Below are 142,029 nucleotides of genomic sequence, written 5' to 3'. Positions count from 1 at the left end.
GTAAGTAAATAAAGCTTCCAACTTGTTTTCCAAATGTTTTTCAGTACAAAAAAAAAAAAAGCCCACAAAAAACCCAAAACAAAGCAAAACACAACAAAAAACCACAAAAAAAACAAAACCCAAAAACAACAAAACAACCCCCATGTTCCAAGGGACCACTTTGATGAAACTGCAGATTCTGGGGAAAAAAAACAATCAAACAAAAAACCCAAACAAACAAAAAAACCCAACCAAACAAAAAACAAACAAACAAACAAACAAACCAAACCTATTTCATACAAAAAATGTCAGCAACTTCTGTCTTGGGACACATTCAGGCACTTTAATGAATATAAAAGCACTTCCTCCCCTCCTCCACCCTCACCACCAAGAAGGACTAGAAATTACTTTTTTTTAAGGGAAATTAATTTCAGAAGACACTAGGACTGTAGGGTGTGTGGCATCAGGCCAAGTATTTGATGTTAGCTGTTAATTGGAAGGTGAATTTTGCCTCCCTTCCACAGGCATGTGTGCCTGAAGGGTGGCAAAAGCAGGGCAGCTCTCTGCAGAAGCCTCTTAAAACCATCCCTAGCAAAGGGCACACCCTGCCAGCAAGAGGTGCATGTCTAGCTTCCAGATCCTGCTGGAACAGAAGCAGAGTTCATTTATCTTAGACTTTACCAGCCTCAAGTATTACCAGGAATCCCAGGTGGCCAGGGAACACGTTCTCATGCTCCCCTGCACGACAAAGATTATGCTGATGAGCTTGCGGTGGATGTCAGAGGATCTGGGAGTGAAGCTCCAGCCCCATGTGAGCTGGGGGTGAGGGGAAGCCGTGAATTTGCCCAGTTATTATTTCTCCTGCCTGGCAGTGAAGACAGGAATAAATGAGCAGTTACACTGAGGAGTTCTCCTCTGGTTTAATCATGAGACATGCCCTGCAGCATCACACTTAAGCATGTGAAAACTCTGACTCAAACCATTAAATTGTGGGTACTTAAATCTCCCTCTGGTTCTGGCAGAGTTTTGATTCTGAAGACAGAAACACAGAAGATTTAGAGTTAATCTGTACTTAAAATCCAGGGGGGGGAAATACAGTGTGAACTGCAGAAAAAGAAAAGATGTTTGCAGAAATTCTTTTTTTTTTTCCTTCCTCATTGCCAAGATTCTGTTGTGACACAGCCCAGTGGAGTGGGCTGGGCACGTGTGGCTCTAAGTGCCAAGTGGATTAATGTGGCTTTCAATTCAACCACTCACACATCTTATGCCCATTTCTCAATGGTTTGGAGCAGGAGATGAGAGAATTTGCCTTCTTTGAGAATATTTCAGCAACATCTGATTCCATCTGGTATTAACAGGAGTTCACTTTGTGTTTTAAACAATCTGAATGGTGTGTCTGAGAACAGCGTTTGACAGTTAGTCATGATCACAGGAAAATGTTGTGTCAACTGTGCCTCCATGAAAAAATGCTGCAAGAAAAGATCTGTTTTTCAGGTCTTAACCTTCAGGATGCATTCCTACTCCTTGGTCACCTCTTCTCCTTGGGTAAGACAGTGAGAGGTACAACAAAGAGCTCAAATCTACACCTAAGAATGTGTTTGTTGGGAATGAGAAGACTCTTCTTAACTGGAAAACACAGAGCACTCAACCCTTTTTATGACAACCATCTGTCATTTCAGGATGAGACTCTCCAAGGCCTTTAGAAGATCCTGAATGCAGTGAAGTACCTGAGGGTAAAGAAAGGGGATGCAGAACTTCTCCAGTCTGTGTTGGCACTGGGCAAGGTCACAATTGTGTACACATTTCTCATGATCAGGCCCTGACCATTCCAGAGGTGAATCTGCCCACGTGCTTCAGCAGCTTTCAGGCAGCCTGATCCCCAGTAGGAAGTTTTACTCTTCTCTGTGGAAATCTGCTTCAGGCAACATGAGCAGTAGAGGAACCAGCAGACTGATGCTGAGTATGATCAATAGCAAATTCAGACAAGGATCAGCTGTGTCCTGCACCATTCCAGGAAGCACTGGGGCAATACTCTCCTGTGATCTCATATTGATATTTGGGCTCTGGCTAACCACAATTCACACAGCTCCCTCCTGCATTTGCTAAGGTTCTGCTCTGCCTCCATCAGAAGCAGTCACTGCCACAGATGCTGGTAACAGAAGTGTAGCATGGGGGGAAATGTGGAGCCCTGTCCAGACAGATACAGCTGTGTGGCCCTAATAGCCTCCCTACTGGGGTCTGGAAATCAGCATAACCTCTGTGGTCCTCTACAGCTCCAAAGCACCAAGGGCATCTCTCCAAAATCCTGTGCTCTGACTTTGCCTCCCATCACCGTTCAATACTCTGAGAGATCTTAACCTGGATGTGAAGAACAACGTGCCTTGAATGGGAAATTCCTGGGAAAACCTGTAAACAACAGATCACAAAGTGACAGCTCAGCCTCTGAAGAGTCAGTCACCAACCCTCCACGCTCCTTCTGATCTCTCTGTGTCTGTCCTTCTGCCTCACACCTGTGGACAGGATAAAATGCAGTGTGAAAACAGCCAGTGTCCTGCTGGCACCCGACTGGCAAAGCTGTAAGGGTACCTCCTGCCTCAGCTGGCTGTGAGCATGCTGCCCCAGACTGAATTCCAGGCAGGCTCAGGGAAGTGGGAGTAAGGAGCTCTTCCAGAAGTATGAACTGGTCTGCTAGCCAAGCAAGAAAAGCCACAAGTGTCCTAGCCCTCATCACAATGACTTTTGCAACATGGGGACTGAATTGTGAAACAGTTAACTACTTTTCCTTCTTTTTTTTTTTCTTAGCCAAAGATGAGTGGGAAAAGGAAAACCCTTGCTTTCTGCTTCCAAATCCACCCAAAATGCTTTTGCCTAATATTGATCAGAAACTCCCCTGTGGATGTGAAACAGGCACAGAGGAGATGAAGACAGGAAAATGCATTTCAGTCTCTGAGTGCTCAGGATGCTTTGTGATAGATTTCCCTGCAGTTCTGTCTGGTTCAAAGCACACACTTTAGGCATTGCTATTCCACAGCCTTTTTTCTTATAAGCATTCATCTCAGTGTGCCTTGCAGTGCTATTTGCACTGTACCATTATCTCCTACCCCAAAAGATGCAGCCATGGAACAGGCATCTGCCTGCCAGCTCTGCCTCTCCTGTTTAAAGCCCTGACGCTCAGTCTCCTGTTTGAGGGGATCAATACGAGATCCAGCCCAGCTGGACAGAAATTAATTGATGTGACATTTTACAAGTAATTCAGAATAGTGAGCCAATTTTAAGAGGGGGTTTTTAATTATGCAGATGAAAGCCTCTACTGCATGATTTCCTTCAGCTGCAGTTTGCTGGAAGCTGTGAATACAGCAGAGGGAAGTGTAGCTCAGTCTTTGCCTTGTCTTTACTCTCTCTTTCCAAGCACTGCAGAGTTAGTGGACATTGTCAGAAATGAAATGCTTGGCCAGGTGGATCTTCACTCTGGTTAGCTGTTAGATATTGGCAACTAGTTTTAACATCGTCAATGTACTTTTATTTTTATACATTAGCAAGCACAGTACAAGAATTAGATTGTATTTGGTGTGATCTGGAAGGGTGGATAAGAAAGAAAAATTATCTGTGGCTATCCATCCAGCTATTAAAGTATTCAAGATGGTTCCTTCTTTGTTAATGCAAATGGAAAAACCATAAAGCATATGGTGAGGGATGCTCCAGCACTTCTAAAGCACACTTTGGCTAATGTAGGAATGAATTATGCTGCATTCCATAATTCAGGGATTAGATTTCTGAACATAATTAAGCCTCTACTGTCTGGTCTTTGAGACATAGGTGCATGTGTTCAGTTGGTCTAGTTCAGAAATAAAACCAAGTAGGAAGCTACACCAAAAATATTTTGTGCAGGCTTTTAAAGGAAAAGGTTCTGCTGAGAATTTGCATAACATCTTACTTGTGAAATGTAAAACCTGTCATAAATCATAATTCAATTTATCAGGCAATTAAATGCTTCTGTTTCTGTTCTCTTTCATGGTTCCTGGAAATTGCTACCTTGTGTAGCTGGAGAGGGGCTAAAGAAAGCAGAGAAGGAGCACAACAGAATGGAGAGCAACTATCAGGAGCACCACAGAAAAAAGGGCAAATACCAGAGGACCACTTCCTTCATCTGTTTGGGTTTTTAACAGCTGCTCTGTGCTCCCCTGAAATAGCACAGCACGTTTCAGGTTCCTCACAATTTCTTATTTTCCTTAGGGGACAGATTTCCCTTCTATGTCTCCTGTTCTCAGGTGGTTTGGTTGCAACTAATCCTGATTTTCTGCCATTTTAGTCCTTTTTGCTGCTTATGATCCTCAGTAAATCTCTCTGATGAGATAAAGAAAACTCTGCAGAGTGTTGTTTGTAAACAAACAAAGGATGTTGTTTGTAAAACTTACCAAGTGTTCTTCCTAAACCCTCATTTCAAACAAGGCAAAGGCCTCCACCAAGTTGCCAGCAGGATTTTTTCTTAGATATGTATTGGTAAGGTAGACTTTTCACACTGCCTTGCCATGAATGTGAACATGCCCTTGGCCTGCTGTTAGCTTTATTGCAGATGAGAGCCATCAGACTTCCTTGGATTACAGACAGATCAGCGATAGAAATGCTGTCAGACTAGGAATCATGAACCAAGGCATGAAATATTTCTATCAGATCAGCGTGGACATCACATTACCTGAATCTGTACATCTTATTGCATTCACAGGCTTGGTGACAGAGCAGATTGGGCAGCAGGAACCTGGGAAAACTGAGATTTGGGTTCCACCCTGAGCAGTGAATGAAAAAAGGACCTCTCTCCATGCAAAGGGGAGCTCTGCAAATGTTCCACTGCTCATTTTTGTGAAACTGACTGCCTTTCTACTCCAGCTAGTGAGCTATGGGAGAAACCATACAGTGGCAAAGTAGTTAAAGCTTTCACTTTGCATAGGTGATGCAATGGGCATGTTTGGGTCTGCCCAATTCAGCCCAGACCCTTCTTTTTGAAGGTGAAAAGGGATACACATGTTCTGGATTATCTACTGATTTACAACTCCAGCTCCATGCCTGCAACCCAACTCACTCACTTCATGCTTTAAATCATAATATGCAAATTAAAACACACCAGATACACAGCCATTCAAATGAATGAGCTGTGCTTTTATTTCAAAGTGAGAAACATGGCATTTGGGGAACAAAGGCTTGATTTAGGTAGTGCTGAACTCCACAGTAGTTTGCTGGTTCAGGCCACAGTGCAGTGTCCTGGTGAAGGAACTGATTTAGGGACCAGAACCCCAGACACTCTTACTGATAGAAGGAGATGCTTTAACCCTGATGGGTGGCAAACCCTGGGAACAGAGCGCAGCTAGAAGGAAAACACAGACAGGTTGGCTCCCTAAAGGCCACTGTGACCTAAGGGAGTTATGCAGGGACCTGATAACAAGAACAAAGCAAAACTTAGGACAGAATTATGGAATCCCTTTATCTCTTGCCTGACGTATGCTTCAGCCTTGGAAAAAATATGTGTGATACTTTCTCTCTGTAGCCAATCATGAATTTACAACTGTAGTATGGACATACCAATGACCAATTACAAGCTGCCTTCTGATATTATGTTAACCTATATAAAGAAAAAGCTTTGTACAATAAATCGACACTTGGCTTGCATCAGGCCTCGTCCTGTCTCTCCACCACAGCATCCTGGATCCACCTTTTGTTCACATCCTGGGGTTTTGGTAAGTAGACCAACACTGTTTGTAGCTTTTGGGGGGTTATCCAGTTGCTTCACAGAATGGTTTCAAGGATAGGATTGGGTGTGCACTGTGAAAACTGGTCTAGGGGAAGGTGTCCCTGCCCATGGCAGGGATGTTGGAACTAGATGATCTTCAAGATCCCTTCCAAATGAAACCATTCTATGAATCTATGAACTATGTTCCTATATATTCCCAGGACAAGGGGTAATGGACACAAACTGTAACACAGGAGGTTCCATGTCAACCTAAGGAAAAAATTCCTCTCTTTGAGGGGGGCAGAGCACTGAAACAGGCTGCCCAGAGACACTGTAGGCTCTCTGTCTCTGGATAGATTCCAAACCCACCTGGACATTGCAGTCCTGGGCAACTTGCTGAGGGTGACCCTGCTTTAACAGGGGTGCTGGAGTAGATGATCTTCAGAGATCCCTTCCAGCCCCTACTCTTCTGTGGTTCTGTGATACTCTGTGTGGTCAGTTCTGCCTGAAGTAATCACCAACAGCCTCTCCCAGCTTCATGATGTCTGTTGCTGGCAGTGATGTCAATACCTCAGAATAAAAGGAAATGTGCTTAGTAAACGCTGCAAAGAGAAGCAGCTCAGTGTTAACGTGTTTGCACCTGCCATGCCTCTCTTAGGCCTGAGACTCAAGTTCCATTGTTCAGATTTCAGTTGTTACTACATGCTCCAATTGATGCAAGCTCAGGAGAAGCTTGAAATGTCAGAGCTGAAGAGATGAAAGATGCCCTTGTGCTTGGTTCCTAGTCCATACCTTTACTAGCACAGTAAACACTTCTCTGGCCTTGGTTATATTTCTTAAGTCAATGGACTTCTGTCACAGATATTTCACCTTTAAGAGGGTTTCTCTAATACTCAATGCCATTTTCCCTAAAGGAAGAACACTGCAGAATTTAACAGCAGTAACTGTAGAGAACATCAGAGAAATTACATTTCTATACCTCCAGGACTGAGCAGAGATTAACATAACTTCCACATTCTTACCAAGCTATTTTATTGCATTTTACAGGAAGAATACCATTTTCTCTTAAATTATATGGGCTAGTTTAAAGAACAAGGTTATAATTTCCTTAATAAATGCCTTTTAGAACCTTCCTATGATGGTTGATGTTCTAAATTTCACCATTTTCTCTATAGCTGATTTAGGCAGGTGTGGTCATCCAGACGTGAAGAAACAAATTTAAGAGGGGCAGATCCAGGCACAGGGGTGGGTGGGGGTGCTTGAGTGCATCATATAGATCATACTCATTCCAAATCATCCAAGACTTCTGGATGGATTGGCTGCAATACAGTAACTCAATTACAATGGAAACACAGATTAAAGAATGTAGCTGAGAGGTCTTATTATAAAGAATTTGTTATAGCGTCCTTGGGTTTGATTACTCTGGATTCAAATGTCTGAGACCTCACTTAGCTCCTTCCTGTCCCCAGAAAAGAAAATTCTATTGCAGAACTGTAAATTCAAGGTTTCAGACCTCGACTCCCAATTCTGTTAAAGCAGAATTACCTAAATTGGTAAGAAAAGCTGCAGATGGTTCCTTTGTGACACTGAACACATGCATATAAATGGATTCTCTTGCTCTTTTGTGATTTTTGTCCCTGGACTTTACTGATTCACACAGAGTGAGCCAGCTTGAAAAGACTGGTTGATTTTTCAAAGGAAGTAATAAAAATCCCCTTGCCTCTAGGTGAAAGAAACAAAAAAATCTTTTAAGAAATTATTATTTCGTGGCATGGGATGAAAAGACACAGAGGAGGTGAAAGTGGAGGTTTTCCAATTTGCAGGGCAGTGCTGAACTTCCAGAGGAAAGGCTTTCTCTGAGAAGCAGTTACAGCATGCTCCAAGGGCACAGCTGATCTGTTTCTACTTCTGGTGGCAAGATACAAATGCAGATGTTTGCTGAGCTCTGCTGTCAGTGGGAACAGCCTCCAAATTGGAAACAATCACTGCAAAGACACCTAACAGACCTTCTCTGGTACAGAACAGGAGTGAGAGAAAAATCACTTTTCTTCATTTGCTTTCCTCATGCTGCAGATGATGTCTTTGTGGTTGTATTAATATGGGAAGGGAACCAGCCTCTGTTGTGCCACAGGAACAGTCAAAATGCTGCTGCTTGGCTTCTTGCATGTGCATTAGACTCTATTGATACAGCACTGGCTAACCTCTCAGCAGGTGTAAGGGCAGCATCCAGCACTGTCCCTGCTCTTGTGAGGAGCCCTGGTCCACAGGAATTAGACTCCCAAGATACACAGCTTGGCATGAACTTGGAGAAACATGAATTCAGTAAACAGGCCTAATTTTTGGGTGCTTCACTGTCCATGTGCTCTTTGTGTGGCAGTCAGAGTAAAACACAGACTGTGCATCTCCACCACTACTAGGAGATAACTTTAAAAGCAGTGATGGGTTCGCTCTTCAGTCACCACTGTTACAGATCTCACCACAGATGCAAAAAGGAGTTAGCATGGAATTAGTTGGTTACAAATAGAAGCTTTCTGTTCATGTATGGATTGCCTCAGGGATTCTGAAAGACCCTGCTAATACTGCCTAGTAAGACAGAGAAGATGGTGAGCAGAGAAAATCAATCCCAATTCTCCGTCTCCTTCAGAGAACAAAGAATTGCCATGGAGCTGAACTGAGCGAGTCAACAAAGCTCACACCAAACAAAAAGTGAAAAGAAGATTGATTTGCATAATTATGTCTGAAACACAGCAGATCTGACAGAACATGTTCCATTCTAAGCCCCAAGGTCTTATTTAGGCAGAGCACAGTATCTTATCTACTGGCTGGACTGTGCTCTTCCCCAGCTAATCTGATGTCCCATGGGATATGGCACAAGAGGACAGAGCACACACTTCAACAGTTTCACTGGCTGACATTCAGTTGGGTTTTGGCTTGTTCCACACATCTGTCAGTGCAATGTCACCTTTCTCTAGGTTTGTTTCTTCCAATTTCATCATAGAATCACAGAATGGCTCAGGTTGGAAGGGACCTCAGAGATCATCTGCTCCAACCTCCCCACCATGGGCAGGGACATCTCTCAACTAGGCTCAGCTGCTCAAGGTCTCATTCAACCTGGCCTTGAACACTCCCAGGCAGGAGGTATCCACAGCCTCCCTGGGCAGCCTAGTCCAGAGCCTCACCACCCTCCTGCTGAAGAACTTCTTCCTCAGATCCAGTCTAACCCTGCTCTGTCTCAGCTTCAAACCATTCCCCCTTGTCCTGTCTCTAAACACCCTCCTGAAAAGTCCCTCTGCAGCGTTCCTGTAGGATCCCTTCAGCTATTGGAAGGCAGCTCTAAGCTCTCCCTGGAGTCTTCTCCAGGCTGAACAACCTCAGCTCCCTCAGCCTGTGCTCCTAGCAGAGGTATTCCAGCCCTTGGAACACCTCATTTCTAAACCAGAAATTAAATAGGAAATATTAGTGATTTTCTGACAAAAAAGAGACACAGCTTAACCCATGAACACTTGTAAATGCCTTCAGATGATACTTCAGGTGTGCCTGCTGCTATAAATTATGGTTTTATAAGGTATTTTATTAAGATGATAGTGTTAGGGGTTTGGCCCTTTAACTTTTATGCATGTTTGTAACTCGCCATAGTGGAGGCTCCTGGAAAAGCTTCCATGAGCACTGCTGCCTGTGCAGCCTGAACCCAAGGCTCCATAGGAACCTAAAGAATTGAGCTGTGCCCTGCTACCTGCAGCAGGGTGAGCTGCTCTGCATACTGCACCTCTCATTAAAGGTAAGAACCTAGAAACAGTGTGAGCAAGGTTCTCTGGAATCACAACCACGTTTTATCTGAATGGGAAAAAAGCTTCATTTACATAACTGCTGATATTAACACAGTCTCCTGCTACTAGCAGTGTAAATCCCTCCAGAATTAAGATTGCCAGCTGCGTGTCCAAAGCTCCACAGCACCAGGAGGCACCAAAGCAGGAAGATGCTTAGAGAAACAGCTCAACATCTGATAGGCAAAAAGCACAATAAATCAGAGAGAAAGTAAGCTTTCTCTATAAGCAGCAGCATTTTTAATGCTGTTCTGATTAAAGTCATCCATAGTAAAAGAGTAAACACAGACTCCATGCTTTCCCCATCTTTCTGCCAATTTACATCTTAATGGCTAAAACTCTTTCAGGTTACTTATTCAGCAGAGCAAGGGATTGATTTGCAGCTTCTCATTTTGAGTGCTTCCATTAACTTCTGCAGGGCTGTTCAGGGCAACTGAGCACAGCCATGGGAAGACAATTAAAGATTAACAGGCCTTCATAGCATTCCAGGGGTGTGACAAAGCCATCACAAGTTCTCCTTTTTTTTCCAGTGTTACACACAAACGGCTGCTGCAGTTATTAGATTGGAGGCTTTTCACAAATCTTGCAGTTTAATTCTGGGATATTGTTTGGTGGTTGTGATTTTTTTTTTTTTCTTTCCCTCTGAGACCTGAGTTATGAGATTATGAGAAAACTCAGAAAATGTATTTTCAGGCCTTGTGTTTGCAATGGAAAGCCTTAAGAAGTGAGTTGTTACAAAGGATCAGTTGCTCAGTCTCACTGCTTAGGTTGAATGTGTTGTGGTACAGCTCAGTTTTTAGAGGGATACAATTCTTACACTCATTCCAGTGCAGAGGAGGACCTGCTTCTGAATTCCTGGATTATTTATTTTTTTAAAGAACTGCAGGAGTTATTACACTTTCCTTTGCAATTACAGGAAACTGGTATTATTAACAAAGGACAAAGATGTCTCTGTATACCCATTGGGAGAACCACATCCTTCACCTTACTGTCAGACACACACTTTATGTATTTGTGATGTGAAGATGACAGTGTGGCTCCTCTTTTCCCCCAGAAAGCTCTAGGGTTTGCTTTAAATTTGACCAAGCTGAACACCAGCCCCACGTCAGCATTGCTTTGATACTAGGGAACCACAGGACCTGAACTCCAGAGCCCTGAGTGGAGAAAGCATTGAAGGTGTTCAGACTCATGGGCTCTATCCCACTGCCATGTCCCAGATGGTGGCCATCTATCATCATCTGGGGATGCCAGACAGCAAGAATGGTACCTAATGGTTCCCCTCCTGCACACGCTCAACAGGACCCCCAGTTTCAGGGGTCGTGGGGAGAACCTCAACATCACCCTTCAGTTTCACAAGTGGCACCTCCATCACCCACGCAGCAGTTTGAGGTGGTGGTGGGCTGCACCTCAACTCTCTGTTTAGCCTGGAGGAGACCGAGAGGGGATCTCATTAATGCTTATAAATATCTAAAAGGTGAGGGTCAGGAACTCCTCTCGGTGGTGTCCAGTGACAGGGCAAGGAGCAATGGGAACAAACTGGGGCATGGGAGGTGTAAACCTAAGAAAAACGTTCTTCGTTTTTACGGGAGCAGAGCACAGGACCAGGCTGCCTGAGTTGTGGAGCCTCTGTCTCTGGAGGTATTAAAATCCCACCTGGAGGTGTTCCTGGGTGATTTACTCTGGGTGATCCTGCTATGGCAGGGGGCTGGACTGGATGTGACCTTCAGAGGTGTCTTCCATCCCCTGCCATTGTGTGATTCTGTGATCTTCCCCCCCCCCCCCCCGATTCACGGGAAGCACCCCAACCATCTCCCCCCAGCTTCGGGGGCAGGCAGCATCCCACCCCTTCCCCCGCGCCCCTCTCTCGGGCTTCCCCACACTCTCCCTTGGGGGACTTCGCACTCTCTGCGAGCCGGGCGCACCGGAGCCGCCGGTTCGAGTCCCGAGGGGGACGGCTGGTTCGGTACCGGAGCGAAGGGCACGTTCATCCCGGGACTCGCGGAGCCGGACACCTGGGGGTCCCGCCCGGTCGCCGGCGGCCGAGGAGCCAGCGCACATGTGCGGCCGCCCGGCACATGCTCACTGAGCGCGGCGCATGAGCAGACGCGGCGCGGGGGCCATCGGACATCTTGGGCCGCCCCACACAGAGCGGGGAGCGTCGTTGCCGGGTCCCGGGGCGGGAGCAGCCCGCCGTCCCCCGCGCCTCCCGGCCCGCCTAGCCCGCTCGCTCTGGCGCCGGCTGCCTTCCCTTCCCCCGCCTCCCCCGGGCTGTTCAGAGCATCCCTCCTCCCCTCTTGCATTTGTCTTAATTCTTCTCAGAGACAAGATGGCAACGCCGGCGGCGGTAAACCCTCCCGGTGAGTAGCTGCTGCTGCCGTCGCCCCCTGCGCTGCAGGGAGTCCGTCTCGCCCCACGTGGCCCCGCCGCACAACACGTCCCCTGCACCCCGCCCAGGCACACACCCGCCGCCGGGCACGGCGCGGGCTCCGCAGCCGCTCAGCGCCGCGGTTCTGGGCTCGTCCCGCTGGTCGGCGGCGGCCGCTGGCTGAGAGCCGGAGCGGGCGCGACGCCGGCGGCGGGGAGAGCCGGGCCGCAGCGGGCCAGGAGCCGCCCGCCCTGGGACTGCGTCGAGCCGGAGAAGCGGGAGCTGCTGGGTTTCTTCGGGCTGCAGGAGTCCGGCTGCCGCTTGTGGCTGCGGGTGCTGCCGCTAGTGTCGGCACCGCAGGAGTGAACAGTTGTGCATAAGCATACGCGGGCAGACGGCTCCGGCGGGAGGGGACGCGTTCCCCGGGCGGGAAGGGTGGCCGTGGGTTTCGGCTGCACCGTGGAGACCTGTGTCCGGAAATTGGCTTTTCCTCCTGTAGATTAACCAGGTTTGTTGTCAGGAAGCAGGACCGACTTGTGAAGCGTTGCTTAGAGCCAAACTACGGGGTCGAAACTGGCCAAGGGCAGCGTGTGCAGGGTCTTTGCCCTGTGTTCGTTTTCTTGCTGAAGGATGCAATAAATATTTTCTGTTAAACCCGCTTTGATTATGAGAAGAAGCTTGGTAACATTTCCTCTTGGCATCGCTCGTGAGGGAAGACATTCCCTCAGGTTGTGTGGATTTTGTTGAGTGTGTGATGGAGTAAACTGGGTTTGGACGAAACGCCACAGCATGTTGGAGATGTGCTTGGGTCCACTTTGTGTTGGGTCAACAAGTATCTGACACTACAAATAAGTAAGGCAGTGGGTATTGCACTGGGGTCGTTACTGAAGAAGAGAGTTGTTGTCAAAGGTTGACCCCAGTTTTACTTTTTTTAATATGTGATCACGTTCTGTCACCATGTGTGGAGTTGAGTTCGGTTCTGAGAGCTCAGGACTTGTCTGAATAATGCCAGCTGGTGTTTAAAGGTTGTTAGATTAAATCCTGATGCAGGTGGTTGTGTAGTTGTCCTAAAGTAAATATTATGATATAAACAATTAATTTGGTTCAGTAAGTGTCAATAAAATAAGCAGGAACAGATCTTTGCCAATCAGATTAAGTTTTAATACCAGAATTCTACGCATTAAATGAAAATAAATATTTAATGGAGGATTATTAAATGAATATTATTTAGCTTCCAGGGTACAATGCCATGCATGATAATGGAGAGTCTCATTGTGTGGTGAGCTGCTTGGCAGCCAAAGTAGGATATGAACAGCCTTCTTTGACTTGGGTTTGCCATTCTCCTGCCTATTTCTCCAGGCTGTGCACTGAAGGAACAGCCCCAACCACTTAGAGGTCTCTGCTGGAACCCCTGAGTTACAGTAGAGCCTGGTGGCCCTTTCCCCCTAACCAGTTCCATTCTCTGTTTTCACCTGCCTGCAGCTGAAGCCATAAAAAACTGTGGTTGCCTGAGGTGTGGTATGAATGCATCACAGAGCAGCCTCAGAGTTTGACAGTTGTTCTCCTGTGACCACTTTGTGAGTTCAGAGAGTGCTGTGGGATTATTGAAGAAACAAGCAGAAATAGGAGGGGAAAAGAGAGCCAAGTGTGTTGGCTGTGTGCATCTCAGTTCAACATCTGACACCGCTCCTGCTGACTTGCAGTGTGGTCCTCACACTCTCTTAAGAGCAGACTGCTGCTCCATGGTTTCCTGAAGTGAACCAACATCTACATCTGCAAGGCTGTGGTTGCAGAGCATCATTCCACTTCTTGTCTAGGCAGCTGAAGTGGACTTGAGCTGAAAGACAAACTTACTGGCTGTTAATGGTTCTCCCACGTTTGCTGTGCGTGAGCGTGGCTGCCAGACAAATGGAACTACACATGGGCTCCTCAAGATGAGGAGGTTTTGAGGCACCAAGGAGATGAGGAGAAGAGGCTTTGGATCTCTAGTGTAGTGCTGTGTTTGTTCTACCACGGACAGCAGAAGACAGAGCTGCATGGAATAACTTGACTTGTGCCCTGGGGTTTTTTAAGGCATAATGTGTTGCTCTTGTTTTGGTTTTATTTTTTGGATTAACTTGCAGAGCAGTGCAGAGGAACAACTAACAGCTATAGCAAGAGGATTTTAATGCTGCTGTTTTCTCTTGGGGCCAGATCCTCAGCTGGAGTACTATGAAAGTAGCTCTCTTAGTACTGGTGAAGCTGTGCTCCCTTACTAGAGTTGGCTTTCTGATCCACAATGTTAGGGAAGCACAACAGAGAGATTAACTTGTTAAGCACCTTCAATGATGATTAGAAATTACAATATGATTAAATTTTTATTAGGCAATTGTCTGGGGTTCTAATAACAGTTGATAATTTAGGCAGGACATTAACTTGCAGCTACCACAATACAAATAGCTGCGATTTTAGTCCAGCTCTGGGTAGTGGAAGGGGCATTAGTGGAGACAGAGAAACTGGGTGTGCTGTAGTTCTGGTTGGGGAAGTCTTCCAGTGTGGCATCTTCTGGTACAGAACCATGCATTGCTCTACAGCATCATCATCTCTCTTGTGTTTGATGCAGATTTATCCATTTCCCCCCCTGATCTGTTTTTCAATGGAGGGTTTAAGTTATGAGGGTTCCTGGGAGTAGAAGCAGATTGCAGCCTGTCCTGGCTCACAGGAATTGCAGCATCAGGGTCTGAATTGTGGTGTGGGTAAGGCCACTTCTGTGGGCTGTGTTAGATCTAAACTGGTGGCTCTTTTTGGGGAAGGTATTCATCCATAGCTGCAGGTAGGCATTGTGCTGGCAAAACTGGGGAGCTCTGTGGGATAGTCTCCTTTCTTCCTGTGTGCTTAGCCCCAGGAATGGGATCTGCTCAGAAGCACTTTGTTCATTTGTCATAATCTGGGTGACTAACTGAAGAGTGAAACACAATGCAGGTGTGTGGGAAGCTCATCTGCATCGGCACAAAGCATCAGAGTTAATTTATTTCCTCCTGAAATAAGATTGGCATATTAAATGGGATTTAAGAACAAAAAAAAAAAAAAAAAAAAAAAGAACTGTGGAGGTGTAACAAGCATTTCATAAATTACTGCTTGCAGTGCCTTGTCTGTTTTAAATGTACATATTTTTGGAAGGCAAACTTGTCCAAAACTTGCTACTTTGGGGTCAGATATTGCTTGTGTGCAGTACATGGTGTGCATCTGGTATTAGTTGGGATGAAAACCTAAAACTTCTAATGAATCCAACATTTCCTCTTTTTGAGATGCTACTGGTTGTGGGAGGTGAGCTGCAGTCTGTCACCTTGTGATGGCTGGTCCCACAGTGGCAACTTTCTGCCATGAGCAGGTGATGTGAAATGAACTGGTTGTGTCCTTTCAGCTCTTTCTGGTGAGGTATCCCTAAATGGAAGGGCTGCCCCAGGTAGTACCCACAGGTGTGTTGCCAGCTGCCACAAACTCATCAGTCAAGCCAGAAGAAATCATGAGATTTCAGAGTTTGCTTGGAGTTACACCAGAGGTCAGATCATTTAGGATGCATTTTTGGTACTGCTTTAAGAGTTGGTGAATCCTTACAATTGTATTCTTGTATTTAAATTGGAGGGAAAAGAAGTAACTGCTCATGTAATCCCTGAGGCTCCTCTAATGTTTTCTTTTGAAGCAGAGAGCCCAAAGCCCAAATGTCTTGAGAATAACCTGTCCCCAGAAGGGCTTCCACTGAAGTATTGTGAGAGAGAGAGGTGGTGAGCCATGAGAGGAAGGAGTTGCTGTGGCTTAAGACAGTACTGTGACAGCCACAGCAACTGGCAGGGGATGCTTTTAATCCAAGACATAAAGAAACCTTGAAGAAAGAGGACTAAATGATCTCTCTTTACCTTTAGTTTGTAATGAGTTAACAGCAAATTTTATGTTACAGCAGTGAAACTTCCCATGGCAGGAGGGTTGGAGCAGATGATCATTGAGGTCCCTTCCAGCCTAAGCTATTCGAGGATATTTCTTCCACCACAGAATATTTAATAAAATTTTGCAGGTGTAGCTTGTGCTTAGGTCCAAATACATTTCCCCCCCCCCAATAGAATAGTGTTTCCCCATGCCTCAATAAAAATGCAAACCAATCTAGACACTCCTGATTTCTGTAACACCAGATGTTATTGCTGTTTCTCCTTCCCAGTAAGAAAGAATTGCTACAGAGATGAGATAGCAAAAAAATAAATAAATAAGTAAAATAGCCTTTTCTAAGAGTCAAGGGAAAATAAGACTGTTGATGTAGTGATTATTGTTATTAAGAGGACAGAAATGGGGCTGTCATTATGAAGATGTGTTCAGAGATTATGCTTAAGTGGCTTGTAAAGATCAGGTATTTGTGTCATTTAGAGTAATTTTGAGGGGGTCTTACAGCTTCCTAACTGACAAGTACAACTGGAATATGCTTTGATTCAGTGCTACCTGCAGAAAGCACAGTGTTACTAAAATTTACAATAGAAAAGGGAAGGAGGGACCTTAAGAGATGGGAATGGAAGCTCCCAGGTCCTGTTGTAGGTCTCTGGCAGATTTTCTAGTCTATCTATAGCAAAATGTTTTTGGGTGGCCAGCAGTGTTTGGAAGGAGATGAATCATCTCAGGCTGAGCTGTTCTGTCTGGCCAACACTGGAGTGCAGAGATGCTGTCTTGGCTGCAGGAGTGTGCAGATACCAACCCAAGCTACATTATTTTTGTCTTGATTGTAGGAATGTGCTCAATAAAAGTGCCCTGAGCTGTGTGGGACAGAAATCTGCAGAGATGCTCCTTCACCCATTCTGTAAGAGAATTGGTGCAAAAATTTGGATTTGCTGGACAATACAGGCAAAAACAATTAGACATTTGAAGAGTCTTGAGTGGGTGTTTGCTGTACAAACAATTGGTGGAGTTTGTTTCCTGCCTACACTCTTTCCTTTGTTCAGATGTAAAGCACTTCCTATCACCTCACCTGGATCAATCATTCTGTCAAATGAGGAAAAAGGAGATTTTGTAAGGCTGCATTTGTACTTTTTAGCTTCTGATTATAGTCCAGAGAAGATAGATGCAATGGAAAAAGCTTGGGAAAAAGGATAATTCATTGTTTTCTATTGTTTAAAGTAAAAGTGCAGGTGAACAAGAACTGATTGAATAAACCCCTGTGGACCAAGTACCCAGGTTGTGAATCTTTGTTGTCACAGAATGTCACAGACTTTGATGGAACTCCAGCCTCTAAAATCATACAGAATCACAGAATTGTCACTGTTGGAAGGGACCTCAAAGACCCTTCAGTTCCAACCCCCCTGCCACGGGAAGGGACACCTCACACTAGATCAGTTGCCCAGAGCCACATCCTGCCTGGCCTTAAAAACCTCCAGGGATGAGGCTTCTACCACCTCCCTGGGCAACCTGCTCCAGTGTCTCACCACCCTCATGGTGAAGAACTTTTCCTCTCATCCAATCTGAATCTACCCATGTCTAGTTTTGCTCCACTCCCCCCAGTCCTATCGCTATTCAGCATCCTCACCAGCTTCATTGTGCATCTATGGTGTGGTTTGGAACTTGAGTACCAACCATAGAATGGTGGTTGTTTAACAGGAGCTGATCCAAACTTTCCTTTGGATAGTCACAATTTTAGATGGGTCTTGGATGTGTTGTTCACATGGATTAATGGCTGTAGCCATGCCATGGCTAGTGAATTAGGAGCTGCTTTCCAGCGAGATGTAACTTCCATTTTTTTGTACCCAGAGCAGTCTTCCTTGGGCTAAGCCACCCCCACAGGGAGAAGGAGGAATACTGCTTTGGAGACTTTACATGTTGAGGAATGTTTCTGAACTTCCTGCTTCCTCTTGTTTCGTGTGTCAGCTTTTTATTTCTGTTTTACCTGTCTTTAGTGTTTCTGTCTCATGTTTTCAGTCCTGCTTTCCCCTTAGCATCTCCATCTTTTCTTGCAGCTCCTGTAGCTCCTGTGTTTCAGCTGTGGTGCTGTGCTGAGCTCTGTATTGACTTCTCAGTGCCTGCTTAAATGTAAATGAATCCTGGCAACCTGGGCTTATAAATTCGGATCCCATTCTCTAGGTAGCATCTGAAGTCCCCCTTAAAGAAAAGTGGGACTTTTTTTTCTGTTCTAAGTAGCAACTGTGCTGCCTTCCATGTCAGCCAGGGAGGCATCACCAGCTGGCTGAAGTGAAGAGCCTCTGTTAGCTTGCATCCACCTCAGATGAATCTGTGTTGCTGTTTTGTTGGAGACCAGCTCATAACATTCGTTTCAAATGTTTAGGTTTGAGCTGCTGCAGTTTTGCTCATCTAAATGTCAGCTGAATGTGACAAATGGAATCATACAAAATAATTACCATTTTTTCCCCTCTAATCAAGCAAAAAGGGTGTTGAATTGTTTAATTACTGCCTTTGCCAGTGTGCAGATGGGAAGGCTTTTCAGGTAAGTTGCTCATCCAACGTGCCTGCAATGGATAGTAATTAACAACTGGCTCCTCGTTGGTATGTTAATTGCCCTGCCGTTTGTCCCGGTGTTGAAAGGTTCAGTTGCACCGAGCTGGAGCTTGCTTGCTGGCAAGCACAGGCTCTGTCAGAACAGTTTGACTCTCAGATATATGCAAATATTTTATGGGGAGAGGCATGCCAGTAAATCACTGAGCTGCAAAGAACAAAAACACTGCATATTAGTATTCCTCAGAGGTGAAAGCAGAAGCCCTTTTGGTGCAATGTACAGGCCTGGGGTTGAGGAATGGTCTTCCCTGCTTTCCCAGTGATGATCCAGAAGACAATTTAAGGCAAAGAGATGATTTCAGGTACCTGTGTCCTGCTGTCTGTTAATAAGGCAGGTGGGCACCTAGCTGCTGCTCAGTGCCCTTGCATTGCATGTGTTTTTAAAACTGTGTTGCCTCTAGTAGCTGGGTGAAAAACCAAAGGGATCTGGAAATGCTTTTGGAACTCAGGGTGAAACTGAGTAGGAACGCAAGGAGAACTAAAGTAGCTTCTTATGAATAGATCCTGTCAGTAGTCTCAGCTCTTACTTAGCTTGCAGCTCAGTTTTTACAAGAATGCAGATTGTCATCTGTTATTTGGATGGTGCTTTAGAATCAGAGTCTTTTAGGCTGGAAAAGACTTGATGATCAAAACAATCACAAATTGTGTCCCTCCTGCAAGCAGAAAAGGTCCTGTGGCTCTTGTCTCCAGTTCCCACTTTGCCACCTGAGTCCAGTCATTAACCCTTAGCTGCCAAGTCTGCTCTCTGCAGAATGCATCCCCAATCTCCAAACTGCAGTAAGCACAACCAGGCTGCAGTTGATGTTCCTAAGTTGCTCAGTGATGTCCTGAAGAGGGGCAGGCTGGTAGAGTTATGTGCCTGACCAGCATGCCAGCATGAGGCTGGGGATTTAAGTTGCTAAGCCCCTGTCACATGGAAAGCAGTTAATGGGCCCAGTGCACAGTGACCCTCAGTCACTCCACAACCTCTCTGGGCAGCCTGCTGCAGGGCTCCATCACCCTCACCATACAGAAGTGTCTCCTCCTGTTGAGATGGAACCTTCTCTGTTCCAGCTTGTACCTGTTGTTCCTTGTCCTATCCCTGGGCACCACCAAAAGGAGCCTGGCACCTTCATCCTGACACTCACCCCTCAGATGCTTATTATTTGAATCTGGAGAGGAGAAGGCTGCAGAGGGACTTTTCATGAGGGTGTCTAGAGACAGGACAAGGGGGAATGGTTTGAAGCTGAGGGAGAGCAGGGTGAGACTGGAGCTGAGGAAGAAGTTCTTCAGTAGGAGGGTGGTGAGACTCTGGAATAGGCTGCCCAGGGAGGCTGTGGCTGCCTCCTGCCTAGGGGTGTTGGAGGCCAGGTTGGATGAAGCCTTGAGCAGCTGAATCCAGTTGAGAGGACCTCCTGGCTGAGGGCTGCTTGGAGGTTACCATCCATGGTGCTGAAAGGGCTTGGAGGCTCTGTGCTCCTCCGCCGCAGCACCACAGCCCTGCTGTGGATTAAAGGCTGCTAGGGATGGCGGTGAGCTGCATCTCTGAGCGATGATCGTGAGCAGTTGAAGTGCTGAGGACTTGTTCTGTTCTCATGCTTCACTCCTCGGGGCAGTGATCTCCATCAAAGACGAGAGTGAACTGCTGCAGTTAAGAATGTGTTCAGTGAGTGTAAGAGTTTTCTCCAAAGGCCACGTTTTGAAGCCTGAAGGATCCGAAGTTTTGCAGATCCTGCACAAATCCTTAGGAAAGAAACAAACCAGCAAACAAAACCCAAACTGTATAATATCTTTGCAGATTCTCTGCCAGCAACTCTCTCTGCATTTATGAGTTAGGGTTGTTCCAAGTGAAGAGTTTGTTGCATAGGTGAGGCTGAACTGGATTCTTGATAAGAACAGAATGTGCTGGATCAGACATGCTACAGAGAAGGGCTATCCAGAAACAGTCCAAGAGAGAATCTTCTTCCTCCCTTGTTCTTAATGAGCATTGTGAAGTACTTAGGAGTTTATGAGTTTTGGAGCTCCTTGTAGCTTATTCAGGCTTGAGTCTTGAATGATCACCACTTCTAAGTTAAATTGAATGTTTTATGAACTTGCTGTCCTCTGTGATGTCTTCCTGATCCAACAGCTGAGCTTGTGCCTTTCTGGGATGTAGTAGTCTTCTGGTTAAATGTATCCTGATACTCTTTCACTCTTCAAACAAGCTAACATCATATATGTCCTGCCACTTAAGTCACTAAACTTAACTTTATTTTTTTTCAGTGGTGTTGTCCTTCTGCTTCATAAGCCCTTTGGTTCTGAACTGAAAATTGGCCTGAGGCTTATGATGGTTTTTAACATTTTAGTGAAAGCTCTCAGTCTGAGGCAGCTGTAGGATGGCACAGTAAAACAAAACCTGAGTGCTGGGTTGCAGTAGCTGAATGAAAAGATGGGTGGCTTGACTGGTTGGCATTTTGGTACAGCAGAGTCAGCTGGAGATGTCTGAGTGGGTGGAAAGAACATTAACATGAACTTCATGCTGAATTATGTTTTGCTCGAGGAAAACTATTCATTAGTCTCATAGCTGGCACATGCCTTTTCATTCCTTCTCTAAAGTGCTATCTGACTACTTTGATCAAAAGGTTGATATGACATTAAGGAATTGGTTCTGCCTCATCTACTGATGATGTGCAAAAGCTGTCCTGCCCTTGGCAGGGTTGAAGAGAGACCCAGGCAGTGTGCCAGCCCTCACTTTGCTCTGGGAAGGGCATGCGAGTGGTGACCATTTGGAGTACACAGAGTCATGGCTCCATCTCAAGGTGTTAGGTGTGGAAGTCTATGATGTACCCAAGTTCAGCTCCAGACCTTGTTGTGTCTCCACCTAACCCCCTTTGTTGGTATTGGCTTTTCAAGATGGTCATAAGGACAAAATGTTTTTAAATCATTGCTAACTATAGAATAACTGTGGTTATTCTGAGCAGGCATTTCAGAGAGCAATAAATTCCCACTGTGCAGGAAAATCCTTGGTGTTACAAGCTGCCTGCACTGGTGATTTTGTTGCTGGCTGACTATCTGAGACCTGACCAGGGAAAGAAATTGTCTTGTGGTACAGGCACTGGACAAGGCTGCAATTTACTGCAGGCTTCCTGCTTAACCTCTGACAAGTAACATCTCCATGCCACGGTCTGGGTTTTGTCTCTGTTTCTCTTATCTCCAGTTTGCCTGTCCTGTGTGTAAGACTCTGTCTTCAGAGATGCTTTGTTCATCTATGTCTGTTATAAAATTACTTACTTGTAGGAGAGTGTGCAGTGCCCATCCTGGAGCAAGCACAGAATATTTATTTCTTTTCATTGTGATGTACTAAGTGACACTGTCCTAATGACAGACTTCTATTGCAACCACATTTCTACTGGGCTGCTTCTCTCCTTGAGAGGAAGAAGAGGTAAAAAAGCAGAAGGAGCAGATATTGTTTATTCCAGGCACATGAATAATGGTTAATTGGCGTGTTCTGTATACAGTAGGAGGTGTGATGTTGGAATAATGTGCTTTTAAGTGTCTTGGCAAAATATACAGAATGTTAGGGGTTGGAAGGGACCTTCAGAGGTCATCCAGTCTAACCCTGCTGCCAGAGCAAGATCACCCAGGGCAGGTCACACAGGAACACATCCAGGCAGGGTTTGAATGTCTCCAAAGAAGACTCCACAACTTCTCTGGGCAGCTTGCTCCAGGGCTCCAACACCCTCACAGTAAAGAAGTTTCTCCTTAAGTTCAAGTGAAACCTCCTCTACTCCAGATCACTGAGCAGAGCCTGGCTCCATCCTGCCAACACTGCCTTGCACATCTTTGCCAACAGGGCACCTCTCAGGCTCCTTTGCTCCAAGCTGAAGAGCCCCAGCTCCCTCAGCCTGTGCTCAGCAGCTTTGTGGCTCTGTGCTGGACTCTCTCATGTAGTTTCCTGAGGCCCTTCTTGAACTGAGGGACCCAGGAGCACATGAGCATAGCTGGAGTGCTGGGCTCCCAACAATCCACCTAGCTTTAAAGTCTTTATATGTGTCTCAATTTACTTCTTGCTGTCTTGACTTATGGTTGCTTCTATCACTTAATTTGCCTGTGTTTGAGTTAAGATTGAGAGCAAAATATTCATGCTTCACACACAGAAGAAGTGATCAAACTACACAAAAAATGCAGTTACAGAAAGTGAAAATTAGGTGATGGTTTTCAAGTGTTTGTTGTGTGAAAGCTGAGTCTTAAAAGCAGGAAAACGTGTTTGTGTGGGGGTGTTTGGTTGGGGTGTCAACTCAGACTGCTCTTCAGATTGAGTGACCAACCTGTCCCTGGAAGTAAATACATCTCAGAAAGCAAATTGTGATTCTTCCTACTGCTGAAAGGCGATGCTGAAGTATTTGTAGTGGATTCTTGGTGAGTGCCACTCAGTTGTTTGCTTTGTTGCGCGGAGTCCCTGCGGTAGCTGGAACCTGATCACCAGGTTTGGCATTCAGGCTCATCTCTATGTCCTTTGCACTTGTCTGTGCTGCTCTACAGTCAGCAAATATGGAAACAAACAAAAAAAACCCTTAGTTTGGTCAATATTTACAGACAAACACTCAGCTTGTTTTTTGACAAACATCCAGTTTGTTTGTAGTGAGAATTTGTCAGTATCCTTCACTTCTTTATTTCTTCTGGTTTACCCACAGAGCTGTCTGTATACTTTTGGGGGCAAGTTGCTTGTAATGGATGTCGAATAGTGTTTGATATGAATACAGAGACCTGGGAAAAGAATGTTTTGTTGTTGCATGGTTTTGTTTGCTTAGTAGTTCACTGGTAGGCTGTGCAGCAAATTCCTGCACTTCGTAGTTCAGAAAAAGCAGGAGGGCATGGCTGGCAGAGCTGAAGGCTTCTTGACCAGAGCTTACCTGGAAACATCATTTTCTCCTTTTAAAATTGGTAATTTTAAAAAGCAAAGTAACAGATTTAATAAGATAAAAGCTGCTGAGGAAGTAACTGAGTGAAGAAGTTAAGCAGAAAAATGGGATCCAAAAGTTCATGGAATCCTAGAATGGCTCAGGTTGGAAGGGAGCTCATGTGCTCCAACCTCCCCACCATGGGCAGGGACACCTCTCAACTAGACTCAGCTGCTCAAGACCTCAACACTCCCATGTGGGAGGCAGCCACAACCTCTCTGGGCAGCCTAGTCCAGAGTCTCACCACCCTCCTACTGCAGAGCTTCTTCCTCAGCTCCAGTCTAACCCTGCTCTGCCTCAACTTCAAACCATTCCCCCTTGTCCTGTCTTTAGACACCCTCCTGAGAAGTCCCTCTGCAGCCTTCCTGCAGGATCCCTTCAGCTATTGGAAGGCAGCTCTAAGGTCCCCCTGGAGTCTTCTCCAGGCTGAACAACCTTAACTCCCTCAGCCTATCCTCATATCAGAGGTGCTCCAGCCCTTGGATCATCTTTGTGCCCTCCTGAAGGCTGGACTGGAATGCTTCATAAATTAGGGCTGGAGTTTGGATCATGAATGGTTTGAGGTCACAGGTGACACCAGCAGCCTGTTCACTTGCACATCTGAGTCATGGCAAGTTTTTGATCCTCCTTGCTACTATGGAAAGTGAGGTGGTTTGCTGGTGTCTCCCATCTCTAAGAAAAAAAAAAAAAAAGAAGGAAATGTTAAGCAGAGAATCTCCTGTGACTTACTGGAAGTTCAGTAAGGGATAAAATGTGCTGAATATTAAATATTCAAGGCTTAGGCTGGGTTTTTGAGATGGAGGTAAACACGGTTTCTTTTTCCTCCCACAATTTTAGACAAAACCCATCACATCAGAAACTGTGAGGAAGGGGAGAAGTACTGAAGCACACCCTGCTTTTAGATGTTTTGGGGTACATAGTGATACTCTTTGTAGGACAGTTCACATAAATATTGTCCTTAATAAATTGGGATGTGGAAACACCTTAAAGGCCAATTAATGATCATAAGATCAAATAAGCATCATTTGCTTGTTGATCAAGCAGAACTGAAGTCATTAGTGCTATCAATAAAGTGGTGTTTGATGGAAACACTGGCATTCTGATTACCCAACAGTGCCCAAGGACACTGTAAATACACTGATAATTAACTGCTGGGTAATGCAGGCTGCTGCTCTGAATGAAATGTAGCATTGCCATCCCCTTCTGAGGCACCCTCAAGTCTTTGTGGCAAATAATAAAGGCATCTGAAGGATGTGAGGGAGGCATTTTCAGTGAAGAAGTTAAATCAGAGTGGTCTAAGTTTTACATCTTGGGGGTCGGGCAGTGCTGTTCGGAGCTTTCCACAGCCCATGGGGAGTCGAAGTCTGCCTGTGGGTGGATGCATCAAAAAGTCCTCAGGTCTTTCTCCCTAGCTTTTGTCAGTGGCTTGCAGGGCAGCTTGTGAGCCACCAGCTCAGCAGCAGTGGTCAATTTAATGTGGTTTGATACTCATCACTTCCTCAGAAGGAGCAGGTTCTTGAAGGAGTGTGAAATCAGAGCAAGCATAGGATGGTACCTCCCCTTGGTACCTTCCCACCCTCCAGCCCTGTGTGACTCTGAGGTTTCCTGAGCCAGGCAGGACATTTGTGCTTTGGAGCACTCAGTGGATTTCTTTTCCACAGCCATAGAAACTTCCAGGATCCCCAGCTTCCCACTGCAGGGAGTTTGGGACTTTTCAGAGGTAGCTGCGATGGGTCAGGAAGGTTTGGCAGTAGTAATGGTGCAGGGAGATGAAGGTGAAAAGGGGGAGGTTGTGTGACAGTTTGATAGCTGAAACAGTTTCATGTTGTCTTTGAGTAATGAACAGCCCTGGAGTGCCTTCAAAGAAGGGACGAATGATGCACTGAGAGAAGGAATTTAGGTTTAGCTGCTCTGTAGTCATGAGGATGGCCAGCAAGGGCCATGACATTGAGGAGGGCAGGAAGTGAGGAATGTTTGGATGAGAAGGTTTCCTTTGCAATGCAGACAGAAGTCTGGGCAGAGGCAGATGTGGCAGAACTTGGCCATGGCTGGCAGCACAGGGAATGTGATGGCATGGTGCTGTGGCTTAGACTTGCACTCAAACTGAGGGTTGCCCACTTGGCTCTTTGCATTTCTACTGAGCAACAAATCTTACCAAGCTCCTTTCACAGTTGGTGATAATCTGGTGGGGCAGGGCCATGTGCAGGTGTTTCACCTAAAGCAGTATCCCTGTGCCTGCCTTTGGTGTATCACAGTCTCACAGTATATCAGAGTTTGGAAGGGACCTCCAGAGATCATCAGGTCCACCCCCCTTGCCAGAGCAGCATCACTTAGGGTAGTCTGCACAGGAATGCATCCAGGTGGGGTTGGAAAGTCTCCAGAGAAGGAGACTCCACAACCCCCCTGGGCAGCCTGTTCCAGGGCTCTGTCACCCACACTGGAAAGAAGTTTCTCCTCATGGTGAGCTGAAATCTTCTATGTTCCAGTCTGAACCCATTGTTCTTGTCTTATCACTGTGAACCACCCAAAAGAGCCTGGCCCCCTCCTCCTGACACCCACCCCTCAGCTATTGATAGCCATTGATCAGATCCCCTCTCAGTCTTCTCTTCTCCAGACTAAACAGCCCCAAGGATCTCAGTCTCTCTTCACAGGGGAGATGCTCAAGTCCCCTAAGCATCCTTGTGTAGCTTTAGCTTGCCTTGCAGCTCCCACTTTCCCTCCTGGTGGTGTACTGGATGACATAAAGCAAACCTGCTGTTTCCAAAAGGGGAGGAAAAAAATGTCTTGCATGTGAATTTCTACCTTCATGCCAACCAAAACAAGCTAAATGAAGGAGATTTGTGAAATGAAGAGTGAGTGCCCTGAGTATGCTCTGTCTCTGAGAAACTTCATTATTTGTGTGTTGTGTTTGTTTGCCCAGGCTGGGTGTGTGCTTCTGTGAGCCCATGAATGGCTTAGCTTTGGCCACCTCTGCCTAGCAGAGCAGCTGTGCAGGGTGTTTGCTGCTTCTGATGCTAAGTGAAAATGATGGAAAATAGCTTGGAATGTTACCTTCTGTCTCTTGCACACAACTTCTAATTCTGCAGTTATTTTTGGCAAACACAAAATGTCAGAGCAGGAGGGAGGATCACCATTCATTTCAAATGGAAATGATGCACATTTGGGGGGAGCCTGATGGTTTGGGGGCTTAGGGTTTTTTTTGGTTGGTTTTGTTTGTTTGTTTGGGGGTTTTTGTGGTTGTTTTTTTTTTTTGTAATTTATTTAGTATTTTTGCTGCATGTCACTAATATCGTGCAAAATAATACTAATAAAACCAGGGCAAGTTAAGGCTGAAAACAGTCAGTGAAGAATTCTGTTGTGTGAAGATGCCTGCAGACCAGGCAGGGTCACAGTCAGACAGCAGAAACGATCTTGCTGCTCTTCACTCTAGTTTCACTGTGACCCTTCAAGAAAGCTAAGGACCTGCTTCTCTTTCTTTTTTTTTTTTTTTCAGTAGGGATTCCATCAAACCTGAATCAGCCTTTCAAAGACAGATTTTCATCCTCTGCAAACTGGTCTCTTGCAGTAGCTGCCCTAGTTCCCAGCCTACCTTGCATGTGTGCTTTCCCACTTGTGGCTATTTATACCTGAGAGACTTGCTGAGTGGTGCAGGCTCAGGTTGTGTTTTCAAGGCAAGGTTAGTCCAGGTCCTTGGGTTTGCTTCTAGCTCACTTTTGGGTGCAGTGTCCCTGAGAGAAGAGCTTTTATTTGCGTGCTTCTATCCATTGTAATTGTGGTGGAGACCTAGGCACTGTTCCTTTTGAGTTTAAAGCCCCACCTCTGCAGGGAGAAAGAGTGATCCGTTTTTAGAGACAGGGAAAACACTTAACTGAGGGAGAGCAGGGCTAGACTGGAGCTTAGAAAGAAGTTCTTCAGTGCAAGGGTGATGGGACTCTGGAATAGGCTGCCCAGGGAGGTTGTGGCTGCCTCCTCCCTGGAGGTCTTCAAGGCCAGGCTGGATGAAGCCTTGAGCAGCTGAGTCTAGTTGAGAGGTGTCCCTGCCCATGGTGGGGAGGTTGCAGTAGATGATCTCTGAGGTCCCTTCCAGCCTGAGACATTGTGATTAGCTTCAAGTGAGCACCTTCAAGGTCATTCGATAGTGCAGATCTGATCCCTGTTTTGATGTATTATTTTTTTTTATTGTTTTCCAAAGCTACAGACATGCTTTCAGAACAAGAACCAGTAAGGCCTTTTTTTTTTTTTTTTTTTTTTTTTTGTGTTAGTCTTTCCTCCTTATTTTGAATTCTATCAACCTCTTTTATTTTGTGAGGAGGATGGTCATAGTTTGGCAGGACTTGTCAGCAGTCAGATGTGTGTTGGCTTAGAGAGAACGCAAGAAACAGTTCATCTAAGCCAAAGGCTGAATAGGTTGAGAAGAGATAACAAGGAATTATGAATGAGAAATGGAAAAATAGCCAGGGAAAAATGCATGGGCATACATGAGGAGGTGAATTGATTCTATGCTGTTTGTCAGGAAGGCAGGAGAAATGAAGCAGCAGCTACTCTTCCCCTTCTCTCCAACCTAACCTTAGGCAGCAATGTGTGTGTCTTCTGTCTATGCTTTAAGTAAAATTGCACTCTGTAATAATCTCTGCAGTAGGTGCAGAGATGTGACTCCTGGTCTTCTGGATCATGATCAATACCATTCTCAGGCCATCTGGTTGCATATAGATTGTTGGGCATTCAGGTAGAGAGCATGAATGTTGTCCACATCCTTGTCTTATGGCCTGATGGCTATGGAAATTGTGGTGCCTCAACCAGAGGGTTGATCTGGATGCACTGAATTGCCAGGCATGACTGGGATGAGAAAGGTCATTAGCATGAAAATTGGAAATAAAGTTAAGAAGCACTGTTAAAAAAGCATTCAGAGCCACTTAGGAGTCATGTATGAAATAATTTTTGGTGTAGAAGACTGACATTTCCACAGCTGGGGGCTTGAGTGCCTTGCCTTCTGCATGCCTAGTTCTGGATGCTGTAGAGAACCCTGATTTTTAGTGCTGGCTGTTCCTCCTGCAAGGATCCATCTCACATTGTCCCTCAAGCTAACCATTAAAGTGAGAATTTCCCTGAACTAGACCAAAAATCTTTGTCAAGGTCTACTTACAGTTCTGTGTCTCCATGCCACCTTCTTGTGCACGTCTCCATGGTGCTGTGGAAGTGCAGGGCATGCAAAGGGATGTGTTTTGTCCTGGGATTCCAGCACTCCACAAATGGGTGGTGTGGACACAACAGTGAAGTGTGGAGGCACCACAGAGGATTTCCCCAGTCTGGCTTCAAAACCTGTTCTCCCAGGCTACTGCTGAGACATATGGCTGATACCTCTTAGAGCTGTTACACTGCATGGACCTGGGGCATATCCTCTATAGTTGCAGAAGAGAGGCAGTGAGCAAGGGGACTTGGTTTGGCCTCTAGACCAGTGGTTAGGCCACTCTCTGAAATGGCTGGTCACTGCCCCTGCTGAAGGGCCAGTCTCTCCCTGGGGGAGCAGCTTCATCACACCATCTACCCTCCCTCCCCCCTTCACATACACTGAACATGGAGCTGGGCTGCAGATGGATGACAAAGCTCTGATTTTTAGTTGTCAAAAAGGGAGCATTTCTCACTGAACACCCTTATTTTTCCTCTAGGTTATGGGGAGACACCCCCTTTCCCCCCCCCCCCCAAAAAAAAAGACAAACCCCAAACAAACCCAATACTGAGCATTGTGGTGGAGGGTGAGGAGGAGTTTTTAACCAGGCAGGGTTTATGTAAAAAGCCCTCCCTGTCTCAGGAGCTGCTTCCAGAAGCTAAACAGTTAAAGTGGGAAATGTTAGTAATTTCGCTGCAAATAAATTGATCAGTATGCAAGACGCTTGTCACCGGCTGAATCATGGGCCACAGTTAAGGTAAACAGATCTGTGATGACATTTTCTGAGCAGAATACCAATGCTGCTACATTTCTTCCCAGAGGTTTCTGACACTTCTTGTATGCAGAGGAAATTTCTCTCCCAAGGAGCTCTTGTTGAGAGGGAAGAAAGCAGCATCTCTGTGAGTGGCTTCCCTCAAGGTGGGATTTGTTACGTGCCGTGATTTATTTGTTGTAGCATCGTTCTGGGAAGAACACGGATAAGGGGTGGGTTTGCTTTTCCTCTGCTCCTGCCTTGCCTTTGCATCTCCTCTCTGTGCAGCAGATCTTTCTGGTGTGGAGTCTATTTCAAGTATCTAGCAATGGAATGGAAGCAAACCCCAGGGTGAAGAGAGTTAGCAGGAAGGATGGAGATGCTTTTTTTTTGTTGGCTGAGAGTGAGCTCTGGTTTATAATCTCTGTAGTTAAGGTGCAAAAAGCAGTGAGTGAATGTGCAGCTGCATTTTTAGGGGAGGTGTTTCTGTGAAATATTTTTGTCTCTGTGATGGGTTTGTATTTTCATTGGCATAGCCTAAAGGAAAAGCTCTGATTTGGTTTATTCTTCAATGCCTTGTGTGCTCGGCAGAAAATCCACTTTGCAACTGACTGCAATCAAAACCTTTTTGCTGAGGTGCTTCTGACTCCTGCCTGACTTCGGGCTATGGAAAAATACAGTTTCCAGGGAAGTTTCTGAAATCTGCTCTTTAAGAACATGGAAAAAAAAAATCTGTGTGTCTGCTGCTTCTCCTTGGAGAGGGCACATTTTGTAATGCTGTGTGCAGCCTCAGAGCCACATTTACTTGGAGGTGATTGACACCTCGGCCGTTCCGTGGATTAGTGGTTGGAAATCTGTCCCATTTGTATTGATAAAACTGGAATCTCATTCCTTTAATCAGATGCTGGTGTCTGACTTTAATCCCATTTATTACAGTAGGTATTGAAGGATAAAAGAGCCCTGTGGGGAGCATGCTCAGTGGTACCTGACTTGAAATAGCAAACCTGGATTTGGGCATTAAAGTTACTGTTGAGGATTCAAAGTCCTCTGAGGGGGGTGGAAGCCTTTCTCCAGTAGGCTTTGGATTTAAACCTAGCCCTGGCTGGTGTGTGTGGGGGGAGCAGGGGAGTACAGCCTGGGGATGCCTGAGGAGCTGAAGGTGGTGTGATTAACAGGACTTTTTGCAAGGTGGACTTTCAGAGTCTTGTCATGCACAGCATCTGGTTGTGTTTCAGTGCTTCATAGCACTGCCAGGCTGGATGAGGCTCTGGCCAGCCTGATGTAGTGTGAGGTGTCCCTGCCCATGGCAGGGGGGTTGGAACTGCATGATCCTTGTGGTCCCTTCCAACCCTGACTGATTCTATGATTCTAAGATGTACAACTGTGATTTCTGGAGAGGAGCAGAGCAGCAAATGCCATCTCCAGAGCTGTGTGGTGCAGGCTGTGAGGATACCTGACCAGAGCTGTGTTTCTTAGGGAGGTGGCTCAACAGGTCATGAATTTGTCAGGGACAAGGTTTTTGCTGCATTTCAGGCAGTGGATGGGGGGTGAGGCTTTAAAGTTTGGGTTTAGGAGATGTGGCTTAATAATTCTGAGCCTAAAAAGGGAAGTCCAGGCTGGTTCTGGCATGTTGCACTGTCCAGGAGTCCTCGCTGTGATTGTGGCTCTCCTGCACTCCCAAGGTATCCTTGTGCAGCATTCAGCTTCCTTTTCATGTCCTGTGAAGTGCACAGGAGCTGGTTTTTGTACAGACCTCTCCAGCAAAGTTTGAGATGACTATGGAAGGTGTTGGGAATAAATCCCTGTGCTTTAGCCCTGTTTTTTTTAACATACATTTGAAGACTGTCTTTTATTTCAAAAAGATCCCTGAATATTTTCAGCTTAACCTGCATGCAGCAGTGGAGGGAAGTGTGATATCCAACCTTGGCATGTTCAGCAGGGGAAGGAATTCTGGGCAGAAATGGAAGGACTAATTCTGCTGCTTTTCCATGGAGCACTGATATTGGCCATGGGTTAGTGTGGCTTCTCAGGGATCTTCAAGATGAGCATGGGTATCACTGGCACGACCAGACCTGTGCCAGGTGTGACAGCAATAAGACAAGAGCTGGTGTGTGTCACCTGAATGGAAGGACATCCCCTGAAGCTTGTGAGTGCTGTTTTTATTGTGATAGCATTGCTGTGCTCCTTGGCAGGTCTCTAGGGGACTGGCCAACCTGGGAATTAAATACTGCAGGTGTTTTTTCAGCAGAAGTGTGATTTCTCTTTGACACTAAGGAACCTCTTTGAAATCCCCCCCCCCTTTTTTTTTTTTTTTTTTTTTTTTTACATTGGCTTGGTGGCTCTAGATCATTTTCCTGAGCAGTCAGCCTGCCTTTGTTTTACTTTCTGCACACTGTACCCTTAGGCTTGTGTTTTAATTTTCAATGAAGTAAGTAGTGCTTGCTTTATTTCTGTTGGCAGAAGGGCAGTCCCCTCTCAGAGGGTGCAGTCTGGGGAAGGGAACAGCTTGATTCCTGATGTTCATTGCTGCTGAAACACTTGCGTGAACATCAGTGTTAACATGTGTCTGGACATGGCTTCAGAGGAGCCTGCAAACTCAGATTGTTGACCCAGCATGCCTTTTTTGTCATTATTGATGGATTTATTAAATACATCTAGGACCAACTTGATATCTCCTCCTGCAGTGCTGGGCTTTCCTACCAGTTTATGCCACAACAGAACAGCTCTGCTGGCTTTGAAAGGGCTGCCCTGACCTTGCTGTAAGGGCACAATTGCAGGCTGCCCTTCTCAGTTTGGTTTTAGTTGGTTTTGCTTTTGGGTTTTTTGGGGCTTTTTGGGTTTTGTTTGTTTGCTTTTGTTTTGTTTTGCTTTTTATTGTTCCTTATGCCAGTATCAGATGGACACTACTTGTTTTATGTATGGTGTTGGTTTATTTTTAAATAACAATAGGCTCCCTGGAGTACCTCTCTACCACAATGTTTCTGTCTGAGATTCGAGTCTCTGGGTGTTTTTGTTTTTGTTTTTTACCTGGCTCTCATTTTCTTCCAGAAGCACACACAGACCCAGGTGCCTAGTCAGAGAAGCTGTTGATCCATCAGATTTTTTTTCTCCTGGCTCTGCCTTCCCAGGCTGGTCCTCATTTTTTTGAGATGTTCCTGCTTTTCTGATCAGTCCTTTTTTTGTAAGTGTAGAAGTACCACCAAAGATGTGACTCTGTTAGATGCTTGCAGATGCTAGAGATGGAGGTAGTTTGAGAAGCAGCTCAGATCCATTTCTTTGTCTCCCCAGAGACTCTTGCTGCCTGCAGCAGGGGAGCTGCTCTGTTTGTGAGTAGCTTTGACAGCCACAATCCAGAGCTTATATTTCTGCCCAACCACCCAGCTTTGGTAAACATCCAACACCCATTCTAGAGATTCAAGATACCTACACAGCACCTCCTCGGCTAATAAGCTGAAAGAAAGAGGATCTGTTTGTTGCAGAAGGTTTTCTTTCAGGTGCTTTTGGGCACTGGTATATCTGAGCCTGTGGTTTGGGTATTCATAGAATGGTTTGGGTTGTAAGGGACCTTAAAGATTATCCAGTTCCACCCTCCCACCCCTGCCATGGGCAGGGACACCTTCCACTAGCCCAGCTTGCTCAAAGCCTTAAATTGTGTGTGGCCTTAAATTCTTCAGGGATGAGACATTTACAGCTTCTCTAGACAACCTGTTCCAGTGTCTCACCACCCTCACAGTAAGATTCATTAACCTTTGGAGTTTTTCATGTTTTATACAAAATAACACAGTTTTTGGTTTTCATTACTGCCTGAAACTTGCTAGCTACCCTTGCCTCTCATGCCTTTTTTTATGTTAAAGGCTGAACTGAGAGCAGAAACCAAAATCATTCTGTCCAGCCACAGCCAGCTAAACTGGACATCAGATCAAAACTGTCTAGAGCAAGGAACCTACAGAGAGAGGTTTACTCAACCTGCTTTGGATGCACCTCTAAGCATGGGATGGATAGCAGTGCAGGGATGGTGCTTTGTTTCCCTTTTAGTGATCTGTGAAGTTACCTTAAATAGCTACCTTTGGCTCTTAGACTTGTGAGAGCAGATCAGTTCAACCCTTAGCCTGGCTTTCCATCATCTTTGCTTTAGGTGAAGGAAAAGGAGCCTACAAGAATGTCTTACCAGGGTTACAAATGTAGTATTGGTTTTACTCTTAAAACACTGCTCAGAGCTGATCTGAAATTGTTTTACAATTACTACTTGAAAAAAAAAAAAAACAAACCACCACAACATGTGATGATCTATGCTGAGCTGTGCTGCTGAGGGACTGGGCCAGTTTCCAGGGGGATTTATTAGTTTGATCACCTGCTTTAATAAATGAGTGAGCAGAGCATTTCAATATGACCTTTGGTTCCATCTCTGAAATGTGAGCTGGAATGGTCCAGATGAAGGACGGCAATTAAAGCCTTGAAAGTGCTTGTTCTGGAACTAGTGATTGAGCAGTTGTTTGGCTACTCATGCTTTGGTTTGCATGGAAATTAGCCAACAGGCATTAATTCAGGGTTTCCACCTAGCAGCAGCTTTAGACCCAGCAGGACTTCCTTGTGGCAGTGTAGGCAGAGGTCTCATTGTTTGTCCTTGCACACTTCATTGAAAAATACTGGATTGCTCTGTTGCTTTTTAGTTGAAAAAAAAAAAAAGAGTTAATAAAAGTAAATGTACTTGAAGAAATTAGGGAAACCAGTGAGCAGATAAAATGTTATTGCTTGAAAGGCATCATGTTGCATAATGGGTTTATGTAAAGTGTGGCAGAGCTGAAGTGTTCTCCAGACACGGTGCAAAACATGGATTCCTCTTTCCATAATTGAAGCGATTTTTATATTTCTCTGTTGGGGGTGGGGGGGAATAGCAGGATCTTTTTAACAGATTTGCTTTCCATTAGTAAATATAATTTGCTGTAGCTCCACAGACTCTGCCAAGTCTTTGGGGGGAAAAAAAAGGAAGTTGGAAGCAGGATGCATTTTCTGTAGAGATAATTACATGTTGTGACTGTAGGTTTTTTACCTCCAGAGTGAGGAAAGTATATCTGCATTAAAAAAAAAAAAAAAGGAGTTTTAATTGCTTGCATAGTTGACAAGAGTTGCACAGAGGCAAAACATGCTTAATCCATGGGATAGAAGAAAAAGGGATAAAACATCATATCCCACTTTTCTCTTTTGAAGGGTAATGAGCTGTTATTAACAGGTTGTAAAAAGTACTTGCCAGCAGCAATCTGAAAACTGTTGCATAAGGTTGTGCTCTTGCTGATCCTCAGAGCGAAGTTTTGAGGTTTGATGATCACATTTACCTGTGGCTATGCCCAGAGGACTGGCAGGGGGAATGATTTATCAGCCTGGATTTCATGCTGGGTTCTGCTCTGCAAGGCCCCAAACAGAAACAGCAGAGCTTCTCAAGGCTTCCTTTAAGTTCAGTCTGGTCATAGAATGGTTTGGGTTGGAAGGGACCTCTAAAGGTCATTCAGTCCAACCCCCTGCACTCTGCAGGGGCATCTTCCACTAGAGCAGGTTTCTCAGAGCCTTGTCCAGCCTGACCTTAATATCTCCAGGGCTGGGACCTCAACTACCTCCCTGGGCAACCTGTTGCAGTGTTCCACTACCCTCTGCTGGAGAGAATCCAATGGAGAGCCCCGAGGATGATTAGGGGACTTGAGCATCTCCCCTATGAAGAGAGGCTGAGTCCTGGGGCTATTCAGTCTGGAGAAGAGAAGACTGAGAGGGGATCTCATCAATGTGTGTAAATATCTGAGGGGTGGGTGTCAAGTGGAGGGGGCCAGGCTCTTTTGGGTGGTTCACAGTGATAAGACAAGGAACAATGGGTTCAAACTTGAACATAGAAGATTTCACCTCAGCATGAGGAGAAACTTCTTTCCAGTGAGTGTGACAGAGCCCTGAAACAGGCTGCCCAGGGGGGTTGTGGAGTCTCCTTCTCTGGAGACTTTCCAATCCCACCTGGATGCATTCCTGTGTGGACTACCCTAAGTGATCCTGCTCTGGCAAGGGGGTTGGACCTGATGATCTCTGGAGGTCCCTTACAGCCTCTGATACACTGTGGTACTGTGCTGGCTATTGGCAGAACTGGGCTTCTTGTGAGGGAGCTGGGAGCCTGCTGCTCTTTGCTAGGAGAGCTTCACTTGTCCTCAGGAATAAACCCAAACGTGTTCCCTGCTTGGTTTGGGAAAGGCCTTTCTCTGTTGTTGGCATCACAGGTTTTTCCTTGAAGGCTATGGATTAAAGGATTTCTTCCCCCCCTTTCCCTAACTCTGCATTACAGAAATGGCATCAGATATTCCTGGCTCGGTGGCCTTGCCGGTGGCACCCATGGCAAGCGGACAAGTGCGAATGGCAGGATCCATGCCCTCCAGAGGAGGAAAGCGCCGCTCGGGGTAAGCCTCTTCTCTTTTTGTCAGCTCTGAAACTGGAAATGGTACTGAAAAACTGAGGATGTTCCTTGTCTGTGTGTGTTTATGATGTAATAGTTGTGTATGTGAACTCCACACTGATGTTCTGGTTTTCTCCTCAGTCTCCCTGCTCTTCCTGCAAGATCAAACTGCTGATAAGGGTTTTGTTCTTTCTTGTGCTTCAAAAGACTTCCAGGTGTGGCAAAACATCCAGAAGCAGAGCCTGGATCCCGTGGCTGTTGTACACGTAATGAGTGCTCACTGCCTGCAGCTGTTAACCTCAAAAGAATTTGTTGTGTGAATAAAGGTAGTGATGTGTGTTCTTACTTGCACATGCAGGCTTCCCCAGCTTCACCTGAAGTTTGGAATCTCTCAAACAGAGGTTTTCTGTTACAGATGTTTTCCTTACAGTCCTGGTACAGAAACAGCACAAGCAGGCACTTTTCAGAGGCCATGCTCTCACTGCGAATGCAGCATAGTCTGCCTTTGGGGGAAGCGTTTTGCTCTAGCTTCAGGGCTCATCTAAAGAGGAAAAATCTGTTTTATCCAGCCTCGGAGTTTGGCATGGTGTAGGGATAGCTTTTCCACATCAGGCTGCGCTGTGGCAGCTCATACTTAACCCTCTGTTAGAAGATGAGTGTCGCAAGAGCTTCAGAAGGGCAGGAAAGGACTGTATAGTATTATCACTGAACAGTGGGTTCAAATTTGAACATAGAAGATTTCACCTCAACATGAGGAGAAACTTCTTTACAATGAGGGTGACAGAGCACTGGAACAGGCTGCCCAAGGGGGTTGTGGAGTCTGCTTCTCTGGAGACTTTCCAACCCCACCTGGATGCATTCCTGTACAGACTACCCTAAGTGACCCTGCTCTGGCAGGGTGGGTTGGAGCTGATGAATCTCTGGAGGTCCCTTCCAACCTCTGATATGCTGTGATACTGTGATCACCCCCCCTGTTTGGAGCAAAGGTTGATCACAAACAACAGTCTTTGGGTGATGCTTTCTCAGAGATGTCTGATCTGAGAGTGTGTCAGCAGAAGCAGCTGATTAATCACAGAATCACAGAACCAATAAGGTTGGAAAAGACCTCAAGCATCATCAAAGTCCAACCTGTCACCCAAGACCTCATGACTACAATCTTACATTTAGCTCTAAATATGGCAGTGGTGGGGCTTAATGGGATTGACAGCATGAGCAGATTCTTCACCTAGGAGCCCTTAAGGAGAAAACCTTTCTTGGGAGAGCAGCCGTAGGGATTGGTCACCAAGGTGTGTTACCAGTTTTAGGGGTCTGCTCCAGCAACAGTGCTGGAGTCTCAGTCCTGAAACGAATTAACAAGGGAGAAGGTGGACCTTGCCTTGGGTATGGAGCTAAGCTGGTGTGTTGTGAAGGTTCAGGATGGTTGTTCTGATGGATGTTCCTTTGGACAGGACAGTTTGGAGATGTAGCTACTGAGCGTGCTTCCTGTGCTGAGCTGTGACACTGGTTCTGAGACGCTCGTGAGCTCTGACAGGCCTGGGGTTTGTTTTGAAACTGCTCTGTGTAAAAACCTGCACTCAGCAGAGAAAACAAAGCGTGGCTGTCCCTCCAGGACTGCTCAGCATACAGAAGTGTTTGTACTCTGGAGCTGCAGGAGCAGCTGATCTCTTTCTTCATTCCAAACTCTGTCAATTGCCAATGCCAGGTTGCCAATCCCTGTTACCAAGGCTTGATGCTGCTGGCACTGAGATCTTCTGATGACATTAAATACTGACTATGAATCGAAAGCTGTGCTTGAACTGTTGCATTTTAACTGTCATCATCTATTTGTGAGGAAAGTAGAGCAAGGGGAGGGTGGGAGGAACCTAAAATCCAAATTGTTCTAAATATTTAAGGTGCTGATGCAGTATGGATTTGCTGTTACACTCAGCTGTTTCATCTGTGCCCTGTTAGCTCTGAACTAAGAGCCCTTCTGCAAGCCTCAGCTGAGGGTGCATTTTATGGTTTTTTTCCCAGGGTGTGTGCATTCAGAACTGGAAGGAAAGAATGCCTGCTGTGTCTAATTCCTCCTGGCTTCTCTTTGAACAAAGTTGCAACTAACACTCGTTCCTTTCATTCCCGTCCTGGTGATACATCTTTGTAACACCTAAATCCTAGGGCATTTCAGAAATGACTGCTTTGTGTCAAACATAAAGGAGGGTAGCTGGTGAAACACAGTCATCTTTTCTGGCTTCAGTTATCTCTGAAAATTGTTTCTTTTCTCATAATTGCTGAGGCAAGCTGGCAGAATAATTGGTGTGTGGACCTGAATGTAGATCAGCTTCAACTCATTGGCTATCCAGAAGGTGTTTCTGTGGTGCAGGCATTCAGCTTCGTTGACAGCTTGGAAAAATATTTTTCCTTTCCATAAATTATACCCAACATTTATGGGGGGGGGAGGGGGGAAAAGGTGACAGATAAGGGAATGCACTGCAGTGGTCAGTGACTGCCTTAGGTTAATGCCATTGCTGGGGTTTGATTTAATGTGGGTTTTCTTCAGGCTTAGCTGTATCAGAGGCTGTGTGGGGCTTTTTCACCTTGCTAGGTTATCTGTACTTAGGGAGGGAGGGTTGGTGGGGTTTTGGGTGGCTGGTTTGCAGGTGCATGGATGTAATTCAGTTCAGCTTGTAGTCTGGGCTTTTCTCTGACCCAGAACTGTGAGATACTGAGGGGGAAGAGACCTCAGCCCAGCAGCCTCCCTCCCCTCTTGTACCCCTTGGAGGTTGTAACTGAACACAAAGATGTGGTACAGACCCCACCTGCCTCTCAGCTGCTCCTGACCATTGCTGCCTGTCCCCTTCCTGTGCTGTAAAATCATGGCAAGCCACCTTCTGACACTTAGTGGGAATTTCACCTCAGCATCTTGTTGCAATTTTCAAATCCTTTCTCATCTCTCAGGTCAGTGTTGTTTGTTTGTTTTTTTTTTAATTTGTGCAGGACCACCTTTGCTGGTATGCAACATTTTTTTTTTTTTGGTATGAAAACGTTTCTAATTAAAAATAAATAATTATAACAGCTGCTTTTGTCACATTCTCTATGGTACCCACACATCTTTGGAGGAGAACATTTCAATAAGGACCTCATGCATCAGCAGTGTGAAAAGCAAACAAGATTTATGCTGTCTCTTCAAAACAGAAGAGCAGAGAGCAGCTCTTTTTTAAAGTCTCCTTTTAATGAGAATTTTAAATGAAGATAAAAGATCCTCTTTCTGAAACTTCTCAGATGATGTCATCTGTCTCCATGGAGGCTGCTTCTGCTGTTTTGTTCATGTGCAGTGTACTCTATGTAAGCACAGATCTGATCTGCCAAGGGGTGAGGAATTTGCTGGAATGTTAGTTCTGTGTTCTGAAGAAGGTTACAATAGTGATGTCCTGCCTTTCACTCCACCTTGTAAAGCAGATGTAGTGATTCTGGCAGGACACTGGAATCAATGATTCTGTACCTGAGAGGTAGGGGTTTATTTTGGGGTTTGAAAGGGTTTGGTTTTTCTTTTTTCCTTTTACACAGTAAAGATGAAATTAGGAAATGTGTTTATGAGCAAAGACGAGGCAGAGGGACATTTGCTGTTGCATTTTGGAAGTGTTGACATACAGGAAGCTCCTTCTGGTGGCTCATATAGAAGTGAACCTTCCCAGCCTTTCAGTGTTAGGAGTGAAGAAAGAGCTTCCTGCTTTTTGTGGCTCCCTGGAGGAGCCTGACTGAAGGGCTGGGCTCTGGCCCAAGGAAGAGCTCATCTCTTCCACTGGCTTGAGAAGATGATGTGGAACATAACCCAGGTAAGCCAGGTGCACAGCAGGCACACAGCCCACTTTAGCACTGCCCACAGGAGTGCCACAGAGTAGCTGCCATCTGCAGAGTGGCTGATGGAAGGGCTGTGTGATGGTTTTAAGGCTATACCTGTAATTCCTTCTCACAAAGTTCGAGCAGAAAAGTGAAAGAATGTAAATAAATCACAACTGGGTGTAAGAAAGCCAAATAATGATTATTCAAAAACACTCCCTTTGGAGGAATAGAAATGTTTGAGAGTCAGAACTCAAAGTATGGGCAATCTCTCTCTGTCTTTCTGTCTGGTGTTTCTCTGGCTTTGGGAGATAACACACCCCCACCTGCACACTGACCTTGACAAGCCAAGTTTTAACATCCTCTCTGCTTCTTGGCTTTCTTCCCCTTTGAATGCCAGCTCTGGGAAGGGGGGGGGGGGGGGAAGAAGCAGGGCCCCTCTGGTGCCAGGGAGCTTGGTTGTGTTTTTCTGTTGATTGTACATATTTGCAAATGTTGTGAGGAGTGTATATTTGTACCTAATCATAGAATCATAGAATCAAGAAGGCTGGAAGAGACCTCAAAGATCGAGTCCAACCTGTCACCCTAAACCTCATGACTATCTAAACCATGGCACCAAGTGCCACGTCCAATCCCCTCTTGAACACCTCCAGGGATGGTGACTCCACCACCTCCCTGGGCAGCACATTCCAATGTCTAACAACTCTCTCCATGAAGAACTCTCACCTTGAGCCTAACCTCCCCTGGCACAGCTTGAGACTGTGTCCTCTTGTTCTGGTGCTGGTTGCCTGGGAGAAGAGACCAACCCCCTCCTGGCTACAACCTCCCTTCAGGTAGTTGTAGACAGCAATGAGGTCTCCCCTGAGCCTCCTCTTCTCCAGGCTGAACACCCCCAGCTCCCTCAGCCTCTCCTCATAGGGCTTGTGCTCAAGGCCTCTCACCAGCCTCGTTGCCCTTCTCTGGACATGCATTTCACCATAGATTGTAGTTTTGCCTGTAAATACAACTTCATTTGCTTCCAGACTGAGTTAGCCTGGTTATTGTTAGTGGGGGAATTTCAGTTAGAGGGGAATTTCAGCCCACCCACACTGCAGCAGGCTGCTAGTGCAGGGTAAAAGTGAAGAACTTAACCACAGTTACAGTCAGTAGTGGTGACATAACTAATCCTCTTGGCAGGGAGGCTGGGGCTTTATTCCACTCTACCTCTAGCATGCTCTGTTTAGACTGGAGCCTGGTGTTTGCTGTGTGTACAGCTTTGGAGCATTGTTTTCTCTAGCCTTGATTTCAGCTCTAACATAAGAGTCCCCCTGGTTTGTGCAATCTTCTCTAAGAGGTGCTGCTTCTGATCATCCCCCAACAACTGTTGGCTAGTTCCTTTGGTTTGTTAATTGGAGCTGCAGATTTCTGGGGAGAAGAATGAGGATTTTTTTTTTAAATATTTTTATTTTTTACTTTATTTTTAAAAACTCTTTGTGTTCTTCCTATTCCTGGCAGCTGATGAGCTACTTGGAGGGGGGTGGCCTAGAGGGTATGAGCAAGAATGGAATCCGCAGTTTTTTAACACCTCCAGGCAAACCAGAAATCAAACTGCCACTGCCTTGAATGTTCATTGGCAGTGTTGTGATTGCTGATTTGGAACTCTTGCTTTTTGCAGGATGGACTTTGATGATGAAGATGGGGAGGGACCCAGCAAATTTTCAAGGTGAGCATTTACAAAGGGCTGGGGAAATCCCTGGCTTCTTTCAGTGGAGAAAGACGACAACTGTCTCACTACTGATGTTTTAAAGTCAAGATGAGCATGACTGAAGAACTTGCCAACAGCTTGACCTAAATTCTAGTTAACTGTTTTTTATCAGCTTCCTCCTGGCAGGAGTCTGTCTGATGTAGTTACTGGCTCACAGAGCTGGCAAGTACCTGTGTCATCAACTCACTGGAGTTCTGTCAGAGGAGAAGATTTGTGATTTGTAGTTTATTATTTCAACTGCTGTAGATGGCTGGACGTTGCTGAAGTTGTCTTTCTGCCACTGGAAATGAACTTTATTTTTAATTTATTTCAGATGTTAGCTGCTTGTTGAGACAATGTGTCAAGGTCCTAGAGGTGTGGATTGTTTTTTTAAGATGAAAGCTCGTTCTGTACTATTAGGTGTAACTGAAGAGTCCAAATTGCCAAAATAAATGTTAATTAATGTGGAATTTTCTAGGCTAGAAATAAAAGCAAACATTAAAGCATCACTGCCATTTTTTTCACTTTTCCTTTTTTTCCTGGTCACACTTTGCATTTTCTCATTAGAAGCCAAGCAGCTGCAGGCAAGGGGTAGATATTTTGAGGCCTCCAGATAACTGCTGATTATCCAAATTGCAGCTACAGCTCTGTAGCAGCAGCCATGTTCAAAGACAGCTGTCACCACAGGCTTTTAACAAGGTCTTCCTGGTCAGTCTGAAAGATAAAAGTGTGCTGAAGATGTGTCCTGACACCATACCACAGCCTGCTGGGTAGCACCAGCAGCACCCCTGTTCAGCTGATGTGCTTTGCCAAGAGGATATTCCAGGCTCTGGTGTTAAACTCCATGATCTGAGGGCTAGTCCCTCATGCTCAGAGCTGATTTGTGATGAATGCAGCCTGCTTTGTGCCTGGGTGAAGGTCAGGGACTTCAGGCACGCTGGTGCATCTGCACTGGTCCATTGGTCTGTCTCCACCCCTGCCTCAGCCTTTCAGAGTCTGATGGTGGGGAGAGTCAGCAGTTCCTTCTTTTGAGAGGCATGCTGTGCTTATGCTCAGCTGATTTGAGATGTCAGATCAAAATCTGATATTTAAATCTTAAATGCTGTAAAGACCCAGCTTGTTCTGCTTTTAGAGAGTACAGAACAGTGCAGAAAGCCAGGGTCAGATATTCACTTCTAGCTGTGCCCTCCTTTTAGGACTTTTCCCTTCTCCAGACTGCTCTCATGACTGATTCCTAGGTTGTCTCAGTCAAAATTATTTGGTTATCAGAGAACTGCTGTTTAAATGTTGAAGCTAACCCAGCTGGCTTTGACTGAAGTGCCTGAAGAAGCATCAGCTGGGTGACTGGAAGGGAGAAAGCAGTAGCTGGAGGCACTAAACATCTTCAGCCCATCCAACCAGAGAAGGATGAGTAGGTGAGCCCCAAGCTAGTGGGAGCACAGGAGGTAGTGGTGTTAGTATGGTACTCCATGTGAGCTAACACAACACACCTTGCTTCTCAGGGGCTTCCAGGCCAGCTCAGGTATCTGCATGGCATTTCACTGTCACATGGAGGCATATGCATGCACTTCTCCCATAACAGCATGTGGCCATTTCCTGTTGAATCTGTCTTTTTGCTTAAAATTTTGGGGGCCCGGTCTGCTCTCTGGGCAGAGTCAAGTAGAAGAAAGAGGCATATTCAGCTCAATTTTTGAGGGTGCTGAAGAAGAAAGACATAGAGGCCAAGTCTTGCTTAAGCTTTGTCTGCAGTGTTTAAGTCTTAATGAGGAAGGAAGGAGACTCCACAACCTCTCTGGGCAGCCTGCTCCAGGGCTCTGTCACCGTCACCATACAGAAGTGTCTCTTCATGTTGAGATGGAACCTCCTGTGTTCCAGCTTGTACCCATTGTCCCTTGTCCTGTCACTGGGCACCAAAACCAGCCTGGCACCTTCATCCTGACACCCACCCCTCAGACATTTATGGACATTGGTCAGATCCCCTCTCAGCCTTCTCTTCTCCAGACTAAACAGCCCCAGGGCTCTCAGTCTCTCTTCACAGCAGAGATGTTCCAGTCCCCCAGTCATCCTTGTAGCCTCTGCTGGACTCTTAGCAGCTCTCTGTCTCTCTGTGTTTTTAGGAAAGGGAAAGGAGGAGCAGCCTTTTTCTTTTTTTAGTTAAATGTCTCATTGCTGCCTCTCTGGCACAGAGCATCAGAACCAGTGAAGCTTTAATCCTACAGGGCAAAATTCCCACTGATCTGGATTTCCTTCATGGAGCTGTTGCCAATACACCACAGATACCTGTTTGGGCATCTAACTTCTGCTGTTTGGGTAGGACTGAGGCAGCTGTTTACTTCCAGGGCCTTTAAGCCAATTTAATTTCATTTCTATTTACCCAGCAGTAAACTTTTGCCAGGCTTCCCAGCAGACAGTGCAGTGTCTGTACCTCCCAGAGCTGTTCTCTGGAGGCATCCTTACATAATGCCCTGTGCTCAGCCTATCCCTGCCCTCCTGTCTTATCTGCAGACCATCAGTGCCCTCTGCTGAGTGGAAAGGGTTGCGGTTGCAGCCTGGAAAAGATCCAGCTCCTCCACTTGCAGCTCAGCAATGAATATTTCATGGGCTGGGTGGTGTTTCTGTAGTGGTGCTGGTCGTTCAGTTTTCCAGGCAGTGAGTGTGTGTCCGAGTGTCTGCAGAAACCCTCTGAAACTTGTCTCCAGCCTGTTCAAATACACAAACGAAGCTTTTGGATGGGCATGGCTTGCAAATGTCATCAGGATCTACCTTTGCTTCGCTTTGCTTTGCTGTTCTCATGCCCTCGTTCCCCTTGCTGTTATTTGTAAGAGTTTGCAGTCGTGAACCTCTCTGCTTTCTGCTGTGTGTGGACTCTTCCCCCCGCCCCACGGAACCCTCGTGGACTTATTTGCTGTCTTTTGTTTCTAGGTATGATGGTGATCAAATCTCTGGTGATAAGGAAAAGTTTGCAAGGTAGGCGTGTTCTGTAGAGCTCTGCTGCTGAGACAAAAGAGAGGGATGGTCGTGTCCACAAACACCAGCACCTGAACCTTAGCTTAGAGAGCTGGCTGGTTTGTTTCTAGGTGGAATGATGGTCACAGTACTGCTGACACGGAAAGGATGGCCAGGTAGGAAAAAGGAGAAGCAAATACGGTTTGACCTCATTTTTTTTTAATCTTCTGTGATGCCATGCTGGCTGATCAAAAGTCAGGAGGCTGATCCAAAAATGGTGGAAATCCGAAATGCTGACCCTTGACCCCACGTGTGTTTGGATCAGCTCCCACAGTCTCCCAAAATGGAATGTCCCTCTAAAAGTTCCATATAAAAATGTCAGGAGTTACAGACTTAGGATATCATTCTGTGTACATGGTGATGAATGCTGGGGGTCCTGGGCAGACACTTCTGGAGGAGGAGCACAGCCTCTCTTATAAGGGTTTATATTTGAGCTAGTTTCAGGAAAATTTCAAGACTTTGTTTGCTTCAGCATGTTCCTGGCCAGCTGATCACTGCTAAAAAGCTACAGGATGGTAATAGTGATCAGAATGAAATGGACTCCTGGATCTTCTTCTCTTTCTTCTCAGGAAGTTTTGCAATCTCTGTGTTTACTCTTTATAATGGTTGCTTTCAGTTTTATTCTAAAGTTTTAAAATCCTTTAGTTGCAGACAACATCCTGTGTTTAGAACTCAAATATATGGGATAGCTTGTGTTCTTTGTCTCTGCCTTGATCACCAGTTCTGTGCAAACACTGGACTCAGAGCAAGCTTTCATCATGTAAAAGTGCATTTCTCTTCCCCCTGTCCATGTCTGCCTGTGTGTGCTGCTATGTACAGATGTGCTGTGGTGTCCACGTGCACTGTCACACCAGCTGCTCTGCTCCTGTGTGTGTGTGTGTGTGTGCACAGCCCAGCTGCCACAGGCAGACCACACAGAGGCTGCTTGGCTGCTGTGGGAAATGGAAGCTTCACTGGTATGCTGTAACACATAGCTGAGGAGATGGTGACCTTAACCAAGTGTGGTAGTTTTAGGCTGTGCCTTTAAAATGTCTCACAGATCTTGAACAGAAAGTAATGAAATGTAAATAAATCACTATTGGGTGCAAAAAGGAAAATGAAGATAATTCTGAACAATCCCCTTGGAGAGGTATCTACCCCAAGATTTGGTTCCCAAGACAATCTCCCTTCAACAGACTGATTGAGTGACCATGGGGCAGTCACTGCAGCCACCCCTAGCTGGATTTCCAGCCTGTCAGGTAGGAAGCACAGGGGCCAGCAGCAATAGGAGCTCAGCATGTGGCCCTGACAAGTGGTGTTTGTGGAGCCTGTGCCTCACACATGTAACACCTCTGTGTGCAGGGGCAGGATGCATGCTGGAAAGCAGGGCAAGCCCAGGCTTCCCTCTGTTTCAGGGAGCTGCATACTACACCTTGGATTCTTTCCTGCATTTTGAGAAAAGGCTCCATTACTGAAAGCAGCCCAAAAGTGTGCCCAGCCTAGTGCCCAGCCTAGCTTCTGCTTTTATGATCAGTCTTCATACCAGCCAGCTCCCAGGCATGTTGCAGTTGCTTTTAATGTTGTGTTGTCATACCAGTCAGTGCTGGGGAACTCTCCAAGGGATCACCTTTCACATCTTGTTGGATCAGCCAGCGATCCCACAAGGCAGTGCCATGCACAGCTCACTGAAATCAGTGGAAGATGCTGCTCTGACATCTGAAGCATCACCTACCTGTCGTGTACTGGTATTTAGCTGCCACCTGACAGGTACAGTATGGGAAATAGAAGTGTTGGCTAGGTGCTGCAGTGGGCCTAGGTCCATTTGGACCATTGCAGATGTATGTATTGCTGTCATTCCTTAATGCATGGCAAAACTGAACTCCCAGATCTGCAGTTCTGAGAGATTTTGGTGGCTGTGCATTTTGAGGCTACTCAGATTTGCCACCTCAGACACGTGTTGGCTATAAAGCATGAGAAGGTTGGAGCTCAGCCCAAGGTGGGGCAGCATCAAGCACTGTCATTGTTATTTCTCTGCTGTGCTGGATTGTTCTGAAACATAAATTCCAATCTGTCTGAGAAGCTGGGTGTTTATTTGCTGTCTTTTGTACTAATTTTATTTATTTACTGGTTGTTTTGGGTTTTTTGTATGTACTGTCACACCATATCTGGTCTCAGTCCTTGCAGGCTGACCCTGCTGGCATGTAGTAGCTCCCTCCAGGGATGCAGGATGTTCTACAAAGCATCACAGGACTGGAGATCAGTGTTTACTGAGTGGGGTTTTTGTAAGTCAGTGCTGACTCTTACTGCAGTCCAGGTGTCAGTGAGAGGTTTCCTCTGAAAAGCCCTGGAGCAAGGACTCAATCCTGCAATGCATCACACCAAACGTGAGCATCTGATGAACTGCAGCTGTCAGTTCCTCACATAGTTCTACTTCAATTTCCATCCTTAAACCAAAGGAGGTTAAACTGGCTGAGAGATTCAGGCCTCAAGGCAGTAGGTTGAGATGTGAGTTCTTTTCACAGCTGTGGGCAAATGATATTTATCCTTCTGTGGCCTGGCTTTCCTGTCTTAGGATAGCGGTGCTGAGCTTTGCGAAGAGCTCTGCTCTCCTGGGCTGGAAAAGGAGCCAAGCAGGCGTGGAGAGTTCGGGACTCGTTGCCTGGGGCTGGAATCCTGGCACTGACGCTCTCTGCTTTCTGTGTTGATCTGGTGTTTGTTGCACCTGCTCAGGGAGAACCACAGCGAGATAGAGCGGCGCAGGCGGAACAAGATGACGCAGTACATCACCGAGCTGTCCGACATGGTGCCCACCTGCAGCGCCCTGGCCCGCAAGCCCGACAAGCTGACCATCCTGCGCATGGCCGTCTCGCACATGAAGTCCATGAGGGGCACCGGCAACAAGTCCACTGATGGAGCCTACAAGCCTTCCTTTCTCACAGAACAGGTGGGGTTGGTTGGTTTGGGTTTTTTCTTTGCCCAAGGTGGGTTGTGGAGTCTCCCTTTGTGGAGGTATTCAAGACCTGCCTGGATGAGTTCCTGTGTGACCTGGTGTAGGGGATCCTGCTCTGCCAGTGGGGTTGGACTGAGTCCCTTCCCTCTCGAGGTCCCTTCCAGCCCCTGGCATTCCGTGGTTCTGTTTTTCCGTGGGTTTTCAGTTGGACTTGATGATCTTGGAGGTCTCTTCCAACCTGGTTGATTCTGTGATGATTCTGTGGAAGATGTGAATATCTGAAGGGGGCCTACAAGAAAGCTGGCGAGGAACTAGTGGGAATGGAATAAAGCTGGAAGTGGGGAGATTCAGGCTGAGAAGTGAGGAAGAAGTTCTTCCCCATGAGAGTGGTGAGAGCCTGGAATGGGTTGTCCAGGGAGGTGGTTGAGGCCCCATCCCTGGAGGTGTTTAAGGCCAGGCTGGATGAGGCTCTGGCCAGCCTGAGTAGTGTGAGGTGTCCCTGCCCATGGCAGGGGGGTTGGAACTAGATGATGCTTGTGGTCCCTTCCAACCCTGACTGATTCTATGATTCTATGATTCTATGTAAGGAAATGCTGAGAGGAGCAGGGACTCTCAGCTTCTTGGTGGCTTGCTGTTGTGGAGTAACTGTGGTAGAAACCACACACCCAAGGTGTGAATGCAGGCAGTTTGTTTGTGACTGTTTGGACCTGATCTTAACCATCTGACAAATCTTCCTCTCTGAAGCAGCAAAATGGGTGTTCCTATCAGTGAGGGCTGTCCATCTCAAAAGCATACTCAGCTCATCACTGGAAAGGAATTCTCACCTCTAGAACTGGGTTCTTCTCATCCTAATAATGATTCTCTAAAATAGGTAAAAATGAATCTGGAGAGACCTGCCTCTCCCTCCTGGGTTTAGAGGAAGGTTAAAAACATTGTTTAGTCCTAATGTCTAAGTTCCCAGCAGCTGAACTGGCCAGGGATGAATCCCATCTGTACTGGCCAAGGTACTCCCTTGGTTACATTTTGGATGGAAGAAGGAAGATGCACCCAGTGCTTGAAGGAGGCCTGTGTCTAACTGAGGGCACTGGAAATTCCTTCCACCTTCATTGTTTTTGAAGTCCTGTGGGTGTGCATGCTTGTGGTCTGCATGGTTTAAGCACTTGCAGATGGAAGTGATGGCAGGAGGCAGTACTTGTTAGAAACAGCAGCTGCTGCTGACCTCTCTGCTCACATCTCCACTTAACTCTGGTTTTCTTCCAGTGTGTTTCTGGAAGGACTGTGCCATGCAGCCAGTGGTTGGGAGGGCACCCTGGTCACATCTTGTGTTAGCATGGGGGTGCCAGGCTCTTTTCAGTGGTGCCCAGTGGCAGGGCAAGGAACAACAGGCACAAGCTGGAACACAGGAGGTTCCACCTCAACATGACGAGACATGAGTCCAGTTGAAAAGTGTCCCTGCCCATGGTGGGCAGGTAGGAGAAGATGATCTCTGAGATCCATTCCAGCCTGACCCAGTCTATGCTTCTATGATTCTAGACCTCAGGTGGGGTTGAGGGTCTCAGTGCTGCATCAAAGACAGATGTGTGGATGTCTCAGGACAGAAATACCCAGGCTGATGAGCAGGGAACCCTGTAAAGGCCAAGGGCAGAGGTGTTCCAGACCCTTTGGATCTCTGAAGCTTCGTATCCACAGGCTGGAAAAAGAAAGCAAGAAGTGATGCATCCTTGTGCAGTGACTTGGGCACAATGGGAGGGGGGGATGGAGATTCCTGTCCTTGTTCCCATTACACTTTCTGTTTGTCATCCAGTGACTGTTTAATCTGGAAACAGCTCAGTCCAGGGGAGTGAGAGCAAAACAAAGCCCCAAAAAAACTTGTTGGTTTCTTTCCAATGAAATTATTCAGGACATTTAATTAAGGGATGAGTTTGCTGTCTGAGTGATGGCTGTTCATTTCCTCTGTTTGTGCTCCAAAATAATTGCCTTTTTTTTTTTTTTGATGTTAGATGCTTATCACACAATGTGCAGTGAGTTTGGGTTAGTTAATGTTTCTAAAGTGCATTGAGATTACCAGATGAAAAGCAAGAAAGGAAAACAAAGTGTTGTTTGTTATTAAATCAGTGATTTATGGCTTGGTTGTGTCGTTACGTCCATACTGCAGTGAACATCTCTGCCTAGGATGTGTTGTTGTTTTATCCATACTGAACATCTCTGCCTGGGCTGTGTTGTTGTTTTATCCATACTGAACATCTCTGCCTGGGCTGTGTTGTTGTTTTATCCATACTGAACATCTCTGCCTGGGCTGTGTTGTTGTTTTATCCATACTGAACATCTCTGCCTGGGCTGTGTTGTTGTTTTATCCATACTGAACATCTCTGCCTGGGCTGTGTTGTTGTTTTATCCATACTGAACATCTCTGCCTGGGCTGTGTTGTTGTTGTATCCATACTGAACATCTCTGCCTGGGCTGTGTTGTTGTTTTATCCATACTGAACATCTCTGCCTGGGCTGTGTTGTTGTTGTATCCATACTGAACATCTCTGCCTGGGCTGTGTTGTTGTTGTATCCATACTGAACATCTCTGCCTGGGCTGTGTTGTTGTTGTATCCATACTGAACATCTCTGCCTGGGCTGTGTTGTTGTTGTATCCATACTGAACATCTCTGCCTGGGCTGTGTTGTTGTTGTATCCATACTGAACATCTCTGCCTGGGCTGTGTTGTTGTTGTATCCATACTGAACATCTCTGCCTGGGCTGTGTTGTTGTTGTATCCATACTGAACATCTCTGCCTGGGCTGTGTTGTTGTTGTATCCATACTGAACATCTCTGCCTGGGCTGTGTTGTTGTTGTATCCATACTGAACATCTCTGCCTGGGCTGTGTTGTTGTTGTATCCATACTGAACATCTCTGCCTGGGCTGTGTTGTTGTTTTATCCATACTGAACATCTCTGCCTGGGCTGTGTTGTTGTTGTATCCATACTGAACATCTCTGCCTGGGCTGTGTTGTTGTTGTATCCATACTGAACATCTCTGCCTGGGCTGTGTTGTTGTTGTATCCATACTGAACATCTCTGCCTGGGCTGTGTTGTTGTTGTATCCATACTGAACATCTCTGCCTGGGCTGTGTTGTTGTTGTATCCATACTGAACATCTCTGCCTGGGCTGTGTTGTTGTTGTATCCATACTGAACATCTCTGCCTGGGCTGTGTTGTTGTTGTATCCATACTGAACATCTCTGCCTGGGCTGTGTTGTTGTTGTATCCATACTGAACATCTCTGCCTGGGCTGTGTTGTTGTTGTATCCATACTGAACATCTCTGCCTGGGCTGTGTTGTTGTTGTATCCATACTGAACATCTCTGCCTGGGCTGTGTTGTTGTTGTATCCATACTGAACATCTCTGCCTGGGCTGTGTTGTTGTTGTATCCATACTGAACATCTCTGCCTGGGCTGTGTTGTTGTTGTATCCATACTGAACATCTCTGCCTGGGCCATGACAGCTCACAAGCAAAGACTATTTGTCAGCAGTGACAGAGTTGCTATTTAATTCCCTTTCCTTGCTGGCATTCTGCTAACCCCCTTTCTTTGGCAGGAGCTGAAGCACCTGATCCTGGAGGCTGCAGACGGGTTCCTGTTCGTCGTGGCGGCCGAGACGGGCAGGGTGATCTACGTGTCGGACTCGGTGACTCCGGTGCTGAACCAGCCGCAGTCGGAGTGGTTTGGCAGCACCCTGTACGAGCAGGTTCACCCTGACGACGTGGAGAAGCTGCGGGAGCAGCTCTGCACATCTGAGAACTCCATGACAGGTCAGATGTGTCTGCTGTCTGCTTTCTGTGTCTGCTGGATCCCTGCAGGCTTTTCCTGACGCTCAGAACACCTGGTTTAAAAGTCTGGTGGCAGTGAAATTCAGCAGGACTCAGCTGCGTTTCCTTGCATTTCCTTTTGCTTCCTATTTGTTTGACTTCAGCTAAACCACCCTCAGGTAGTTGTGTACTCAAACTTCTGGCCTGGATTGTTTTCTGGAAATCTGCAGTGTTTTCCTTTCCTCTTCAATGAACTTGTGACTTCTTTACAGCTCTGTGTTTCTTTCGGGCAGTGTTTATTTTGAAGGCGAAAGTCATGCTTTAGACTTTTCCATCTTCATAAAAGTTCCTTGTGGTTTGCTAACGGGAATCCTGGGGGGAAAAAAAATCCAGTCTTTGGCAGCTGAAAATCAGCGGATTTGAAATGGGAAGCTTTCTCCTGGTGTAGGTTAGGTATAAGCTGACTACCTCTCATTTTGCACATGAAGCTAAACCGTTTTCCTCTCTTCAGTACAGCTCTGGCATTTACAGATACCTGTACTCAAGTCTGCCCCTAGGAAACTGCCTTTGTCTTGAACAGCATACCTGGGTGTTAGAGCTGTGAGAATTAGCTAAATCCTGGCTAAACTCAAACTTGGAAAGGAGGAAGCTCAACTTCTTACTCTTCCACACAGTATGTTTATAGTCAAAGGGAAAAAAAGAAGCAGCTAGGGGAAAATATTGCAACCCCCTAATCCATGCAGAAGTCACATCAGTTCTCCTTGCTTCAGTCATTCACAGTTCTGACCTGGTGTGCTGGAAGTTTTGTTGTGTTTCATAACTCAAAGGACAGCAAACCAGTTCTGAGTGAACCTGCATACTGTTTACAGCTCCCATGTCCGCACAGTGCCAAATTCATGATTTCCTGTGGGTTGGATGTGATGTGGTTTTGGCGGAGCTCTCCTGTATTCAAACGGGAAACTCGGGGCAAAAATCTGTGGTGAAAATCCAGATGGATCGAAACCAAGTGACCCGTGAAGGGAACCTAGCAGAGCAAAACAGCTGAGATTCATACCATGGGGCTTGCAGAAAAGCACAGCCTCTGCTTTTGGTCTGGAGCGTGTCATGCATTGTCACGTAGGGCCCACCTTCCTCCAGGCAGCAGTTACTGCAGAGCCCCACTGAACCCTCCTGTTTCAGCTTCCAGGTGTGCTCAGCTATGGGGCCTGACCTGCTCGAAGTAGAGCAGAGCTAGGCAAATGCAGAGCACTTCTGAAAACCCAGCTTGGTCTTTTTTCCACCATTAACTATGTGCGTTTCTGTTCCACTGAGTTCATCTATAGCCAGTGGAAGGAGAAGTTCAAATAATAGCATTTATAGGACTGCAGCTTTTCCTTGCCTGAGTCTTCTGGAGCTGTCAGATTGACACAGCAGTCCTGTAAGCCTGCTGTGCACAGACAGCTGCACATTGGCCCAGCATGATGGAAACATCAGCCTCTTTAAAGCCAGGGCAGCCTGCTCAGCTGCACTCCTGATGTGCAAAGATGGCTCATTAGGGACTGGAGAATGTGCATGGCTAGAGCTGTTGCAGCAGCAAGAACACCAGGTAATTCCTAACTGCATGGGGCACAGTGCTCAAGTTTTCCTGTACCAAAGTTCTTGCTGGTTGCATGGGCAGTGCAGTGTTTTAGCCAGGTGAACATGTCACAAGCCATAAACACAATCATAGAATCCTGGAATGGCTCAGGTTGGAAGGGACCTCAGAGATCATCCACTCCAACCTCCCCACCATGGGCAGGGACACCTCTCAACTAGACTCAGCTGCTCAAGGCCTCATCCAACCTGGCCTTCAACACTCCCAGGCAGGAGGCAGCCACAACCTCCTTGGGCAACCTATTCCAGAGTCTCACCACCCTCCTACTGAAGAACTTCTTCCTCAGCTCCAGTCTAACCCTGCTCTGCCTCAGCTTCAAACCATTCCCCCTTGTCCTGTCTCTAGACACCCTCATGAAAAGTCCCTCTGCAGCCTCCCTGTAGGATCCCTTCAGGTACTAGAAGGCAGCTCTGAGGTGCCCCTGGAGTCTTCTCTTCTCCAGGCTGAACACCCCCAGCTCCCTCAGCCTGTCCTCATAGCAGAGGTGCTCCAGCCCTTGCATCATCTTTGTGGCCTCCTCTGGACTCCCTCCAACAGCTCTGTGTCCTCCTTATGCTGGTGACACCAGAACTGGAGGCAGGATTGGAAGTTGGGGTCTCACAGTCATGAGTCTGCTTCTGATTTCAGGCATAGGAATATAGCTGAGTGTGTATCATCTCTCATAAGAGCAAGACAGAACAGGATTTTAAGGTGCAGTCCTGCTCTTTGAGTAGCTTTGTTAAAGATATGTTTGCTGAAGTATACTATACTTAGTTAGGACACCAGTAGTTTTCTCAGTCAGTGGAGCTTGTAGACAAACAGAAAGCTCTGGATTTGTTGGCTTTCCAGTGTTATGTGTCATGGAGAGCAAAGGGCAATGCAGATCTTGAAAGAGATGCAAGCCACAAGCTAGCCAGCTGTGTTTGATGCCTTTCCTGCTCAAAGTGAAGGTTCAGTGCAGGCAGCAGGAAAATCCTCATCTTGTAGTGACCTCTGGCTGTTGAGCACAGGATCTGCTTGAGGGAAAGAACAGACTTGCAGGTGAAAGTGTAATGGTGTGCTATGGTTTTTAATTTTGCACTCTTCCTCATCTTCTCAGGATCTATTTTCTCAGCTCTGTAACCTCCTCTTCCAGCCCTTGAGCTGGGGAAGCAGTGACAGTATCCTGACAAAGGAGAAGCTTCACTTGCCTTGCATCAGACCAGAGCAATATCCTTTGGTTGTATTTGTTTGTCCTCTCACAAGCACCAGTCCTTAGCAGTGCATTGCTGAGGTTTCCCCAGCACCTCTTGGCAATGCTGCCACCCAGAGAAGCTGCTCCAGACCCTGAGGACTTGGAAGGCTGCCACTGGCAAGGGGTAGCAACAGAGAACAAGCTGGTGGAGAAAGCAGGCTCCTGCTCACACTTCTGCCCCAGGAATAAGCCTGGGACTGGGGCTGTGGTTGTGTGAGTGGCTTTTTGGCAGTCTCACTGGCTTATGCAATCCTCACCTCATCTCACCCTCTCCTCCTTAGGCATTTCTGTGGTACTACCATGAGTCACATCAAGGGGACCCAGCTGAAAGCTAAGCTAAGCAAAAAATCCCTTGGTTTGCTGGAGACAGCTCTTTGGGCCACCTTATTGGAGGGTTGCTTCAACTCTTGTGTTAACACCAAAGAGGAGCAGGAAGTGAATAGCTAAGGGTAAGGAGAGGACAGGACTGCAGGAGCAGTAAAACATTCTTGCCAAACTGAAGTGGCTGTCTAGCTATGGCCTAACCCACACAGTGTGTTTGGGGAGTTATTTGCTTGCTCTATTTTTAACTGTCAGGATATGGAGAAGGATGGATCGTTTCTATTCCATTTTATATCCCTGGGGAATTTTATTCCCTGGAAAGGGAACAATTGTCTGCTTTCTTGTACAGTAATTGCTAACACATTGTAGCAAGAGGAAGGCTGAGCTGTGCAGTAGATGTATGGTTTGAAATGCTCTAGAAAAGACAGCAGCTGAAACTTGATGATAGCAACAAATGGTGCTCCCAAGAAAAATTGATGTGTGTCGTGGGTGTGATTAATCAGAGTGGGGCAGATAGTCAGGGTAATCATTTATTTTCCCTCTTTTGTTCCTGGAAATCTGCAGATGGGAGAACAAATAATTTTCCAGTATGGATGAAGGTTAGATCCCACAGCAGGAACCATTAGCAAAGATCTCTCAGCTCTTAGGATGCACCAATGACACTTGGTGAATGCTGGGTTCAGAATTGCAGTTGTGAAGGGCTGGGTGGAATCCTGCTGTGAGCATGAGCCTCTAAACAGCTGCAGACAGCAAATCTCTGATGGCACAAAGAACAAACAGAGCTTAGATTTCAGTGCACTGGAAACCAGCTTTTGAAGTCTACCTCTGCTAGACTTACTCAAAACAGGATGGAGCAAGCACTGCAGTAGACTCTGCTGCCATTAAGCTACAGCATTCCAGAGGACTTTGCCAGGCTAATCCTCCATAAGCACTTCATGGAAGAGCAGAATGAAGAGTAGAGGTACCTTTTATGGCTGTCTGGAAATATTCCAAGTGATTCCATGATGTGTCTGAGATAGGCTTGTCAGGGCTATGAGGTCCCTGTTCCTGCAGCCAGCATCTCCAGTGGTGCAAATGGGAAACACCCAAATTTGTTGTATTCAGTTCTGAGCTCCAAGCAGCACAGCACAGAGTAATCCAGCTGAAATATCTTCCCTCTGCCTCACTCTCTACAGCTGAGGTGAGGCAGGGAGAAGCCTGTGTAAACCCAGCTCTGGCACAACGCCTCCCTAGGACATTTAGGATCAAGAGGAGTCCTTGCAGACTGTTTCAGCTGAGTAGTTAAGGAGGGCTCAAAGTGTGGATCTGTGACTGCAAGAAAAATGATGAGAAGCAGAACCTCTGCAGCTTTCCATTTCAAGCAATTTAAAAACGACTGAGTCAATTTACTTGCTAGCTGAAAAAGATTAATTGAGGTTACTCCTGGACAGTACTTGTATGCCAAGTTTATTCTTGGCATGGTATTTTATTGCCATAGTTTATTAAGTACAGAAAAAGTAGAGCATTATGATGGAAATGGTGACTGACCACCAGCAAAAAGTTGAGCTGCTAGGTACCTTTTTAGCAGGAAAGAGCATTGGTGGAAACATCACTCCAGGTTACACAAAGAGACATTTGGGTTGAGGAACCTATCTCCCAGAACCCTCAGATAATACATTGTCTTGCAGTGGTGGTTGCAGCATCTGCAGTTTTCTGTCCAACTGCAAAGCTTTCTGTTGCCAGACACAGCCACAGAAGCCAAATGCTGTAGATAAAGATGGGGAAAATAGTGTTAAACTCACAAGAGGGCTCTGTCAGCAGCAGGGAAGGGAAGGGAAGCTTTGCACAGCAGTGGACAGCTGGGAGATGCTCAGCAAATGGTGAATAGCCAGGTGAAGGGGAGGGTTAGGAGGAACTTCTCCTGTGCTGATTTTCAGGAAAGGATCTGCTGTAGAGAGTTTTTACTCTGTGAGCTGTCTTGCACTCCTCTGCTGATTTTCCAACTCTGATTTTTGCATGGTATTTCCTAGAAGAGAGGGAGTTCTTCTCTTACAGCCAGCCAGCCCCTCAATACAACTGTGCTTTTATTCATGGTCACTGTTTTGACCTCTCACTTGAATGACTGATACAGGAGAGATTCTAAGTGATAGGGAGAAGAACTGGATGGGGGTGAACTTTGTAGAGTTAGGGTTGTCAGTTGGACTTGATGATCCTGAAGGTCTTCTCCAACCTGAATGTTTCTCTGGTTCTGTGAGACTCCTGTTTGGCCAGGTGTGCAAAATCCTCTGAAGAAATGGAAAGAGTAACTTGAGGCAGGATCAGAAACCTCTGAAGAAATAGAAAGAGTAATTTGAGGCAGGACCAGAAATCAGTCCTGGCAAATATGATTCTGATAGGCCTTAAATGTCATCACTGTTAACAGTGAAACTTCTGTCTAATGAAGAGCATTCTGCACTGGGTTAGCAAACCACAGAGCTTGTCCTCCTGCTCTCACAGATGGGCTCAGCCTATTTATTCTGCAAAAAACCCACTTGAGGTATTGGTGTCCAAAATCATATAACAAAGATGTATGGATGCTTTTCTTCCCAGAGCTGTCCGTGGAAATGAAACAACTGGAATGGGCTGCCCAGGGAGGTGGTGGAGTCACCACTGCTGGAGAGGTTCAAGAGGAGACTGGATGAGGCACTTAGTGCCATGGTCTGGTTGATTGCTTAAGGCTGGGTGATAGGTTGGACTGGATGATCCTGGAGGTCACTTCCAACCTGGTTGATTCTATGAACCCAAATCCCCTGTTGTTCAGAGGAGGATGCCCTTGCTCAGACAGCCTACAAAATGAAGAGCTGGAGAAAAAACTCCTGGGACTTTGTTCTGCAGCTTGTGGTTCTGAGGAGCACATGGATGAGAGGTTTCTGGAAAGGTGCTGTGCGTGTAAAGGGCTGGCTCAGCTGACAGCTCTTGATTTCTTTATTATTTTTACTGCTGTCTGTGAACTCATTTGAGTCCATGGAGCCTAAAGAACCATCTGTTTCTGAAACGTGCCCAGCCCAACAGCTTAGGAAGTCAGAGTACAGAGAATTAAAACCAGATCTCAGTATTCTGGATTTTAACATCTTAGCAGAGGATGGTTGACCAAGTAAGACTGTGAGCTTCTGGCCAGGTAGGGGAATGAGTTCTGTAAATTTTTTGTTGGTAGAGAATTAATAGCTGCTTGTGCTTTTTATCTCATGATGAAACAGTGGGTCATCACCAGCTGTGGGCACTGAATGCCCATGAAACTAAGCTACCTGCAGGGTGAAGTCAGGCACACATCCAGTAAACAGCACAGAGCAAAGCAGGCAGGGTGGGGAGGAGAGAAAGTTTCCCCACGCACATGATATGAGATGTCCTGAAAGCTTTTATTTCTGTGCAGGACTGTCTGAAACTTGACTCTTAGTGTTTTGTGGGATTTTTGCACCCACCCACACACCCCTCACTTTATTCCTTAGAAGGGTGGAGGCTGGAGACAGCCTTGCCAGGATTCTGGCACCTGCAACAGCAAGGAGCAGAGACAGTTTGTAAACCAGAAGCTTCAGCACTGAGGTTGTCCTTTCTTTTTCAGGACATGAATTGATGAAACACACTGCCATGTATAGAGTCTATAGGAGTGGTTCGTGTGAACAGAGCAGTTCAGGTTTCAGGCTGCTTTTACTGTAGAAAAAGCCAATTTTGGCAAGGCAACTTTTCCTATTTTAAGTGTGAAATCTTGGAAGAGATTTTGGCTTGTTGCTGACAGCCACACAATCACTATCTGAAATCTGGTTTGCAGCAGAATTATGTGGTCCCACCAGCATTGCAGAGAGTGAAGAAGATGCTTCAGATGTAAAACTTTCCATGCCCACCAGCTGGCTGCTGTGCCATTGTTCCAGAGTTAAAAACCTGCCCACGTGTTGTTCTTGTGGCAGGAAGGTCACAGCTCCCACCTCTGAGCTTGGGGATTGCCAAGCACAGGAATTTGTGGAGTTTTAGCTTTAGTCTATTCAGCTGGTGGGTTTTGTGCATGCTGGATGGAGGAAATGAATGTTCTGCTACTCCCATTCTCATTCTGTTTGCAGGCAAATTAATCAGTGCAGTAGATGCTTAGGAATAGGAGACAAGGAAGCTGTGGCCTGGATGGCATCTACATCTTTTAGGATGTCAGGTAGTGATAGGGCTGGGGGGAATGGAGTAAAGGTGGATGTGAGGAAGAAGTTCTTCCCCATGAGAGTGGTGAGAGCCTGGAATGGGTTGTCCAGGGAGGTGGTTGAGGCCCCACCCCTGGAGGTGTTTGCAGCCAGGCTGGATGAGGCTCTGGCCAGCCTGATGTAGTGTGAGGTGTCCCTGCCCATGGCAGGGGGGTTGGAACTGGCTGATCCTTGTGGTCCCTTCCAACCCTGACTGATTCTATGATTCTATGCTCTTGGCTGTCCCACTGGAAGTGATGCCCAAAGCCTCTGTGTCTTCAGCTTCTCTTCTGCCATTATGTGGTTTGATCAAGCACAGTTTGCCCACTCCATGTGACCAAAGAGAATAAAGCTCAGTGGGTGAGGGAGAGCCACCAGAGCTGTGATTATGCTGGGCTCTCCAGGAGGAAGACAAGGGAAGTTTTGAATATCCTGTGCATTAAATTACACATCTGTCACCCAATGCTTCCTTTTGCAAGTGAGCTGCCCTGCTTTGCAGTTGGGGTGAATGAAACAAATCCTTCATTCAGCTGTGCCTGGTGTGACCACAACTGTGGTCCCATAATCTTGCAGGGTGTAACACAGAGGGTGGAATTCCACTTCTTGTGTTATGTGAGAAGGGGACTTCAAGGTCCATTGCTGCCCTTTGGCACACTAGACAATACCAGAGAAGTAAGAAACTTCCCCCTCTCCCCCAGTCTGCCCTCAGAAGCTAGGTACTTCAGCTGACCATATTTTTAATATATGGTACATTTAATCTCTCAAACTTGTTCCAAGAGAACTTTGTTTTGCTTTGGTCTCTAGGGCTGTTTCTGGGGGGGGGGAGGTGGGAGACTCCCAGATGTCAGGAGAAGCCAGCTATGTATGAAACAGTTCATAAAGAACTGCTCCACAAACAGTGCCCCAGTGGTCTCTCTGCTGCTGAGACACTCCATTTGGGTGGAGAGTAGTGGAAGGAAAAGCTGGTGATGATAAGCTGCCTTTTATTCAAGTGCCTTTGGTAATCATGATGAAGGTTTGAAGAGCTCAGTGCATGTTTTTACCAAAATAAGGAAGCAGCTTCAGTGTAGCACTCTGGAACAGACTTCCTACACCTGATCAGCATCAGGGAATGCTTTCAGGGTGAATTTTCAGACCCTTGGGCACGCCTGTGTGAGTGAGCTTTGTGGTTGTTATTTCTCTTCAGTCTTCACCTTGAATTTCTCACTTGGAAGCTGTTGTGTGCTTTGCTCTGTTATCACAGATGTTTGACTGGATCCTTTTCAGGTGCTGGCTTTCAAAGGTTTGTTAAAATGTTCAGTGTTTATTCAACCTGCTCTGTTTTGTTAAACACAGTGAAATATATGGAGTTAGTGATCTGTTATTTCCCTCCCCTCCCCCCCTTTGAGAAATGTTGGTGTTTCACAGGTGCCTGACCAGCTTCTTTGGTTAACACTCTGCCAATGAAGCAGTCTGAGCATGCCCCTTGCAGCCAGTTGGCACTGGCTTTGCTTGCAGCCCTCTGTAAATCTCAGGTGCTTCACTGCTTCCATGGGAGCTCCATAGATGCTGGGAGGGTGTGACATTAGCCTTAAGCCCTGCTTTTCCTTGGGCCTAATTTCAAAGTTGTGTTGTCCCAGTGAAGTTAATAATACATTAAAATACTCTTTTACTATGTGATGAGTTGCAGCAACAGACAAGGGAGGCAGAGGGAGAAGTGGTGCCTGGGAGCCTTGCTTCAGAAGGGGATAATTGGCTTATTCCATGCTGCTGTCACCTCTTGTTCTCTTCATTGAAGCTCTGTGACAGCAGATGCAGGATTTTGGGGTCTTTGGTCCTTCCCTGGCTTTCTACCAGCTTGCTGAGCAGCCTCTGGCTCCTCACTGATGGCCTGCAGAGAGCTGCATGGTGGGGAAAGCCCCCCACAGGGCAGCACATGGGTGGAGTGGTGGCATGGCCCACTGGCAGCATGCAGTGGTTTGATCCCTTTTATTGCAGTGCCTTAGATCTGGGCTTACCTCATCAAACATTCTTGTTTCTGTTTTCATAGTACATGGATTTCTGCATCTAATTTGTGTCTTGAGCCTTCAAAAAGAGAATTAAAGCCCATAATGATGCTTGGTCCCACATCCCTTATTTTAACTGACCCAGAGGAGCAGCCTATAAAACAACCACACAGCACCCCTGAGCGTTTTGTTCTCTTCCCTCCCTCCTGTGTTTAAATTTGATTCTGTCCTCAGCAAACCATCTCACAAAGTCACCCTGCAGTCATGAATTTCTTCTAATGGACTGTTCCATGGTGTGCCCACCAGCTCCCATGGAACAAACCACAGCCAGGTTCAGAGCCAGATGACACTAGTGTTTACTAACAAACTATCCACCCCAGGTATTTGAGTTTGATAATGAAGTACAAGTCATACAGAATGCCAGGAGCTGAAGGCCTTTTGGCAGAGGTTTCCTTGGAAAAGCTTCCTGCTGAGTGTTGAAGTGAAGCAGGTTGATTTAGAAGCTACTTACAACCCTTTTGTATTGGTTTAGTAGGCAGCCTGTGTAAAAGCATAAATTGCACATTGCAAAATTATTTTGGCTGGCTGGCCTGTCATGGGAATCTCTGCTGATGGGGCTATGGAGTAACTGTTTCTGGGCTTTTCCATCCTTTCTAGTTACAAAAACTCTTTTGAGGAGCTCTTTGCATCTCAAATCATTGGCAGGCTGCAGTGTGATCATTTTCTCCACCTCAGGCTTTCCTTCAATACATTTGATAATTTTAACAGAAGTGCTACCCCAGCTGTCCAGCTCACTGAACCCTGAACTTGGCGATATTTATTTAGTGATTGAGTCTGAGTGACTGAGTGGAGATCTGAATGTGACTGTCACAGCTTGCACAGACTTCCAGCAAGGTGAAGCTGCTGCTGCCAGGGATTGAATGGACAGTGCAAGGACAGGAAAAAAAGAGAGGGAAGAGGAAGTGGAGATAGATGCTGTTGTATTTGTGTCTAGGGAGAGCTTACACCTCTGCATGGACTTCTATAAACTATTTTATTTAGTATGATGGATGTTTCCCATGCAGAAGGTAACCATTGTTGGAGTTCAGAATGCATTTGGTCCCTAAAATGCTTTTGATTCTTGTTGTGTTATAACTTAACTTTCCACATGTGCTTTGAATTACTCGCCTGGGGTTTTATGTCCATTTTTTTCCAGGCCCATCAGCAGAGAGACTTGCATGTGATCTGTAACACTATCCCTTCAGATAGTCCCTTAAAATTGACTCAAAAGCAAGGCTCAAAAGCCCACGCTGTTTCCTTTGTAATTGAATTAAAATGATGCATATTTGCCCAGCGCTGTGGAGAATTGCATGATGCAGCCTGGTTAGTCAAACACGAAGTCAAGCACAGCAGAGGCTCTTTGGCCTCTTGAGCTTTTATGAGAACAAGTTGTCTTAAGCAAACAGCTGTGTAATGTGAGGGGTTCCTTGTTTTTTTCAACAGGAGGGGGTGAGAAAGTTTTGAATTCTCCCTTTATGGGTCAGTGTCTGCAGTTGGTAGGAAGGGGACAGACAGATGTTTAAAAATAGCCACATTTCAGATGCATTCCTTCTTTTTAATGTCTTTTTTGCTTTGCTGTTGATTGGATCAACTTCTCATTCTATTGTAAGGATGTCATAACTTGACTCTAATGCTCATACAACGCCTTTTTGCAATTAGATGATGTAAACCTTAACATATTTAGAGAGATTCAAATAGTCCCCCTGAGGAGCTGGGCCAGTGAAGAGAGTGAGCTTTGATGGTTTATATTTGTGAGTAGAACATTTGCCCTCCTTACAGGATAGGTAGTTCAGGAATTATTTTTCATGAGTGTGGAGGGAAAAATGAGCACTGGAGAGCATGTGCTGGTTCTAAGGAGCATCATGACAGTGGAGGATTGGATTCAAGTGGCATTTCTCTTCCCTATTTAGGCTAATTTGTGTTGAGTTCTGTACTGATACGTCAAGAAGTTATCACAGGATATAAAGAAAGATAAATCCGTCACCCAGCAGTTAGGTTTCTTGTGAAGCATTATCGTGTTCATTTCTTATTTCAAAGAATCCTGGAATGGCTCAGGTTGGAAGGGAGCTCAGAGATCACCTGCTCCAACCTCTCCACCATGGGGAGGGACACCTCTCAACTAGACTCAGCTGCTCAAGACCTCATCCAACCTGGCCTCCAACACTCCCAGGCAGGAGGCAGCCACAACCTCCCTGGGCAGCCTAATCCAGAGTCTCACCACCCTCCTGCTGAAGAACTTCTTCCTCAGCTCCAGTCTAACCCTCCTCTCCCTCAGCTTCAAACCATTCCCTCTTTTCCTCTCTCTAGACACCCTCATGAAAAATCCCTCTGCAGCCTTCCTGTAGAATCCCTTCAAGTACTGGAAGGCAGCTCTAAGGTGCCCCTGGAATCTTTTCTTCTCCAGGCTGAACAAGCCCAGCTCCCTCAGCCTGTCCTCATAGCAGAGGTGTTCCAGCCCTTGGATCATCTTTGTGACCCCTTCTGGGCTCACTCCCACAGCTGGTCATGCCCCCTAAGCAGATTGTTGTCATCAGATTCTGATGGTCTTTCTGAGAATCACTTGGATTAAATTACTGAGGCTGTTTATCTACAGCTGCAGTGTGTTGAGAACTCATCTCGCTTATATGGGCTTGGATTCTGTTCCTAGCTGCACCTCTGCTGCTGGCTGCCAGCAAGCAGGACGAATCATTCCTTTGGCCTTCAGTGTCCTCCTCTTTAAAGGTGTGGGCCTCCTCAGAAAGCTGCTTTAATCTCTGCCAATAAGGGCATGCTTGGAGCCAGTTGTATTTGGTACAGGGATGTATTTGTTTCTCAGGGTATCAAGAGTGCTTTGGGGTGTGCAATGGGGCAAGGGTTTGGTGCTGCTGCCTGCTGCTCAGTATAAGAAGCAGGAGAGCAGCAAAGGTCCAGCTGGTGAGAGCAAAGCAGTCTCAGAATGGTTGGGTGCAGGCACTGCCAGCTGTGGAGCAAGAGTTGCTGTGTCTTATCCCTGCCATCCCACAGCTTCTTGGTTGCTCTGTGTGCAGTGTAATGACAGCTGGGGAGTCCTGTGTGGTCCCTGATTTTGTGCAAGGCTGCATGAGACTGACTGATTTCACAGCTGTACTGTATTCCTAAGGGATATTGGTGTCCCACTGGCTTTGATCTTCTGGAGAAGCTGGGCCAGGGCATAAAATCCTATATGGCAGAGGACAGAGATGTAAAATGTTGGTTTGCTCTGTAGCCTTGTGGTATCCCATGGATGGGGCCCATCCTCTGTACAGTCGCGGCAGCTGGGAAGCAAAGTTGGGAAGTGTGCATGGGGAGACCTTGTCCTAACCCTAACCTAACAGGACTGCCGCCCTCAAAGGTCTGCTGACCTGCTGCGTGAAAGATTTGACAGGATTGCCATTTTAATATCAGGAAGGATTTAGATTGCCTCAGCAATCTCCACATGATCAGGAACCTGTCTGCCCCTCTCCCCCAGCATGTCCTGAGCTTCCCATAAGCCAGGCACTGGAGTTGTGGTCATGGTCCATAAGGGTAAGGGATGACACCTTGCGGGCAGAACCCCGGGGCTCCTGCACCCACAGGGGAGGCCATCTGGAGAACAGACCCTTCCCCTGTGTGAATTCAGACTGCCTGGACCCTGCTAACAATGCAGCCATGACACTTCCTTTTGCACGGATCCCAAGCCTGCAAGGCAGAAGCCTGCTGCTGCTCCGAGCCCATCTGCTCCCCATCAGCCAGGGGCCTGGCAGCCGGCCCGGGTGGTGCTGCCGCGTCGCAGCCGCCTGGGGAGTGCCACTGCCTGCACGCTGGGCTTGTTTGTGAGCAGGGAGGGGGGGTGCTGAGTGAGTTAAGCATCACGAGTTCTTAGCAGATTTGTTCTGTAAAAACAACCTCATCAGGCTCTTCCTTTCTAGAGCTGTGCATTCTTCGTGGCCTCTCCGTGGGCTCGAAAAGTTAGCAGCCAAGCCTGGGGTAGATGCCCTGATGGTAGTATGGCAGAGAGCTGGGCTTCCAGGGGCAGGGGCTGTGCGCTCTCAGTGTGCAGGTGATGGATGTGTCTGTGCCTTTACGTCAGTAATTGTGATGGTTTGAAACTGTCTCTTTAATTTTTTTCTTTGCACAGTTCAAGCAGAGAAAGTGAAAGAGTGTAAAGAAGTCACTATTGGGTGTAAGAAAGCAAAATAGTGATTGTTCTGAACACTTCCATTGGATAGATAGAAATGTTTAAGAACTATTACTCAAAATGAAGTGGGCACTCTGCATTCTGCAGTGGGGGCAGTTGCTGGGCTGTCTGGCTGCTGTTTCTTCTTCTCTTCTGGCTGAAGATAACACACACTGACCTTGGCAGCTAAGTTAACAACTTTCTGCTTTAACTAACTCTGCTTTCTGCCAGGGGAGTCTCAGGGGAAGCCCCTGGGAGAGAGGCGCCTTTGGGAAGGGTCCCCTTTGGGGGGAAGCAAAGGGAGATTGGTTGTGCTTTTCTGTTGATTGTGTATATATATATATTTGTTGTGAATTTTGTATATTTGTACATATTCATTGCATTTCATCATAGATTGTAGATTTTGCTTGTAAATACAGCCTTCATTTGCTTCCAGAGTGAGCTAGCCTGGTCATTGTTGGGGGGGGGCGGAATTTCAGCTCACACTGACACGGTAATAAACCCAGAATGCTGAGAGAAGAGCTGTGTGACCAGGATTGAGTTATTTCTCATGTGTGTATTGTTTTATGAGCTGCTTTGCAGTGTGTATTTATTTCTAATGTGTGTATTGCATTACGAGCTGCTTCTGGGTTCTTTAAACACGAGTTCCTGGAAGGAGAGCCTTCAAATACTGTGTTTGCATTTCGGTTCTGATTCTTAATGTGTTCTTAGATCATCTGTCTTTTATTTTTTTTAATATTGGGATCCAGGGGGTAGATGTGTATTTATTAAACTTAATAGAGCTTAAAGCTCTTGCTGAGCTGCATTACACATGAGATGCAATTTTATCCCTTACAATTATAAAGATATAAACTTAAAAGGGTTTTTATTTTCTTTTAATTGCTAAATTAATGCAGAATAATTACTTTGGCATGCACCTATCACGAGTAATGTGATATAAATTGATCAGATGTAGGCTGTTTAATCTTCTTATTGAAGGCATTTTGTTTCTGTATTCACAGTCTTTCAATTGTTTTCTGTAGGAGCTGCACCAGCTGAGTACCTAAGCTGGTGTAAAGCTGGATGAATGAAAAATTAAGACAAGAGCTCCACTTTGTTTCGTGGAGCTTCATTGTTTATTCCAGTCACCTGTAGCTTGTATCTGGACAAACTGTTGTGGAGTCAGTGTCCAACCACCGTTGCTGTGTTCATGCACATCTCTCATACCCTCAAGGTGGCTTTTGATGCTCTGCTCATGACTGATAAAGGCTTTTCTGTGCTGCCTCTATAGATGGTAAGAAATTAATTTGCAGTGTTGCACTTTTGTGTGATCAGCTGGCAGCTCATAGCTCTAGTTGAGAGCATTCATCTCTAAGTTGATGTCTGCCACTGCTTTCTAAAACATGTAATATGCTAATAAAGAACATCACCATAGAAATACTGTGTTCTCTGACCCACCAGTTGGAGGGTCAGCTTGCATTTGAAGCTGTGTCCAGAAGCATCAAGTACCTTGACAATCCCTCTGTTTTTATTTTTAATTATTTCCTCTTGTTTTCCTGCATCCCTGTCTTGCCTTTCCCTTTTCAATAGTAAGATAAAGCTGAGTTTAGTTTTCATAAGGAGTATGCCTGTGTCCTGTTTGTCTTCCCTGAGTAGCCTGTGGAGTATTTTTGATGAGCACAAAGTTGTCTTTTGTTATCTTGTCCAAACCAAACTTAGTTTATGGTTTATTTTGTTTTGCCTGGAAGGAAAGATGTGGCTGAGAAGGATTAGGAAATACCTAACTTGTTCTTTGTAAGACAAGACACTATCAGCTCCAGCATGAAGCTTGCTGGGTTGCTGCAGATACTGAGGGCAAGGTGAGACTCCATATATTAATTCAGAATGTTTCCTTATCAGGCTCAAGATTCTATGCAAGACATCAGTCCAGCTACTGATAAGTTAGAGGGAAATGGAAAACTGTGACACAGACTTTGCCAGCAGTGGGTCTCTGTGTGTGAGGCCAGGACAAATCTCTTCTGTTTTTTGTAAACAGATAGCCTTTTGGTGCAGCAGAGAGGTATTGCCATGCTGCAAACTGGCTGTAAATACCAGGTGATTGTTTTTACAGACTGGCATTTTCAAGCTGCACTGAAATTTTTGCAGAGGAATGCCCTCATGTAACCCTTCTTTCTGATTGCACATTGTAGGATACCTAGGAACTGGAAGTCCAGCAGAGAAGACATTTGTGGTAGATTTAGGTGTTGAACTTCTGGAAGTTTGAGTCAACCAAAAAAAAAAAAAAAAAAGGAAGAACTGAGAAAAGTAACAAAGAACAGACTGTGTTTGACTACCAGGCTATAAACCTCAGCATACAGTGCTTGAACATGGAGGAGCAAATTTTCTAACAGGCTGCTGCTATTGTGTAAAGATGGATTTGAGCCAAACTCACAGATTTGAAACCCCATGAACTTCAGTAGGCCCAGACCAGTCCTTGGCTTAGGTTCATCTCAAACCTTGCAAGCACAGAAAAGGCATTTGAACAGTCCCAGTAGCAACTGTGGAGATGCAGAAGGGGAAGGTTCATGCATAGTCTGATCACTGTTTGCACACACAGGGTCGTGTTGGTGCCAGTGTGAACATTTGTCCCCTTGGTCATTCTGAGAAGGATTTTAGGGCATCTTTGAGAACACTGCAGCATAATAGGAAAGGAATGTTTCTGGAATGTGTCCTCAGCACTTGAATTGCTTGCCAACTGATCTTTTTAGTGGGAAAAGCTTCTTATGGCTGCTCTTATTTTACCCAAATAATGAAACTCTTGCACATTGTGCTCACCTCTGTGGTCCCCTGCTCATAGGACAGCTCTTCCAGGTTTAAGCAGTACTGAATGGGGACTGTAGTGGGTAGATTTCAGCAGATGATTGATGGTACCCAGACCAGCTGGAGTGGTTCATGTGCTGGGTTTAATGAGCAGTGTGCTCAGTTCTTTTCTTTCTCCTTTGCAGCAGAGCAAACTCTGGTTTTAGAGCTGTGCAGCTGCTGTAAATGCTCATAAGCCAGCAGCGTCAGGCAGCAGTGCTGTGGTGGAGCCAAGCATCCTGCCCTTGCTGAGAGCTGTGTCTGGAGCTGGGGAGGGGAGAAATTTAACAGCAAAATGAACGCTGTGCAATTAGCAATTCGTGGGGAAGCTCCCAAGGGGTGCAGCTGGTGGTTGTTAAAACTGTTCTTCTGAGGAAACCAGAGGAAGGAATTAAAAAATGCACATGTGCACTCTTCAGTTAGCAGAAGCTGTCAGGACATCCTAGAATATTTCTGATTTGTAAGAATATAATTGCCAGCTTTTAAATCAAATGTGCTCCGTCTGTGTTTCCTTTGGAGAAACCTGAATGGGCACTGATGACCAGGTGTAAAACATGCAGGAACAGAAGGAGATGTGCACATTGGTTCTGAGACAGAGCTGTCTGCATGACACAGTTGCAGTTTCTGCCAGTTTGCTTGACTGCAATGTGGGGCCTGCCAAGGTCCATCACATGAGAGCCTCAGCCAACTGTAGGCGATATTAAAGTAAGGAGAAGATGATTTTGCAATTCCATGTTGGCAGAAGTGGAGCAGTGTGGGTCCATCCCCTTCTCAGAGTCAGATGTGGAATGGCAAGGTGCCCGGGGAAAAACAGCTCTGAGTTCTGTCTTGAGACCAGGTGACATTGGTGTTGTGACAGCTTGTCCCAAGAATGAGAAGTCACAACAGGTTCCAAAGTGCAGCTCCAGCTGGTCCTGACTTCACCATTTTCCATCTCTCTGTGCTCATTTAGAATTACCTGGTAAAAACTTCATGCCGTCAGTCTAAGTCTAGAAATGAAGATGTTATGATGATTTCTTTCAAGCAGTTAGCACAAAACTAAAAGGAGGTAGTGTTGTATCCAGGCTGCCATCCTTAGGCAGGAGAGCTCTCCAAACAGAGCTGCATTGGTGTCTGTGTGAGCCTGTGGGCAGACCCTTGGAGCACTGCACTGTTGCCATCTCCAGAGCTCAATGCTGGCACACACCTGTGCTGGCTTGGCCACTTTGGTTGCATACAGATCTCAGAGTGGGTTGTTTCCCAGTTCCCTCTCCCAGACACACTCTCCACACCTGGCAGCACCAATATGATGAATTGGAAAGCTCTGAGGTAGGAGTCCTGCTGTGCTGTGTCCCTCTTGTCCCAGGGAAGGCACTGACAGGCTTCTTTGAGCTGAACTGAAAGCTTTGTCCTTCGTCTATTCAATTGTGATTTTTCCCTCTTTTTAATATAATTTGACCATAAACTCATGCAAAAATGAGTCCCAAACTGCTGGTTCTTTATCAAAGCCTGCAGGATGTTGTTAGAGCTCTCCAAGGTTAAGGCACTCACAAGGAGCTGTTGGAAGAAGCTGCTGAGAGAGCTTTGTTGTAATCTCTGGGTAGCAAACATTCCTCTGACTCAGACCTCCACGTCCCCCCTGCAGTGATTTTGTAAGGCAGGGCAATATTTAGACCAGTGTTTGTTATCTGGGACATATTTCTGTGACACTGCCAAACGAAGAGCTAAATTTAAAATCGATGACTTTTGTTGTCGGGAGCTCAGGACTTGCCAAAGGAGGATGTGTCAGCAATTCTGGGCTCAGCTGCCACCTACTTGTGAAGTATTCTTGTTTTTATAGCTGATGAGAAAAACTGAGGCATTGCTATTAGCTCTTTGAGTTGCATTTTATTGTCACTGGGCTTTGATGATTAGTGTCACTTGAAGAATTTGCATCTGAATGGAAAAAAAGTGCACAGAAACTCTTCTTTTGTTTGTGTGACGAGGTGGTTGTGTCCACAGAGGAGGAAAAACTTTTTAATGGTTTTATTTGGCTTCTGTACCATGGGGTTCTCCACATAGACTCTGTCTTTATTTGCTTCACTGTCTATTGCCTTGGAGTAGGAGTCAGTTTGCCTCCTGCCTAATGGTATTTTATGTCTCTAAGTTGCTTGGTTAATTGAAGGGATGGGCAAATGGACTGTGGCTTTCAGTACAGCCAAGGAGACAGATGGACAGACAGGCTCCCTGATGCAGGGAAGGGAAGAGCCTGAGCATCAGATCCAGCCTGCATCATAGGGGCAGGGTGACTGAGATAGGAAACCTGGTGCTGTCATTTTCCCACCTCACACCTCAGTCATACACCTGGGCTAACATTCAGCCCAGTGCTGCAAATGGAAGCATCTTTAGGAACTGCTCCCAGGCTTGATGACTTCTGAGGTGTACCTTGGAGACACATCAGATGACACAGGCTGACCTGTCAGCAGGGATGGCTTTCCTCTAGAAGTACTTTTCTTTAGTATCCCTTAAGGATAAAATACCACTCCCTAGTTCCTTATGTAAAATACTACTCTTTAAATTGTTCCCTAGTGATTTTATTCCCATTCCTGGATGGAGGTAGGCAAAAATAATTAATGTTTGGCAGCAGCAATATTTCAGAACTTAATTTTTGGACAGAGACTTTTGAGGAAATGTGTTGAAGCAGAGTCAGAGCACTGTACACTTGGGTGCTTGTGTCAATGGTAAAGGCTTAGGCTTGTCTGTTTTTAGTTAGTGGAAGATCCTGTACCTGCCTTAAACTGCAGGCTCCTTATGGCATCAGCACTGGTAGCTGTCATTTAATTGTCTGGCAGCTGTTCCCCTGCATTTCTCTTGCCCACTGTCACTGCTGTGGCTGTATCCAGCCCTGCAGCATTATGGACCTGGGCCAATCAGTCATTTCCAGTCTGTGTTTCTGGTGTGCAAGGTTTTATAGTCAGCTGTTAGCAGCTGAGCTGAGCTGATGCAAAACTCCATCCTTTTAGTTCTTTGGTGATAAACAGTGATAAACTGGGCCCTGCCATCACTGATCTCAATCTGTGCTCATCACTGCCTTCTGTTTGGTCTCAGGAGAGACAAAATCTGTTACTGCCCTGCTACTTACTGTTTTTTTTTTTTTAATAAAGATCCATACCCTTCTCTCCATCTTGTCCTCTCTTGAGGGGACTTGGCTGCAGGCATCCCTTTTCAGTGCTGTGTCAGGGGGGGTCACGTTCTGAGGTTTGTAGTCAGCTTATGCTGATCAGCAGGGTCCAGCCATGGACTGTGTATAGAGTCCTGTTGTGGGGGGTCAGATCATCTCACTCATCTGGCTGAAAATGAACTCTAAAAATATGCTGAGATGTCAGTTTTTATCGACTCTGAAAGGGCTCCAGCACAGGTGCTGCAGTGACATATCCCATATCTCATAATCAAGGAGAAAAGCTTGGTGTTATGGATTGCTCATCACTGCTGCAGCCCTGAACCTGTGAGGTGGTGTTCTGGGGAGAGATGAGGGCATAGGGAAAGGGGAGAAGCTGTCAGGAGATGGTACTGTAGAGAATCCAATGGAGAGCCACGAGGATGCTTAGGGGACATGAGCATCTCCCCTATGAAGAGAGACTGAGAGCCCTGGGGCTGTTTAGTCTGGAGAAGGGAAGACTGAGAGGGGATCTCATCAATGTGCATAAATATCTGAGGGGTAGGTGTCAGGAGGAGGGAGCCAGGCTCTTTTGGGTGGTTCACAGTGATAAGACAAGAAACAATGGGTTCAGGCTTGAACATAGATTTCACCTCAGCATGAGGAGAAACTTCTTTCCAGTGAGGATGACAGAGCCCTGGAACAGGCTGCCCAGGGGGGTTGTGGAGTCTCCTTCTCTGGAGACTTTCAAACCCCAGCTGGATGCATTCCTGTGCAGACTCCCCTAAGTGATGCTGCTCTGGCAGGGGGGTTGGAGCTGATGATCTCTTGAGGTCCCTTCCAACCTCTGATATACTGTGAGACTGTGGTACTGTAATGTTCCTTTATCCACAGTTCTGGGAGAGTGCAGTGAGCAAAAAAGCTACACTTGCTGTCATTGTCTTCTCTGCCTCCAGGCATTTGATCCTGCCTTGGAAGCTGGTCTTGGGCCAACTGAGAAAAGAGCCCTCACTGTTGTGACTCAGTCAGGTTCCCTGTAGTCATTGGTTAAGCCAGCATGGAACTGATGTGGGACCAGGATCGATTTTGTTTGTATTTTTTTCCCCCCCTAATTGGGCTAGTGGCATTTAGCTGTGAGCTCTGTGTCCAACAAGTGAATTGAATGCCTGTACTGAACATCAGTTGCTCTCCTTGGCTTTTCTAGGACGAATCCTGGACCTGAAGACTGGAACAGTAAAGAAAGAGGGTCAGCAGTCCTCCATGAGGATGTGCATGGGATCAAGGCGCTCCTTCATTTGCAGGATGAGGTATGCATTCACCTGGTATTCTTCTGATGCTTCCAATATGTTCTCAGATGAGATTTAAGACATTTTTTCTTGCACTAATTTGACCTTGCTTACCAAAAACAAACAAACCAACCAACCAAAAAAGCAGCTGTGGTGATGCCCTCTCATTGAGCATTTCCTGAATACTTGCTTTTGGAACTGAAGGGAAACTGCAGCCTCTCCTCTGCTGTGCTCCTCATTGGTGTGTTGCAGTTATTTTTGTCAGTGTGGGGTGCAGAATTCTTTCCCCAGAGAACTTCATGACAGCTTCACCCCTGGAATGTAAAGCCATTGTCTCTTCAGTCAAGTTGCTCAGATTGGTACTTAGGGAACAAAGCTTTCACAAATGTAATGAAAGTCCAACTTTGTGTATTTTTTCAGCAAACCCATAATACTAAAAGAATCTTGAAGACAAACAGGAATTCAGCTGTAAACCTGCCAGCTATGTAGGAATTAACCTAAGCCTGGTATGAATTAACCAGATGTCAGCTGGTTGATGCTAGATAAATGAGTAATTGTTAGAGGGGTTTTATTTTGCAATTTTCCAACTTCTCCTGCATGGCTTGGGCTGCTTTAAAGAGCTCTGCCTGCTCAGTGCTTCTGCCTGGGGCTTGTAGGCACTTCTGTTGTTGTGCTAACAGGCTGAAATGCCTGTTGCTGTTGCAGTTTTCTCTCTGTGGTTACTGGGGAAAGTACATCATTGCATCTGCAGCCTATACCCAACAGAAGTGTTGAAAACAGATAATGCAAAACCTATTATGAAATGAAACACACAGCACAAGAGCTGGCACATTTCAGCAGAACTTGGGTTATGTGGGTGGATTTCCTTCCAGTCCTGGGAGGAAGCTGAGTGTGTGGCTCTGAGGTGCCTTTGTGAGAGGTTTCTGTAATCTTACCTGCAGGGTTAGACTTCAGAGCTGTAGTTCCTTTTGCCTCCTTAACTGGGGGAAAGAAATACAGACACTTGGAGCATGGCTTTCTCCTCCTGCAAGCTGCACACAGTGGGCACATGAGGAGGACTTTCTTGTGCAAAGACAACCAGGCCCAGTGTCCTGTTTACAGCTGTCCCTCAGCTTTTCAAACAACATCTCACATTGCAGTTATTTCCTAGCACCCTGGTTCTGTAAACTCCAGTGCATGAAAGTAATTGTGTGCATGCCATAGCCCCATTGTTTTTGTAGTCTCTAAATCTTATTTCAATTGTTTGTTCCTTCTCCTTGGCAGTCACTGGTATTGGGAAAAAAAAAAAAAGAGAGAGAGAGAGAGGAAAAAAATTGGATAATAATAATAAAAAAAAAAAACCTTGTGGGAAGAATGAGTCTCAAATAGTGTGAACTTTCCTTGTGATTGCTTCTTTCATTGTTATTGTTCCTTCTTTTTTTTCCATGAAGAATGAACTGACTTTACCCTTCAAACTATTTGCTTAGCTTCAAAAGGATGGTACAAATTATAGAGTTGGGCCTGGTTAGAAATACCACAAAATATATACCACCAAGTGTGCAACAGACACTTGACAGTGTAAACAGTCTGTAACCAACAGCTTACTATCTGCTAACATTGGTTTATGGCAGATAAAATGCTCTATCCAAGGAAGCTGCTGGAACACAGATTGTTTTCTGTGGGTATTTGGGGGTCCTGACTTACATTATTCTCTAGTTTTCACCCTTGTTTTGTACCATTTTTAAGTGTATCTGTTCTCTAGCCACTCTTGGAATGTCTGTTTCAAATAGTCAGGAGGGAATCTTCTTGTAGTCTCTTCTATTTTTCTGTATAAACTGAAGAAGATCTTTGCAATGTCCCCAGAAGCTCAGTCTGAGGAAGCTGGAAGTCTAAGAAAACAGGAATTTGTGACTTGCTGTCAAAACCAAATATCATCATTGTTTGCTTAATGAATTGCATTTCATCTTGGGTGTTTACATTAATTCTTTCAAATGCTGATTTACTTTTAGGTGTGGAAATGCTCCTCTGGATCATTTACCTCTGAACAGGATAACCACCATGAGAAAAAGATACAGGTACTCTTGTTTAATTTACTGCAACAGGCAGCTGCCAGAAAGATTCCTATTTTCTGCTGTGTTTACTGCTCGGTCTCAAGGAGTGCTACCTGAACAAGCATCTGCATTAGCACACAGTCTAAAAGAGCACTCCCAAGAAGTGAGTTATGGAAAAGAAGGAAGGCTTGAACAGCTTTTTAGTGGGGCTGACAGAGTTGTACAGAGCTCTCAGTTGACATCTGGTAATTCTGACTTACAAGTATCAGCAAATCATCAGGAGGCATTTAAAAACATAAAGCTGTTCTGCCTGTCAGTCAATGTGACCTTTCTGTGTCTCTTCCTTCAGGAATGGCCTTGGCCCAGTGAAAGAAGGTGAAGCACAGTATGCTGTTGTCCACTGCACTGGCTACATCAAGGCTTGGCCACCAGCAGGTGTGTATCTGTCTCAGGGAACTGTCTGCAAGGCAGGTAAAAATCTGGCTTGGGATCTCTTTGCTGGTACCAAAGCAGGCTGGCTTTCAGTGGGGTAATCTGTTCAGTCTCATCCTGAGAAGCTTTCCATAGCAAGAAATCAGCTCGCTCCTCTTTTTCCACATGAAACCCTTCTCAGTTGCTTTGGCACAGAGAGACGGAGAACATGTCAGTGATCTGGGATTACAGCACCTGGGACCAAGAGGTTTCAATTGGATAAACTGGCAGAAAAGTGGCCTGGTTTTAGGAAGGTAAACACAAAGCATTTGTCCTTGCACAAAACACCAGCCACAGCTTTTATACTTGAGTAGTGAGCTGCAAGCAGCAGCGTGTCGAGAGGTGTCGGCTCCGTTCAGATACAGAGGTCTGCAGGGTGCTAGGGTTGGTGCTGAGGTCCTGTTTGGAGGCTCTTTTTCTGGGAAACAAGTTTTGGCAGGCTGCTTTGAACAACAGAGCAAAACATTTACCTACTGTAAGTCAGGATTGCACATGGGATTATTTACCTTTGAAAACCTCCCAGAGCAGACAGTGGAGCTCATCCAGACATTGTCATGAGCTGGGTTGGTTGACCTTGGCACTCGCAGCAGCTGAAGAGGCTGTTTGCAATGTGGCAGCGCCTGCTTGGCCTGCATCAGACCATGAGCTGTCCTGCCCTTTTGTGGTTGCATCCCACAAGCATAAATCACATTTGTCCAGGGATTCTGAACGCTGGGAGGTGGTTTGCAGCAAGTCTGGGCAGTGGTGTGCAGACAGCAGCACACGGATCTGAATTTCTTGTTGATTTCCTGCTGAGCTGCAGTTTGGGAAGAAAAGGAAGAGCTCCCCTCTTGTTGCTAACAGGATTTAATGTACTTGAGTGTGCTGCAGGACTCAAAATGTTGCTATTTCATTTTTGTCTGAAAAGAGGGAGAGCACAGCGTGGGTAAATTGCTTCATGAAAGTGATTTTTTTTTTTTTTCCCCTTGTTTTCTTCCACAGAGATTAACTTTTCTGTGGGCAGCTCCAAACATAATTGAATTCAGCCTTCACATACAGGTTGTATCTTTAAGAAGGTGCAGGTGAAATGAGATGCCTTTCAGCTGCTTACTTAGCTTGAATGAAAAGCTTGCTGCAAGTTCTGGGACATTTGAAGAGGTCTAAGCCCTCAGGGATGTGCTTTGCCAGCACAGAGCTGCAAACACATGAACTCGTGTCAGTGCTGTCAGCAGCGATGGCTTCCAGCCACTGCTTCTGCAGGGAAGCAAGCACTGCAGTGCAGGAATATATGGGACCAAGAGGATCTCCTGGGTCTTTGAGTGCCTTGTCACCAAGTTCCACTTTAGTGAGATGTTTTCCCTATTTCTAGCTCTTCCAAAACCTCACAGCTCTCCCACCTTTAACCACATTTCTAACTTCCAGTCCTCATTAGGTTCTGGGAATTTCTGCCAGTGTATTCCTGGACTATCTTTCATTGAAGATCCAATGTGGCTTTTCCTGCCTTGTCTCCATTCTCACAGTGCATTCTCTTCTTTATCCCTGTGCCTTTTCTCTGTAGTTGTTTGTGTTTTTCACTTAACTTTTCAAAATGTGGGTCACTGGCACTGTACACTCTTGGTCCAGAAGAGATTGGAGTGATATGTAATGAAAATATTGCCAATCAAGACAGGAAATGATGCAGCATTCTTCTCTTTTGAGTAGTGCATCCTGCTGGCATCCTAAAGCACCTGAGAGATACACACGAGGCTGCCTTTTTCTCAGTTGCCAGCTCAAGATCTTCCAGTTCATAGCAAAAATAGCTTTAAATTGTGTGATCCTTCAATTAGTAATGTGAAGTTTCATCTCATTTCTGTTGCTGTAGTTTGACTGTTATTAGTCCCCAAGTGCATGCTTATGCATTTAGTAATGTTGAATTGCATCCCATTTCTGTTACTGCACTCCTCAGACTCACATGGTGCTCCTCAGTGCTCCTCCACAGTGTTAGTGCCTCCAAAGTGCAGCACAGTCCTGAGAGGTGTTTTTCATTTTGACAGCCTCAGGTGGAATTTCAGTGGTCTTTTTTCTTACCCAGTTATTAGAATCATAGAATCATAGAATCAGTCAGGGTTGGATGGGACCACAAGGATCATCTAGTTCCAACCCCCCTGCCATGGGCAGGGACACCTCACACTACAGCAGGCTGGCCAGAGCCTCATCCAGCCTGGCCTTAAACACCTCCAGGGATGGGGCCTCAACCACCTCCCTGGACAACCCATTCCAGGCTCTCACCACCCTCATGGTGAAGAACTTCTTCCTCACATCCAGCCTGAATCTCCCCACTTCCAGCTTTATTCCATTCCCCCCAGTCCTGTGTATCCCTGATATCCTAAAAAGTCCCTCCCCAGCTTTCTTGTAGCCCCCTTCAGATACTGGAAGGCCACAAGAAGGTCACCTTGGAGCCTTCTTTTCTCCAGACTGAACAGCCCCAACTCTTTCAGTCTGTCCTCATAGGAGAGGAGCTCCAGCCCTCTGATCATCCTGGTGGCCCTTCTCTGGACACCTTCCAGCATGTCCAGATCCCTCTTGTAACAGAGGCTCCAGAACTGGACACAGTACTCCAGGTGGGGTCTCACCAGAGCTGAGCAGAGGGGGAGAATCCCCTCCCTTGCCCTGCTGGCCACACTTCTCTTGATGCAGCCCAGGCTCTGGTTGGCTTTCTGGGCTGCAAGTGCACATTGACAGCTCCTGGTGAGCTTCTCCTCCACCAACTGTTGTACTCACAACAGTCATGCCTTGGTGCCTGTTTCAGGGCAGATTATCCTGGCTGGAGGCCTCCTTCATGAGCATTGATTTGCCCTCCTAGTCCTCCCCACTTTGTGTTGGTGGTTGTCATGCATCCATTATCTTCTGGAGTTGAATGGGAGTATCCATGTGCTGAGCTGGCTCCCAATGTCTTTGGGTAACTAAGTGGCCACATCACTGCATTTGTTCTCCTTTCCAATGGTAATTCACCCATAACCTGCATAGCAAGTGAAAGAACTTCAGCAGTAATTGAATTTGCTAAGGCTTTTCTACCCTGTAATAAAATTACTTCTGTTCAGAGCAGCTAGAGCAGCAAGCCCCAGGCCTTTGCATCATCTCTGGATTCTTGGGAATAAATGGGTTTGTGCTAAATTGCAGCTGATTAAAAATTCAGCTATGGATGGGATCATTTTGATTTATTTTTCAGTTGCCCAAGAGGACTTTCTAGCATAAACTCCACATCCTCCCCTTGTAGAGCATGCCATGTGGCACGTGCATTATACAGCCAGTGTGCAGCACACAAACCATCCCTTCAATAAAAATGAAACACCAAAGAGTTACAAGAGCACTTCATCAGTGCTTAATATGTTCAGCACCTGGGGTTTTCCCCTTCTGGGTTATGTTGCATTGTCTGTGGCCAATGTGTGGGTTTTTTTGGTTGGTTTTTTTTTCTGTTTTAGTCTCACACTGAGTATAAATCAGATTTGATACAGAAATAGCAAGTCAGGAGCTGCTCTGGGAGCATTATTAGTGTGATAGACTACCAGGTTTGACAGTGCTGCTGCTGCTGTGAGCAGCCTATGCTGAATCTCTTCAGTGACTCAGATATTTGGAACAGGTGAAAACAAATGACAGCTGGCAGCAGTATGGTGGCAAATTTAAGGACCAGAGATTTCTTTCACAGACACAGAGTAGACAGCAAATTCTGATGTGGCTTAGGGCTGTGGTCAGTCTGAAATCCCTTTGCACATCTAGTCTGATTTTGTTGTTTTCTCCTTATCCTTACTGGAGCAGGAAGGCTCTCTGCTTGGCAGACTGCCCTTTTTGACTGAGAAACGAGAGGGGAGGTGCAGGAGGCATCACACCTCATCCTCCACACAGAGCTGAGCTCAGAGCCTGTAGGGCTCTGCTGTATTTCTGAACAAAGCAGGTCCAGGAGAGCTGCAGCCTGAGCTCTCTCTCTGTTCCCTGGAAGAATTTAGCTATTTAGCTGCTCCCTCAAGGCTGTGTGCTTGTCTTTGAATGAGGGGGACACAGAGAGAAGGCTGAGCCACTTTGAGGAGTGCATCCATTCAAGCTGGGGTTGTTAATGGTCCTTTCATTTTTGTCCATTGTGCCCCCAAGAGAAGGGTGAAAACTAAGCTGGAGTGCCAAACCCAGCATATGATACCTCCAGAAGGTAGATGTTGGGCTCAAGTCCTTGGGGTAGACATTGTGCAGAAGTCAAAGGGCAAAGCCATGCAGTATTCCAGATCAGTGCTCCAGTGACTGACACTCCTCATTCTCATGTGGGGGGTGTGCTAGGCTGGGTAAGCACAGGGCAGTGCTGCATTACTTTGCATGAGGTAAAGACCCCTTGTTTGAATCCAGCTGAGCACCATTTCCAGCCTTTGCCCCACTGTCACTGCTGAAGCAGCTCCTGATCCTCAGCCTAGGCAATGGTCCATGTTCCAAAAAGTGAGAAGAGCTCCATCAGAGAATCACAGAATTCTTTTGGTTGGAGGAGCCCTTTAAGCTCATCCAGTCCAGCCATTCTCTTAACTCCGCCAAGGCTGGTGCTAAACCATGTCCCTCAGCACCACATCTCTGCCCCTTTGAAACACTTCCAGGCACAGGGATTCAAGCACCTCTCTAGGCAGCCCCTTCCAGTCTTTTGAGAACCCTTTCAGTGAAGAATTTTTTTCTAATGTCCAACCTTGGTGCAGCTGGAGGCCGTTTCCTCTCATCCCATCACTTCTCATCATCATTCAGTTTTCAACATCAGCAAGCATTTGCTTTTCTTCCATGTTGGTTTTGGGGAGGGTTGGGGTTGGGTTTTGATTTTGGTTTGGTGGTTTTTTTTTCCCCTCTGAGCATCTCATTCCTGGGAAAAAAGGAATCTTACATGGCCCATATGGTATTTCCCTAATTTTTAGGGGTTTTTTTTGCTTGCATGTTGGGTGAAGAGAGGAGAAAACAGTTTGTCAGGATGTTGCTAGATTTCTGTAAATCAAAGCCAGGACCTGCAGAAAACACACAGCGAACAGAAGGCTTAGGCAGGTACTAAATTTGAAGTAAGAAGTCCCAGAAGAATGTTAAATTCAAATAATGCTGAAACCTTTTTTTTTTTTTTTTAATCTTTCTTTTTTTAATTTTTCTCTCCTTAGTTTTGTTATCTTAAAAAAGAAACATTTCAGCCTTCCCAGTCAGACTTACGGTAACGTCTTGACCACAGCATGCCAAAGCTGTTAGGTTGCTCTAAACTCTGGGCCAGGATCTGGATCTTAGTGCAAAGCTCTGCCTCTGCCAATACAAAACAAAATAGTTGCCTGAATATTCTTTGCAGTGCTGTCATTTATTTAGGCTTTAAAAGAAAAAAAAAAAAGTAATTTTTTAAATTTTTTTTTTTTTAATTTTTTTGGGTTTTGTTGGGATTTTTCCTGAGCTTTTCCCTTGGTATGCTGTAAACATCCCCAGCTTTGTCTTGTGAAAGCCTTTTTCTATTGTTGTGGAGGGGAGATACAGGGGCACAGCCCAGTTTCAGGCACAGGGGTGTCAGAAGTGGCTCTGATGGAGACAGGCATTAACCACTGGACACCTCAAATGCATCCATCTGAAGACTCTGAAAAAAATTATTTTTGAGTGCAGAGAAGTCAAACCACAAATCCACCAACACTGTTGCGTGTCTTGCAGAAAATGTGGGGCAGCAGGATAGAGAAATAAGGCAGAAAATGAAGCTGTTCTGTCATTAGAGCCAGCAGGAAGCTCACTGGGAAAACTGAAAAGTTCCTTATGTCCACAGAAAGACATGCCATTGCCCTGTGGGGAAACTGTGCTGGCATAAAGGACACTTGGAAATGAAATACAACCTTTAAGAGCACAGCATTCTGTTTGTGATGCTCAGTTGCAGGCTCAGCTTTGCAAATTGTTGATAGTAACCTGAACAAGCAGAGCAGAGTATTTATTATTCCAGAGGAGCATGTATTTTGTATTGGGAAGCAAAGCTTCTCTCAGGCTTACACAGAGAGGATGTGGGTAGCTAATGTGTGTTTGTTTTGTTGATGCCTTCCAAAGATCAGTTTCATAGAACTGTAAAATCCTGGAATGGCTCAGGTTGGAAAGGAGCTCAGACATCATCTGCTCCAACCTCCCAACCCCAACCATGGGCAGGGACACCTCTCAGCTACGCTCAGCTGCTCAAGGACACATCCAGCCTGGCCTTCAACACCCCCAGGCAGGAGGCAGCCACAACCTCCCTGGGCAGCCTATTCCAGAGTCTCACCACCCTTCTACTTCTTCCTCAGCTCCAGTCTAACCCTGCTCTCCCTCAGCTTCAAACCATTCCCCCTTGTCCTGTCACTAGAGACCCTGATGAAAAGTCCCTCTGCAGCCTTCTTGTAGGATCCCTTCAGGTACTGGAAGGCAGCTCTGAGGTCCTCCTGGGGTCTTCTCCATGTTGAACACCCCCAGCTCCCTCAGCCTGTCCTCACAGCAGAGGTGCTCCAGCCCCTGTATCATCTTTGTGGCCTCCTCTGGATTCCCTCCACCAGCTCTGTGTCCTTCTTCTGCTGGGGACACCAGAACTGAGTTTGTTTTGTTTGAATTTTTTTTTGCCATGTTTTTTTGGAGATGCTGATGGTGATGTTAAGGAGCAGTATAATGCTATGCTAAGAGCTGGACAAATCAGTCCTAAGTGCAGCACACATCTTTAATTACCTGTCCCCTTTGCAGTGTGTTCACTAGGCAGTGTGCTAAAGCAAAGGCAGATCTCTGTACAAATGCATCTGGGATAGAAGCTCTCCCACAGCTGAACTATTAGCAGGAGGGTGAAGCAAGCAATTTCCCACTGTGGAATGCTGTCAGGAACAGCAGCTACACTGCAGAGGAGCAGACAATCAGCTTGGCATATTTTTACTGTAGGCACTTTCAGGGGAGTGTTAGCAATTCACTCTGTCATGTATTGATTAGTTCCAGGCAGGCTGCTTTTTATTCATGGAATGTCTTGGGGGATAACCCAACTGATACATTTTCCAGTGTGTTATACAGACCAAATGTCATCCATCTTGCAAGGGAAAAAAAAAAAAGTGAAAAGTAGAACAACAGCCTCCCCTGCCAAGAGTGACATCAGAAATGGTGTTTCTTAGCTAGGTTTATTTTTGGAGGTTGTTTATGGTGCTTTGAGTTTATTTGGGCAGTAGCAAGCATAGCCCAAGTTCCTAAAAAGGAAAAGTGTTGTTGGAGGCTGCTGAAAAAAGGATGCTGTGAAGTGGAAGCCACCCAGCTGAGTATCTTTGCTGTCCTTTGCAGTGTGCTGTGCCACTAAGGAAGCAATGGGGAAAGCCAAGGGAGTCAAGGGAAAATGCTTTAAATCTGCCCTTCTGAAATGGAAAACTCCACTGAGAAGGGATCTCTTGGTTAAGGTTATCCAACTAGAATGCCTGGAATTGTTGCCTTACAACAGCTGCTCTGCTCTGGTGGCCTAGTTCTCAGAAGTAGCAAGCATCCATCCACCAAGCATCCAGCACATTGAAGCTCATACTGCACCTCATGTTCCCACTTGGCTGAAGGGACAAGGGTGCTCCTCCTTTAGGAAGCTCCTGAGACTCCCTGATAAAATCCTCACTGTCAGGAGCTGTCAGGATAAAATCTGTCAGGAGCTGTAAGTGAAGTTAGGCCCCCAAAATGGTGAATTCCATTGCAAATAGAGTTTGAATGGATGATACAGGTTTATACCTTTATTTTTCATTCATACCTTATGTATTTTATTTTATTTCATTTTATTTTATTTTATTTTATTTTATAGCTCAATGTGATATGAAAAACACCTGTAGAGTGCTGTTTACAAACTGATTGTCAGATAAGAGTCAATTATTTGGATATAGCTTCCTCCAGGGACTGCTTCAGCTCGTTCAGCAGCATCTGTAGCCATTTCTCAGAGGCATCACTGAAGAAGGTTGTGAGCTGTCCTCCTCTGCATGCTCCAGGGATCAACTTACACTGGGGATTAGAAATTGTGAGGATCAAGTGGCTGTTGCTCCATAACTGGTAGCTGCTTTGCAATTAAATTCCTTAACGCTTTCAAGTGCCTCTTCAATGATTCACTGCCTGTTTTGACTGAGTTCCTCGCAAAGCCTTGTGAAAGAGTTTACAAATCACTTAAAATCAGGCAGGAAGGTCACCCTTGGAGGATGTTTTTCCAGGCTCTTCAGAGGAAGTTGGTATCTCCAAAGTGGAGTTGGGAAATAGGCTGAGCTAAGGCCTAGCCAGCTGTCAAGCAAACAGAGCTGGTCTTGAACGTTCGTCTTTGTGACAGGCTGAGCTGGGAACCAGCACACATGTGTGTTTGGAAATGGTCCCTGTGTTTGGAGGAGTTACTCCTCTTACACAACTGGACCAAGCCAGGCATCTGCATTCCTCCAACCTTTTAACATAGAGACCCAGATGTGGGCCATTCTAGAATGAAGTGGAACCAGCTGTTGAATCTGAGCATCAAGTGCATGGAAGGATCTAGGGTAGCCCTGCTTTGTAAGACTCATTCTAGTCTGTTACTCACAAAGGGAACTGAACATGGCCTGCATCCACTGAGTCACAGAATCAGTGAGGTTGGAAAAGACCTCAAGGATCATCAAAGTCCAACCTGTCACCCAAGACCTCATGACCATGTCACCAAGTGCCAGTGAACTGTTGAGGTGGCCACGTGCTGCGTGTTGTGGGGCAGTCCTCATGGAAATGGTATTGTCTGTCTCAGTGGATCATGGAATTCTTGTATCTGCTTTGCCTTTGCTGCCATGGCTGCTGTGTATGCATTGTGGGGTACGTGGGATCAAGAACTGAGAGAGGACATCTGGTCTGAACCCAGAGATAATGCATTAGTGAGGCAGTCAGGTTATTTTGGATGGTCTAGAACAGTGCAGAACCAGCAGCATCTCTGCCCACCCCAATTTACTGATTGTAACAGTGTTTGTTTTTGTTTGCTTTAGGAATGACTATTCCAGAAGAAGATGCTGATGTGGGCCAAGGTAGTAAATACTGCCTCGTGGCAATAGGAAGGCTTCAGGTAATGCCAGTCTTTCTGTGTACAAACTGCTTCTGAAAGCATAATTGCTGTGGCTTAGTTGTGAAGGATTTGCACCAAGCTCTGCAACTGGACCACAACTTCCCACATTGCCTACAAAACACGAAGCATCCTGATGCTGCTGTGCAGCCAGGGACTTACAGAATCATGGAATGGGTTGGGTTGCAAGGCACCTGAAAGATCATCTTGTTCCAAACCCTCTGCCACAGGCAGGGCTTGTTCAGAAGGTGTTAGAAGAGCAAAATGAAGATGTGATTTGGTGCAGAGGTGTACTTGACCCTGCAGTAACAGCAAAGGTGCTCCTGGAGCACGAGCATGTACAGACCTGCTGTTCTCTGGGTGCATTGGGCTGGGATGTTCCAGATGGTGAGCAGTGTGGGAGTGCAGGTGTTGTAGATGGTAGGTTCCAGTAGCTCCCAAAGGCACTGCCTCCTGGTCTTGTCTTCATTCTGTCTCTCTCCAGCTAATCAACTATTTAAGAAGCTGTGATTGCTGGAGTTGTTCTGAAAACAGTGAAGATAAGGCAGTCAAGAGGCACCTCCCAAACAATAGCTTTATTCTCAGTGCATCACTGTAATGTGCATTCAGATGTGATTTCAGCTGAGGGAACGAGGAGAATAAAATTTGAGTCACAACTGATGTTTTACATCTTCCTTTGCCCTCTCCTGACAAGAGCTGTGAGCAGGAGCTAGAGCAGCAACGAGTCTCCTTCACTGCAGCAGGGAGGCTAAGACTGATCTTCCCAGTCTTGGGAATTCTGCCATGAGTGAACATGTTTGAGCCTCCTGCATGATCTCCTGTTGGCCTTCAGTCATTGCCATCTGCTAGTCTGGCATCACTCCTGCTGGTGGAAGGTGGAACGGCCCTTTTGTGAGAGGACAGGTGCCAAACCCTTCTTGCTGAGGTGAACAGCCTGCACATGACTGCAAGTGTTGGCACTTCTGCAAGGTGTCTCCACTGAGATGGCAGAGCTGCAGAAGCATTGCAGGATGGCTTTTAGCTTCATCGTGCTTTTGTAAGGAAGGGTTTACATATTCCACTGATGGAGAGAGGGATGTTAGGGGACTCGTGTGGACAGCTGCCAAAGAAAGATGGGTTCTGAGAGAATCACATCAGCAACATGTAGAGTGTCAGAACCTCTTGGTAGGTTAGAAGAGCCAGCAGAGTGTGTGTGTGAGAGAGAGGCTCTGGGGTGGATTTAATCACAAAGGAGTCAAGGTGCCCACATTAAAAACTCCATTCTGTAATGGTAAGTTAAGATCTTGCATGCAGTTAACTGATGTGCTACAGGACAGCAGGAAAAAAAAATAGAGCTTTTTCTCTTTCTGCAAGGGGGCCTTGTTCACAGAGGTAGCTCTGGAGCTTGTAAGAAAAATGATGGTCTCCTTTGTAGCCCCAGCAGGAATGAGTGGATGTGCAGTGGCCTGATGGCACAGGTTTCAGGCAGGGAAAGCTGGAAATGCACCCTTGTGTCTGGTGAGATTTGAGGAGTGTTATAGGACAGTGCTTTTGCATCATGAGCAGCCACTGGCTGGCCTAATAGGACCTACCTCAGCTTCTGGAGAGTTTGTTCAGGTTCTCTGGGTGCTTCAGGTGAGCTTCATCTCACCTGAAAGTTCAGTGTTTAATGTGAGCTGGTCCTGTTGGATATGTCTACTGATGAGGGGGCCTGCTGTAGAGATTGACCTTCCTACCCTAAAATGGGTGGACTGAATTGCCTTCTGCAAGTCTCTCTTTGGTGGACAAAGGTAGGAACCAAGATGCCTAAATTTAATGTGGTGAATCCAACTGTACTTCCATCCTCACTGTATCCCTCCTTCTTGGGAGCTCCTGGTGTATTTGTTCTGCTGCTGTGCTGTTAAGCCTAGGTAGGTGCCACAGGGTGAGATGCAAACAAGACTGCAGGCTGCTCTGTGTCATTTCTTGGTGCTGTTGTTTTCTTTATTGCTTCCCACAGCAGTTAGCACTCTGCCAGCAGAATTTTGTCCTTCAGCTCTGTAACCAAATTTGCCTTAAGGTGACTGTTGTGTGGACTAAGTGTTGTGGACTGTCTTGGTCACAGGTAACCAGCTCTCCAGTGTGCATGGACATGAATGGCATGTCAGTCCCCACCGAGTTCCTGTCCAGGCACAACTCTGATGGAGTCATCACCTTTGTTGACCCAAGGTGCATCAGTGTCATTGGCTATCAGCCCCAGGTCAGTGAGCTGGTGAGGGAAGTCCTGCTTGGGCATTTGAAAACAAAAGCAGCAGAACATGGAATGTTTGTGGCTTGCAACTTGTACAGCAGGTGCTGAATGTTGCTGGGTTTCCACACCTCTGTCAGATGTCCAGCTGAACCCTTTGCTCTGTGGGCTGTCCCTTTGTACCTTTTCCATTCAATAGCTTAGACCCTGAACAGCTTTGCAATGAAGGCATTTCCATGACAGGAAATTTGCAGTGTTTGGAGAGAGTTTTAGTCCCCCTGCTAATCTACTGAGCAGTAAGCAAACAGCATTTGTAGCATCCATTTGCCTTTAGACTTACATCTACTCCTCTGCATAGGAGACTACTCACAGAACTGAGCAGAATGATAAGTGAACTCCTGACTACCACAACTGTCCTTCAGATAACTCTCAACAGTTGCACTTTAGAAGAAAGAATTCATTGCTCATTTGTTTTCCCCATTAATTGTTACTTTCAGTAGCTTTGTGGTAACTGTTTTTACAAAACTTAGTGCCACAAAACATGAGCTGTGGTGGAGGCTCTCAGGCTTTTCCAAAGAGCATTTCCCAGGCAGTAAGCAAGTCACTTAAAATTTGTTTTTGAATAGATATCTGTGCAACAGTACAAATATAACATGGGACATGATGCCTACAAATCATTTTGATTCCTGTCCAGTTCACTGAGCAGTCCCATTAAGGGTGGTAGGCCTTGTCCCTGCACTTGCAGATCTGCATGTAGATGTGTGGTGTGCTCTGAGGTTTTTATACAACTTTGGCTGTTTGGTTGTGTTTTTTGGTTTTTGTTTTTTTTTTTTTCTAGGATCTTCTGGGGAAGGATATTTTAGAATTCTGCCATCCTGAAGATCAAAGCCATCTGAGGGAGAGTTTCCAACAGGTACTGTTTCCTGCTCCTTTTCTTCTGACAATTATTTACTATTTTGTTTGGAGAAGTAGCACTTGTTTTTTCATTTCAAGGTGGTTTTTCTGTTCTGCAGAAGGAGTGGAAAGAAATGAAAAAATGAAACAATTTGTTGATCATTCCCTTCACAAGTGGTAGCTTAAACTGCAGCATCTGTTTGCAGGTTTTCAGAAATAATTCACCCAGTGAGACATTTCTGGTTTTCTTTTACAGAGCATGAAGTGAGTATTCACTGCTCAGGCAGAGATGGTTTTGGAGATGCCTGTGTAGATCCCACTGTGTTCAGTGGTAACCAGAAGGATTTCCCTTCCGAGATGGGCTGTTGGTTTGAAGGTGGTTCCCCTCCTGTAGTGCTGGATTGTTTATGACCTAAGTTCTCTGCTAGCATAAGTCACATACTTCATATTTTAATGGAGTTGCCACCACTTTGCATCAACAGAGAGTGTGGCCCTTCTGCCTATTAGGAATAGAAATGCATACAGAGGTAACAAGCAATGCAACATGTGGAAGGAATTACTGCTCTGGAGTTGTTTTTACAGTGGGCCACATTCACATCAAATCCTTTTACTTCATGGTACAGCATTTCATTTCAGACTGATCTGGGACATGCAGTAGGAATGTTTCCCCCAGGCCTTCAGCTTGCCCTGGTCTGTTCAGCACCTTCCCTGCTGCACTGCAGCATGTTTAGCTGATCACTGAGGTCCAGATGATAAAAGTGGTTCCAGATTTTCTGCCAGCAGCCTGTAGTTCAAAGAAGCTTCGTTGATCCATCTTGTGTTGGATGCTGAGATGTGTTTTTGGCTGTGAAGCATGGATGTGAAGTGACTTTACAATCACATCTATATCAAACTATTTATTCAAGCATGGCATGCAAAAACTGAGCTTGAAAAGCCTCTCTAGGGAGAACAAATAAGTGCTGTTCTGTGTCCATAGGACAGCTTGTGAAACTGAGCTCATGGTCTCCACAGAAGTGTGTAAGATGATGTAAAGTATCTCTGCTCTTCAACTGTTTCTCAACAGCCCCCTCCTTCAAGTGGAGACAATCAGCTCCCTGCTGAGCTAGCAGAAAAGACTCTTGAGGAGTCTGCATCCACTTCATGGCCCTTGAACAGACTTGAGGTGGAACAGAAGCTGCAGACTTTATAAGTTCAAATGTTGGCTCACAGGCAGGAGCCTGGGAGAGTTAGATGCTTGAAGCAGGTCACCACATCCAGTCATCTCTGCCCCACCTCAGTGCAAGGTGTGATGGTGCAGCTGAACCTACCTGATGGGTAGCCATCACCAGCAGTCAGGTCCTGCTCCAACTTCTTCTCTCCCCCTTCCCCCAGCCTCCTCCCTGCTGTCCTGATGCCAGCACAGCTGGACTTGCTGGGTAAACTGGTTGAAGGACTAAGAACTGCTGCATGGGACTAGCTTTCAGATGGTTCAGCTCCCTGAAGCTGTGCCTGAAGAGCAGCAAGAGCACATGTGCTGCTTTTCACTAGTGCCCAAAGGTCTGACTCCACTAACTCATCCAAGACACACTGACAGGGAGCTGCTGGATAACAACACATCAGATACCCACCTCTGAAGTGATTGCCTGAGGCTCAGAAGGGCTGACTGACATCCAGGTTAATGACTTGGTCCTCACCATGGTCACTGAGGGGGAGATTAGGCTGTGGGAGGCTGCTGGGGTATCCCTGAACTGGGGGACTTGCTGACTGCTAGGCAAGTGCACAAATGATTTGCTGGACCAGGGACCTACAAGATTTGCTTAAGGTCATGCAAAAAGACAGCAGGGATGATGCAGAAGGTGCCTGTTCCACTCTGCCTGTGTCTAGTCTAGGAACACGTGGTGCTGTTTATGTAGCAGGCAGTTCCTTCTGGGTGTCTTTTTGTTCAGTACAGTAGCAGTGGTGCTGGGGCTGTTATTTCAATCCTCAAAAAAGAAGGGAGAAAAAAAAAAAAAAGGGGACAAGTAAGTAGTTAAGCTCTGCACCAGGTGGTTTTTATTTCCAAAGAATGTAAGAAAGTAAAGGTTAAACATTAGCTTGCACATTTTTGTGTGCTGTCTTGTTTGTGTGCACTGGTTTAAGACAGTTCAGGATTTTCCCACCAGCCATCTCTGTGTCTCATATTATTTGCAGAATTAGTGCTTGCTTAATTCAGGCTTCAGGACAACAGATCACTGCAGCTTGTTTTATTATTGTTAGGCTGGCCTTAGACATTTTTTCATTAAAAAAGGTAACTGATTTCCAGTAAAGTCTTCTTTTTCTCTTTTCTCCTAAAGCCTTCTGAAAAGTTGACATTTCTAATGTGCTGACAGCATCAGAATTGGGTTGGTGCATAAGGGAGGAGGGAGGGAGGGAGGAAGGGTTCTGCAGTTTTTGGTCAGTTGCCAGTATACATCTCAAAGCTTTTACTTCCTTAGGAAGATAAATTCATTCATCAGGGTGGGAAAATCAGGCCAGCATAAGATAGTCTGAAGGCCAAGATCAACAGCTAGAGTTGAGTATCAAAGGCCCCAGAATAGAGCTATTTGATATCCAGTGGGATGCTGTGCAGATTGGACACTTCTACACAAGTGCTGTGTTTTTTACCCTGGGTGTGGTAGCAGAAAACTGCTGATTAAAGAACAGCACTCACTGGACTCAAAACTACAAAGGCAATTAAAAAAAAAAAAAAAAAGGTGTTTAGCTCAGTTTGATTTTGAGCTTTCCTGGGCATTGCTAAAGCTTTTCATGTCTTCTGTTCACATTCATTCTGTTTAATCCTGTGTCCAGCTGATCGATTGGAAATGCAGACCTTTGGAAAAAAAACAAAGAGGATTGGGGCATTTTTCCTAATCCAATTGCTTGTCAATGAAGACAGAGGATAAATAATGGATTTTCTGCTTTTACAGAATAGAGATAGCTAATAAAAAGTAAATTCCAGTGGATAAGGATCAAGAACCCACAATGAGATGTGGCATTTATTTGCAGTAGACCTTCCCTTTCCTTCCCCGAGGCACCCCTGAGATAGCTTGGTGGAAAAGCAATAAAAAATAAACACAGATAGGCCAGTGCCAGCTGAATGACCTGGAACCCTCTGAGTTTTCTTTTGGCTTAGCCCAAGATTGTGAGATAACACAGGAAGTACAGCTGCAGTGCCAGGGCACAAGTGGTGCTTCGAGGTGATTCTTCAGATGGTTCTTTCTTCTCATTTGCTGCCCCACTACTGACTTCAACAAAACTTGAGCTACCAAAGGTAGAATTTGAACCGAGTGTTGCCAAATGTCTGAATTCTTATTGCTAAGCAAAGGGCTGTCCAAGCAAAAAGTCTGCTCTCTGTTTTCATGAATACTCTGAAAAGGGACAGTGGCTTCTTGGCTGTTCTGAAAGCCAGAGGCTTTTCTTGTTAGCACCTTGCCATCACACAAGTTTCTGGGGACAAAACCCAAAGCAACCCTGTATGGCTTCTAAAAAAAAAAAAGCCATCTTTCTGAAGTGTTCTCCTAAGTTCTGATGCTGCTGTGCATCACATATATGAATTGTGTAGCCAGGTATCCAGGCAGAAAAGCTGGGAGGCAGGAGGTGTGGAATCTTTCCTTGTGGGCTTTTGTTTCGGCTCCAGGGTTTAGTTTATGGTTTACATACAAACATCTGACAGATTCTCAGTTTGGTTTCTGTCAGTCTCTTGACTGACAGAAGACCTTCCCTGCTGGGGTAACAGCACAACCTGTTGTGTGTCCTGTGCCTGTGTTATTGTGCAATGGCATTTTACACCACAAAGTGTGAAGGCTGAATCCTGAAGGCAATAACTGCAAACATGGAGCAGATTTTGCTTATTCAAACTGAGACTCTGCCTACTGTGTGGAATTCAGGTTCCAAAGTCACCAGGTGCTGCTGGTTCCTCTCCATGTGCACAGCAAGCAGCAGTCTCCTGAACCTGTGGCACTGGTTTTGCAGGTTGTGAAGCTGAAGGGCCAGGTGCTGTCTGTGATGTATCGCTTCCGCACCAAGAACCGGGAGTGGATGCTCATCAGGACCAGCAGCTTCACCTTCCAGAACCCTTACTCTGATGAGATTGAGTACATCATCTGCACCAACACTAATGTCAAGTATGTGCCTTTCCTTGTGTGCTCTTGGGTAGCTTTGAAAGAAGTTGAGCCTTGCTTTTTGCTGTGAAGCACGTTCAGGATCTCTGGGCAGCCTGTTTGGAGCTGTGTTTGTTCCCCTGCAGCAGTGCAGTCTGTAACAAGGTTTTGCTGCCTCATGAGCTCCCAGTGTAGCTTATTGTCTGTCTCATTACCCTGTGCTGTTTCCAGGGCCTGGCTGCACTGGGGGGGAAACATCACTTATCTGTGATGTCATTAGGCAAGCCCATTGATCTCAGTCCAGGCTGCCTTCAGCTAGCACAGAGCTTCCAGCAGCAGGCCAGCTGTCCTGATACTGGAGGAAGGTTAGTCTGATTCCTAAGCCAAAGAGAAAATTGAATGTTCATGTTCATTGTGATCATACCATTCCCTAGGCCTGGGAAGCTTCTTGAGCTGTGTCTACTCTTCTGGTCTATGAAAGCTCACTAGTTACTTCCCACTCAGTGGGAAGAGTCCCTGATACTCACTTAAGATCTGTTTGATTGTTCCCCAAGTGTGGGGACAGATCCAGCCCCTTATTTAAGGGGGAAAATAAATCATCCTGTCTTTGAATTAATATTTTCAAAATCCTGTCATTGGATCTCCTAAGAAGAGGTCATCCTGGGAGTGGAGTGAAGGTTTGTCACGGTGTGAGCGAGCAGAGAGGCTTTTGGAGCCTGCTGAGTTCTGAGCCAGTAGCTGCAGAAGCTAACCTGGCCCCAATAAAGCCATTGCTTTATAGTGGGATGGGGGGGTGGTTTATGAATATTTCTTCTTTCCAATATAAACTTAATCTATTTATAAAACAAAATCTGCTTCTGGTCTGCCCAGAGATTTTTTTTTTTTTTTTGGCCAAGTTTCTAGCTCAGAGGAAATGATTGGGTTTAAGATCTCAACCTGTTAGGATGTGTAATGGAAATGCTGAACAAGCAGTCTGCTAGGGGAGATGCATGCTGAGAGCTTCACTTGCAAAACCAAACCCCTGGGGCTCTGGCATTTGAACTTGCAAAGCTGGCAAGTGCCTTTGGGAGTTCTTTTACTTGCTCTTGTGGACATGATGCATACCTGGACTGGAAGGGCTCACTTCACTCACTTGAAACCCAGCATCACAGTCATGTTTCTGGTTTTTCTGCATACCCAGAAAGGCAGACTGAATATAGCTAAGCTCATTGAAAACAAGCAATGTGCCTTGAAAGCAGAAAGCTGAACATCTCCTTGTCTGCACTCTGCATCAAAATAGATATTTGTACATTTTTGCTGTCCCATATTGCTTTTCCAAGTAATTTATATATGCCAAAACAGGGCTGCAAAATAAAAAGCTGCTTAGGAAATCAGTCCCAGGCTGGCTTTTATTGTGATTTGCTCCCAAGGGTCCACAGATCAAAAAATGGGGCAGTAGGCCTGTTGTTGACACTGGGGGAGTGATTTTCTCCAAGCCTTTGCTCTAGTGCTCAGCTTGGCATGCAGCAGTACAGCGCTGAATAGGACTGTGCCAGTTTCTGGCTCTTGCACCTCTCTTGGTAGGTTTGAATAACAACCCAGCAATGTTGACCTAATATGGCAGCTGCCTGCTGCTCCTTTGACAGAGGATGTTCCCTCTCTCCTGTCATGCAGAGAATGTTCTGCTCTTGTGGCAAGATGCAACCCATTATGTGTCTGCTTTTGAATAGCAGAAAGAATACATTATTCAAACTGTTCTCTATTCTTTCCCACTTCCCAGATTTGCAAAGAGGACTACTGTAATGTGCTGCTGTTCCTGCCTGTTTCTGGGTTTGATTTGGTATTTTTTTTTTGTTTGCACATTTAGGGTCATGTTTTGACTTCTGATTTCCTAGGTGCCTCGTGGAGTTGTACATTGTGGTAACTGTTGTCTTCCACCTCGTTAGTCAGCTCCTGCTGGGGCTGGATGTTCAGCACTGACCCCAGGGTCTGTGGCCTTCTTTACATGTTGATGGATGCTCTCAGCTGTTCTGGCTCCAGCAAAGCGCAAGCCAAGCAGGCTGCCTTGTGCTGTGTGGTTGTAGGCAGCTCTGCCCTGCCTGTGGCCTTGATCACCTAGCCAGCTCCAGAAAGCACAACTCTGAGGCAGCTAAAGAGTCAGCACTGAGGTGTAAAGATAATGGAGCCCAAAATTGCAGGTTTCAATCAGTTTTTAACTTAGGGTGGTTTAAAGGCACATTCCGTAGGTTTGGGTCTGGCAGCAGCACTCTGGGTTTGGGTTGGACAGTAAACAGCATTTCCCAAAGGACTGCAGAGGGCACTGCTGGCTCCAGTTATGGAGGGATTGGGTATTTCTGTGGTGGTGGATTCCTTTGGAGGGCTCTCTCTCTCTCTCTCTCTCTCTCTCTTTCTCTCTCTCTCTCTTTCTCTCTTTCTCTCTTTCTCTCTTTCTCTCTTTCTCTCTTTCTCTCTTTCTCTCTTTCTCTCTTTCTCTCTTTCTCTCTTTCTCTCTTTCTCTCTTTCTCTCTTTCTCTCTTTCTCTCTTTCTCTCTCTTTCTCTCTTTCTCTCTTTCTTTCTCTTTCTCTCTTTCTCTCTTTCTTTGTTTTTCTCTCTTTCTTTCTCTTTCTCTCTTTCTTTCTCTTTCTCTATTTCTCTCTCTCTCTCTCTTTCTCTCTCTCTTTCTCTCTCTCTTTCTCTCTCTCTTTCTCTCTCTCTTTCTCTCTCTCTTTCTCTCTTTCTCTCTCTCTTTCTCTCTTTCTCTCTTTCTCTCTTTCTCTCTTTCTCTCTTTCTCTCTTTCTCTCTTTCTCTCTTTCTCTCTTTCTCTCTCTCTCTCTTTTTCTCTCTCTTTTTCTCTCTTTTTCTCTCTCTCTTTTTCTCTCTCTCTTTTTCTCTCTCTCTTTTTCTCTCTCTCTTTTTCTCTCTCTCTTTTTCTCTCTCTCTCTCTTTTTCTCTCTCTCTCTCTTTTTCTCTCTCTCTCTCTCTTTTCTCTCTCTCTCTTTTTCTCTCTCTCTCTTTTTCTCTCTCTCTCTTTTTCTCTCTTTCTCTCTTTCTCTCTCTCTTTCTCTCTTTCTCTCTTTCTCTCTTTCTCTCTTTCTCTCTTTCTCTCTTTCTCTCTTTCTCTCTTTCTCTCTTTCTCTCTCTTTCTCTCCTGCTTCCCTCCCTTCTCTCCTGCTTCCCTCCCTTCTCTCCTGCTTCCCTCCCTTCTTTCTTTCTTAGCTTTATTTTACAAGCTACTCCACTGGAGCTTCAAGCAGTCGGTTTTCCAAGCTTGCTTTTGGGGCAGAAGGGTAACAAACAATTAGGTTCAAATGTCCACTTTGTTCCTTGCAAAAAGAGAAAAGCAAACTTCCCTCACTTTCACGTAGGGCTGGGCATCCAAGAGAAACTTCCTGGAGAAATTAAGCATTTAAGGTTTAGCATTTGTGCTGGGTTTGGCCAAAAAAGAAGAGTTCCCCCACTTGACAACACCTTCCTGTGTGGCTGGGTGTGTTGGATTTCCAAAAAGAAATTATTCTTGCAGTCAGTGTTTGTTTAGCATACACCTAGAGCAGCCTTGGAATGAAATCACCTGTCATGGTGCATGCACTTTTCTGACCTGGAGGGGAATGTTGGTGTTCCATTTCTGTGAGCCCCCATGTCCTGTGCTGCACTGTGTGCATTTGTGATTCCTGCTTGTGTCCTGACTCTCAGCATTCCAGTCTGGGAGTGAGCTGGCAGAGGCTGCTGCTGGAGGCAGGCTGCTGGGTGAACCAGCCCCTTGCCTGTGGGAGAGAGGTGCTTTCTGCTGGGGATTCTCATGGGCCCAAATACTAAAGGAGATCAACAGTTCTGATAACATTCCAGCTCATGGTGGTGCTGCTAAAGACTTACTTTCTCATGATCCTCTTGCCATCTGTAGGCTATCTGATCCCTCAAGGCCAGTGTGTGACAGACCTCACAGGGCTGACTTGGAAATTGTAGGATAAAAGAGAGAGATTTGGAGAGTTTCTGCAAGAGGGTTTTACAACAGCAGCCCCAAGGCTTTTGTTACTCCCTTTTGTCCAAAGCAGGCACAGGAAGCATGCATACCTGTCTCACAGAAAAATAGCTGGGTAGGGATGCAGTAGTCTTGTTTCTCTCCCACCACAGAGACTTCATTTTAAAGTTATTTTGGTTGCCTTGATGCCTGGAAAGGGAAGGGGTGACTTCAGTGTTCATAGAGAGTGATGAATTCAGCTGAAATCCTCTCCAGGGCCAAAGGAACTTTCACAGAGCTTTCTCTTTCCCCCCAAAATGCATTTACTGAGGTAAATTTGAATGAATTGTCAAACCCTTCAGATTCATGGGGCTGCCATGAGCTCCTGCAGGACAGTCAGTCCTCTAGTGACCCAGACAATACCTCACTCCTAGGCTGGGTATCCTGGAGAGCCAGGAAATTTCTTTCTCATTTACTCCTTGCAGCTGTGAAACCGAAATCGAAACCAAGGGGGAGCGTTTTGAGTTTGGTTTCAAAATCAGAAGGCAGGGTGAGTTTTGCCTGAGCTGGTAACAAGCTCTGGTTCTGTTGCACCTTTACAAAAATGATCGACAAAAATGGATGTGTTGAGTGTTGAGTCAGGAGGGCTGAGCAGATGGCAAGGGCTGAAGCAGCTGTGAGAGCAGCTCCCAGCTCTCCCTGGCTGGCTGGCCCAGGAACTGCTGCATCCCTTCTTTCAGGTTTCAAGCATCATTTGAAGTGTTTACACAGAAGCAGCAAACAACAGCAGAAGCATTTAACTTGGCTTTACATTTCAATGTTAATTTAGTGCAGAATAGCTTCCACAGAGCTCAGTGGAGATACACTTTGCAGGAAATGGGTTTGGGAGGCTGCTAACACGGTGTGGGATGGATGTTGTACTGCAGCTTTGTGAGAGTTAGAGATGGAAGACAGAGGAGGGTGAAGGAGCACTGAGCTAGAAGTGCCTAGAAAACAAACACCTAGTGAGTGTGCTGTTTTGTTTGGCTCAGCTGTGTGTGTGGCTGAAGCAAGAAAACATGCTTTGTACAGAGCAGCAGAGACCTAATGTTCTGTTTATTGACACACACACACAGGCTTTGGAGGAAAAACAAATGGAAGGTGTAATGAGCTTCACCTTAACAACAGGAGTAAGGGGGTGGGTGTTGTCCACAGGGTGGTATTGAGGAAACCTTCCCCATAGACTGGCCAGAATTAAACTAAATTAAATTACCTCCTATAGTTCTGTAGGAGAAGTATGCATTTGATGTTTGTGAACAAAAACCTTCTTTGCATTCCAGAGGTAATTTTTAGGAATTTTCTGTTGGCTAAAGGAACATGGAAAATCCCTGCCATTCCAGTGACCTGCAAGACTGACTTCTTTGCATGTTGCTCATAGCACTGAAGTGACTCTGTGTGTTCTGTGTTCTCACACTGTAAGGCTAGCAGAAAGCTTTTTGGCCATCCACCCTGAACTTCTGTTTGCTGCAGGTCACAGATTTTTGTCCAGTTTGCCCAGGAGCCTAGGAAGTGGTGTGTGAGCAATGTGTCTCCTGGGAAAGCATCAAGGGATGGAAGTCTCTTACTTAACCTCAGTAGCTTGTTTGAGTGGTCCCTCACATTGCCACCAGTCTGTGCCTGACTTTTGCCATTTGTCTTTGTGAATTACTCTCTCAGTCTCCTGACATTTGACTCTAGTTCAAAAATCTAAAAGAAGATTTGAGTAAAAATCTAACACTCAAGCTCGTGGCTGTATCCTAATTTTCCAGAGTTTCAAGTCTGTGATCTTGCTGTTTGGTAAACATCTGTGAGCCCTTCTCCCATTGTAGTGTCTCTCCTGGTGTGTGATTCCTGACCATCACCTGGTTCTTCCTTCAGAAAGAGCCCAGCATACAGAAACTGTGACACTACTATCAAGTATCATTTGCAAGTACCAGGCTTACTTTCTTGTCATCCAGCTCCAATCTTACCCTAATCTCTGAGCTTTAGCATCATTTAGGGGTGTTTCTGTCTTCTTTAAGTGACCAAAGAGCCTCCCAGAGGCAGTGTGCCACCTGCACGTCCTCAGGTCAGAAGGAGCCCTGCTAAGGGTGCCCCAGTGCCAGGAAGTGACTGCTAATGGAGACACAGAGCATTTAGATAAGGTCACAGCTCCTGAGGTTTGGTCTCATGGCACAGGCAGCCTGCTTTGAGATCCTGCAATGCCAGCCAGCTCCCAGCTCCACCCTAGAGACTGGTGCAGTGCTCTTCATGGCATTGGCTCACCCTAGAGCAAGGAGCTCTGCCTTCTCCAGCCCAGGGCCGTGGCACAGCCTGCCAGTTTTGCAGGGAAATCTCCAGCACTGTGTGTCACCTGCCTTGTTGGCTGCAAGCTGCTTTCCATCCCTTGGTGCACCTACACTTCTGTGCTGTTACAGCAGAGTTCTTTGTGTGCCCCATTACATTGCTGTGGTGCAAGATTTCCCAGTGCGAAGGCTTTGCAGACCCAGGGAGCTGCCAGGGAAGGATTTACCCAGGCTTCTGAGAGATGTTTCACCAGTATCAAACAGGAGGCTGTGGCTGTGCCTTTTGGTGTCTTAATTGGTAACTAAGTCATTTTGTCTCCTTTGCAGACAACTTCAGCAGCAGCAAGCAGAACTTGAAGTACATCAAAGAGATGGGCTGTCATCCTATGACTTATCTCAGGTGACATTTCTCAAGTTCTTATTTTTGTGCCTCTGATCTTCTCAAATGTAAAGCAATGGCAGATCTCAGCAAAATTAAAAATGCATTGGGGCTCTCCTTGAATTCCTCTTCATAAAACATGATGGAAGGAATTCCCTTCCTCTCTGTATTTCAACAGGTGCCTGTTCCAAGCTTGCCAGCCAGTGTTCATGAGGGTGGAAAATCTGTGGAAAAGCCTGATGCTATCTTCTCCCAGGAGAGAGATCCAAGATTTGCTGAGATGTTTGCTGGAATCACTGCTTGTAAGTGAATGCCTCTGGTGTTTAATTTTTAACACTATCTGAAGTCTGGTTACATGATGTGGAGCACAGCTTTGAGAGAATGAAGAGAAACTACAACATGGCAGAGAAATTCCTGAGCAAGACTCTTCCCAGAATTTGCCTGTGCCTGGTATTTCTCTTAAAGATGAGGGGAAGGACAACTTCTGTGCCACCAGAGCTACCTAGTTTTGATTTCTCTTTTAATTTCAGAGGGGCACCTTAAGCAGTGTTTAGAGATGCTAAACACACTGAGCAGAACTTGCCATTTCTAAGTACATATTTTCTGTCTTAGGCAGCAGCTGGGAGTTCATCTCTCTAAATAACCATGGATTACCAATTTTACCCTGTTTCTTAAGATCAGCCTGCAGATTGTTATCAGACCATCAGCTTTTGCACTGAGAGCTTTCAGAGACAAATGCTGCTTGGAGGTGTAGTAATGTACTGGCCTTCTGGTCAGCTGAGGCCAACTGTTACCAGTTGGTGAGTCCTTGCTCTTTTCCCCACAGCAGCTGAACTTGTTGGCAAGCTCTCTGGAAGAGGGATGGTAGCCTCAGAAATAGAATGTCCTTCTGTATTTTGTCAAAATGACTCTGAAGACAGAGTCTTTACTGAGTGCCCTCACTAAAGGGTTTCCCAACCATCTTCTACGAGGCAGCAGCCAACTTAGCTGAGCAGATGTAGCAGGCTCAGGCTAGCCCCAGCCTATGCTGCCTGCTGCCCTAACAGACAGAAGTCACTGAGAGGGCTGGCAGCTGAAGAGGAGCCATTTGAAATGTATCTGTAGGAAAGCAGGCTCATGAATTGCACAGCTCGTGGAAGTTGTTGTTAATTGTTTATTGCTCTGAGCTGTCCTCACTGCAGCAGAAGAGTTTTTACACTCCCTTGAACTAAGTCAACGTGCAAGTGTCACGCAGTACATGGAGGAAAAAACCCACAGGCTTTAGCTCCTGGGGTGCTGGGAGGTGACCTCACTGCTTTGGTTTCTTATGTCTGGCTGGGCCTTTTCAACTGGAGAAAGCACTGTAACTGCAGGGTAGAGTTGATCTTCTGTCCCCTGTTGCTATGACTTCCCTGTCCTTCTCGTCCATCCTTGTCTGTCTGCTCTAACAGTGAAGTCAACAACTGAGGCTGTAAAAGGGGTCAGTTAGAAAGTAGCAGGACTCCAGTCCTAAACACCACAATATGTTGTTCCAAGCAGGAACATCTTGCTTTTGGGCTGATTTATTGGCTCTTTTTCAGGGAGCTCTCAACTGTTTGTGGGGAGGGCTTTAGGGTTAAGGGTCTAGCATGCTGTGGGCTAGCTGGGAGGTTATGTTCTTGGAAATGCCATTTCTCTTTTTCATTCTTATCAATGTACAGGCTATGCTTGTTTTGGGACATTCCCCCTGTCTGAATTTCTCTTGGGAGCTGTGATCAAGGTCTCTGAATGATAAAAAGAGATAGTTCACAGTTAGAGATGAGAGATGCTGTCCAAAACCAATATTGACAGACCTGTGTGCTGCCTGCAAGCCATTTGCATTATGTGGGTCCCCAGTCTCGTTCTCTGCTGTGCTCTGTACAAACACAGCTCTGATACAGGGAGGTTGTTGCCACAGTTGCATGCAGTGGCCACACATCATTAGGAAGCATAGGCGGGCTGAGGAGGCCTGGAGCCGCTGATTCATGCAAGTACCTTGAAGCATGAGATGCTGTGCTTACAGAGGTCTTCATTGTGTAGGCAGAAGCACAGTTCCTGCCTGGAGAAGGGCAGGTCACTGACCAGGACAGTGATGAGGTGCAGAGACAAACAGCTCTAAAGGTGCAGGCAAAACAGACACAAAATCAAAGGGTTTCAGTCCTGTACCAGAGGTGAGAGCAGACAAGTTGTGTGTGTAGTCCTGAGTGGGAACACAGCAGGAAGAGAGATGTGGGTCAGCTTCAGAGGGTGAAGAGCATTCTGTCTAACTCAGCCAAGGGATTTGAAAGCTGGTTGAGCTGTTCAGGATTAGCTCAGCTGTTCCCTTTGCCTTGGCCTCATCCCATGGCACAGACCCTGGCAGCTGCCATGGCAACCCTGCTGCACTTGAGGAATTCCAGTTCATTTAGGGTACTCTCAATTAGGCTGCTGAGTTGATCTCAAATATCTAAAGTACCCACAAGGTTTTTGGCTCAGTCTCTTCTAGCCCTGAGAGTTTGATACCCCTGCAAAGGGTGGCCTTAGAAAATGAGACATCTTGTGCAAGATTGACATTACTGCACAAAATAGCACCCTCACCTGTTCTTCTTCTCAGAGGTAGCCCAACCCATTCTCAGTTCTTCCTACTACACAACCTTCTGGAGCCTTTGTCCTCATTTCTCCTCGTTCCTTGAACAGGAGAGTGTAGGTTTGCAGCCCAGACATGGTGTCTGTGTTGGGCAGCCTGTAGCTAGTGAGGAATTTCTACAGAGGAAAAGCAGTGACAGCTTGCAGCAGTGCCAAACACACTGCTCCTCCAAGGCTCCTGTGAGGCATTTTGAGGTGACTTCTGAGGTTTTTTTGTGAAGGTGAGCTTAGATTCTTGTTAGGAACATGAAGTGAGAACTTAGCAGAGAAGGGCTGCTGTGTGTTGGAGACCTTTGGTGAGCCACGCTCACAGGGGCTCCAAAAGCTGGGGAAAAGTAAAAAATACTTCTGTTCCTTGTGAATTGAGTTGGCCTTTTGCCCAGGAGAGCACCTTGTGAAATGAGTGGGAATCTGAAAGGAGCAGAGGGGAAAATGAAGAGGCAGGCCTGATGTCTAGGTGTGGCAGAGGTGCAGAGAAACAGATGACTGCAAAGCCATCAGCAAGCTGTGCTGTGCTTTGTGCTTGGGGGAGGTAATAAGGGAAGATGAGGGAAGTAAGTACATGATGGTGGAGCAGGCTTTTAAATTATTTGAAGGAAAGCACTAGTAGTGAGGCTTCCCTGGGCTGTGCAATGATCCAGTGCCAGAAAATCAAACTAAGGCACCAAATGGCACTCTTCAGCCAATCTGGTTTCATTCAGTTAGAGGCTGATCTCCAGTTGCCACAGTAAGAGTAGGCTATAAAAGTTAATGGCATCTCCATATGTGTGTTGTTCACTACACTAATCTGTCTTACACCCCACTGGGATGCTTGCATCCTATTTCATGGCTCCCTTAAGCCACATAGAGGACAGCAAAATCCATAGGAGACCAAAGCTTTGTCTTGCTCAGGCACTCAGAAGCAAAGTGAGAGTGAGGTGCAGGAAGGGGCTGAAGAGTCACCCAGGTTTGCAGGGGGTCACCTGAGATCTGCAGTCAATGCCACCAGCCTGCCCAGGAGGGTGAAACACTGCTCTCTGGTTGTTCTGGGGGGAAGCAGGTGGTCACCTGGTTAGGATGGGGCTCTTGGACACCATTCCTTGGGATGTTTAGCCCAGCAGGGTGTAGGCTTCCAGCTGCTCCCTCAGTGCAAAGAGACTAAAATAACAGCAGCAGAGCTTCTTCTGGAGTCAGAAATGTACCCTGCCTGAGGCCATCCCCAGGCAGGCCACAAAGCAGCACCTGCATCAGACCATCTTCAGGCCAGGGTGGTTTTGTGTGACATTGCTCCATTCTCCCAGGCAGGCTCTCCCATCTTTCTTCCAGAAAACCTTTGTTCCCCTTTCCAGTCCATAGCAGGGTCTTGTGCAATCCTTGCCTCAGCCAGAGCCAGTCCCTGTCTCCCGTTCTCCCTGCTGCCTGCCCACTCAGGAGTAGCTTCCAGTGGGCACAGAGGAGGTCTGGGCTGTGTGGCTGGGGGACATGTACCAGTGCTCTGTTCCATGCAAACAACAACATTTTTGAGGTGCAGCCTGGGAAGAGGGTGCAAAGCAGACACAAACCAGCTGTGTGCCTCTGGTTTCACCCTGGATTGACAGACAGCCCTCCTGTGTCATTCTCAGTGTGTTCCACAGGGCTTCTTCATACAGCTTTAAGGAGAAAAGGAAAGCCCCTGCTGCATGTGCACCTTGCACTTCTTATTGAATAACTCTGCCTTCATTTCTCATCCCCTAAACTTTACTTTTCCTGTGATTTGTTTTTCTTTTGTAGCAGATAAAAAAATGATGGCCTCAGCATCCACAGCAGGAAACCAGCAGCTCTACTCACAGGGAAGCCCATTTCAGCCAGGACATTCAGGAAAGACTTTCAGGTACTGTAGTCCAGATCCTGGATTTAACAGCTTCTGTCCAAGAGTGGAAGACCTTTGACTGGTGGAATCAGAACTGACCAAAGATACAAAGGCTTTCTTTACACAACTGAGCTTCGCTTGGTGCACACTCCTACATGATGTCTCAGCACTCAGACTAGCCTTACAGCTGAGATGATTTGGATATCTCTGTTAAAACAAAGTAGTGGCTGGTAAGTAGCTACTTGTTGCTGTGTTGATGTAATTGGTAAAAAAGCTAAGCAGCAGCAACAGATCATGAAGGGAAATAAATCTGAGATGTGCTGGGGCAAGCTCAAAGATCTGAAGAACATTCAACCAAGCTAAGAAGCTGCAGAGGTTTGTTTTGCACTTACACTGTCAGTACTTCTTCAGGCTGCCTTGAAGGGCATCAGTGTGGACACCTTGTTAAAGGGAACAGCTTCCTCCATAGTCCCTGGGGAGGGCTGAGACCTGGGCATGGAAAGTTCAAGGCAGCTTCCAACTGTACATAGAATGGTGGTCTGGCATTTTCTAGGGCATTTCAGTTACTCTAAGTGTGGTGTTGCCTGCCTGCTGGCAGTAGAGAAGTTGAAGTTTGCCTTCATTTCCAGTCACTTCCTGAGAGTAGATATTGGCCTTGGTGCCTTTTGTATCACTGTTCTGGGAAACACTGGAGTTTCTTTCTTCTGGTTTAGGCAAACCAAGGTTGTGAAAGTGAAGGAGCAGCCCTTCAGGGGCTGTCAGTTCCAGGAACTGGAAAACATCTGCAGAAGATAATTTTATTTAAACCAATGTATTCTTAGAGTTGTTATTGCTAATAATCTCAGTAAGAAGAAATGAAATCCCTTGGAGTATTTTGTCAAATTAAAAGCCAAGAATGACTTGGGGAGGATATGACTGTAAATGAAAATGTCTTTTAATTGGGTATTGGCTATTGCTGAATGGGTGACTTGCCACCTTGGGCTTGTGGTTGTTTCTTTTGTTATTCTTGATGTTTAACTACAGCTTTTTTCCTTACTGCTACGTCAAGCAGTTACACACCTCCAGCATTTCCACCCTCAATGACCACTCCCTGAGTGCTCTCCAGGCTGGCCCATTCAGTCCCTGCACCTGGGCAGCCTTTAGGCACTGTTTTGCAGACCCCTGGTTTCAAAGGACATGTTCTGGATGCAGTCCAAGCCCCTTCAACGATCGGATTTGCCAGTCTAGCTGGGAAGGTGTTAGCAGTAGGGGGCCAGCTGCTGTGTGCTTCTGAGTTCAGCCACACTCAGGTGGACTTTCTGGTCCACATAGCCCTCTTGGAGACTCTGTGGTAGTGAAAAAGAAAAAGAAAATTTGGAGGGAAAAAAAAAAAGAAGGCAAAGAAATTGCACAAAGCCTTTCCAAACACACACTTTGCTTTTAGGCAGCTTAAGAGAGAATATAACAGCTCCTGTATTCAGATGCCTGCCACATTTTGTTACCACTCTGGGAGGGATTTTTGCTTGTTCTCAGAGGATTCAGAGCCCTGCAGCCTTTCTGCTCAGCCTTGTTTAATGCTCTTCCCAATCTGCTCTCTGTAGAATGATTGTGCAGATAGACAATAGGGAAGGGACTTGGAGAAAGGAGCAGGCTGTTGCAGTTGATGCACAAAGGCTTGCAGATGTTTTGTCCTCATTGATATTCATTTCTATGGCATGTGAAATAATAAATATGTGAAATAATAAATATGTGTTTTTATATATGAAGCACATTCCCAGTGTGTGGTTATGGATTTCCTTGTTCAAGACTTGTATGAGAAGCAAGTGGTGAAGTGGAGCAGTCCTTCATAAGAATTCACTTCTCGTTGCAGATTTCTGGGAACTTGCTCTGTAATGAAGTTCAGTTTGTAGAAAACAGCTAACACACAAACAAATTTCCTTTGGAGACAGTTTGCTGTTTGCTTTAATTCCAAAGCTGTTGCAGGAGTTTAACTTTCTGTCTTGATTATTCTTTTGCCTCTGTGTGTAACTTGTTAAGCAGTTGGTGAGGATAGGAATTAAAAGCTCCACAGTTTAACCTGTAACACACACACACACACTTCTTCATTTCCCAGGCAAGAAACAAATAAAGAAGTACTTACTAGTAGCATCTTTTATGCACCTTAATTTAGGGTGGCATTTATGCAAATGCTTAAATACTGCCGACTTTAGGCACAAATTTAAAGTGAAGTATCTGCTTGGATACTCTCTGCAAGCAGGGGTTTTTGAAGGCATTCAATGCTGAACTAGTGTGGAGTTAAGTGTTCATGCACCACGTGTCAGGCTGAATTGATTCTTGCAAGCCCTTTCAAAGAGACTGTAGAAACCTAATTCAAAGTCATTTTGCCTCTGTCTCTGTCGGAACTGACATTGTAGACTGCCGGTCTGGTTCACGGTTTTGGGATGCTTTTGGAGTAATTTGTTCTCAAGACAGACTGAGCAATTAGCCTCCATGTGGAATGCTGTTTGTGCATGGAGAGTGTATCCTGCAGCTGAGGCACCCTTTCTGTTCCCTAGCTCCTCTGTGGTGCACGTGCCTGGTGTGAACGACATCCAGTCCTCTTCATCCACAGGCCAGAACCTGACGCAGATCTCTCGCCAGCTGAACCAGGGCCAGGTGGCCTGGACAGGCAATCGCCCACCATTCCCAGGACAGGTACTGATTAAAGGTGTTTTACTGTCATGCCCTCTAAAGATTTGCAGTCTCTCTGCTTTTTACAAAAGAGACAGCAACCCCCATTTCTGTTCACTGTACTTGATCGTTAGCCTGTGTGGGTGGAGAGAAATAGTTCCCCTCCGTGGTAGGTGGTGATGACTTAGCTGCCCTGTGTGTGCCTGCGTTTAGTTTGTGTTCATGAGAGTGGCATAAACCCCAGTGGAAGGTCTCAGTTACCTTTGTGCATGTACTGACTGAAAGAGGACAGCTGTGATGCTTTGGTGGTGAGCCTGCCAAGACCTTGCACCCAGCACTGTTACCCACAGTTAACACACAAGGGCACAAACAAACCTGGGCAGAGCAGAGGCTGCTCTGGATTCAGAGCAGAGGCTGCTCAGCCCATTGCTCTTCCATTGGCACTACCCCGGGTAGCTCAAATGTGCTTTGCCCTCTGCACATCCTTCCAGGAGATGCCCTGCACTCAGCTGTGTTAGCCCAGAAATTACCTCTGGTTCTGTTACAAGAAAAGAAAACTGGTCTGAAACTCTGTTAAAGCCAAAGAATATGAAATGCTCATGTTTGTGTTGTCATTCATGGGGCTGCTGATCACTCCTCACTTTCCTTTGTTAGGTAGACAGAATGACACCAAATAATTCTTCAGTCACTGAATTATTTCCTTGTTCCTGACTGTTTCCAGCCCTCAGTGTGCCATGGTTACTCTGTCACACCTGTTCAATGAAATCCAGTTGTAACACTGACTGTTAACAGTACAGAGTGTGCGAAAGTTGCCTGGAAAATGCTCCCTCTTCTTGCTGTGCAATTCTGTCCAAGTCAGCAGAGCGCAGGGAAATTGGAATTCACTCATCCATCGTAAATGAAGTAAAACAGAGTTAAGCCTTGCAGGAGTGACACACCGTGCTCTCACTGGCATTATGGAAGCCTTCAGAAATTTAACTTGGAACTGAGCTGAAGACTTCACAGCATCTTCAGCATGTTATGTGCCTGTTGGGATCTGTTTTCCTCCCCCAGCTCCCCTCAGTTTGTCCAAGAGAACAGTTTCACTTGAGCGCATTGATTGCCAATAACAGTGCACATGGCTAGAAGGATCCAGAGATGTAATCACCTTTAATTTCTATTTGTGGAACTGGTTAGGCAGGGAGTTTTTCTTGGAACTGCTGGATTTGTTCATGGTGCAGGAAATGGTTCATAAGCAGATTCTGTCTGCAGCATTCTACATGGCTGTAGCACAGGACTCTGGCTGAGCTACTTCAGCTCCCTTGGTCTCACTGTAGATACTGTACATGCCTCAAAGCAGTCTGCAGTGTTTAATCATCTCTATCACAATTTTGGAGAGCCAATGATGAAGCCAGTACGTAGATGAAAATAACAGCAAGTTGGTTTTTAATGCCCTTGAATTAACTCAGCTGCCCAGTTAAAGGAAAGTCAGACTTTCTCTCCCCTGTTCCCAGGACTGGTGACTCACACTCCCTCCCAAGCCTTTCCCAGGGCAAAGGAACTTTGCTGCCTGTACTTCTTAGGCAGTGAAAGAAAGCACCTTATTAGCTTTGAAGCTTTTTTGACCCTTTCCCCCCGCCCAGGCACTGGAAACTCTGCTCATCTGAGGATTGCATGTGTTCTACCAGACAGCTTACTCTGGCACTGCCAAAGCAAAGCACCTGGCAAAGAGAGGTGAATTCATTATACCTGTGAGTGTGTAACAGAGGGGAAGGAAATGCTGTTTCCCAGATAGCTCTGATATTGAGTACTTGTGAGTTCATCAGCAGGAGAGCTGTAACTGGGTTTGCCAGGACTGCAGCGTGGCTGGGGCAGGAGCACCGTGCCCAGGCACAGCTGCGCTGCTTGCTCGGTCTTTGCCTGAACGAAACACGAGGCTGCTGTGCTGCTCCTCAACAGTAAAACTCCTTCCTTCTTTACCCCTTATTCCTCAGCAAATTCCATCCCAGTCCGGCAAGGCTCAGTCATCTCCCTTCGGGATTGGGACAAGTCACAGCTACCCAGCCGACCCGTCGTCCTACAGCCCCCTGTCCAGCCCAGCCACCTCCTCCCCCAGCGGCAACGCCTACTCCAGCTTGGCGACGCGCAGCGCCGGCTTCGGTAAGCTCTGCCTGCGGCCGCGCAGCCTCCTGCACAGCAGCGTCTCCAATGGCAGCCTCAGCGCAAAGCCTCCAGCCTGTTCTTTTTGTGGGTTGGTGGGGAACCCCCGGAGGTAAAAGAGCTTTGCTGTGCCCTGTTGAGCACAGTGGACAGAGGAGACCTTAATGTGGCCTTCCAGTATCTGAAGGGGGCCTACAAGAAAGCTGGGGAGGGAGTTTTTAGGGCGTCAGGGAGTGATAGGGCTAGGAGGAATGGAACAAAACTAGAAGTGGGGAGATTCAGATTGGATGTTAGGAAGAAATTCTTCCCCATCAGTGTGGTGAGACACTGGAACAGCTTGCCCAGGGAGGTGGTAGAAGCCTCATCCCTGGAGGTTTTTAAGGCCAGGCTGGATGTGGCTCTGGGAAACCTGCTGTAGTGTGAGGTGTCCCTGCTCATGGCAGGGGGGTTGGAACTGGATGATCCTTGAGGTCCCTTCCAACCCTGACAATTCTATGATTCTGTAACAGAGACATGTTCCCTCCATGGTGCATCTCCTTCACATAGGACAGGCTTCAGAGAATGGAGCTGTTTCATGGCAGGAGAGCACATCTTGTGTCGATAAATGATGTCAGGGAAGATTCCAGAGTTGCTTACTTCACTGGTGTACATCCTCCCAAATTGTGGTCAGTAGGTTCAAGTTGGTGTTACTTCTCAGGAAAACACTTATATGGGACAAATTCACATTCTTTTCATTTTTGAACTTTCCTGCCTTCATGGTCATGTCCTCCTGCCCAGAGATGGATTGTTGGGCTTTGGCTAGACAGGATGGTTTTGTGCCTCTGCTGCTGCTAACCTCATCAGAGTAGGTGCCATATTTTGCAATTGTTTTCTTTTCCTATTACATGCTGGTTTAGTGGCTTTCAGACCATGACTAAATGGGTGACCCCTTGGTAACTTTCTGCATTCCAACAGCAAAATAATATTCAGCAAATAATGGATTCATCACTGATGAGCACCCCTGGGGTCCATGAAAAATGCTGTTGGCTCATAGTAAGGTGCAATTCTAAACAGCATAGGTAGCAGAGTTGTTTTTCTCTTGTTCCCTGAGAACAGAATTGATGCAGAGCTGCTGCAGATCAGCCTCACTGAGCTCAGACCTGTGCTGTGTTGCCTGGAAGATGGAAGCTTTTCCTACAGAGTTTATCCATACCTCCATTTCCACCAGGCTTTGTACAGTTGTTTATGAGACAGCTTTGCATTTCAAACCTAAGCTACTTGGCAAGAACTCTCTCACCTAATGAGAAACATTTCCTGACCTACATCAGTTTGGATGCTATTAATAACATAGCCTTCACAGGGACAAACCTCTTGAACCTCTGGCTGGCAGCAACCACTCTGATGAGAAGCAGCAGCAGCGTTTGCCTCACTGAGTTAATTTCAGTGTGTTGTTCTGAGGAAAAAAAAAAAAAAAAGAGTAATTAATAAACACAGTAATCACAAACAACCCCACAACCAACCCAAAACCCAACAAAACCCTTGCAGCATTCTCTTGAAGGGTAACTTCCCTGAGTTTTCTGGCCCATAAGTGGCTGCAGGGTTTCTGAGCCAGCTGAGTTACTGGTGGCTGTAATGTCAATAAGGAGGAAGCTGTGGTCATCTACTTCAGATGTGACAGAAACAATGTCACCACAGCCTGCTCCTTCCCCTGTGGAATGCCCACTGGATCTGTTTTGCATGGTTCACTGGTAGCCAAAAGGACTGGATTAAGCATAGGTCTGTATTTTCTGAAGCCATGATTGAGAGTAGTGGCTGATTTGACATCACTGAGTCTTGGTTATCAGAAGCCTGACTTAACACACATGTGGAAACTTGGCACCCTTGGCAAGAGGGCACTGATAATTGGGGAGTACCAGATCTACCCAGCTTGATTCTCTACAGTGAGGGGGAAATAGGCAAAAATGGTAAGAGTAGCTACGTAGGGGAAAAAAGAGGGGGAGGAAAAACAAAAAAGAGAAAATATTTGGAGGAAAAGCATAAGCCTGGTGGCAAGCTTTCTAAAATGCTAATTCTTAGAAGGAGACACTGGCAATAACTGAAAGAAAATGGTCCCAAAACTGTGTACCCTGGGGGCCAGTCTGTAGAAATGTCAGGGTGAATGGAGTCAGTTTAAGTGTGATCTGTGGCTGCACTCAGGTAAAGTGTCTGTGCCAGAGGTGACCAAAATAACCTGTGGTACTGTGGGGTTTTCTTTTAGACTAGTTAGAAGGAATCCATCTCCATGAAATCATCATTTCAAGTGTATTTACCATACAACTTTGTTGTTTACATTACTCTGTGAAACTGAAACAGCTCCAGACTTTTAAGAAGCCATCACCATAATACCAGGACAATAATTTGCTGTGAGCTGCATGCTAAATAAATCATTTTGCAGCTGTAATATTGGAGGGCAAGATGGTCCAGCAAGCAACACTCTGCATTTGATAGAGCAGTGGCTGCATCTAATACAGCAAGGCCTGTGGATCTTACTGGTTTTACATCTGCTTACAAACATCTTACATCTGCTTTACATGCTTCTTCCACCAGCAGATAGTTGTGCAGCCACTGCTCTGCAGGGTTTAGTCTTTTTTAAAGAGAAAGAGCCTTCAGATGGTGCAGTTTTCAAGTCAAATGTCAAATATTCCCTATTAGAGGCTAAAAAGTGGTGGGAGAATGCTTGAAAATTGTCTCCCAGTGCCTGGTTTATGGTGTGCCTTTGGCTCTAGCCATTCATCTGCCATGTCTGTGCAGCTGTGACAATGAGCTTTGCTCTGGGCTTGGCCCCTACCCTGCAGTCAGGGCTGAAACTCCCTTCGGCTCCCAGCCTGCAGGGGCAGGGCGTGCAGGTTGTCACTCGGGGTCACTTTGCTAAGATCCATTTGCAAGCACAGCCACTGATGGGGGAAGCCTCAAAAGCAGACAGGCTTTGTGAAGGAGCTGCTCTCTGACTTGTGCCCTTTCTCCCCCCGGCCAGCTGAAGGTGGCCAGAGCAGCAGCCAGTTCCAGGGGAGGCCTTCGGAAGTGTGGTCGCAGTGGCAGAGCCAGCACCACAACCAGCAGAGCGGCGAGCAGCACTCCCACCCACAGCCCAGCCAGACCGAGGTCTTCCAGGTGAGGAGGGCTCAGCCAGCCCTAGAGGAGGCCCTTGGGCAGCTGCTCACTGAGCTGAGGAGCCACAGCTCTCAGTGCCTGGGGTGCTAGCGGGGCAGTGGGCTGGCACTGCTATGGGTTTGCACTGCTGTTGGCTGGCATTGACTGCAACTGAGATGGTTTGGGTGCCTGCACCCTGCACTTAGGCCTTCTGGCTTTTCCAGGGAAGCCAGGAAATAGTCACAGAATCACAGAATGACAGGGCTTGGAAGGGACCTCTGGAGATGATGGAGTCCAACTCCCCTGCCAGAGTGGGTTCACCTGCATCCAAGATGGCCTCTCAAATCACAGTCAAATCCAGTCAGCCACCAGTGCAGTTCTCTTTGATAGTTCCAGCAGGGAAGGAGGCTGGTACTGTACAGAAGATGGTGGTCAATAATTTGTTAAGCTTAAACCCAGGCAGCTATTAGGTAGCTGATAAACAATCCTCTTCAGCTACCTAATTTTGTAGCACTGAGTATCATTTTGGGCATTCACCAGAGGTGGAGTGGGGCTTTGTAAGCAGTAAGGTCTCTGTCCCTGTACAACCTGCTTCTAAATTAGATCAAAAGAGCGACTGCAAGAAAACCATGCAGACAAACACAGAAAAGGCAGTTCAAGCACCAGGCAAGGTTTAGAAGTGGGGCACCTCATTATCCTTTAGAAAGTAAATTCACCTGCAAAATCTGACCCATGCCCAGCTGCTCACAGGAGCCTTGCAGAAGGGATGTTAGCCTGGAAATATTCCTGTGTAAACCATCCATTGCCTCTCACAGGAGGAAATAACAGCACTGCACCTGGAGTAACTGCCTGTGTGCATGCTCTTGCCCCACAGCAAGATCCATCTGTGGCATATCTCTCTGTGAGCAGAGTTTAAGCACTTTGCAGGGGCTTTAACCCAAAAGCATATCAAGAGCAGTTCCAGTGGAGCTGATAGCTGCAGGATTCAGTGGCCAGCAGAGACCTCTGGCTTGTGCCTCAGGCAAGTGCTGTGTCCCAGAAAACATCTGAAGGTGGTGAGATGGAGAGCCATGGGAGAACTGAGCTCACCTGCAGAGCTGCACCTTTGCAGGGAATGAGGATAATAGGTGGGTGTGATGAGAAACTTGGAGGGACTCAGTTCAAAGGCTTCCAGGGGGTTGCTTGGACTGTTTGTGCCTGAAGCCAGCCCTGGGTGAGCTGGAGGAAAGGAGAGGGGAGCTAGCCTGCTGCATCTGTACCTGAGGAGGCATTTCCTCAGAGGCCACAGCAACAGAAGTGCCTTCAAAGAGATGGGAACTTAAACAGGTGTGGACAGCTACAGCTTCCCCTGGCTGGGGAGGAATGTGGGAAAACAGAAACTAAGTGCAAGGTTTGGTCAGAGAATGAAGGCTGACCCTGGCAGCCAAGAAGCCTCTTTCAGCACCATCAGTGGGGTGCTCCAGAGTCCCCAGCTGGATTTTAATCTCTGAATTTTGAGGCAACCTCTCTGTGCACAGCAGCTCTCAGTACTTTTTCCTTCACAGAGCAGATCCTGTGAGCTTTCTTATTTGCTCTTCAGGTTTTGTTTTGTTGTAAGGATGATGAGCCATGGCCTGGCAAACCCTGGCTTTCATTTATGGTAAGGACTGGCAGGAGAAGCCAGTGTTAGCTCTGCTTTGCTCAGCAAGGGATAGCTTTTCCCTGTGGGTTTACTCTCCAGCTGAGAGGAAAGGTTGAGCATTTTTTGAGGCCTCCTGCAGGGACCTCACTTGGCTCAAGACACATGGGAGCAACTACCCTGAAATCAAGTTCCTGCTATCTCCTCTGTCCTTGGACACGTGTGAAGGGAATCTTGTTAGCTGTGCTGGATATCCAGGCTTCCATGTTCCTCAGAGGATGAAGAGCAGTTGCAATGTTCACTTGCAGAGTTCTGGTGAGGAGGAGACAAAGGGTACAGCTGTGAGGTGTTGGATACTTCCTAGTGCTGGGCACAGCTTTGGGCACCTCAATACAAGAAGGACATCGAGGGGCTGGAGCTTGTGCAGAGAAGAGCAACTAAGCTGGTAAAGGGCCTAGAGAATGAGACTGATGAAGAATGGCTGAGGGAAATGAGACTGTTTAGTGTGAGGAAGAGGAGGCTGAGAGGAGACCTCATTGCCCTCTACAACCACCTGAAAGGACAATAGAGAGAGGTGGGTGCTGGTCTCTTCTCACAGGTAATTAGTGATGGAACAAGAGGGGATGGCCTCAAACTGCACCAGGGGAAGTTTAGGCTGGACACTGGGAAAAATGTTTTCACTGCAAGGGTGGTCAGGCATTGGAACAGGCTGCACAGGGAGGTGGTGGAGTCACTATCCCTGAAGGTGTTTAAAGGTCATTTAGATGTGGGGCCTGGGGATACAGTTTAGGGGTGACCTTGGTAGAGCAGGGTTAATGGTTGGACCTGATGGTCTCAAGGGTCATTTCCAACCTGAAGGATTCTGTGATTCTGTGTTGTGCAACCAGAGAGTTTCTTCTCCTCACGTGTAGCTAACCTTCCAAGGGAATGTGTTTCATTCTGGGAGGGGCATGGGACAGCTCAGATGTGCCTTCTTCAGAGGAGCAATCCAACCCCTCTGCCCTGCTGCAGTCCTGCCTCCTCTTCAGCAGCGCTCCAGCAAAACACAAGTAACACATCGACCCTAGCCCAGCCCCTGCACAGGGCTGGTTCCCAGATTACTTGTCTAAGCTTTGGCCTTCCCTGGGTTGCCCCTGCAAGGTGAGCAGGCAGCAGGTTGTGGCTGGCTGCCGTGGTGACAGGCAGGTGACACCGTGGTCTCTCCTTGTGCCGCAGGACATGCTGCCGATGCCGGGCGATCCGACGCAGGGCACCGGCAACTACAACATCGAAGACTTTGCTGACCTGGGCATGTTTCCACCCTTTTCTGAGTAGCTTGCCAAGCAGAGATGGAAGTTCTCCTCCACAGCCATTTTGGTGTAATTTTGGCTCTGCTGTTCCCTGTGTTGCATCCCTGTAGAAGCTCCTAAAGCCGAGGACAGGTCTCTGATGCTCGATAGCGGCGTAAGCCTTGCTCCTCCTCGGCCGTGCCTCAGTGCTGACAGAGGAGCTCCAGCACTGGCTTTTAGTGGTCATTTGACAGCTCCATCTTGATTTGTGTTCTCTTTTGATTTCATTGGCATCTACCTCAGAGATGAAAAACTTTGCTTTGACTTTAAAAAAAAAAGAAAAAAAAAGAAAGAAAAAAAAAATTCTATCTCTGAGTCTTAACTATTTGAATGTGACCAATAGCTGCTGTTCCTTGAAGGGTCGTTCTGCAATAGCTGAAGAGGTAACACAGACTAACAGAGAGGTGGGTAGGGTCTTGCTACAGTGCCTACCACTCCATTTTGATGCCTTGCTTTGAGTTTAAGTTTCTGGGAGCAGACAGAACCTTCTGTTTTCTTTGCTTCTCGTAGTTTCCTAGGTCACTTTAAACGTGAGATTAAGCAACTTGATGTAGGCCTCCCTCGCCAGCAGCTGCAGCTCTGCCTTTTCTCAGTGGCCCTTGCCTGTATGTACAGTTGGGTGCTTTCTGTATATCTCGTGCTGTAGGAGGTGCTTCCTGTATTGGTTTTCTTTTGCCTTCACAAAGGCTCCCTTCTGGAGTGTCCTGAAGAGGCTGATGACACAGGTGGAGGGTGTAGGTGTCCTGGGAGTCTCCATCGCTTCACCTAGGTGTTCTTACTTTGAATTCAGGTGGTTCTCTGTTCAGAACAAACATTTGCCTACATAAGCTATTGGTCTGGTTTTGCACTGAATTGAGGCCTATAACTTTACACATTTCTCTCTGGCTGCTTTAATCTCTGCTGTTCTTGCTTCCCCAAAAATACTGCCTGGTGACAAACGACTGTAAACACATCCAGACTGCGTTTTCTATATCAGCTGCATTTTCTGTCTGTGAAGTACCTTTTTATACTGTGAAACCTCACATTTCAACAGTGCAAAGTGGTGGCCTATTGCTAGGAAATCATTCCAGCTCCTTTGCTGCAAGCAGTGAGCTGCTTTTGTAGTGTGTGATTTTTTTTTTTTTTCAGTGAGTAGGTGACAGATCTCAGTTGGACTCCTGTCCACTGCATCCACAGTGATAATTTCAACTTGTGCTTGGATTCCCAAGCAAGCATTTCTGTTAAACCCTCTCAACCCTATTCTGCTAAAGAGGAGATTCTCAGCTTATCAAGTATGTGGAGCCCTCTTGGTTGTTCTGAGTGCTCTGTGCTTTCCTGCAGAGGGAAGTTCATCACCTTCCTCTTGGGCAAGTCGCCTACTGTGTATCTTCATCAGCACTGTGGGAGGAAGTTTTTTGTTCAGTGTTTCAGATGCATGATGAGTTACACAGGTTGGGTTGAAGGTCAGCTTATTTTCCTCCAGATCAATTCATCTGGGATGGGAGGAGAAGGAATTGCTTATGAGGGACAAGGAACAGAGCTGCCATGTGCAGGTCACTCATAGCCTTTGAGGCTGGATAGTGGTAGCCAACCTTTGCAGAGCAGGAAGGGGACAACTTCCCTCAACACCTGCATATAGAGAGGACCTTGAAACAGCAACCCCAGGGCACACCCTTTGTCCAGAAGATCTCAATGTCCACAGCAATTCTTAGACCTCACAGCACTAAGGTCTGCCTTCTTGTAGCTCCCCTTGAATTCTGCAAATCCTGGAGAACAGGCAGACCCCTGCCCTGCAGCCTGCTCTGGCTGCACAGGTTTCATGCTGGCAGGCAATGCAGGCAGCTGGGCTGCAGCAAACATGGCCCAGGAAGGTGGCTTTAGCAGCCATGTGGTGGTGTTCCCACCTGGCTTGGCTTTCCTGGCCTCTCTCACAACAGCATGGCATTTCAGTGTCCAGGGAGAGTCCTTCCTACTGTTCCTCTCACTAAACCTGGGACCAGTTTCTTACCCTGTGTGCAAATGGGGCTGGAGACTCTTTTTGTAGTTTGTTATGTGTATCTCTAGGTACAGTACTGGAGGGGCCTCAGATCTCCTGGTTTGTGCTCAGCTCACCAAAATCATGCTGAGAACAAAGGAAAAACCTTTGTGTCTCTTCTCTCCCAGAGGGCAGGAAAAGCCCTTCCTTGGTGAGCAGACCATGTGCTTACACACTGCTCCCTTACATACCTTCATCTTCAGTCTCTTGGAGCCTTCTGCCTTCCTGCTCATGATGTGCAGATGAGTGACTGCTCATGGGCTTAAGCAGGCCAAGCTCTGCTGTCCCAGCAGGAAATCCTCAGTGTCTGTGAAAGGTGCCTGGGTGCTGAGCAAAGTGGTCAGCTCTGCAGAGCAGGGCTTGCCTTCAGAAGGGGCTCATCACCAGGGGAGAGGGCAGAGGATGAGCAGTTTGTAGCTCTGCACAGAGGACACCATCAGTTCTTCTACAATGCTCTAACAAATCTTTCCCCACGAGGTGAAAAACAACTTGGAAAAAATGCTGTTCCTCTTTTGTTCTACCCAACAAACTGCTCAGAGTGTATTTGTAATTCATTTTAGTTCCTGACTTCAACCTAACAATAAGGTTTTTAAAGTAATTTTCATCTCCTAATGTCAGTGCTGATGACTTCCTTAGGGTGCCATGGGGGTTGTGCCACTGCAGGAGCCTTTTCCCTTGCAGAAGGGTTGTGCAGTCAGAAGGACACTGCTGGCAGACTCTTGTGCACACCTCTCCTTCTGTGGTTGATTTTAAATGCAGTATTATTGGGTTTCTAAGCCAACATGCCTGAGGCATCAAAGCATGGACTGCTGCTGCCTTGCAGACCACTCCTGCCTCTCTGGTGGGGAGGGGGGATGGCTGCTCTGTTAAGGGGCAGTCCAGATAGTGCCAGGTTTAGGTTATGAGCCATTATCATCCCCCACTGCTGTTCTGCCATCCCAAACCAGTGCTTCTTCCTTGGCGTTTCCACCCTTCCTTCCCTCCCTCCTTCCCATTCCCAGCCATCTCATCTCTGCAGTGCTGTCCCACACCCACATGGAAAGCTCTGGGCTGTGAGGAGGGAGCCCAGAGTAAGCTGCAAGCTTGGCAGCTCTGTGCAAGCTCAGCATGGGCTGCCAGTGCTGGGCATCCTGCACTGCCCTCGCCCTGCCTGCCTTCCTGTTAGGGGCTGCTCCTCTGCAGCAGCCTTGGCCCAGGTCCTGCAGCCAAATCAGCTGTGTGGCACTGGTGTGATGGATCTTTTTGCCATGTGTTTAGTTCCTAAAGCAACTTCCTTACCCTGTAGCTGAAGCTGTGCAGTGCATTTGCAGTGCTGACCTCTGTGCTCCGTGCCCTCGGTGTAGCTTGGCTGGCACTTTGCCTTCCCCTGTCCAGGATTCCACCGCAGTGGATTTCTCCTTCCTTTCACTGTTTGGAAGCTGGAAGTGAAGCTGGGATGGCTGATTAAACTGTGCTGCAAGCACAGGGTCACAGGGTGTCTTGAAACTGAAGCTTTTGGGGCTTAAACTGATGGAGCAAGAAACTGCAAGGGGTCATAATGGTGTGAGGGAGTCATTTCAGTGAGCAGGCTGAGAAGATGTTAGACACTAACCTACTTACCCTCATCCATTCCAAGTCTAGCAAAGGGTCTCCATCACCCTGCTTGGTAGAAGTGCTGCTGGTAGTACCTATGGTGATGCTTTAACCAGATAGTTCCAGTTGTAGCTTTGCTGCCTTTTTTTCTTTTTTTTTTTTTTCTTCTTTCTCTTTTTTCTGTTGAAGTCCAGTATGGAAGTGTAAATAGTCCCTGCAGTACTGCCTTTTTAACTCTGAACTCCTGTTGGCACAGTGTTACATAGTGTTGGATTTACCCAATTGCTATGACATATATTTTTATACATGGGTGTACTCTTTTTCTGGAGAATACTAGAGCCATTTGGTCATGAATGCCTTACCAGTCTCATCCTGCTGTTGCTCTTTGTTTGCAAGGTGTTGAGTGGACTAATTTCTAGTTCAGATATTTTCACTTTTCCTGGCAGTGCTCGAGTTTGGCTTTGGGTGATTTTGATTTTTAATTTTGGTTTTGGTTTTGGGTTGGTTTTTTTTGGCCAGAGTCCCATTTTTCACAGTTATTAGCTGTGAGGAGAATGTGGGCTTGGTTTTGGTTCTGTTCATGGAGCAAAGAGAAGGTGATGGCATCTAACTGTCTTTAAAAGGTCAGTCTTTGCCTGCTCTAAACTGGAGTGTGTTTTGTGGAGCTGATGACTGTGGGCATTGATTACTTTGTGTAGATTAATGGTCTTTAAGAGAATTAAAAAACAAAGAAAAATGAAATAAAACAACTCCAAAAATGGGCTTCTGTCATTGCTAGGCACTTGGTTATGTATCTGTTGAAAATCTTCCTATTGATGTGAAATTGTGCTGTGGATAAAGTGTATTTTGTACTGCTGAATGTTCTATATTTATGACTAACAAGTACAGAATCAGTTGTGTGTCTGTATAACTAATTACTGCCTTTTTAAAGCTCATGCAAATAAAACTGGCATCAGCTGTTGGTAATCCCTCTGTGTCTGTGAGTGAGGTGTGCTGTGGCCACCACTGAGCAGGAAATAACCCTGCATTAGATCAGATTAGACTTTGGCCTGGAGCTCTCCTCCTGTGCAAGGTGGTTCCCCTTTTATCTGCCTTGTGCAGAGGCTGCTGAGGGGGAGCAGGAGAGGAATGGCACTTGGAGGTCTCAGCTGTCAGAAGAAGTTCCAGGAGAACATCCATCAACAGTTCTGCTGAGGACACTGAGGTGTGTGAGCTGCTGTCTGCACTGCAGAGGCTTTCACTGAGCAGAATTAATTCACACTCTGGGGCAGTTCTTATTCCCTCCCTGGGGTGGTGCTTTCTTTGTCCACCTTCTGGTCTCACTGTTCAAAGCTGCTCATGTCCTTCCCACAGACACTCTGGTGTCCCTTCCAGACTTCATGCCAAGTGCATTTGCCTTTCACTGTGGTTCTTTGTCATATTTCTACAGGGGGGGTTTTGGTCAGCTTAAGCAGGATTTCCCTTGCTGCTAAAGCTGATGGCTGGACCATGCAGGGTCTGAAGATGCTGTGCTGCAGGACATGCACTGCTGGTGCAAGGTAGGTGGTGTTCCCACAGCTCATGCTCCATTTTCAGGGCTCTGCCTGTGGAGAACAGGTGTGAGCTCTGCTGGGACTGGACAGGAAACCTGTGGTCACTGCAGAGCACTGGGATGTTCCTGAAGGGATGTTCCTGAAGGGATGCAGCCACCAGCTCCAGCAGCTCTGCCAGGCTCTGCTCTCCCAGTGCTCATCCCAAAGAGGTTAGTCAGTGGAAGTGTTCCACCCACTGCTCTGAAAACTGGGTGATCACAGGGGTTGGAAGGGACCTCTGAAGATCATGGAGTCCAACCTTCCTGCCAGAGCTTGCAGAGGTGAACTCCCAGTCCTGCCTGCACCTCCCTGTTCCCCCCCACAGTGCTCTCCAGTATGGGACTGCTCAACCCCCACCCAAGCTCATGCAAGGCACAAACAAAACAGCACAAACTGTGCTATGACCAAAGAAGTCTGGGGGGTTGGACACTGATTCTATACAGCATCAGCTAATCACAGCCACTTCCTTTAATGCCAAGCATGTCCTCATAGAATCATAGAATCAGTCAGGGTTGGAAGGGACCACAAGCATCATCCAGTTCCAAACCCCCTGCCATGGGCAGGGACACCTCACAATACATCAGGCTGGCCAGAGCCTCATCCAGCCTGGCCTTAAACACCTCCAGGGATGGGCCCTCAACCACCTCCCTGGACAACCCATTCCAGGGTCACACCACTCTCATACTGAAGAACTTCTTCCTCACTTCCAGCCTGAATCTCCCCACTTCCAGCTTTATTCCATTCCCCCCAGTCCTATCACTACCTGATATCCTAAAAAGTCCCTCCCCAGCTTTCTTGTAGCTCCCTTCAGATACTGGAAGGCCACAAGAAGGTCACCTTGGAGCCTTCTCTTCAGACTGAACAGCCCCAACTCTTTCAGTCTGTCCTCATAGCAGAGGTGCTCCATCATGCTTGTCTAACAGAGTCAGGACAAGTTCTTGCCCAATGATTTATTTAGGAAGGGCTCTTTGCACCCATGAAGCTTACAGATGGGATGTTTGCACCTGTCCTGATACAGTATGGAAAAATACCAAACCCTTTATAAGTGGAAAATGTCTTGGGTTTATTCCCTGCACCCCCAGACTAGATGAAGAATCAGCAGAACTTCTACCTTGCTAACTCAAAGAGCTTTGTTTTTTTTTCCCATTGTCTTTGAGAAGAATGCACTTGGTAGGCACAGGGAAAAAAAAAAAAAAAAAAAAAAAAAAAGCCAGGCATTGAAATTTGACATCTGCTGACAAGTTCTAATTCTTGAGAAACTCAAAAGTGTTGTGCACATTGATGGCCTCACAGCACAGAGATGCTCAGTCCAAAGGAGTTCTGAGCTGGAGTTTATTTAGATTCTCAACATATTTTTTGTGACCTCCATGATTTAAGGTCAGAGACCTCAGCAGGGAGTCAGTGGCAGTTGTCACTTTAATCGTTTGAGTTCTAAAGATTCATCAAAGTTATGTGAACTGACCTAGATTTCCAGATCCTGCTGAGGGAGTGGGGTTCTGCGCTGCCCTGCCAGGGCTGCCCTGGATACAGCAGCCCCTAATGAAATGCTCAAGCAAGTGTCAATCACTTAAATGAGGCTACTGAAGGACAAAAGCCCTAATTCATAAATGGGCATCTTTGATACTTGGAGATCGTTGCAGATCTGCAGCACAGCTCAGTGCAGGCTGTGTGCCCACCCTGAGCTCAGGCAGCAGAGTCCCTGTGACAGGTTTGTAAAGCCCCTTCCATCCTTGCACCCACTGAAGGGTGGTGAGGAGATTTTTTTGTCCCTGTGTCCCAGAGGTGTTGAAGCAGTTTTACAAGAGTGGCTTAAAATCAGCCAAGGCTTCAGCACTGTGAAGGGGTTGGAATCAGTCCATAGCTTCCTGGTTTTCTCTGGGGTTTGTGCTGGTTCTCCCACCAGGAGGATGGTTCACAGCCATTTAAAACACTGCAGCTTCAAGCAACAAGTCCACTAATAACTCCTGCTTCCAGGAGGATCTAAAATGGGGTTAAAGATCCCCTGAAGGCTCACATTTCCTTGCTGTTGAAGAGTGCCATCCAGAAGAGAAAAATCTCTCAATAAAAACCTCCAAACCACCCCCCAAAAAAAGGCTTTCCCTTTCTGTCAGATGCTTTCATGAAGAGAACCTGCTCTAAATGCTCTCTGCCAGATTTTACAAACCTTTCTCCCCCCACCTGTGAAAATGAATTTCAAAGCTCTGCTTTTCTGAAACGTGTCCAGAATGCTGCTGAAGTGGTTGCCACCTCCCCCTGTTCCTCACTAGACTGGGAGCTTGGCACTGATGGAGAAGGTTTGATTCCTGAGCTGCAGGCCACAGTGGGGCTTTGCAGCTGCAGCCTGTGGCTCAGGACATTCAGTCTGGACATCTGGGAAAAGCTCTTCACTCAGAGAGCTTGTGTGAAGTGTGAAAGGCTGCTGAGAGGTCCTGCTGTCTCCATCCCTGCCTGGACAGAGCCTTGGTTAACCAGGTATGAAGGTGGGGAATGCCACACTTCTCCAGGAGCTGGAAGAGGTGGGTCCCTGGGTCCTGTCCCTGGGATGCAGTGGGGTCAGCTCCAGCACTCAGTACAACCTGAGGGTCAGAGAAGGCACCAGGACCCTTCTGTGGTCACTGACCCTGAGTCAACTAGAAGTCCAGCTGGCCTCAGCCAGGCAAAGCAGTGTGCAGTGGATGGTCTCAGTCTGCAGTAGAAGGCTTGCACAAGACCACTTCAGCTGCATCCTTCAGTGCCTGGCCAATCCTTGCCCATGGCAGGTGGAGATGGAGAAGCCAAAGCATCCCTCTGTGGTCTTACTTGGGTGGCTTTGACACTGTACCACATCAGGCCCTCGTCCTCTGCTAACACAGGGACCCTCAGCATCAAGCTGTGACAAGGAGGCATCTCCTGGGGACACTGACACACACAGGGGTTAAGTGTCTGCACCAAAGCCAGTCACTGGTGACTCAGTGCCACAACGTGGGAGTTCCTGACTGCAGGCCCCTGCTCCTCCCACCAGACCACGCTGCCTCCAGGGAAAAGATCTTACTGGTGTGTGCCCAGCTGCATAAACACGTCAGGAGACACCCCTGCAGGACTGAGCTGCTCCCCTGAGGCAAGTGCTGGTCTATTTTATTTGTAGATACAGATCCCAAACCCCTCTTCCGAAGTCATAGCTTTGCAAACAAAAGCAAAATCACAGTGAGGAAACCCAGACCGGTTCCAGAGCCTTTTGATGTTTGGAGCTATGGGTGACACTGAGCAAGTTCATTTCCCCTTCTCCAGTCAGCCTCTTCTGCCCCTCTGCTAGCCTGTGCTTTCCAACCTCTGCTTGTCTGAGAGCCAGCCCTGGGGACAGATGGGCTTCTGGTGAATGGGGAAGGCACCTCCCTTGTCACCTTCGCAGGCTTCCTCAGCCTCTGAACCACCTCTCCACTGCTTGAAAATACGTTCCTGAAAGAATCAAAGCTGTCAGCCAGTGAGTCCTGAACAATAGCGAGGTCTGAGCACCCTCCATGTTCAGTGTTTTGTTCTCTCATTTTGTCTCTGTTATGGGAAGACAAAACTTTGCCTGGTGCAGGTCACAGCAAGAGATCTTTATTCATTTCTTGAACCCCCACTGCTCTGCCTGAGCACCACAGGGCACAGAAGAGGAGATGTGACCCAACCCTCCCAAACAGTTGTGCCAACATCTGATACAGGGATTTTTTTGCTGGGTCTTGTTGCCATTTGGGGGACAGTTGCCATTTGCTACCACCCTGAGAGGTTAACAGGCTGGGGGTTGGGGTAAGCCAAGGGCCACAGCACTTCCTTGAGCTGACTCCTCTCTGGCAGTGCTTCAAGCTTCAGTGGGACTGGTGTGTGTCTTAAAAGAAAGAGCCCTGCTGTCCTTGCTCCCTGGCTGTCTGTGCAGGGCCCTTCTCTTGGTAGTGTAGGTGGCACAGGCACTCCAGCACTCCAGTCACTTCCTTTTGCTCCAGCATGTGGGCACAGCTGCACCAAAAAACAGTGCAACACCTCCCTCCTGCACAGGGTGCTGCAGGTTCTGCTGTTCAAGCAGTTGCTAAGTAACAGCATTTCCCTGATGCCACCCCTCCATGCTCTCTGTGAAGCAGCAGAAAGCTTTGTCCAGAGGAGCAGCCCATGGCAGCATGTCCAGCCTCTCAGGCTTGCCCTCAGCCATGCATTGAGCTGTTCCTGCAGCGTGCAGCAGCAGGACGCTCTCTGCTCCTCTACAGCACAGCAGCAGGAGGCTCTCTGCTCCTCTACAGCACAGCAGCAGGATGCTCTCTGCTGCTCTACAGTCACACACAGCCCCAGGTTCCTCAGAGAGGTCTCCCCTTGCAGGGCTGTAGATCAGTGCAGTGCTCCTGTGCTGCTGACTGCATGGTGACAATGTGAGAGAGAAATGTTCACCTTCCCATGACACTTGCAGCCAGCTTTTCCCACAGAGTCTCCAAGGTCCACAGAGTTCTTCTGAGGCTGGAGTCTGGAGGACAGCAGTAAGTAATGGGCTGAGCCCTGCAAGAAGGCAGAGGTGAGCTCAAGCTGTGGCTCTGATGGTTGGTCATGTGTTAGTTTATTCTGTGGGACTGTGCTGGGAGTCTGTGAGTCCCACTCGTGCTATCGTGTTAGGCAGTGCAAAACAAAACCAAAAAGGCAGTGTCTGTCCTAGGAAATAAATGAAAGGTGGTTCAGGAATTCCAGGTGTACTGATCAGGCAGGAATGCCTGGATGAGCAGGAGGAAAGTTTGGTGTTGGATGCTAAAGAAAATGACTGTGCTGGCAAGGCTGAGAGCAGCTGCTTCTCAGGAGAACAGCTACTTGCTTCTCACAGGGCAAATCACAGGGAGGGAGTTTTCATGGCTTGCATCTTCTCTGGGGTTCCTGCCTGGACCATCACTTCCATGATTTCCCCCTTCTTCCCTTTCTGGTCTGGACTTCTCTCCAGGTGGCAACCCCACTGTCTGGGTGAGCAAGGGCCCCTCTGGAGGTACTGAGTGTGAGACATGCTCTGTGTGCATGGGTTTGGAGCTGACCCTGGCTGTGCTGGCCCCAGCAGTGTGCTGGATGTAGCCTCCCAGCCAGCCCTGCTATGGCAGTGGAGCTACTCAGCTTACCCAGCAGGGCAGGCCTGGGGCTCTGCTGCCTGTTGCACCAGGAACAGAGGAGCTTTACACAGGTGTGCAGCCTCTGCTGGTGTGGCCCTGCCCTGGGTGGGCTGGGGGATCTGTGCCATTTGCTTCACCACCTCCAGCCCACCAGGGCATCTGCTGGCAGCTGTAGGACGTTCTGGTGGGTCTGCCAGACCCAGGTTGCTCACATGAGGCTGCTCTGCTCTCTGCTGCAGGGAGGCTGGAGGGAGAGCACCCAGCTACCTGGGAAGCCCTGGACTGGCTCTGAATGTGCTGACGAGGGCTGTGGTGCAGGGGCTGTGCAGAGCCCCTGGCTCAGGGCAGGATTTGAGCAGGTGTTGAGGTCTCCCTGAGGCCAGTTTCCGGCAGGCTGAAAGCAGCCTTTCAGCCTGAGCAGTGATGACATTGGAAGAGAAAACATTCTTCTTTAAACAGTAGTCTCTTCAAAGTAAGAGGTGAAAAGCAAAAAGGCCTCCTCGGAATAGGATTTGCTTCCCAGAGCAGAGCACTGCAGACTAATGAAAGCCAGATGCCTTGGGCTGGCCCAGGGATGGGAAGGGGAAGAAAACCCAACCTCAGCAGCCTGGAAATCTGCAGTTACAGGAACCTGCTTCTGCACCCAGGGTCTCCCAGGCAAGAGAGGAGGCTAGGAAGGGTAAGGGTTTGTGACACTGAAACGTGGTGTGTGCAGGCAGTGGAGGGGACTGCTACTGCTGACACAAAACAAAGAGCTTCCAGAGGCTGGCCTGCATCCAAGGCTTGTCCAGAGCTGGGGGGAGGATGCTGAAAGCTGCTTCAGGATGCTGGGGGCTCTGGTGCCCTACACAAAGCCCTGGTAAGCCTGAGAGCCTGGCCTGAAGGCTGCTTGTTGCAAAAGCTGTGTAGGTGTTTAGGGTCCTTCCTGGGTGCAGGCAGCAGTCAGGAGCTGGCCTGTGACAAGCTGCATTACAAAACCACCAAGGACAAGCCCAGTTTGGCCACCTCCTGCCCCCTGCTTTCGTGTGGTGGTGCCAGTGTGTGAGGCAGTGCTGGGCTGCACTCCCATGGCGTTCACCCTGCACTTCTGTGGCATCGTTTTGCAGCAGAGGAGGTGAGAGCTGTAGGTTGGTGGTGGCAATACCTGAGCGTGGCAGAGGTGAGGCTGTGCCCTTTCTGAGGGACCAGGGTCACCTTACAGGTGTGTGCCTGGTCAGGAGATGTCTGAAGCAGGGGATGTGCATGTGCCAGGGCACACAGTGTGTGTGCAGGCACTTGAGCAAAATCCGCAGAGGCTGGCAAACACCTACAAGGGCTACAAAAAGTCAGTGTGGTGGGCAAGGGAAGGAAGTGCCTCCTGTCCCTGAGCTCACTCCAGCTCTGTCAAAGACAATGGCAGGAAGCCAAGGGGAAAGAAAGGGATGGAGGAGAGCTGAAGCAAGCTGGGCATTCTCTGCTTCACGCTGACAGTACAGAAACTCAGGGCTGAAGTCTTTCTTTATGAGTCTTTCATCTGAGCCAAGAGGGCTTGGTGCAAGCTGTGCTCCCCAGCCATGCCTCTGGGCTTACTGCAGACCTCAGGCTGCAGATTTCGTCCAGTCCTGATTTTCCTGGGCGGAGGTGAAGCAGTGATTTCCTCTCAGGAAAACTCATCTCTTCCTGGGAATGGTTACATAGCGCTGATCACACAGATACCTTCTGGCAGGAACAGCAGAGGAACAAACCCAGGCAGTTCCAGGCTTTGCAATGCAGACATTGCAGAATACTCTTCAGTAATGAGGGACTGATAAGCACTTTGCTGCAACCACTTAGTGCATTGCTTGACTGATCCCCAGGCAGGGAGTTCTGCCCTGGTGTCCTGGCTGAGGCCAGAGAAGGATGCCAGATCCAGGCAGCCACAAGTCTCTGAGTGCCCAGGATCTGGCTCATGCCTATGCTGCCTGCAGGGGTGGATCAGCACAGGCAGCGCTCAGCTGGGGACAGCCTCTGAATACTCCTCTGCCTGTCCTGGCCAGCTCCTCGCTGCACTGTCAGGCTTTGATTGATGATTGATCCACACCAGCACCACACCAGTCCCCCAGTTACAGCTGATTTGTAAATGGCACAGGCCAGGGGACACATGGGTGCTGTTAGCACTGCAGGGCCAGCAGAGCAGTTCTCACTGTAGCCACTTTTGCCAAGATGTTAGAGCACAGTTTCCACTTCTCAGCACTTAACTCAGTCCTTGCCTTTCACCAAGAAGCATTACAGACAGACAGGTCTGAAGAGTTTGGGAGCTTCTTAGTCTAGTCTGGAAACCCCAGAAAATCACTGTGACAAAGCATTTTTCCTGGCATTTCAACACAAAGGAGAAGAAAAGGCTTCAGGAATCTTCCTTAAATAGTTAAGTTTATGTCCTTTCTCTTTCATACCCCTCCTAAATGGAACACAAGGCTGCTATCATCTGAGCCAAGCATGCACCAATGCCTTTGAAATTAAAAAGTGGGGTTGGTTGTTGATGGTAGCAGTGGGTAGAGATGGGTATCTGACAAAGCTTCTCTGTAGATCTGATTTTTTTGGGTTTCCTCCAGCTTTGCTGCTGTTCCTACAGCTACTCACTCAGTAGCATCCTCCAGGGCTGGGCATGAGTATGCTGGACTTGGACTAGGTGGGGCAGGTTGCACAGATCCAGTGATCCCTCTGGCCCTGACCAAGTGGGAAAAGCCAAGGCTCTGGGCTGCAGGTCTGCTGCTGAGGCAGGCCCTGCTTGTTCCTGGGGATGGGCTCAGCTGCAAAGCCTCTGCAGCCAGGACTGTTTTCAATCTGCTGGCTGTGCCCAGAATAACAGGAGCAGGATGTCAGCAGGAGCCTCCTCCAGAGCTGCCACAGCACAAATACTGATCAGTCCTAGCAGATAATGTTTCCTGTCTGCAGCTTCTGAGAGCCTTGTGGGCCAAGGGAGCAGAAGTCTTCTTCTCTGTGTTGCTGGCTGTGGTCTCCAGCTCAGGCAGGTACAACAAGGCAGTGCCTGTCTGTTGCTCCATCAGCTCTGGAGGCTCTCCAAGTGCCGCTGGTGGCTCCTAGGAAAGACAACATGCCTACAAAGCTCACCAGAGTGATTGTCCATCCCACACCTGGGGAAGGCAATGCTGTCTGTGGCCCTGCCTTGGGGAAGCTGGGCAGTGACAGGGTAAGGGCCAGGCCTGGGCAACGAGGGAGCCAGGAGGAAAGAAATGAAGTCAGCCTTGTGCTCCACACCAGCAGCACGCTCACACCTTGCTAGGGCCTCACCACCCCCTGACCACCAGCTCCAGCTGCTGGGGGAGCTGCAAACCTGGTGAGGATCTGCCTATTCCCAGAGCTCCCTTGGAGGCACTTGGCAGCCCAGGGCACAGCGAGCAGTGAGCAGTGCATGACCCTCCCCCTCCCTGCCCTCACAGGACCCTCCCTGCCCTCGCAGGACCCTCCCTGCCCTCGCAGGACCCTCCCTGCCCTGCCAGCCACAGCGCTGGGGCATGGAGGTGTGCAGGCACCGGGGACGTCCCTCTGGGCTTGTGTGGTGGCTGATGGATGGCCAAGGCTGAGCAGGTTGGGTGGGTCATGGTCACAGAAAACACTTGCATTGTTTATCCCGGGCTGTCAAGGGTGCATCCACTGAGTACAGCCAGGAAGCAGTTGCTTAGGACAGCCTGCTGCTGGGACAGCCAAGTGGTGGCCTCAGGGCAAAGAGGGGAGAAGATCCTGTTCCCCACAGGTCCTGTTCCCCACAGTTCTGCTGGCTCTGTCCCCAACTCCTGCAGGACCAGGGTGACTGTGACCAGGGGCTGTGGCCAAGGAAAGAGCAAGCGAGCTCAGGGAGGCAGCTCCACAGGAGCTGAGGTGAGGGAGCTGGGGCTTGGCCTTCTCACGACTCTTAGCACTGCTCTGTTTGAGGAGGTGGCAACTGGAAGGAGAGGCAGCAGAGCAGACACAGCTGTGGGGTAGGAGGCCAGAAGAGAAAGAGGCAAGGCTGGGGAGGACCACTGCTAGAAGGCTGACTGAGCCAAGCCAGCTGCACACCTCATGGCCATGTTCTGGTGGGGGTTTTTTGACTGGTTTTTATCCTAACAGCCAGTTAAGCTGATCTATTTATTTGTTTGATTATTCTCTAGTACTGAGTCATTTCCAGGAGAGGAGAGGAAGAAAACAGCATTTTTCTCAAAGCTTCACAAGAGGGCTTAGGGTTTGGATGGAGGATTCTTTGTTTGTTCTTTTCCTTTTGTTCAATGAAACAGCTTCGTTGAAAAACATGAAAACAAAAAGCCAGAGGTCAACAACCCCTCAGCTTCTGTCAGAGCTGCTTTTTGCTCACAAAAATGAGTCTCCATAGTGGGCAGCCCAAAGCAGTGGCCAGGGTGAAGGGATGAGATCAAGCCCCCCAAAAGCTTAAGTGTTAGCAAATGCTGTTTGCCCTGGGGAAGCCCAGTGTCAAATGGGTGAGACTGGATCTTTTATTTTTTGGCTAGGAAGCTGTCAGTGCAATGTGTTAGATCTTTGGCTAACACAAGTGGGCATCTGCAATCAAGCTAATCTGCTAGAGATAAAAGCCTCATTAAAACCAAAGCAGCAAAGATGCTGCTAGTCTCAGAGCTAAGCACACACACAGCAGCATGCACACATCTGAAGGGGGATACAAGAAAGCTGGGGAGGGACTTTTTAGGGTATCAGGTGATGATAGGACTAGGGGGAAATGGAGCAAAACTAGAAATGTGGAGATTCAGATTGGATGTTAGGAAGAAATTCTTCCCCATGAGGGTGGTGAGACACTGGAACAAGTTGCCTAGGGAGGTGGTGGAAGCCTCATGCCTGGAGGTGTTTAAGGCCAGGCTGGATGTGGCTGTGAGAAACCTGATGTAGTGTGAGGTGTCCCTGCCCATGGCAGGGGGGTTGGAACTGGATGATCCTTGAGGTTCCTTCCAATCCTAATGATTCTATGGACTGGCATCTCAGGGAGGCACTTACTGGCTGTTTGAAAGCAAACAGCAGTTTAACAGAGTTGAAGAAAGCACACAACTCCTGAAGCTCCCAAGAACCAACTTCACTCTGTCCCATTTTGCCTGTGGCCTGGGGACAGGAGAGCCACCAGCCATGGAGGAATGAACAGCAAAATCTTCCATTGGCATCACTTGGTCCTGGACTCATTTGGTAGCATTTTTTGTTTGCCACACGTCTTGTGGTGCCCAGAATGTTTTACACACAGCTTCTCAGGCAGAAAACACACTGATGCAGTTACTGCTTCTGTGTCATGAGAGGCACCATTGCTCTTGGTGAGCATTGGTGCAAGTAAGCTGGAGGTCAAAGAGAGTCAGTGCAGTTCCCTCAGATCCAGAGAGGCTCATCTCACTGCAATACTTCACCAGTTACCTTCCCATAAAGGCAGCAGTGGGAGAAAGGAAAACCTTTAAAGGTGTGCTCAGCAAATATGGCAGGAAACCACAAAGTGTGTTGGGGCCATGCACAAAGCAGACTTGGTTCTGCCTCTACCCTCAGGTTCTCATGTCTGTCTTTCATGGTGCTGATGCTAGGACCCTTAGCACCACATGGTTTGCAGCAGCACCTGGACATAAGTGCAAGCCTGAAGCACTACCCCTTGGAAGTCAACAGGCACGCACTTGGTCAACATCAGGCACTTGTAAAACAGAGCCTGGCTGGTGGTAAAATAGAGCCTGGCTTGGTCTCTTATTCACCACAGCTTGCATTAACCCATTCTCCACTAAGCTGGCAAGGGGCAGTGATTGAACCTTTTCAAACAAAAGGAAGCAAGAGGACCCTGGTGACTCATTTCCTCCAGGTGACATCACTCGGGTCATCTTCCTGACACTTGTTTGTTTTGCTGATTAGTCTTTAGGTAGATGTTCATATAGCAACTATTATTTTCCACTGTGAGCTGTGGGTTTTCTGCCCAGCAGCAAGTCCAGTTTCCAGGATAATTGGGAAGCCAACTCCTTCCTAACTACGCACGAGCTGAACCCTGCTTCCTGCAGCTTTGGAGTCTCTGATGTTAGTGGTTGAGTAACAGCTGGACACAGCAGTGTCTTCTCTAAGGAAATATGCCAACAGTTGTTGCTTACAACTGAACAAAGCCTACTCTTTTAATTTTTTTTTTTAATTAAAAAGGCCCTGTTTGGAATGAATTGAAGCTGCAATGACTCCTTTCCAGTCACAGCTTACCCTTTGCAACAACAGGACGTGTTGCTCCACTTAAGCAAGTGATAATAGTGGGTTTTAGTCACTTTGCTTCCTGTTGGTGTTGCACAGAAGTGCCAGCTCCTTGCACTCAGATAAGTCATTCACTGTGCAGTTTTACAGAGATGTTTCCTAGTGCCATCTGTGTGTGAAGACAATCTCTCTCTGCACTAAGCTGGGGTAATCTCTTTATTGGCTGCACGAGCTGCAGCAGAAATAAGGAAAGAGGCCTCTAAAAGCCTGGGTGGCTCTGTCAGCACTAGCCAAAGCTGGGTGTATTCAGGGTCTCCGTGCCTCTGGCTTACAGTCAGACTGACTCCCACAAAGTCTTCATTCTGGTTGTACAAGACCTTTCACCTAGAAACTTCCAGTTGCTTAAAAGGCAATTACTGGGAGCAATGGCAAGATCTAGCCTAGGGCCTTCTGTGTTTGCCCCCTGCTAATGACCTGCTGGGATTCTGTCATCCCCCAAACATCAGCATAGCAGGAGTCATTCTGCTGTCTGTCACTGCTTCCTTACTTATATTAACAGTTTATTTCATGGCTGACTTCCCTTCTTGCCAAGCTGTTTTCTCCATGTCAGGCTGCACTAATGAATAGAGAACAGACTCTCAGCTCTTGCTCTTCCAGGAGAAAAAGGCAGAAGCTGGGAGAAATCAGTAAAGTTGCTTTGCCTTGACCCTGGCTGAGGAGGCTCCTTGTCTGCCTTCAGGTAAATGCCCTGGGGCTTTTCTTTCAGGCGGGCAAGTGCTGCTGCTGCTGCTGCCTTTCTCCTGGAAGCAATTAACATTTCAATCATGCTTGTGTTCCAGCAGGCAGTCCCTGTCACAGCGCTGAAGCTGTAAGACACGACAGGCACTGCCCCATGCCTCCCCACTGTGAGGCTGAGCCCTGCGGCGGGGACAGGCTGGATCTCCTCACTGCCTGTTTAGTGAGATGCTGGGCAAGGAAACACCTGAGAGCTGGTGACAACTTCTGGCATGCATGTGTCAGTGAAGGCTGTGCTGTGCTCTTGTGATGGTTTGAAACTGTCTTTTTAATTTTTCCTTGCAAAGTTCAAGCAGTGAAAGCAAAAGAGTGTAAAGAAGTCACTATTGTGTGTAAGAAAGCAAAATAGTGATTGTTCTGAACACTTCCATTGGACAGAAAGAAATGTTTAAGAACTATTACTTAAAACAAAGTGGGCACTCTGCATTCTGCAGTCAGGGCAGCTTGCTGGGGTGTCTGGCTGCTGTTTCTTCTTCTCTTCTGGCTGAAGATAACACACACTGACCTTGGCAGCTAAGTTAACAACTTTCTGCTTTAACTAACTCTGCTTTCTGCCAGGGGAGTCTCAGGGGGAAGCCCCTGGGAAAGGTGCCCTTTGGGGGGAAGCAAAGGGAGCTTGGTTGTGCTTTCCTGTTGATTGTATATATTTGTAAATGTTGTGAATTTTGTATATTTGTACATATTCATTGCATTTCATCTTAGATTGTAGATTCTGCTTGTAAATACAGCTTTCATTTGCTTCCAGAGTGAGCTAGCCTGGTTATTGTCGGGGGTGGGGGGTAGTTGGGTAGTTTCAGCTCACACTGACACAGCTCTCCACTGTTTGATGGCAATATAGCATTTTGTGCCTGTCAGTGGAGGGAGTTAATCAGAAAGCCATCAGTGTTTGCAGGGGCAGGCTTTCAGTCCGGGGCTGAAGTCAGACTGAACATCTGCCAGCCCAGCCAATTGTTCTAGCATCTTCCTGCTGAGCTATCTGCTGCTGGGAAGAGGAAGGGGGTGTTCAACCACCAGCTAACCCCAAGGGTCAAGTTTCCTTGTCAGTGTAAATTGGGAGCCTCCTTTCAGTCCAGCAGAGTTAGCAATGAAATCCCCATCAGAGTGGGCTCCGCTTTTGCCTGCTGCCAGAGCCCAGAGGGGAACTGGGTCACACTAACAGGGCACATGAAGGGAAGGAGGCTCAAGGGGAACTTTGTCATTGCGCTTCACCTTCCTCTTGCCTCTTGAATTCTGGTCCCTGAACACTTCAGCTCCAGCTGTGCTCAGCTCCTTTGTCACTGACACTCCTTTTCCATCCTGTTTGTTCCTTTAGCCAGAGTTTTCACTGTGTTTCCCCTGACCTGGGTTCACTGATTGCTGTGAAGATTGGCCAAGCCTCCCAAGCTGCAGAAGTGGGTCACCGTGTGCATGGCCTGCACCAGGGCTTCAGAAGGAGGTTGCCTGGACTCCCTCTTAGCTGAGGAGCCTTTCTGCTGACATGTGAAGCTGCCTTTTCACCTCTATATCACCAGACTATGACTGGCTTCTGTAGGAGGAACGCCTGGGAAGTGGTGTGAGGAAAAGGAGGGCCTGGTGACTCAACATCTGTGTGAACCATGGGTATGTTGTTTCAGATAAATTTAACTTGGGACTTGCTCTGCTTGAGAAGCCTCAGGCAGAAAACAAACCCAGCAGATTATAACTCCCCAATGAGGGGCTATTGCCAAATGGATCTACTGCATCAAGTGCTTACAAGAAACAAATTTATCCAAGAGGGAGAAATAATCCTCCTGCTCAAAATTACTGCAAACAAAGCTGCAAATGTTGCCATCTCTGTGGAAACTTGAACTGTGACAGGATGTAATTTCCACCCCTCAAAAAACTGCCTTTTGGCCCAAAGTGGAAGGCAGAAATCTTTCTGTTAAAAAAATAAATAACAAAAACAACCAACACAGCCCAGAAGCCACGGGAGCTACCCTTCAAGCACATTTTCTCATTAGACCAGGCTAAAATTGTGTTTTGAGTTGTATTCATTAAGCTCAATGATCAGCTCTGAAAAGATTCTGTCCAGAAAAACAGGAAAGTAACTTAGTGTATGTGGACAGCTGTATTCATTTCAGTGGAAGTCCAGGACTGCTTCAAGTTAAGCACCAGATTTAGTGCTTGATCAGTGCAGAGCCAAAACTCATCCCATTTCTGTAAGGAAAAAAAAAAATAATCAATCCCATCACTGCAGTACAACTGAAGAAGTGCATTGTACTTGGAGCACTTTCCCTCCTGAAATATAGAGCATAAGAGCAGCTTGTGCAAACAGACACCTCCCAGCCTGAATCACAGAGATGCTTGGAAATGAACAATTAAGTTCTGCTAGTGACATCTGCTGTAAAACAAAAGGTCCCCACTTCATCCTGCTGCTCCCATAGTCCACTGTGATGCTGCTCCCCAGGGTACAGCTGCAAGTGTTTTCCTTAGTGTGGTGTGAATGACTCAGCCCCAAGTGCCTTTTTCCCTCTCTTGCCCCTAGGTGACCAATATGCAGGAAGAGGAAAATGCTGTTTCACATGGGAAGTGTTCCAGGATCTCCCTGAACTTGCCAGACTTTGCTCCTCTGCTTTCTAACTCTGCTACAGAATAGAACCATGCAATATTGTTACTGTAAGCTGCTAGTGGCCATGACTGGATTGAAAAGGGATGGCTAAGTGGGCCAGCAGATGGACAGAGCTAGGTACCACTCCTGGCCCACCCTTCACTCTGAAGGGAACTCCAGTGTCAATAGGAAGCTAGCAAACCCCTTGTTGGAATGCAGCTCTGGCATGGGAGCCAAGAGCCTTGCTGATGGGAATCAGGATGACTGCCTGTGGGAGGGAAAGGGAAAGAAGGAAAGGGAAAAAGGGAAAGGGAAAGGGGAAAGGGAAAGAGAAAGAGGGAAAGGGAAAAAGGGAAAGGGAAAGGGAAAGGGAAAGGGAAAGGGAAAGGGAAAGGGAAAGGGGTGTCTTCTCTTGAGAACCAGTGCTGAAAGACCTGCCAGCCTGGTCACCACTCTGAAGGATTGTGAGGCATCATCTCCTATGGCATTTGCAGAATCCAGTCTTTGTTATCTGCTGGCAGAGGCGAGCACCAAACTCCTCTTTCCTGCTGAACACAGTGAAAGCAAAGACATGTGGGTTCTGGTGGCCGCAGGAGATTAAGGAATGTGTGCTTAGCTCTCAGCAAATTGTGACCCTCACAGAATTGTTCCAGTCACACCAACATTATGCAGACAGTTAATACAGGAGAGCCAAGGCAGGCAAACATATGCTTTGGGGGTTTATCTTCTGCATCAGCCTCTAATCTTTGCTCAGGAAATGACCACGTAGTTTATCAGAACCTTGGCGTTCATGTTGAAAACCTCAAGGCTGCAGCTAAAAGGAACTGGCCAGTTACTGGGGTTTCTTTCTTATAAATGTAGTTGTTACTGCCTCATTAACTATTTAGCATCCTACCAGATTACTGCAATGAGCTTAGCTTGGCAGAACCCACAAGTTGTAAACCCTGAAGGAAAAGGTCCTTGCTCTCTGTGCCTGCTAGATTTTGGTTGGCAGAGATTTAAAAGCAGTGATAACAGCCCCTTAATGAGATGTGTTTGGCAAGAAGATACCAAATAACCATTAAGCTGGTTTACAGCTGGTTCCTTGCTCATTCATTTTGTCTTATCTAATTGCATACTTAACATTAATCTGCTGTCACAGTAACTTGGATTATTTTGTTTCTGGGTTTAGCCTCTACCTCGCTGTCATTGAGTTTCACTGCTTCAGCAGTAAATAAGGAGTCTCTGTTTAGCTGTGTACCCAGTCCCCTCTTGTCAAAGTGAGGTTTTGAGTAATGGCAACAGTTGCAGGGGATTGGGAGGGAAAAAGCCAGAACGTGTCTTTTCTGCTGCCTCCTGTGACTGTCCTCCCAGAGAGGAGCATCTCTGCCCTGTACCCTAAGCTGTTCTTCCACTGGTCCCACATGCCCCATCCATCAGCCAGTGCTGCACACAGAGGGCACGCAGACGGACCACAGCACTCTGGCAGCTTCACCTCTGGCCCCCAGACTCATTTTGCCAGGAGATCTGTTCACTCAGGTTTCCCCCCATAGGCTGCCAGGAGATAAATTCCAGTACCACAAAAGCAAAGAGCAGGCTTGGGACAAGCAGCAGTTCTTGATGTCTTGCTGTGGTTGCCATATGAGGCAAAAAGAGTTTCACCGGCAGCTAGTGACAGGTAAAGTAATCCCCAGCAGCACCACCAGAGAAGAAGGAATTTATTTCACAGTTCCCTGCACTGAGATGTGACCAGACCAGGTTTTATTCTGCCTTTCTAGGGAGAACAGGGGAGACAACAGCTGAAAGGGAAGGCAGGAAGGCACAGATAATGCTTGAAAGTTGGGCTGTGTGGTTTGCAGCCTCCAGTGAATGCTCCAGGTGAAAACATGTGACCAGCATCTCTTTGAGTGAGTCCAGGGATGGTCTAAGACTGCTGTCATTTCTTTGTTCATTTGTTTGATTTGAGGAAATTGAGTTTGAGTGCCATTGAGAAGAGAAAAATCAATACACCTCCCATAAACAAAATCCCACCCTTGGCCCTTCTGTGCTTGGACTCCTCAGAAATTCAATTCCAGATGGTCCTAACAGGTTTATTCCAGCTGGAGAATATGGTTCAGAGCTTGGATGTGAAGATTGTCTTCACTTGACAGGCAGCTGGAAGGGTACACATGCCTCAGTAAAGCACTGCTCTTTCTGACAGCGCACATAAGCCTAACTTACTTTGCTATTTTAATTACATGACCAGGGCTCATGAATGGGAGCCTGAGCTTTATCTCCACTGACCTTGAAAATCCCCTGGAGCTTTCTGATCAAACCAAGCATATGTTTGCTGCTGATTTCTAGAAAATGAAGAACCAGCAAAAAAAAAAAAAAAAAAAAACCAAAACAAACCTTGTCCTAGTCTGGATTTTTTCCAGGAAGCTGTGTGTTACACCACCAGAACTTCCACATTATTACAGGAGGACCTGGAAGTTCTCCACTTCAGTGCTTTGGCAGTTGTATGCAGATGCTCAGGTCAGGATTTCACACGTTCCAGGCTCTCCTCTGAATAGCTGCAGGAGTGTAAGCCAAATGAACAGTAGCTCTGGATCTTGCTGGTAGATCGTCTTAACAGACAAATTATTTCAATGAAGGAGAAGGATGTCTGCACCTCAGCCACATTAGTGATTCTGGAGCACTGCAAGCACACAACTGGCTTTTAACTGACAGCTTGGTAACTGCTTTGGGCACAGTGACACAGAGCTCTGGCTCTGTCCAGATCTTGTGTGGTAGTGTAAGGAGCAGTCTGAAGAGCCTCATCTGTCTCATCATTGTCGTCAGGAATCGGGACCCCCTTACCCCAAGGAGAAGGAGTGAACTTCAGGCTAACATCTTAGTGTTCCAGACCTGAACAAAAGCTCCAGTTTTAGCCTGCACAGAAAGGTCCTGAAGAGTCTCTTCAGTGCTCCTGTAGCACCCAGGCTGAAGGCATGGATGGCAGTGCAGTGTGTGCCAGCTTGCCCAAAGGTCACCACTGCTGCTGGGAGCCTAGCTGGAAGCCAGGGCTCCCAGTCAGCATCCTGGGTGTCTGTGCAGAGGAACCATTCTTGCCAGGGCTCCCAGTCAGCATCCTGGGTGTCTGTGCAGAGGAACCATTCTTGCCAGGGGTTATGGTGGGAAACTGGTGTGCAAGGGGATGTGTGCAGAGGGCAGTACAGCTACATGGATGTGTTCAGTGGGACCTGATTTGTCTTTCACACCAAATATTAGGTGAGTACATGGTTGAGAGATGAAGTGGTTTTGATGTAGTTCTCTACAATTAGTATTCTTTTTTTTCCCTATGGTTTTTCTATTGTTCTCTTTTTTTTATTCTCTCTCTCTCATGCAATCTCTTCACATCCATATCTCAGTATTGTTCAGACTTCTTTTCCCTAAGGCATTCACTGTGCTTCATCCCAGTTCTTCCCAATATAGCTATGCAGATTTACAACCCCTTTCAATTCCCATGACACTGTTTACATTCACAGAGCAAAAATCAGCCTTTTCTTGCCAGGTTATGCAGGCTTCCTCCTCAACACTCCTGAATGAGTGCAGACTGCCATTCCCTTGAGGACTAAACTAGATTGGGATTTATTAAACCCTTAGCCCCCCGTTGATCAATGATAAATGGCCTTGGGCAGTGGCAGGAAGGTGAATGCACACTGCTGCTTTGTAAAGCTACAGCAAACCATTCTACAGAGTGCACTGCCCCAGGCACTCCTCAGCTATCTTGTCCTGTGTCAGCAAGATGCCTTAGGAGCTCTCTGTAGAGCTTTCACTGCTCCATTCTCCCTCTGCTCCCACCCTGTGCATTTCAATACAGTAAGGAAAGGATTTCATCCTTAATTGAAATCCTTTCATCAGCCTAGATATAGCCTGAACAAAGATACTGACATGAAAAAAGCAGTCAGGAACATATCTTTAAAATGTCAATTTGCCAGTGACAGGCATAAAATGCAGTCACTGCAAATCCAGGCTCTAACCCTCACTGTGGATCACATAGCTGCCACCTCCCTCCCCCCACACTGTCCCTCCCTTAGGTTTTGATGTTTGTACATCTTTGTTTTCATTTCCACATTCCTCTCATACTGTATTCACAGCAAAGCTGAGGATAGCTGGGTCTTGATTAAACTCCTGCAAACCTTAGAGCAAGCTCTTTTAAACCCTGAATGGTGTCATTTATCTCCTGAAGAAATCCATCATTCAAGCTCTGTGGGTATGCTGTATTTTTCCCTTTTTTATTCATTCTGGTAAAGTAATTGATGCACTTTTGTCCATACAGACCTGGAAGTGTAATGCTAGGTGGGTTTACATTGCAGGAAATTGCTACAGCTTGCTTGGCTGCAGGAAAAGAAAGAAGAAATCAAAGTTCTTTCCACTGGCACAATGCAGGGAAGGATACACCCAACAGAAAAAAACAAAAGTATGGGCCACCTACTAAAGGCTTTATTTAGCTTCCTTACCCTGAGTGACTAATTTAGGTGTCACACCTTAAAGTCTTGACTATGCAGGGCCTGGCACTCTTGCACTTGTGGAGGCATTCACTACTCTCCAGCTTCAAGACCATGTTAAGCACAAGGACCCATTTAAGCTACCTGCAAAGGAGGCTGCTGCCTTGGCCTGCCAAGGATGGAGAGGAGCCATGGCCCCAGTGCCTGCTTTGTCCATGGCAGCATCTTGGAAGGGCACACAGTGTGCTGCTGCCAACAGGAGGCTGCTCCCTGTTGGGGGGACCTGTTTGGTCCCTGGAATAGCAGCTGCTGATCTGACTCTCCCTTCCTCCTGGCAGCAGGAGCAGCAAGGCCAGCCTTTGGGGGCTCACAGTCTGGGTCTCCTTCCTTCCTCCAGCCCTTCCTTCTGCTCTTTGGTCCCTCTGCAGCAGTGGTTTAGCCTTAGTCCACCTTTCATTTTCTTCTCACAGGCACCAGTGGTGTACATCTCCAGTAAGTGATGTACAGCTCTGGTAAGTGCTGTATGTCTGCAGTAAGTTCTCGATGCCACCAGCTGTTGCCCACGCCTTGTCTCTTTCGCAGACAGCACTTCCCACCACATCTGCTGCTCTTGTCTTTGGGAGGGTCCTCTTCCATCCACAGAGCAAATAAATTTTTCTCTTTTCAGTCCTTCCTTCAAACACCTTTGCCCAGAAACTGCAAAGAACTTGGTAAGAACTTGGCTGGTGAGAACAGCACCAACATGCTGATGAGCAGTGCTTCATAGCTTCCCTTGCACCTCCGTTTGTCAGGCTCCAGGCCGATCTCTTGCCTTCTGCTTCACCTGGAGGAGACGCTGCCTTTCAGCATTGCTACTGCTTTCACATGGTCTAGAACAGGCCTCTCATACACAAACACTAACCCCTGAGCAGACACTAACTTCCATGGGCAGTAAGAACTCATACTTGCACTCTTCATGTGTCCAGGAAATAGCAAAAACGCATTGAGGAACTTCCTGGTCTGCCTTTGGCATCCGTGCCCAGTCCTGCAGTCAGACAATGGTCCCATGTGTGCAGGTAGTAGATGTGGACTGTTGACACAGCTGGCAAGCAGCAGCAGGAAGTCAGGCATGGTTCATGTTTAAGATACACAATCTCCACAGCACTGCTGCCAGGTGCTGCTTCTCTGGCTTCAGCCTCCCTGTCTTCTTCCCTATTCTTTTGTCTATCTGGCGTTCAGGAAAGGGAAGTGGAGTGCAAAGTGCTCTGCCCCTTGTCCAGGCAGGGTGAGACTGCAGGACATGGTGGGAAGAATCAAGACACAACCAGGCACTGTGTGCTCTGTTTGTTGTATTTACCTCTTTGAAGACTTTCCTTGCTCACCTGAGGCATCCTTTTAGATCCATCAACAGTTAATTAAAGGCTGATAGTAAAAGTCTCATAGGAAACCTCTTTTCCTGTGGGTTGATTCCTCACTCTTAGTGAGTGTGAAATGTTTATTATTGACTGCTTACAGGCCATACATGGACTAAGTTTAGTGAAGGAGCAGGGTACTTTACTAAGTGTGTGGTGTGAGTCACAAGGTACAGCAGCAGGGCCACCTTCACTCACAGACCATGAACAAGGGGAGTTCTTTGGTAGCAGAACAAGCTGAAATGCTTGGGTTTCTTCAGCATTTTCATAGTATTTGGTCAAGTGAAAACTATGCAGATGCCTGCTAGCTGAAAAAAGAAAATGAGAAGAGCAAGCAGAGGAAGTCTGGAGTTGGGGGTAAAGGGGGGACCACTGGACTGAAGCAGCAGTAGTAAGAACACAGAGGAAAGATCCAAAACCAGTCTTGAAGCAGCAATTTCAGATGTTGAACATGAGAAATCCTGGCATGCTCTCTGTCTTGTGGTCTTTCTGTGCCCACCGTAGCTAAGTACCTGGACATAACAATGTCACATTTGTACATCCTAGAAACATTCTCATCCCAGGGAAGGTAAGAGGTCTTTATCCAAAGAGATGGCTGAAGGAAGGAGGGAGCAAGCTATGAGGAACCGGAGCTATTTATGATGGTGGTGGTTTGGAGGGCTGCTGTAATTAGGACAGCTCTGACACTTCTCTAGAATGTTAGAACAAACCAAGCTGTGGGCAGTGCCAGGGAACACATGAGAGGCTTGAAGCTGTCTGTGCCCAGCTCTCCACAGCCCAGCAAGCTGCCACACAACCCCTCAGGACTACCATGGATCCTGGGAGGGTAGGGATGTGGCTGCTGCTGAGGCAGCACATGGATGGATAAAAATTCTTGGTTTTCACTTGTGCATTATGGGCCTCTCTCAGCAACTCAGGCTGTAGGGCACACACTGAAGGAGTGCTCATTCTGAGTCCTGATTGCTTTACTTTCTTGAGCTACAAACCCATGGACACTGTTTTCAGCTTGCCATGATGGCAGCAGTATTCAGGAGCTCCTTTTTCTTATTCTCTGACCTTCTCCTCCAAGGTGATTTCCATTTCAGTCACTCCCTCCTGCTCCTCTCTTGGCTTTGTTCTGCAAGGCTCTGGCAAATGTCACCTTTCTCCAGGAGTCACCCACTGTGCAGGAACTGGTTTGTTGTATGAGAGACTGAGATTAATGTAAACTACAGCATGCCTATGGTGAGAACAATGGAGAGACCCTGGTTAGGTTTGCACAGCCTGGTTCACTCGAGGAGCAAATTTCATGACACTTCCCTTTGGATTCAGAGAGGACACTTTAATCTCACCACCATAAACATGACCTCAGGAGTGGGCAGGGTGGAACATGGGAAAAGTTGCCCTTCTAATTGTCTATTCTTTGGAGCAGCAATCTACTGAGGATGTAACAGCTCTGCTGACTGGCTCCAGGCGAGTCCTACAGCCTTTGAAAGGCTTCTGAAAGATGTTAGTTTCAGGAGGTGCTCCATGCCCAGATTTCAGCTCTTATCTTGGTTTCAGTGTGTGTGTCCTGGCAGGGACACGTAGTGGCAGCACCAGATGGGCTTTTCCCAGCTCTCATCAGCCAAATCACTGCTCAGGGTATACCCTGAGCTTTCTCAGGGCTGGATCAGTTTCTGCAGAGTATCAGTAGTGCCTCTTGTCACAGCAGAGGTGGAGCTTGGGGACATTTGCCATCCTAAAGGAATTTCACATGGTTCCTCATTTATCTACTCTGTGTTTTTTTAATCTAGATTTCTCTATCATGTTCTATCGAGTAGGTGCCTGTTTCATCAGACACCACAGTGCAGGGCATGTCAGCTGCCTCTGCCACGTGAAGGAACCCAGTATCAGCAGGTGGGACATGTTTCATTACCCGACCTGATCTCTGGGCCTTGCCCCTCTCCCAGCAGGACATGCTTGGGACACAGGCAAAGAACTGGGTTTGCTCTGTCCTCCAGAGGAACCACTCCAGCATGCTAGAAGCCACATTTTCAAGCTGCTTGGAGAGAGATAGCCTCAATTTTCTCCCTTCAGCCAGCACAGACACAATCACTGCTGGCTGGATTTAGGGCTCCTAAAATTCCCATTGTAAGCAAAATAAAAGACTGATGTGGATGGGGGCTGGTCTTACTTTGGACATTCCAGGAGTGTCACACATGACTGACTCTTCTATACAGGTTCTACACTAACCAGCTGAGAAATGCTGGAAGAGAAGTTTCAGCTCCACATTCTTCTTGAGTTTTGGAAGTTTTGTTGCTCATGGGCAGGAAGCTGGGCACTGGACACACTAGGGGAGCACCATAAAGGGGTGGACATCTGTGCCACGCCCCAAGCCAGGGCACTGGTCCAATGTTCATGAAGAGCTCCACAGGTGTCATTTTTATTGTCACTCAGGCTACCTTTACAGGGCACTTTTCATCAAGCACACACTGCTGGTTAATTAATCTCAGGGTTCAGTCATACCTTGTGCTGGTTACAGAATGCTAACACACAAACATTGCCTGGCTGTCTCTTAAGTCTTTTGCCTTCTGCCCTCCAGGTCACTGAACGCAGCACCACAAACACTGATCCCTGGTCTGCCATATGCCCTGAATAATTTGCTGATTTATTCAATTCATTATCTGGGATATGAGTAATTAGCTGGATTTTCCAAGGAAACGGGGCTTCCACGATTGCACCATTTTCTTTACATTTTCTGTGGCATCTCCTGCAATCGCTGAGCAATTTCAGCTCAGTTTAACAGGTACAGAGGGCTGCACAGCGCTCAGGCGGGAGGTACACAGGACACTGACACCAGGTGAGCACAGGTCTGGGTGCCACCAGCTGAGGAACTGCTGCTCGCGTTGCTGCAGGACTACATCGGCAATTCTCCACGAGAGCGACTCAAGGCCATCGGGAACCCCTCCTGCCGTCGCCCTAGGCACAGGCTGCCAGAGCTACCGTGACCAGCAGAGCCGCCCGCGAAGGACACGCCGGGCCCGCCATGCGGCACTGGGGGACGAGCGCGGCCTCAGCAGCCAACAGCCCTTCCCCCAGGGTGACCCGACGCGCTCCGGAGCGGGAAGCCTCGGGTACAGCACCAGGGCATCCCGAGGGCTGCGGCAGGTCGCACGGCACAGCGGCCGCAGCACCCAGAGGCCCCAGCCCTGCCAGCGGCGCAAAATGGCCCCCAGCACCCCGCCGGCCCCTCGGCTGCTGCCCCCGGCCCCGCTGCGCCTGCGCCGGAGGGGGACGGCCGGCAGGGGGAGGGGGCGCGAGCGCTCCCGCTGCACGTGACGGCGGCGGCTCCCTTAAAGGGCCAGGAGCCCGTTTCCCCGCGGCTGACGGTATCCTAGTCCTGCTTGCGGTTCCCGCTCCCCCGCCCGCCCGCTTTCGCTCTGCTCCGCCCCGCGCACCTGCTCGGGGCCCCGGCGCCAGGCCTAGGGGGCGGCCGTGAGCCACGCCGGGCGCTGTGGGCAGTGCCGGGCACCCTTCTCGTCCCCGCCGGCACCTGCGGCGGGCGGCCCCAGCTCCGCGCCCGTAACCCGGAAGCGGTGCGGCTGCGAGGAGGGGAGAGCGCCGGGACATGGCCGCTGTCTGCTCCTGCCTGCGCGCCGCAGCCGGCATGGCCCTGCCCGCAGCGACGCGCAGCTGAGCCTCGACCTTGCCTTCCCCTTCGTCTTGCCCGACGGACTTTACTTCTTCTCCCGCCACCGCTCGGACGCTGCTAGGGCCGGGCTGGGGGTGGTATCGCTTAGGGGGGCCCCTTGCTGTCGTGAGGGGGCCGCGGGGCCGGGCGTCTCGGGGCTGGGGCCGGTAGCGGGGTGGAGCCGGCCAGGCGCCGGGGGCCGCGTGTGGCGCCGGTGGGGGAAGGGCCCTTGCCTGCTGTGGGTGCATGATCCCTGCTGGGGGGCCGGCTCCGGCTGCGCTTAATTCTGCTGAGCCGTAGCATCTGGGACTTCATTTTATAAATGCGTCCATATACGTGCGATTTATCTTTGAGGGGATCTAGGATGGTGGTCTAGAGACTTGCGTTTACTGTAGCAGTAGTTGTGGGGATTTCAAGGGCTGGCCATACTTGATTTGTATTTTGT

At 47.0% G+C, this 142,029-nt stretch overlaps 1 protein-coding gene across 1 annotated transcript; it reads left to right on the top strand.

The window, feature by feature from the left end:
* Positions 1-35,567: 35,567 nt before the first annotated feature.
* On the top strand, positions 35,568-112,291 carry ARNT2 (aryl hydrocarbon receptor nuclear translocator 2). The gene is made up of 18 exons (XM_054387784.1): positions 35,568-35,677; positions 41,144-41,191; positions 46,928-47,141; positions 50,734-50,947; positions 71,603-71,705; positions 73,673-73,738; positions 74,064-74,149; positions 83,125-83,201; positions 85,282-85,416; positions 86,243-86,317; positions 90,268-90,419; positions 96,962-97,034; positions 97,192-97,315; positions 101,385-101,484; positions 103,998-104,136; positions 106,086-106,251; positions 109,244-109,380; positions 112,193-112,291. Exons 1-18 carry the CDS (start codon positions 35,568-35,570, stop codon positions 112,289-112,291), a joined length of 2,118 nt encoding a protein of 705 aa, XP_054243759.1.
* The last annotated feature ends 29,738 nt before the right edge of the window (positions 112,292-142,029 follow it).

Source organism: Indicator indicator, chromosome 16 (assembly GCF_027791375.1).
Source record: "Indicator indicator isolate 239-I01 chromosome 16, UM_Iind_1.1, whole genome shotgun sequence".
Classification (NCBI taxonomy): Eukaryota; Metazoa; Chordata; class Aves; order Piciformes; family Indicatoridae; genus Indicator; species Indicator indicator.
The sequence above is the reverse complement of the archived record's forward strand: the minus strand, read 5'-3'. Positions and strand labels throughout refer to the sequence as shown.

What these genes read in the sequence shown, in the direction of transcription:
- ARNT2 (XM_054387784.1), top strand. Translation starts at nt 35,568, where the DNA reads ATGGCATCAGATATTCCTGGCTCGGTGGCCTTGCCGGTGGCACCCATG. An exon ending in GGACCCAGCAAATTTTCAAG is followed by an intron (nt 41,192 to 46,927) that starts GTGAGCATTTAC and finishes GCACCTGCTCAG; the next exon opens with GGAGAACCACAGCGAGATAG. An exon ending in ACCATGAGAAAAAGATACAG is followed by an intron (nt 73,739 to 74,063) that starts GTACTCTTGTTT and finishes CTCTTCCTTCAG; the next exon opens with GAATGGCCTTGGCCCAGTGA.